Genomic DNA, 113578 nt, shown 5'->3' with positions numbered 1-113578 from the left:
CACAGTGCTTCCAGGCGGGTGTTTCACCTCCCCACACCCTTCGGGCTCCAGGGGCAAATACCTTGGAGAGGAATGAGGCTATACTAAGGCTTTTCCCTAATCCCTGCCCAGGCTGCACAGCTATCAGCTGTAAACCAGTTCCAGGCCCTATCACTCGGCCGTACCTATGCCCAAAAAGGGAAAGGCTCCGTGCCTCCCTGCGTCACAGCTGAGCAAATGCAGGGCAAGGATCAGGAAGGCACATACTCGCCCTCGGTTTTCCATTCCCAGAAGCATGTGTAAGGGCAAGCGCTGGTGCACACTCCAGATAAATGATTACAAGGGGTTTGAAGCACAAAGGGGAAAAAATAGTTTTGTTGCTTAGCAGAGGGTGACAGTCACGTGGCGCGCAGCAAGCGCGAGCAGCAGCTTGCAAAGCCAAGGGCAGAGCAACGTGAGCTCTTCCAGGAGCGCATTCCGGCTCGAGGGGCTGAGGGGGCACAGGTGAGGATGCTGGTGGGAGCTGCCCACGGGTACTGGCTCCACGTTTGGCTGCCTCAAGTATACCCAGAGCCGTAAGACCCCGCTGGAGCAGGAGCAGCTGGATCCCACAGCCATGGGGCACCCGTGCGTTGGGATAGGCGTCCTCCTCAGCACAGAGGGGCCATCTCACCTCCTGTCACCAAGGAGAAGTGCCCTGTGCCAGAAATTACAACTAAAGCTAAGCACTGAGAGGTTAGAAAGAGGAACAAGGTCAGGCCTGCGTTGTAACTGCTTATTCTCCTATCCAACCTCAAGCCCGCTCTGCTATAGGAGTCACCGTATCTACTGTGAGAGGCATACACAGCAGGGAGGGTATTGCCTGCACACACACCTTCAGGCTTTCTCTGCTTCCTAAGTCTCCACAGATAAACCCTGAACTTTTCCGCAGAGGAGAGTGCTGCCACAACCAGCAGCCCCTCTGCAGAAACCACTGCTGAAAAAGGCTTCAGCTACCCTGTACACTTACTAGCTGAGCCCCAGCCACCCCTGCTCAAGGAGCTGAATCACGGCAGGATCAGGCACACAGACACTTTTTCCTATGCCGCTGCTATTCCTGGCAGCACAAGGTCAGGGAGGCAGCTGCCCTCGAGGTCTTGCACAAGCCTGGCCATCACCAGGCTATTCCTGACCTCCATCACTCACCCTGCCTGTGACGGGACACCACCAAGCACCACTCCACCCAAGGGCAGCACGGGGCAGAGGTGTTCCCTGCCCGCCGAGCACACACACCACGAAACAAGCATTTATTATACCATGCTTTTAATACAAACTTAAAAAAATCTGGAACAATAGAAACTGTACAGATTTGATCAACCTTTTTTTTTTTTTGTGTGGTTTTTTTTTCTGTTTTGTTGTTTTTAACTAAATCTCTAGACACACCAATGTCCCCTTCCAAAATATTGCACAACATTCTGAATACAAAACTCTGATTGTATTCCTCCTTCTAAAGAAAAGAATAAAAATAAAATAAAGAGAAAAAGAAAACCCAAAAGACAGCAACCCCCTGGGTGTCCCCTCGCAGCAGCCCCCTTCTGGGAACAGAACCCCAAAAGCAGAGCACACACAGAAACCCTCTGCTCAGACACAGACAGGCTTCTGGCCTCTTCCACTCCTCCTCTCCCACAAGGCAACTGTGGATTCACTCCTCGGCGAGGGGCGGGAGGGAGAGGAGGGAGGCTGCGGGAGCGGGGAGAAAGGAATCTTCACCACTTCTTTTTTTTTTTAAAGTTTTTTTCCTGAAAAAATATTTTTTTTTCTCTCCTCTTTTTAAGAAAAAATCTTGAAAAGAAAAAAATTACAGTTTTTTTTCTTACGTTAGAAATATACATATATTATATATACCTCTGACATTTTACAAATGTAGCAAATTATTCAATACAAACAGACAGCAACAGAAAAAAAAAAAAGGAACACAAACCCATAAAAAATAAAAGTTAAAAAAAAAAAAAACAAACAAACAAATTTTTTTTCTCTCTTCTCTTCCTAAGAAACCAGGGAAATTAGTGCAGGTTTTTAAAAAATAAACTCGAAGCTGAACGCCTACATCCAAGACTAGAAAAGACCCGAAAAGGCCGTTAAGTTTCCATCGCTGCCTGACGCTGGAGGAACACTTCTGAAGCACGCTTTTTTCCTTTTAAGATACAAAGAGGTTGGTCCCTCCTCTTCTTCCTCCTTCCACTCACTCATACCACTGTGTTTTCAAGCAGGTAGAATACGTGTGGCAGGGCAAAGCAGCATCAAAGCTTCACACACATAAGCAGGTGGACAGAGCAGGGGGGTTATCCCAACCTTTCCCTCCTCCTGTCCTGGAGGAGAGCACGCTGTCCGGATGCGGGGACAGCGGGAGGATGGGGTAGCAGTGGTGATGTCCATCGGGGGGGGGTGTCAAAAAACACAAGGAAACAAAAGTGAAACCCAACTGCTTGGCCATTCCTCAGCAACGTGTCTTGGTGTGGAAGCCCCCAGAGGCTGGTTTTGGGGTAGCCACCCTCCCTGCTCACCCACGTGTTGATCATAGCTCCATGGCAAGCGGCCTGCTCGGAAAGAGAGGCAGGGACCATGCCTCCTCCAGTACCCAGTGAGGGGCAGGGTACTGGGAACTGTCCCTGCAGAGCTCTGGGCAGTGGAAGTCTCCCTGGGGCTCACTGGCAGCATTAACTACAAGAGGGCTGGAGCGCCTTCGTCTCAGCTCAAGGGGAGGGAGCAGAAGCCCAAGTTCAAGCCCACCTGCCCTGAAACAGGGATGTCTTGAAAGAGCACACAGGTTTGACAAATACAGGAGAAGTGGGCTTCAGTGCGTGCTCCAGAGACATCACTGAAAGAAAACCAAACCTCAAGTTTGGGAGGCAGCAAAAAAAAGCAGCTTATTTTTCTTTTAAAGTGAGAACTTCAAAAACTGAAGTCTCATCATCTCCATCTCTCTCCTCTCTGCACACTTCCATACTCCCACAACAGCCTCCAAGGCGGCCTTCTTCCCACCTAGAGAGCCTCCACCCTGCCGGCGAAAGCAGCAGCCCTCCTTCAGCTTCCTGTGAAGGTGGCTATTGGAGTCCCTGACACAGACACAACCTAGCTGTAAAGCCACTGTGGCTCAACTGCAGCACATCACCCTGGGGAAAGCTGCAGGAGCATCCCTGGATCCTGGCCCCATGGCAGGGAGGCATCGTACACTGACCCAGCAGGATGACTGCTCACCTTCGAAGCATTTGGCTCCGCTCTGCTCTAAGCCTGCTGCCATTTGCACTGACCTGATCTGGCCGCAATGATGAGTTTGGGCTAGGTGCTTCCCCTTCATGCTGGATCAGCTGCCCCTTCCCACTTCTCCAGAGGAGGGGGGGAGGGGATTTAGTCAGGTGGGTACCTCACTGAAAGCATAAACCCTTATGCCACCACTCAAGAGAGCAGCTTCGACAACATAGCCCTTCTTCTTCCTCTAAAGTTGTGATGCCTTGCTAAGGAAAAAGGAAGAAATCCCCTCTTTGCAACAAGATGATGAATTCACAGCAGGGAATCAGAACTCAGACCCAGCCGAGACTGCCTGGCCAGCCCTGGGGGTCACAGCAAGGCCCTCTCACTCAGAAGGGGACAGTAACAGCCACTCAGTTCAAGGCTGTCCTCCTGCAGCCACAGCTGGAAGCGCAGGTGAGGAAGGGAGCAGGAAGAAGCCATTTCACAGTTAACGCTCTGCCCTCCCTGCTACATGTCGGGAGGTGGTCAAGGAGAAGAGTTAGTGCTTTGCAGCACACAGAGCAGCTGACGCCAGCCTGGGCTGAGCAACAAACAGCACAATGGTCTACGCCCATGGGCACAGTAGATGCTCTCCGTCTACACGCAGATCCGTAACAGAACAAGCAAGCTCACCCACCCATTTCTGGCTAGCATGCAACAGGAGCGTGTGTATCTCCACTGACTCATCCTCTCCCCGTCCCTTCTCCAGCCTCCAGCAAGGTGGTACAAGGAAGAACATCCCTACACCCGGGTGGAAGGATCCTGTGTCCAGAGCTGGGGGGACGGTGCAGGGAATCAGCAGTATCGTGACCTATGGTTGCACCAGTCCTGGGCTGGAGGAAGGGGAAACATGAACCAAAAAAAACCCAAGGCTCATTTAAGGAGTAAAAAAGTGAGTAGGAAAAAAGCACAGGGACTGAGTTAAAAAACAAGTCAGTGCTTCAGGAGCGTTGCCAGCACAGCGCAACAACACTGGGCTCTCTCTTTTCCCAAGAAGCTATATTTATAAGATTTGAATATTTTCTGTATATTTCTATTTTTCTTTTTCTCTCCCTCTTGTTTGTTTTGTTCTCGTTTCTCCCCCCCTCCCTCCCTGCCCCAAAATACTCTCTTTCCTTGTGTTCAGTTGGCCAAGACGACAGGCTGGAATGACTGGCTGGGATACTGCATGGCATTCAGGTTGTAGCTGAGTCCTTCCACGAAGGGAGACTTCTCCAAGAAGAGGCTGTTGCTGCTGCCACCGAAGACCTGAGCCATATCAAAGGTACCACCTGTGCCAGTGTTGAACTGCGGTGCCGGCGGGATGCTGCTGGCCTGGCTCTCACTGGCAACGCCATCGAAGAAGAGGCTGCTGGCTGCCGGTGACCCGCCGCTGTACACGAACTCCTTGGCGTTGGGGGAGAGCTGTGACTGCGGGGCTTGGCTCCCGGCGCTGCCGACGAAGTTCAGAGAGTGCATAGACAGGGAGAGGCCCTTGTGCTTCAGCAGGTTGGTGGTGGGAGACCTGACCATCCTCGGCTGCTGCCCAGCCCCTGCTCCGCCACCCCCTCCTCCGGCTCCTCCGCCCTTCTTCATCTTGGTGGAGCCGAACTTTGTGGCAGCAAAGGTGGCAGTGGTGAAAGTGATGGGCTGGGCAGAGCGAGGAATGAAGGTGGGGCTGGGCGACTGGCCGAAGGAGGGGGACGGAGAGTTGGACAGAGAGTTGTCCTGGCTGCCGATGGGGACAAATACCTGGGCGTCAGGGTTGAAGCTGCTCTTGATTTCCTTGTCCAGCTCCATGGCGTTGCAGCCCTCAGTGTCATCCAGGTAAAGGACCTTAACAGAGCCCTTCTCACCTATCTGGTAGGAAACTTCAAAAGGATCGATCCAGACGCTCAGCTCTTCCGGCACGTTGGCACGTACATCCTCCACAGCCAGCCCGCTCCGCTTGGCTGCCAGCTCCACCACCGGATCCACTGTCTCCCCGATGTGAATGCAGCGATAGCCAGATCCCTTCAGAGGCTTCTCTGGGTACCAGTGACCCTCATATTTCTTCTTCAGCAGGCGCTCTAGCTCCTCACCAAACAGGTCTGCCCGCCTCCGAGGAAGCTTGTTGTACAGGTATGAGATGATGAAGTTAAGAGCAACTTTGATCTCCAGATGCATACTCCCTTCGCAGCAAGCAAGTCAGGGCAGTGTATTAAAAGAAACAAAGCGACACACACATAGACAAGATCTGGCTCCAAACAGACCTAGGGAAAGAGAGAAAACGACAGATGAAGATGGGAGAACACAACAACTCATCTCCTGTCGAAATGAACAGCTGCACTTTGTCATTAACAAAAGCAGAACGAGCAGTTTGCAAAAACACTGAAGAGCAGTGATGCTCTCCAGGAGATTCACCCCAAATCTACTGGCCCTCCAAAGAGAGAGATGCTGCTAGGGAGGAGTCTCCCTGCTCCTGTACAGGAGAAATAAGGGTGTAGCTACACAGGTACACACATCATACTCACCTCACTGCCAAATCCCACTGCTGAAACCCAGCAGGCCAACTGCCTGCCCTCGCAGAGCTATTTCAGCACATCTAACGCACCTCTCCCTGCCCTGGCACCCAGCTGCTTCCAGCACGGCTCCCCTGCACCAGCCTTTCCGGAACACAAGCACATCACCCCAGCAGCCTCGTGACTCGCTCAGTGGTTTGTGCAGAGACCCCCACTTGAGCTCAGGGCAGCAGGACCAGCCTCTCCTCCAGGAGGCCGGGTGGTCGTGCCGGGTGCTGGCACGGAACGGATGAGACGGAGCGAGGGAGGGTGCTGAGGCACCAGCTGCCAGCCCGTGTTTACTATCCCCCTGACTGACAGGCACAGATCTTATGAAGTGTACCCAGTGGAGGCTCTCTGCCTAGATACAAGACTAAAATCCCAATTTAATTCAGTTGCGGGAGGGAAAGAGTGGGACAGGAAACGTGCATGGGGTCACAAAACACGCATACCACCCGCCTCTCTGACACAGTTCACATCGCTTATCCCTGCGCAGAGGGTAGCTAAGCTCTGCCAGGATGAGGTACCTGCTTAATAAAAATTGAAATTGCTTGCCAAAGACTGAAGTAATCCTCCTTCCCTCCTCGTGAAGAAGTCTCTGAAATAGAGAGAGCCCACAAAAGCCCAATGCAAAACCACAACACTCAACTCTTCCATTATACACAGATTTGCAAACAGTGTCTGCCTGGGTACAAAATAAAAGCCCTGGGTAGGTCAGCACCATGCGCTGTCACCCATCCCAAGAAAACAAATCCCACAGATATTTTAAGAGGAAGCACACTTCCAGCAGCTCCACACCTCTCCAGGGGGAAGCAGAATATCCAGTTTTTAATTGGCAGCTTAGTCAGAGGCCACTCTGTCTCTTCAGCTGCCCTCACCTTGCTCAGACAGACATGTCGTATTCAACCATCTTCCTAAAATGGGCTTCAGGGATGCTCTCATGAAGCTCCCAAGCCAATGTTTACACCATGTGCCAATTATTTGGAGGTGGGGATGGAGTACAAACATACAGTGTCAGCATTCCCCGGAGAAGCTGGGAATCCCAGCAGCACAACAAGGTATCCAGGCTGGCCTAAGTCAGGAGTAAGAATAAACTGACCAGACTCGTTTCGCTTGGTCTAGTTTAGTGGACAAGAAGCATTCGATGGAGTTTAAAGCAACCCTCAAGTATTTTGAGGCTTTATTACAAAAAACCAAGGGGTGTGGATTCTGTGCTTTTTCTGCACTAGTCTGAGTTCAGAGAGGTTTGGCTTTAGGATGATGGTGACCAGAAACAGATACCACACCTCAAGTCTGCCAGCAAGGAGGTCAGTTCTGGAAGGAATCCCCTCTGGGTTTGACTCAGCAACATGTAAAAACACAAGAAAAGGGATGAAAAAGACAGAAAGAAGTCTTGCCTTTTAAACCTGCTTTAAGCAATTATTGTAGTGTGTCAACTTTTGGTAGGTCACTGACACCTGACCAAGTTCTACTAAGAACAGATGCACACGAAAGAAATAAGCAACCGGAGTGTTTCACGGAACAGCAAGGAGAAGCCATTTTCAGAACAGTCTCAGCACAGAGACAGAGCCTTTTCCAGAGAGAACAGCACAAAGCAAACCCCCAGCAGAGCACATGTAAATGTTATAACAAGAGTTCATACAGCCCACACTACCTCAAGAGGGGATTACATGGAGCCTTCTCAAGCCTTTGGCTTTGAGGCACCTGAGGGAGAGGACACTTTGGAATCTCAGCAAAGTAAGCAGGAAGAGAACAGCCAGTTTGTACATCTTTTAATCTTGTGTGGTAAATTCTATTCCAGATCCAAAAATCTATTAAGAAATCAGAAATTACAGACTGGGAAAGGAGCAAAGGCCAAAATTTATTACCACCCTATTTGCAACATGAATGCCCCTATATGCTCTGAGGAGCCCACATCCCCATCAAGGTTCTTCAGAAGACAGCGAGGAGACACAATTATAAATCACTGCCTCCCTTTTCTCTTCTCTTTAAGAGGTACTCCCCCCTTCCTAAAGTGGGAATACTCCGTACTTTAACTATGAAAAACATGAGTTGATTAGCCTAATAATACCAACAGCTGCCAAGATAGCTGCATATAGCTGATACTCGCAGCAGAAGGCTTGAAGATTCAGAGATTCCACTGACTCTTCAGGTTGCTGACAGTCAGATGTCCTCCACCAGGCCCCCCACAATCCCTTGCTACTGTATTAAAATGTGATAACATAGTAATAAAATAATTAAAACTAGACGATGCTGCATGGCTCCAAGACATGAAACAACTCAACATCAATTGTAGAAGATAATATGACAAATCTCCCATAAGGAGACGCTTGCCCACGCTGCCAGCATTGCCAAAGCAAAGGCTGATGGTGCCATGGGCAGAACGTCGAGGTGCAGGCAGGGAACAAAGGGCCGTTACTCTGTTCTGCACAAGGAACACGCTCGGAGCCCCTGTTTTTCAGCACACCGACGTGCTGGAGGGCAGAGGCCCGATGACCACTTGCATCAGAGGACAACAAACACGGGCACCATGCCCTCTCCTGCTCCCTATGCAAACACGGCAGGTGACCTTGCGAGTATCCCTCCAAGCTCCTGAGCACGCCTGGCCCTCGGGAACCGGCTCCTGCTGCCACCTCACCCCACCAGCCCCGCTCCAGTGACTGTACAAGGCGGCTGCCACCACGACCTGTGCTCCCACAGCCAGTCGGCCGGAACAAGGGACCCCTTCCCAACCTCGCCCCCCATACTCCCTCACGGACGGCAGAGGGGCTCCTCACACTCGAGGCGAGCCGCCCGCAGCCGGCCGACCGCTGCCCGGCAGAGCGGCCATTCCCAGTGAGCCGGCCGGACAGCGCTCATCCCCTTCCCCACCACCAACACCCCCGCGGTGCAGGCTGAGACTTGTAGTCCTCGCCCCCCTCCCCGCCCCGCGACCTACTTCTCTCCGGACTACAACTCCCGTGGCGCCCCGCGGCCAGCCCGGCCCGGCGCTCCGCTCGCCGGGGCAGCACACAAAATTTTCCACGGCACATGCGCGCTGGCGGCCGGCCCCGGCGCTGCCCACGGCGGGGAACACGCCCCGCGGCCCGGCACCGCCGGGCAGCCGCCCCCTCTTCCCTTCCCCTCCCTCTCGGCGGGGATGAGGATTGGGGGGGGAGGGAGGCGCGTCCCCGCCCCACGGCTGCGGGACAGAGACCGGGAGGCCACAAGCCCCGCGTCCCCCCACCCGGCTGCGTGTCCCCGTCCCCCCGGTGGGTCGCAAACACGGTCCCCCATAAGCGCGCTTCGACGGAACGGGGAATGCTCCCACCCGAGGGCGAGCGCCTGGCCCCACGGACCCAGCGGGGCACTGAGGGGCCCCCGGGGTCGGCGGGACCAGGGGGTGCAGCCCAGCCCAGCCCTAGCAGAGTCTTTGTTGTCTCTGGGCTTCCCCCTCACCATCCCCCCCAAGAAGAGCCCGCGGGGGCTGGATCCGCCATGCGGGAAGGGAGACACCCCGGCGATATCCCGCTTTACCCCGGCAGCCCAGGGTGTCTGCCGCCGCCCTTGGGCCCAGCCTGTCCTTCTCGGTGCTAAGTCGCCCGCGCCGTCCCCTCATCAGACAGAACAAAATGGTGAACTAGGGCATCGCAAAGCGCCGCCGACCCGATGACTTTAACCCCCCCACCCCACCCTTCAATCCCCATTAATCCCCCCAGGGACCGGCAGCCGCACGGTACCTCCACGGCCGGATAAATTACACCCACCCCCAATGCAAGGCTCATCGCCCCCTCAGACCGAGCCCACAAAGAGGATAGTGGCTGGGGGAGACCCGTCCCGAGAAAGGGGTGGGGAGAGAGGGAAGGAAGCTCCGCCAGCCCCACTTACTTCGTCCTCGGCTCCAGGGCCGGCGACTGTCGGGGCCGTGGGCGCTGCCGGCGGAGCCCGGGCGCTGTGTGCGGGTCTCTGCCCCGTCCCGTCCCCTCCCTCGCCTTCTCCCCAGCGGTACGGTTCCTCCGCGGGGCGGGACCGGGGGCTGCGGTGGGGGCCGGCGGTAGTGTGGAACGCCCGGGGTGGGGTGCGGGTGCCGCCGCCTCTCCTCGTCTGCCGCCGCCCGCCGGCCCGGAGACGCCCGCACCCTAGCCTCAAGTGAGCCAACTCACGGCAAACTTTCACCCTTAGCAACCCCGCGCAGGGATCCGCGCTCCCGCCCAGCGTGATGCGGCGGCGGAGGGCGGGCCGGGACTACTTCCCCCTCCCCTCGCGGCGCGCAGAGCCTTGGGGACGGGATAGGGACGCGAGGGAGTTGCGTTCCCCTGTTCGCTCAGCGCTGCCGGCACAGGGGGACGGAAGGGTCAAGGGCTTTAGTGGTGGATGAGGGTTGACCTCAGGACTTCCCCAAGCGGCCTAGCCTGGGGGTGGGGTGGGGGGTGGGAGGACACGGGGAGGTGATGGAGCGGGAGCGGGGAGGGAAGGGACCGACCGGCGTTTTCCTCGGGTGCTTGGCAGCGAGGTCGGACACACTGGTGCTGACAGGCCGCCCGGGTGAGGGGGGCCCTGAGGAAATGCGGCTCCCAAAGGGACAAGTTTGCTCTCTACACAGCCCTAGCCAAGAGTTCAAGCACTCCTGCGCTGGAACCCCCGAGCCTCGCTAGCGGTGCAGGCGGTAGAGCGCCGACGCGAGGAAAACCGGCAACTCCAGCTCCATTCCCCACGGCCTCCCCCTCGGGACCCCCGGCCCCGTGACACGGTGGGAGGGAAAGTGCTGCCGGGCCATCTCCTTAGGGGACAATGGGGCACGACCCAGCAGGTGCCGCCCAAGTCACCGCAGGGAGGGCAGCAGCAAGCACAGCCGACCCCACGGCCCCGCTCTCCCCACCCCTCGGCACACAACCCGCGCACTACTTGTCGCCGCACACCCGTGCGCTTCCGCCTTCAGCGGAGTAGGCCGGCCCGTCCGTAGCGGAGCCGGGGGACCCGCAAGGTGCGCCCGCGGCGGCCGTACTAAAAATAACTGCGGCGTGTTAGCAACAGCCTTCCCATTGGCTGGCCGGACCCGGCGGCGCCTTCGGATTGGTGAACTGCCTCAGCCAGTGAGCCAAAGGGGGTGTGCGCGAGGTAGGCGGTGCCAGGCGCGGCGCGGCGACTGCCGGGAACTGTAGTCGCGGAGGACGCCGTGGCCTGACCGGTCTCCGTTGTCCCCGTCCCGCACCGCGGGGTGCTCGGGGCTCCATCAGGCCGCGGCCAGCAGAGCCGCTGTGGCTGGTGCACGGCGGGCGCTGCGTGCTGCTCTGTGGAAGGACGGCCACAGGGACGACTACCCCCGGGGCTGCCCCGGTCAGGGTGGATGATGGGCACCTGCACCCCGCGGCTGAGCCCCGGCCTCCCCGCTGGGAAGCGGGTCACTCGCCTGTCTCTTTATTTTAGGACCCAAGGCCACCGGGTTGGGCAGACATCACTTGCAAAAGGCCCTCTGGCTGTCCACATGTGAGGTGGCTTTTGATCCGACTGAGGCTCCAAAGAAGCCGGAGGGACACCAGGGACAGCGCTTCCAGGCTCTCCTGCCACATGTTTGGCATCGTCTTTGGAGCTGACACAGGCAGACCAAGGATGGAGAGTCAGCCTTGGTGACTAGAGAGCTACAACAGTCCCAGGGGCAGCAATGCAGTGTTCTGGTTGTCTTGGTTCTGAAGAATTCCAGAGGAAAATCCTATCATGAGTCCCATTGCAGCTTGGAATTGTAGCTTCTCAGTAATAGTTACATTTGAGTGTTTAATTTGTTGCTCATTTTCAAAAGGGACAAAGATCACAGCTCCTTCCTGAGTTGCTCTGTGACCCTCTGGTTAAGTAATTCTACACAGCAACTGCCTCCCCAGTGCAAAAATACAAAGTTCCTCTCTTGCCCCATTTCCGCACAGATCCTCCACATCTTTCCAGGCTTGGTTTGTCCTTTCTTTCTCCTTCCTTCCCTCTCTCAGGAACCTTTTACTTCAAGGACTGCTTTTGAAGCTGATCAACATCATGCATTAAGAATCTCAGACTGGTTTGCGTTGTAAGGGACCTTAAAGCTCATTCAGTTCCAAACCCCTGCCATGGGCAGGGACACCTTCCACTAGAGCAGGTTGCTCCAAGCCCCTGTGTCCAACCTGGCCTTGAACACTGCCAGGGATGGGGCAGGCACAGCTTCTCTGGGCAACCTGTGCCAATGCCTCACCATCCTCACACGGAAGAAGAACTCCCTAATATCTCATCTAAATCTCCCCTCTGGCAGGTTAAAGCCATTCCCCCTTGTCCACTCACTACATGCCCTTCATGCCCCAAGTCCGTCTCCAAGAAATCTGTTAACACTCTCCTTCCCAGTGCTGCAGGAGCTGTCCTTGCTCGTTTTCCCACTAAGCCAAGAAAAAAAAAGAATTTCAAAAACTTGAAATTCAGGGTTGTTTTTTTCTGCAAAAGAAGGGGGAGAAAGAGAAGAGGAAAATTTATGAGAGTTATTAGGAGCAGCCTTGTTTCCATCATCACTCCTAGTTTCAAAAGGAATTTAGTTACAAAAGAACACTATTTTTTTGTTCTTAATTCTCCCTTGCTTTGCTGGAAACAAAATGAAGCTGTCAGCCAGAGATGAGGAAATTAAAATGACTGCGCTATTTTTAGCATCATTAAGGGAAAAAAAAAAAAAAGGGCAATTACATTTCTAAAATTCTATTGTCATTTTAATAAGATGTTACCAAGAGGGTGGCACACATTAGGGCTCTTTAAAATGCCTGTGCCTTGACCAGGCTCCTGTCATTACCTGGTACACATGCAGGCAGAGGAATTCTGTCACCGGACCAGCTCACGCATTCCTGGCCATTTGGCTGTTACGTCAAAGCAAAGCTCCTGGATCATGTGTGCTGTGTGGGGAGGGAGGGAGGGAGGGAACTGCCGGGATGGAGCTCTTTAATGCCCAGGAAGGGCAGTTGGGTTATTGTCGGGTGTAATTAAGTACTGTCGTACCCTAAATCCTCTTTACAGTCAATTCACGTGACGACCTCAAGGAAATGAAAAACTCTTTCCTGCTATTGAACCAGGCAAACAACATCTCCAGCTGAAGCCTGTAATGAGAAAATAACAGCTCCCGTGCAGGTAAGGCTTCAGGAGGATTTTGTCCTGCTCACAGGCAGACTCCAGGCCTTTGCCTACCTTCAGGGTGACACCTGGGACTCAAAGACTTTGTCAAGACAAGGTCTAGGTGATTGAAAGGTGTGTTACAGAGCTATTTGCTGAGCTCAGTTGTAGCTGCGTCTGATAGCTGGCCTGAAGATGCACCTAACAGGGAACATCTACATTGCAGAATGCAGTGATGCTCTGTTAGTACTGGTAACAGAGAGGCCAATTAATAGGCCAAGAGGTTCCATGTCATTGTTCCCCCAGTGTAAATATGCAAAATAAAGGGATTTTTTTACTTACTACATAGCAAACTTTTGATTAAAAAAAAAAAGAAGCTATAACCCTACCTAGAAAAGTTAACAGCAGGAAGAGACCTTTAGCTCCATGCAGTTAGGAACTGCAAGCAGCACCACGGGTGTTCAGCTGCCGTAGGGACACAGCCCTGTGTCCCTCCCACCCTCCCCTGCCCATGGCAGCCAGGGAGCCCCTGAATTGGGTGGCTTAGGACTCCAAGGGCTGATGTAGCCCTCCCAGAGCTTGGCAGGTACACAGTAGCAGCACACCTCTCGTCTCATTTCCAAACCCTGCAAGGAAGCTTGCCCTTTAAGCATGTGCTCTGGTCACCAGTACTGCCAGGAAATCTCCTTCTACTGGTCAAGTACTTTAAAATCTGTTTAGGTAAAAAAATACCACATTTTTCTAGGGGCCCTGCCTGGGTTTTATTTGCTGGTGAACAGAAATCATTACCATGCAAGCAAGGCTGAGTTCTTCTGTGTTACCCAACTGTATCCATTACCCTTGTCTGAATTAGCAGCTTCAGGGCAATGTCCCGTCCATGCTCTTGAAAGTACCAGAAAGGCAGCGGCACTGACCTGATCCAGCCCCAGAAGCATTTGGCGTTCTCCCCAGAGCTGTCTGAGCAAACAAGGCAAAGGGGAAGAACCCTATCCCTCCCTTTCTCCACCTGCCCAGTGACTCAGAACAACTAGAAATGGCAGCTTAACTTTCAGGGCTGCCAGAATGCAGCCCGATATATCCAGGCGCCAGAGCGAGAGCACCCAAAGTGCCAAGAAAGTAAGTACAGCTCAGCCATTTTTGGGGGTGGGGGAAAAGATGGGGACACTTGTATCTCTATAGCAACCCCTGCCAGGCTGATGCTGCTGAATGATCGGGAACAAGGGCTGCTCTAAAACTGGATCTTCTAGGGGTCCCTGTCCCAGGGGCAGTAATTCCGAGACAAAAGAAATAATTCAACCTTCTTTTCTTCTCTACTTTCACTGAACAACTTTTGTTACCTTAGAAAGTTCAGGGAAAGAAAAAACTATATAAAAACTTCTGCATTCATAGAGTGATAACTTGGGTGGCCTGAGTGAGAGCAAGTGATAAACTCTGGTTGAAGTGATAATGTTCCAGGTACAAAAAAATCTGCATATCATGCCTTTCTGTTAAAGAAATACAGAATTTAACATGGCTGATAATGGCCCTGACATGGGCTTCCCAGTCAGGAACAAGAGGCAGCTGCTTGGTCAGGTTGAACTGCTTTGAGAGAGAGAGTTTTCTGGAACCAAAGAACCAGTTTGCTCTGAACATCTTGGCAAATGGCATCTGTGTCAGTAAAAATTAACTGGAGATTGTGTAAGGGAACCATGGTGTAGGGAAGAGCACACAGAGATACTCTCAGTACTGCAAATACCTTTGAAGGGAAACCTGAGAGAATTAATAGCTGGGGCAGAGGGAACAGGGAGGAGCAGGTGTGATAGGTGTAGGACCAGTCATAGCTAGAGCTAACTGCAACAGGAAGAAATGACTTTTAAAGGAAGGATGATCACAACCTATCTCCTTGTTTTCACTCCTACCCAAAACACCCAAATGGCTTAAATGCCTCTTCTACCTGTTCCAGCCACGAGGAATTAGAGGAATTGGAACTAGCCTCGGGAACAACTGAAATCGTGGAGGGAGTACAGAACACGCTCTGCCCCCCAAGATTGCACAAAGAGAATCCCGTTACTGTACCACAGGCTTTGCTCAGACTGTGAAGGCTTTAACAGCCACAGAGCACGCTGACCTTGGGCCTTGATTTAAACATCTGAGGAGTGCGCACACTAGTAGGGAAGTCAGTTCCTTTTCTGCATAAAGGCACCAGTTCCCAGGTCTCTGCTGAGCCAACAGACTGCTTTTAGCCTGTACTGGTATTTGACAAACAAGCAGCCTCTGGTTTCCAGCACACACAGCCTACAACACAATAGTTGGTTTCCAGTTACAGCAGGGAAGGCTTTAACTTATTCACAAGAACAGTATAGCAAGTCAAATAGCTTAGTTAGGTTTTAGAAAGGGATTGGATGTTTGCATGGTGAAACAACATCCACAGCCGTATTAGCTCGGATAAGGGTTACAAGCTCAGCGATCCTCACGCTACGCGACAAAATGATCAGTGGTCAGGATCACAGGCAGACAAAAGCAATAGCCATTCCCTGAAGCTCCTTGCAGCAACATCACGTGGCCATAAGCAGACACTGTCAGAAACCAGATAACCCATTGTGCAGTTGTAGCTGGGTTAATCCTGCGTGTCCCTGAAAGCTCCAGATAGGCTAAGCACAGAATGAACTGGAGAGAAATCCTTGTTATACAAAAAATAAAACCAAAAAGAAGACGCTTTATTGGTATGCATCCTACAAAAATGGTTACAAGAAAGAGCCTTGGATTAATCTGTCAAAGCAAACATGGAACAGCTGTGCTCTCCCTAGGAAAGCACCAGCCACAAGCAAGTTCCTTTCAAAACAGGACAGCATGGAAATATACTGGAGGAGGGTGAGCAGACACATGGGCTTGATGCCCTGTTGTTCAGAACTGACGCATGGTGCAATTTCAAACAATTGAGAGGAGACCTGGTAAGAACAACCGCAAGATGTTTCCCCACGCCACAAATGGCAATTGTTTTTTACTGAGCTGGTCTTCATGTGTAAATACTTGCCCACCAAGATTTTTATAGCAGAGCTTCTGGAAAGGCAAGAGATAGTAATCCTCATTTGCTCTTTCTGATAGTCAGTTCTGATCAAATTCCAGTCCCCACTCAGTCTGTTATTTCTCCAGCCCCAAGTATACCACTGAATTTGTACTGCTTTATAGAAAAATAATCAACAGGTTTTCAATACTTGTGAAGTCCAGAGATGTTCCAAGACCCTCTTGCCAACCTGACATGAAATGTAGCCATGTAGAGATAGGATCACCTCTTCTTGAAGCCATACTTTTTCCTTTCATAGAAGAGATCTGTCTTGGAACTGCCCAGGTTGACAATCTTAGGGCAACCATCTCTCTGTAAGAAGAAAAGGGGATGCACATTAGGAGATGGGTAAACACAACAACATCATCACTTACGTAGTTCTAGTAGGTTCTCAGTTCCCACACTCCTCACTCTATCCTCAACACACATTTTGAATACCTGTGCAGACAAACTGCTCTTCAAATCTGGTTACTACCAGCAAGAGAGTAGTGGAACAGAGAAGAGGATGGACACCTTTTTAACAGTAGTTTAGGACATTATACTTCTCCATCTCCAGGGTGAAGATGGAAAACAGCTCTTATAACATCAGCAGTTTAATGCTCAGTGCCTCAAGACTGTATTCTTCCTAAATGAGAATATGTAGGATTTATAGAGCCCAGAGGAATAACCTTTCCCCTCCTTAGGCAAAAGGAATCTTGTTGCTTTAGATGTGACCAAACCATTCTCATGATTAGGGACCCCTCTCAGCTGTGACAGGAGAGATGAATCTCAGATTTCCTGCATCCTGGATTGATTACTTCAGAGGCTGTATGGTCATCTTAGGAGAGGACAACTATTCACAGCAGCTACACAGAATTATGCTCTTGTACCTGAATCTCAGTGGACTATGGGAGAAAATGCACACGAAAAGCAAGAAGGAAAGTGGGAGATACCTGCCTCAGAGGTGTGTCTGCAAAGACAAATTGCAGATGCACCTCTTGGTGTACCAGGGAACATTTGTCCGTGGGCCACGTGAACCCAGCATCTACTTAACACTTGGGAGCAAAATGCTGTGGCTGGCAAAAGCAGCTGTGGGGGGGCCCAGCAGACAGAGGAACATGTGTCCTTGACTGTTGTGTAAGCCTGAGTGCATTAGATTTAGAAAGCCTTTGGGCAGATGTCAGATGCTATAGAAACTGCACCCAAGCTGCCCCACCAATCTCCTGTGCAGGAGATGCAACCCAGTGGGGAGGGTCTGCACAGTAGAAATAACAGGAGGGGGGAAATCATCCCTCCCCCATACATTTGCCACAAACCATCTCCAGCTACTGTCTGCTTATGTGATTTTGAACCTCAAGAGTAGGACTCTTCCAAGCCTTACCTCCCACAACCCAGGGAGTCTGTGACAATCTTGACAGTATTATTGCAGGGCTCTGTTCATTCTTCCACCTCCTCCTAAGGAGGCAGCACATGAACATGCTTCTGTCCGCAAGAAAACAACTCACAGCTGTCCTTGGTAACAAGGCAGGATTTCAGCCCTTACCCACAGATTGAAGTGGGGTGAAACAATACCCAATTCCTCCCTCCACCAGAACAAATGAACCAAGAGTAAACAGGCCCTTTGCCTGGTGCCTAACAGAATTCCACCTCCTCCCTCCATTTTAGTATTTGCTTTCTTGCTTCACTATCTTTTCCAGTCTTTCTCTGAGGATGATGGAAGTGTTATGACTGAAACCTTGGAGGGTTAGAGCTTCAGGTATAGGGCTCTGTCCATCTGCTTTTCTTATTCACATCAGCACCAGCTACCATAACTGATGGCAGCACACTTAACTTTACTCATTCTGGGCACCCTACACCTGTGCCAGCACTTTTCAATCCTGCAAGCCAATCATGTCCAATCAGTTTCAGATCTGCAACTTCACATCTGTAATAATCCCTAACATTTGAGTTTGGTGGTATAGAGCAACTGCCTTCACCCACAGCAGCCTTCACCCAGCTGTCACAAATTCTTCAGTTCTGACCTCATTCTCCTGCTCCTCCACCTCTACATTTTCTACAATCCTCCCTTGCAGAGCAGCTGGCTATTTCACACCTGAACCAGACACAGTAAGCTACAAGTGAGCTTAGGTTATGAAAAATCCTTGTTTGGAATCAATATGAATTGGATTTTGGAATAAAATCAAGCCTATTTTACTTGTGACTTGTTAAGCCAGGTGCCTTGGTTCCAAAGGCACGTGAACAAAACTACTCTTCCTCACAGCATTTCTGAAGTAGGAGGCGGCACCACTATCAGAGTCTTTATATCCTTATTTTGATACTAAGAAATATTATGGTCCTGTCGGATCCAATGACTAAACTCAAATGAGCACCTACCCCTGTCCTGAATTTAGCTGCAGGCCTCTAGAGAAAAGGTAGGTACTGCAGAGAATTAAATCAGCAACTCACTCAGCTGAGCATGTTCCTGTAACAGTCTGAACCATTCTCTCAGCATGTCCTCCAGTCATAAAGGCATGCTGGAAATGGCATTTGCGAAGAACCAAAAGCCAAACAACCTTTAACAGATACTCTCACAGCTATCAGGCCCATATTCTGGGGATATTGCAAATGTTCTTACTCTTCCTTAAAGTCTTTCTACCACTTCATTCGTCGTTCTTCACGTCCTGCACTCGTGTTTGATATTAATAAATACTTTAAAGGGGGTAAAGAGCAGCCTCATTTAACATGCAGAGTAATGCATGTTAAATGTCTCAGCACAAGAAGATTACAAAAAGATTATAGCACTGACAATAGAAATAAGGGATCATCACACCAAAAAATGTTAGCAAAAAAAGAGATGTCTTAAATATAGGCCATCCAAAAAAAGGAATAAAGTGCAGACACTAGACACTAAGGTCTATCTTTATGATGTTATCCAAAAGGAAACACAGGTGGCAATTCCATAGGCCTTATGATACTGTACGTGCCCTTGGTCAGTGGCTGATAATGGACTTCCAGTGAGGAGCTGCTCCTACCAGTGTGTTTGCAGTGTCTGGAGTATCTCTGACCCTGATAAAACCTAAGCTGGAAGATCTGGTAACACAACAACTTAAAGTGGTGACAAGCAGTGTGTGGAGGAAGCGAGCCTTGAGTGTGCAGTGCAAAGCAGTCAAAGACCCTTTGGGATGAAGAGAATTCCAATACCTCAAAATGCTTTGCAAAGGGGGAACTACCAACAGGGGAAGAAAGGTAGGAAGTAATGAAAACCAGTGACAATTTTGGTAGTGGAACCCAAGCACCCCATGTCCAACACTAATTTCCGTAGCTCCAAGACCCTTAATGAAAGCATGGCTACTAAATAAAGACATAGCCGATTCAACAGGAGACAGGATGCCAACGTACATCTTTTTCCTGGATGGTGCACTCCTTGCAGTAGTAGGCATCCGACACTCCTGGTCCTCCGCAGATCACACAGCGCCCTTGGTAGGAGCCGTAGTTACACTCGTCACATATGCGCACCAGGGTGCAGGGCCGCACGTAGGAGTCACAGATCACACATTTGCCATCACCTGCAAATACAGCAGAGCCACTGGTTATCGAACAATCTGACCTTTTCTCCGCACTCTCAAAGAGGAAAAGCTTCCAAGTCAAAGAACTTGCCTCTATGCTCAAAGACAATGCAATTGAACTGCATGAGTTTATCCTGCACAGGGTGCAACTTTGTATTTGCACTCAGAGTTAGGAGGAACAAGGGCCAGTAGCCTGTAATATGTGAGGGTTTCATTTATTCATTCATGCATTCACAATCAGAGAAGGAACTCAAAGTCACTTCTGTGATTAGCCAAAATCTGCTTGGATTATTTTTACTCTAGAACTTTTCCTGAGTTTTTCACTTGTGAAGAAAGCAAAAAGCTGGACTGACAGGACTAATGCCCTTACCTACACAGCAGCAGCAGTGTAAGCTTCTCCCACAGTGCCACATCAACAAAAGTCTGGGGTTACTATCCTCAATGAGGTAAGAGATTGTACTCACAGTCCCTTTAATCCTTCATCTGTGAGAAGGCCAAAGAAAGGGCAAACTGGCATAAACAGCCATTTCACAAAAGTAGCTCTTGCTTTCTCACAAGGAATCAACGGAAATTCAAGTACTCATGTCATACATATGCCATTGACAGTCTCTGCTGTGCTGGACCTTATCCAAAACACTGACCCAGGGATGAAAGGCTTCATATCCTATTACCAGTTCCCAAGGCATCTAATCCCGACTCCCACAAACAGCTCGTCTAACCTGCTCGTACATCTCCAGCACGACAGCCCTTAACTGCTACCAATGGGAACCTGTTACACTGCCAAGGGCTTCTGTAAACAATTTTGTTGCTTCAGACTGTGCTTCTTTCCACTTTGCTTATTTCCATACTATTTTCTAATCGCAAACTATTTGTCTTATTTGCTCTGTTTCCCTACAAGGATCTAATGACAGATCATATTCTATTCGGTAGGGGTTTTCTGCTCTAACTCCAGATGTTGTGTGCCCTCCCTCCCCCCCCCCACTTTTTTTTATACTAGATGCTGAAGGGAACCTTTCCCCAGGTGCCAGATTCCAAACATGCAACCTTTTCCCCCTGCTTTGAAATGATGAGGCTGATCATTTTGTATTACATATTACAAGAAACCAATCAAGAAGTCACCGCAGCCACAGCTACTGCAAACCCTGTCAGCATATTCTCTAGAACAGTATGCATTTGCCTGACAATCTATTTGAGAGGGTAACTTTGTAATTATTCATTTATTTACACTTGCAATTTACACTTGCAATTCACAAGTAACTGTTCTGATCTCAGAGAGTGACATCAAGTCCATGGTTAAAGCAAAAATGGAACCCAATTCCCAATTCTAAATTGGATGTTTTAACCACACCATGTTCTCAAGCAACTCTATGTAGAAGCTATACTTACATTTTTCACAAAGTCTTCCAATTGCTGTAAGAAAAAACAAGAAAAAGAATTATTTGAGGCAGAAGCAGGAAAAAACATAAGTAACTACAACCCTGAATGTCAAATTTGTCAGATAATTATCTTCTGCAGTGAGCAGTCTTGAAAAGAAAAAATTAAACCACGGAAACGGTTTGAGCACAAATACAAACATATTTAAGATAAAACAATATATATATCCTCCTGAAGATACTTACCAAGATCAAAGATCATTGTAAATGAATAATGACAGCCATTGACAGTAAGAAAATCTACATTCATTATTCCATTTCAAACACAGCCAATGTACTTGACTGAAGGAAATCCTATAAGTGAATCTTGGCATAGCTTTTATACTGCTTTTAATGATGAAGAAAGGAGTTAACCAAGTGTTAATTTGATTTAAGGCAGCCCAAATACCTTTCTCATTTCAGAACAGGAAGGTAGTTACATTTGTCTTAGATGCCCTGTCACTTGTATAGGAACCTGACAACAATAATGATAGCCATTTTAAGAAATGTCATAAATATCAAGTTCTAACAACCAGATCTACACATTCACAAATAATAAACAGTGATTCAGTTAAGTCTCAGGGTCAAGGGATTCATCAGAGCAAATTCTGACAAGAAAAAAAGTTCATTATCTGTAAACAGGTATAACAAGTGCAAGTAAAGCTCAGGGGAGACCTTAGAGCAGCTTCCAGTGCCTAAAGGGACTGCAAGAAAGCTGGAGAGGGACTTTTTACAAGGGCATGTAGGGACTGGGGTAATGGCTTTAACCTGACAGGGAGGAGATTTAGATTTGATGTTAGGCACAAATTCTTCCCTGAGAGGGTGGTGAGGCGCTGGCACAGGCTGCCCAGAGAAGCTGTAGCTGCCCCATCCCTGGCAGTGTTCAAGGCCAGGTAGAATGGGGTTTGGAGCAACCTGGTCTAGTGGAAGGTGTCCCTGCTCATGGCAAGGGGTTGGAACAGGATGAGCTCTAGGGTCTGTTCCAACTCAAACTGTTCTGTGATTCTGTAATCTGGAATACAATATTATCTTGCAGACAGAAAGATGCTCCCAGAACTAAAGCCTTCAGCTCCTTTCCTTGGCTCCACTGGTATGGCCAACACAACAGCCATGAAATACATCAAAACCACGTCTTTCTGCGTACAGCGCCAGCCTCACTTGCCTTTACCCTATCCGAGGAACAGAAGCCTGCGGTTCCCCAAGCCCTGAAGCCACTCAGCTCCACTGAGGGAGAGGCGGGACCCCCGGAGCAGCGGACCCCGAGAGCAGCAGCCTCCTTACAGCACCCCCAATCCCACTGCGGCGGAAAACCGCACAAAACACGGCAAAACACCAAAATAAAAGTGAAATAAAACAGCGGAGGGGGAGGGGCGCCCTCCCCGCCAGGCCTAACGGCCGCTAACGGCACACACACGCGTGCGCGCCTCCCTGGGCCCCGAAGGAGCAGCGGGTGTGAGGTGCGGTGCGCTGTGAGCCCGCCGGGACTCACCGACGCCGGCCTGCTTGCGGCAGAAGATCAGGTCCGGGTGGTGCTTGGCCATGGCGAGCCGTCACCTGCCTGTCGCCGCCGCGCGCGATCACCGTCGACCCGCGCTCAATCCCCCCGCGGTCTTGGCTGGGGTGAGCACAGCGACTGAAAAGGCGCGGCCCACGAGAGAGAAAGCCGGGGAGCGATGGCGCGGAGGGATGTTGAGAAAATCCTCTTCACCGTTAACTTCTCCCCACCTGGGAGAGAACCCGCGTCTAGGTCTGTTAACCCATTTCTCGACGCGGATATCTCCCTGCCAGGACCTGGGCGACCCCGCCCCCGCGGCGACCCCGCCCGCGCGCCGGAGGTGTCAAAATGTCTGCGTGACGCCATCGGGGCGCGACCTCATCTTTGTCAGTGAACAAAATGGCGCCGTACTGTGTCCTGGCGGCTCGGCTCCGGGTGAGCGGCGCGGTGGCGGCGGCGGGCGGGCAGCGGGAGGGAGGGAGGGAGGGAGGAAGGAATGGACATAGCCGGGGATCCGCGGCGGGGGCAGCGCCGGGAGCTGCTGGGCGGCCGCAGCCTCCGGTCCGTCCCGTCCCCGCCTGTGCCCGCCTCCGCCTGTGCCCGCCTCCGCCTGTAGGTCAGCGTGTCCCCGGCGCGGCCCAGCGCTCCGTTTCTGTGACAATGGCGGGGAGGCCGCGGCGCTAGCTCGGCCGCCTCCCGGGCCCCGGGGTAGGGCGTGCCCTGCCGTCTGGCCCTGCCGGCCTTCAAGGTGAGCGCAAGGTGAACGGGGCGGCAGGGCCAGGCCGCGTCCCCGCTGCCTTCCCCGCCCCGGCGGGCAGGGTTCGGTGTCAAGCCCTGGGCCCGGCGGGGCGGTGAGCGTGAGGGCAGGGGTCTTAACGAGATAATAAAAAGCCTTTCCTGAGGGCGTGCGTTTTTCTTCCTCTCGTGTGCTCTTTATTCCCGTTATCAGCGTGCTGCAGCACAAGGTGACTTCCCATTGTGTGAGTGAGCATGAAAGCTCTCCTTTGCTTCAGAATTCATACTTTTAATATGGATAGAGGTCTGGGTGGAAAAGATGCTAGAGTCTCTGTATAAACGGGACCTAGGAGGACTGAAAAAGCAGCCTGGACAAGCACTTAAACGGCCTGGTTTTTATTTATCAAGACAGTGGTAGTGATTCCCATAGTCTTGTCTATCATGACCTCTAAAAATCACATCTGCCTGTAACATGAGCTCACCACAGAGGTTCTCTTACTCAGGACATTATTTTGCTTAATGTGCACTGAATTATAAAGATGTCATGATATTTTGAAGCCTGGAAGACAAATATCAGGACACAGTTTTCTTTTCTAGGGCTGCAAGCAGCAATAATGAAGCATGTGCTCCCCTTAGTAAAGCATGTGATGAAGTCAGGCAGTTTAACTTCTCACCATGCCATTTGTGACCTTGGCCAATGTCTTCCCTTTTCTTAGGGGGCCGAAGTAAGAACTTGGCTTATGGTATTCCAGAGTGTTTTTGCAAAGCTTAGTTCATGTTTTATATTACTTCCTTACTTCAGAGGTTGGTGTTTTAGTAAAGTATAGCTTTCTAAATTTAAGCAGAAGTTGCAGAATAGCACCATTTCAGTTAATTTGGTATATTCACTCTTAGTTGTTAAATAGCTTCTAATTTGTCCTTGGAACAGAAATGACTACTCATAAAATGAAAGCAAATCCTTTATTAGGATAATGAATTGGTTCTCATTGTGTGTCATCGCATGAGAACAAGCAGTCATTTGCTAAGGTTCATATCTTATGATGGAAAACAAAAGCTGTGCTAGCACAGGGAATATGGGGAATTTAGTATTCTAGGAGGCTGTCTTCTATTATCAGGCTCAGGGTATATGGGTTCCCACCTCCCCTCGCCCTGTGAAGGACTAAATCTATGATGGTCAGACACGGTTCTAGGTGATCTCTAGAAGGCATATTTTTTTTTTGCCTGTGTGTATCAGCCTAGAGACAAATCAATATGAAACTCACCTTGCCAATCGCTGTGATAGAGCCAGCATTGACCGTGGCATATGTTATCAACATTGGTTCTATTCATCTCCTGAAGTGGTTTGGAATTGGAACTACATAGGAAGCTTACCTCTGAGGCAAATAAATCGGAATTAGCCTGGTTTGGGCTGACTGTCCTATTTAAAGTAATTCTAATAGCCTCAAAGGGTTGTGATCTTTTCATCTCAAGCATGAGAGATGCTTTTAGTAGCATCCCATTTCTTGAGCCACGTTGGCAGCAGCACTGTAAAACTCTATAAACTATCTGAAACATCAGGGGTTTATTGAAGGCAAGTTCTGAAATTGCATATGAGAAGCTTTGTGCATACTGGCAAAAAGCAGTGCTGGCCAGAGCTAAACTGATCTTCAGAACCCTAATTTTGGTTGCTCTTTAGAGGTGGGTCTAGAAAATTAGGCTTCATTTACAATTCCATTTGACCACATTGCTTTTTTTTTACAGTTTGATTATACTGCACTGGGTTGATTTTATTTTTTTAAGCTGAATCATGGTGAATGTTGGAAACTTGGCCAGGGAGGATGAGGAAAATGCCATTCTGCATTTCAGCTGGGATATCTAGGACTGATTTCCCAGATAGGAGTGCATGTTGCGCAGTTGCTACTCTTTTGAACGTGAGCTTTTGCTTGCTGGATTTGTCTGTCATATTTGCTGCCGAAATGTAAGTTAGTTTCTGAATTCAGACTCCTGTTGCATCTGGACTGTTTACTGTAGAGAGCTAAATGCAAGGTAGCTAGCTTTTCAAGGTGAGCTTTTAAAGTCCATAAAGATAAGAATTGGTTTTCTTAGAGACTTGAAAAACAATGATCCATTGTGCTGACTTTGGCTGGGGTAGAGTTAATTTTCTTCACAGTAACTGGTATGGGGTGATGTTCTGGAGCTGTGCTGAGAACAGTGTTGATAACATGGGGATACTATAGTTACTGCTGAGCAGTGCTCACACAGAGTCAAGGCCTTTTCTGCCTCTCACCCCAGCCCACTAGCGAGGAGGCTGGGGGTGCACAGGTATTTGGGAGTGGGATACAGCTGGGACGGCTGACCCCAACTGACCAAAGAGATATTCCATACCATGTAACATCATGCTCAGCATATAAAGCTGAGTGAAGAAGGAGGAAGGCGGGGATGTTTGGAGTGATGGTGTTTGTCTTCCCAAGTAACCATTATGTATGACTGAGCCCTGCTTTCCTGGAAATGGCTGAACACCTGCCTGCCGATAGGAAGTGGTGAATGATTTCCTTGTTTTGGTTTACTTATTGAATTGTCTTATCTCAACCTGTGAGATAAAGTTTTCTTGCTTTTACTCTTCCAGATCTCTCCCCATCTCACCAGGGGCAGTGAATGAGCTGCTGTGGGGTGCTTAGTTGCCAGCTGGGGTTGAAGTACAACACCCATTTAATAGGCTGGAGTTTTTGTGTCTCTTAAGGACCTGCCAAAATACTAATAGACTTAGGAGCCCTGTAATGATTAGTGCCATTTCTTCTGCTGTAATCTGAATAAGGACACTCAGGAGCTGGGATAATGGGTTCAATGCTAAATGAGAGGAGATCACTTGGCAGCTGTTTGCTGGGTGGTCAGTCCCAGGAAATTGCCAGTTCCTGGATAAAAGGGAAAATGTATAGGTTGCTGGCTGTCTGTTTCTCATGGCTGTTGATCTCAAGGCACTTCTCACTACTCAGTAAAAAACCACCAAAGAAGCCCACCTAACCACCTACTATTTCATCGAGGAGTGAGGCAGAACAAAATGGAAACAGTCTTGTGGCTTTTCCTTAGTTTTATAGTTCTGCTGCCCTATTTTTAAGGATGCAGTGGAAAAAGGACAGTCAGAATCAACAAGCATCATGAGTGATATGTTGTAGATTCTTTATGAGGAGAGATTAGGCTTTTGAACCAGGCAGTGTGTGCTGTTGCTCACTATTGGTGATGGATGCTTAGGCATGCTGGACGCCAACATGCGAACAATCATATTGAATCAAATGAATTCCTGGCAGAGTAGAGATGTGGGGTGAGATTCAGCTCCCAGTAAACTGAAGATAGCACTTTTTTAATGGGGGTCTTTTTAAAGTCTTTTGTAGACAAAAATATTCTCCTGTTTTCTGAAGTTGATTGGCCTAGGTGGTTATTTTTCCCCAGTCTTATTGGCCATCACAGAAACAGACCTTCAGTTTTCCAGATTTCTCTTGCCAGTCTCCATGTCCAGGCAGGATCCTTCACCTCGCCTTCCTATCTTGGGTAGCCTGAAGGTATGGTCAAGCAGGAATCAACTACTTTGCATTGTTACGCCTGTGATTACTGTTTGAATAGTTATATAGTATTTGAATAAATACTGTGTTTTATTGAGCCATCCCATGAAGTAAAAGGGTAAAGATGTGTATGATCAGACTGGCAATATTTTAGCTGCAAAACTTCTTTGTACCTCTCTTTGGAGAGCCCTGCTTCAGGTTTTTATCATAATCAGCTTTGGTCCCAAGAAAGACTAGAATGCTATGAAGCCTCTGCCATGACTTTAATTTGCAAATCTGTTCTTCTGTACACTGAATTGCAGTGAAATTTAGCTCTCAGTTTACTGGGTGACAAGGAGGAGCTCCATTAATCAGTTGTGTTACAGGGTTCTTTTGGGGCAGGGGAAGAAGGAATTACTGCAACAAACCAGCATACCTTTCTTGGTCTGGTGAAGAATTATTTGTCCATGAACAGTGATGAAATCCCTCAGTGGTTTTTCCAGCCACTCCAGCAGTTGGAGGTTTTCACAAGAGAGTGGATATGTAAAGACATTCCCACAGCATTAATTCTGCTGGGTAAATGTTTAAGTTAAGAAAAGGGAGGCAGAAGAAAACAAACACAGGAGTTATGTGACTACTGGGTAAAGAGCATTTAGCAATGAGAAGCCTGGTTGTGTTTGGTTTGTTGGGGTTTTTTTTCCTGGTGGAAGAAGGAAAAGTCTCAGCTCTGACACATGTGATACGTTCTGGAAGTTCTAAGCTTCAGGAGCAGCACAGTGAAATTTGATGACTGGGTTTGATTTGCATTCCTGGAGGAGCAGTGCCCTCTCTTGTACTGCCATGTTCACTTACTTCAGATATGCTTTAGCGCAAGTGGTGTGCAGTTCTTATAGGTCTGTATTGCTCCTACCAAAAGCTGCTGTCTAATAGCTTAGGATTGGTTGGGGGAAAAAGCAAACTGCACCGTTATGGCTGGTTTGCTGGCTATTGTGATCTTGCCTAGATTTCCTCAACTTTTTATTGCGTAAGATACTAATAAATGTCATCAAAAGGACAATAACAGTTTTGGATAAAAATCAGTAACGTCTTATTGATCATGATTATTTCACGCAGTGCTTTCAATGGTGGTAACAAGAAAACTGGGATAATATTTACAAGGAAAAACTAAAAATGCTTGAGCAGATTTAAAGACTCAGCTAGCATCTTTGACAATGTGAAAGCAGTGATAGGGGCTGCAGTTGTCTTCTGCGCAAGGAATATTTGCTGATTTACAACCAAACGTACAAAAGGAATATTTAGGGCAACGCTGATGTCTTTATTAGCCTGTACTTTTCAAAACCTCATAATGCTGAAGTAAAGGATGAATAGGAAAAAACAGGATTAAGATTATTAAGTGTAATACTGGAGGAGGAAGAACCCTGAGCTCTTGTCTTCAGTCTGTTTCCAGACTTCCAGTGCTAATGACTGAGACTTTGAAAGGATGTAAGAAATGCATGTGCCAAATCCTTGGAAGTTTTTATGGAGGCTGCCCTCTGTCTCAGTTTTCAAAGTTGTGTGAGAGCCTTTTAACCCTGGGCACTGTAAAGGTGCCTCGTTGTACCCTGCCCTTCTCCCATGTTCCAGGACTGTTTCACTGTGAAGGCTGCCAAGTGAGATTTGGGCTTTCCTTTTTTTTTTTTATCATGTTCTTTTCTGCTGATGTGTTCAGCTCACAGTATAGTTCATCTGTCTTGCTGTCACCTGTAGGGCAAGTGCAAGGCTTTTCTCAGAGGAAAGGTGAGGATTCCTTTGTGAGAGGGAAGGTAAATAGCACGTAGATCTGCACAGCCAGGTTGGTGAAGCTGATGTGTTTGTTCCATGTCTCGTCTGTCTCCTGCTCTGCATTATGCCGTAGACTGGGCATGTACATCGGAGTCATTCTACCTAGCACTGAAATGGAGTTCACCTTATGTGGAAATACAATAAGGTTTGTAACAGTATGCAGGGACCCTGGACAAAGAACTTGGTGTGTGATGTTGGAACAGAGTGGTATCTACTCAGTCCCATATTGTGTCGTCTGCTAGACCTTCTATATGAGCACAACACCAATGAGGAAATACAAACCTACGTTAGCTTGCTTTGGAAACTGCATGCGTTTTTCTCCACCATGGCTGTATTGTGTCAGGAGTATAGCAGACTGGTGCTTGCTTAAGAGTTATTTCAGCATTGCCTGAAAGCAGATTTCTCACTGAAAGCATAAGGCATCTGGTGCTATAAATAGAGATGTAAAACAATTTAGTAAATGCTACCCATTCTGTGTAACCTGGTGTCTCACCTTTTAACATCATATGCAGTATTGTGCTATCAAATGTTTATTGGGTACCTTTAAAAACCTTTGCAAGTTCCCTGTGTCTCAGGCTGCAGAATCCCAGGAGTAACAACTGAAAACCAATTGGTTTATTGATATGTTATAGGAGTTCACTCTGCCAGGTTTCAGCGCTAACACTCTTCTTTTTCCAGCATGCCTTGAATAGTGGGATACGACGCTACCATGTTGCTCCTGTCCTCTGCCAGCGGGCCAAGGTGGCCATGAGCCACTTTGAGCCTAATGAGCACATAAATTATGAAAAGCTGGAGAAGAACATCAACATTGTCCGTAAGAGGTAAGAGTGGAGGAGGAAACAGCGCAGGGCTCGATGTGCAGAATTTAGCTCTGCAGTGACAGGAGAGAAGGAAAAAATACCACGCGATCCTGACATGGGAAATACTTAGTAGGGAGGGAAGCTTTGAGCAGTGACAGTTGCAAATGTGGTGAAGCATGAGTTACAGTGTCCCCATATAGTGGTGGGCACTGTGGGAAGGTTGAAGGTTACAATGAAGCCCTGCAACATGAGGAGAAACAGGGCAGTGCAGAGGAGGTGTTAGAGAGGTCTCTGTCCTCTTAGTTTAATGCCCTCTTTGAGGAGCATTCACATTGGCCCTTGCTCCTTTCTTGAGGAAGCAGCGTGTGGACAGTGGTCATTATAGGCTAATGCTCCTCTGCACTGTTTTGACAGTGAATGTTCTCCTGTGTTCCTCTGTAGGCATTACGCATGGAAAGGAGGGCTGGGAATTTGTAGCATGTGTAAACATAGTGACCTTAATCTGCTGATAGAGGCTTGTGTGCCTGCTAAGTTGTCGTTCCTGCTCCATTTACCTCAGCAGTGGTTTGTGTAACATGTCCTTCAGTCTTTGCATCCTTCGTTAACTGCAGTAGCTCTCATTTCAAGCCATTGTCTCTACTTCGTTACTTCTCAGAAGATCTCACCACTGACATAAATAGGCCCCTCTACTGATACAGTTGCAGGATGAAAGGTCTGAGGTCATGAAACAGCTTAGCTGTACTTGCTTGCTGTGGGATTTGGTATTTGCGAATCAAGTCTGACCTCTCTCTCCCCTCCACATTTGCTGTCCTGAGGTATGACTCAAGTAACAAGCAAAGTCAATGTTTCTTTTCCTCTACAGGAAGATTATAAAAGAAAGCATAAAATTATGTCAATCCATATACTTTTGAACTTTCTGGTCTGAGCCCTTGTTTTAGCCAGTTGATATTTTAATGCTGCAAGAAGAACATGCAGGTTTCTGTGTTAGTAGTTCTTAACAGTCTCAATTATATAGAGAAGCATTCTGTTACATGCTTAGAAGGGCAAATGTAGAAGTACACAAAATACAGATACTAAAATTCTTCTCCCCAGGCTTGACCGTCCCCTGACCTTGTCTGAGAAGATTGTATATGGACACCTGGATGACCCAGCCAAGCAGGAGATCGAGCGGGGCAAGACCTACCTGCGCTTACGGCCAGACCGTGTGGCCATGCAGGATGCCACTGCTCAGATGGCAATGCTACAGTTCATCAGCAGTGGGCTGCCAAAAGTGGCTGTGCCTTCCACCATCCACTGTGATCACCTCATCGAAGCCCAGTCAGGTGGTGAAAATGATCTTCGAAGAGCCAAGGTTACTATTGCCGAAGTGTAAATTCTGTCTGTTTGAAGGCCTCCTTCCAGTCGAAGGAAGAGGTTTCATTTTGGGTTTTTTCCCCCCAGAAGGACAGCCACGAATCCGATATGGTAACAGATTGCCTGTGGTGGTCAGCTCTGTAGCCAGGTCAGATGCAGCAAAGAAACAGAGTAAATGGATGTTGGGGAATTTTTCAGCTGAGATTCATCATCACATGGTTTAATGGACCATGAATGTAGGAAAAGATAGATTTAATGATGGAAATCCACATCATGTATGTGTTCTGGAGTGTGAGAACATATTTCAGCTAAAGGAGAGGAAAAATCTTATTTCAAAGGAAGACAAAAGGAAGACAGATTACTCTATAGAGTTGTGCTCTTCATGCCACAGTATGGCAGTGTGAAAAAAATCCTGAACATGCATCTGCATTGCACTGGTGTCTCCTGTGAGGAGGGAGCAAATAGCTACTTTTGTTTCCCAGACTTTTGGCTAGAGATTAACCGAAGAACACTAACTGAAGCATGTGCAGCTTTCAGGGCTAGTGAGGGTAGGTATAAATGTGTATGGAAGCATGGAGGATGTTTTTTACTTGGGAGTTTCAATGTGGTGGTTGCAAAACTGCTGATTCACTGCCTTTTTAAAGTTCCCACTCACTGTTTTACTGCTTATTCCTCCATAAGGGCTTCTGTTCAATACAGACAACATTCACCTCTGTCCTGCATACCACAATGCATTGGCTGAGGAAGAGCATGCTCTGAGCATAGTAGGGAGGTGGAGAAATCTTGTTACTGCAGGTAGACCTAGCGAAAGTCCGCTGTTAGAGCCAGGAGGAGTTGTACCTTGGGTGTTGATACCAACAATTACAAACAGTAAACAGTTGGGGGGGGCTCAGCTACATTTTAAGATTTTAGTTCATACCTATTTCTAGATACTGCTGATGTTGAAGTAACTGCTTCTGGCTTCCTCCTTCAGGCCACAGTAAAGCCACTTGTACCACTCAGGAGTGGATTTAGGGAGTTCTCACTCCACTTGTCTCAGTCCTAAGTTGTGCCCAACTTGTGCAATTAAGAATTCAGACTTCACAAATAAAACAGTTTCTTGTCTTCCCTTCACCTCCTGTCCTCCCCTTCCCCCTGTTTCTGCATTTATTTGTTCTCTGTAGTGCAATTATATTTGCTGCAGCCTTGAGCTGAGCCGAGTCCCTCCTTTGCCATCCACTCTGAGCAGAGCAAGTAAGGGTCCTGCCGCCTTCTGACTCAGTTCTGCTGCTGCCAGTTGGCACACAATGAATGCTGGCAGGCCAGAGGGTGGTTTGGATCTGCTCCTGGCACATCAGCGTGCTTTACTGGGGGAGGGATGCACAAACAGAGTGAAGTGACCCAACTCCCAGTGGAAAACGAGGCTTAAAGAACTGCTGCTGCCTCATGGGAAACTTCAGCAAATGTTTGCTAAGACAATTCTCCCATTATCTCCAGTTTTCCCTTTCTCTTTATTCCAAAGGGTGGCTGCATGAGAACAGTCTTTTAAGAAACTCTTTCCTAGTGCTTATCTTATCTATTCTGCCATTCCTCTGCCAAGAGCTATCAGGACATAATAGTTCCATACTTCCTTGGCAACCCTGGTTATTCTCACAAGCAATTTTCACGGTGTGACCTCCACCAGTAATGGTGATAGTGCAGCAAGAAAGGCAGCATTGTGTGAGTCTTAGACAGCAGACTTGGTAGAATGAGAAATAACACCCACTGACTCTCCTAGCAGTGAGCAGCTTTCAGTTCCATTTCTTACTCTGTAAAAATAAAGCCAAAATGCTTGTCTAAGGGCTTTGAAATGTCTGCAAAGCATCTGTAAAGCAAAAGAACAGCTGGTAGAGAAGGAAGCAGGGGATAGAAGAAGAGAGGAAAACAAGGTTTTAAAAAACCCAACACTCTGAGAAGACAAGAAATGAGCAGAGCATTTTTAAATGTGTTATTGGCAGGATTTTCCTTTAATTGTGCTATTTTCCTTGTGCTGTTTGGAACTGGAAACTAAAAATGCTTTAGTAGAGCTACAAGTTGGATGAAATTAAATAGCCTGTTACAACTGACTGGCAAGTAGTCTTGATCCCTTTTGGTTTTAGGAGTAACGTGTACCTCCCTCGAGGTGCTGCAGAACCGTGAGCGAACTACAGACAGGCATGAGAGGGAAGGGAATGTGTTTGAATGAGCCCTTGATGTATGGAGGAACAAAATGTGCTACTAATGCTCTGCATTTCCCTGTGTGAACAGGACATAAACAAGGAGGTGTACAACTTCCTAGCAACGGCTGGTGCCAAGTATGGAGTGGGATTCTGGAAACCTGGGTCAGGAATCATTCACCAGGTAAAGTATGTGTATGTGTTTGCAATCTCTGAACATGCAGTGACTCCTTTACTTTATGGTGAAGAGAAGACCTCAGGTGCACACCCTTAGAGAATTTCACCAGTTTGGGGTAACAACTTGCTTTCCTTGAGGTGGGTGAGTTTTCTTGCTTGCTCTCTCTCAGTTATCTTGACAGCAGTGGTTTTCTGAAAGGTTGTTTTGGTCAGCCTGTAACCTGATGTGTGATTAGGTAGTGCCAACAACAGGTCATGTGAATCATAGATGCTTGAAATATCATAACTGCTTGTGGGCTGGCTCCTCCTGATACGATCGGGACAGTAAGGTGATGCCGTGAAGCTGGCTGCATAGGGCTAATGTGAATTGCTTTCGGCGGTAAGGAAAGCAGCTTTGGGAACATAGGGGCTTTCAGGGTTATTTTGTATGCACTTGTTTCCATAAAAACCGGGAGGGTATGTGAGGACACCAAACAGAGCAGGTTATTTTAGGTACTCAAGAATGGCAACGCGTAGCGAGTTGCTATGTGAATTTGAATAAAATGCAAAGTGGTTTCCAGATCTGAGATTCTCTTATTACAGCACTTGCATCATAACAGAACAGGACTGTCCTGGATAACGTACCACTTAATGAGGCTTTTTGGTTTTTAAAACCAACACCTCTGGCAGGATTTCCATGACTTGCTCTTGGTTGACTTACTTTGCAGGTCTAGTAGGCATTTTAGATTGTTCTTCTGAGTGCAGGCAGTCAGATCTGAAGTGTACCATGAAGCAAAAGGAGTGGAGAAGAGAATGGATAATTGGTAAACATCTTTTCAGCAGACAAATTGTGACTAAGTACAGTTAAGAGCTTTCTGCTACATTTTCTGAGATACAAAACAAGTTAAGGTTACCTTACCTTGGTGTGGTACAACAGAGAAAGGAAACAGAAGAAGTGAACTCTCCAAAAGACTATGGGAACACCTCAGGTCATCTGTGTTCTGAAACCACTTGTAACGTCTGTCACATGGCAACATAGCTCTGTGCTGTGGTTACCAGCTTTCCTGTGGCAGACTTTCTCTGGCTGAAGAAAACTGGTTGTGTTGTACATTTTCAGAGTCGAACTCTGGCAAAGTGAGACCTTGAAAGTGACCTTTCTTGGCACAAGTGTACAAATGTGAGCTACAAGCAAATGAAGCTGGAAGTACTAGAAGCAAACCCTTGGTCTTCTCAATAGAGGGCCGCCTTAGTTCTGCCCAAGCTGTTGTGTGATGCATGTGCTCCAAGTTCTGCGCTTCCCAGAAAGGCAGTCCATAATGTTGGTATGGCACATACGGAGTGAGAACTTCGTTAGTTTGAGTTCTATACTGTGTTGCTACCGTAGAAAACTCACCATTTTTCATGGAAGAACTGTTTTGTGGTTTTGTTAATAGTTAGAGTCTCATGTGGAATCAATAGCAGCAATAAGGGAAGGGAGGCCTCTTGGTATATTTGTTAGGGATTCTTCTATGTGATTACGTTTTGGCTGGCAGCACAGTTTGGAGGAGCCTGTTGGTATTCTACTGGTATGCGAGTGTAAAGACTATGAAAGGTCTCACTAGTATCGAGTAGGTGAACTGGCTTGCTCAGCAAGTTGATTAAGGCTGTGGAGACTAAGGAATAGACTCTTGAGCCCTAACAAAGGTGACGTCTTAGCAAAAGCCTAAACTGGAGGGAAAGAGTCTTCCAGTGAAAAAATGGAGATCGCTTTCTAAATATTCTTCTGTTCTGGGACTGAGACTTGGTACCTCATTCTGTCATTGCATCCTCCACAAGGAGTTTGAAACAGAAGTGAATTTCCAGTCTAAACCAAATTGAAATACTTTGCTGCTCCTGAAATCTGCAAATGGGAACTGATCTAGATTATTATTCCTGTCTTCTTTCTTGCTGTCTTCCCCCTTCTTTCCCAACCAACAAGCAAGCAAACAATCCATGTTTATTTTCAGATCATCTTGGAGAACTACTCCTACCCTGGGGTTATGCTGATCGGCACAGATTCACACACCCCCAACGGAGGTGGCCTGGGAGGAATCTGCATTGGTGTGGGTGGAGCTGATGCCGTAGATGTCATGGCAGGAATCCCTTGGGAGCTCAAATGCCCAAAGGTAGGAGTAGAAGGAATACTAATCTTCAACGTGAAGGGTGAGATATAGGATGTACAAGAAACATGAATTTTCAGGCACTGTATGTATGTACCATTCTAGTCTTGTTTGTAACCCCACACTGGCTCAAACAGCTGGTCTGTGATTCATTGGTAGTTCTGAGTTTCCACTTCCAGCCTTTTTATTCAGGAACTGAGAGAGACAGGTGAGTGGGGATCTCCCTTCAGTTGGCCCTGTCGGTGATTTCAGCCCTTCTGCACGCGTTCTGCTACTTCAGGACTTTCTGTTCTTTGCTATTGTGACCACCCACATTCTTTGGAAAAATCCTGATGCATTGTTTTGACTGCTGAAAGGAAATGGTGTCAGTATTTTATGTTTTTTCCATTGTTGTTGCTCAGGTTATCGGTGTAAAACTGACTGGCAAGCTTTCAGGCTGGAGTTCTCCTAAAGATGTGATCCTGAAAGTGGCTGGCATCCTCACTGTCAAGGGTGGAACAGGCGCCATCATTGAATACCACGGGCCTGGTGTGGATTCAATCTCTTGCACTGGTGAGGCAATGCAAATCTCTTATCTGAGTGTTGGATGTGAGTGTTGAGTTGTGTGTAGAGGCTGGGAAGGGAATGAGGCAAGAAGTACTAAATGTCCTCCCTTAGCCTGGCCAGGCGATTAGTACACGTCAAACTGGGAGAGTGGGTGAGAGTGGAATAACAAAATACCACTCCCTTTTGGTGAGAAAGTGACCTCTCTCCATTAAATCTTCTTATGACTTTGAGAACACCGCATGGTTAATCATGAAGAGTCCTGTAAGATCGTGCATCAGGGTAAGAGTAAGGGTGGAAGTATTCCCACATAATCTTAGAGAGTGGAGAGTCAGAGATGAAGATGACATTTTCATTTCAGCCTAAAGTAGGTCATCAATAGAGGAAAGAAACAGGTTGAAGGGGATACATGTGTGACAGCTGCTAGAGAAAATGAGTTTTAGAAAAGCAGGGCAGAGGAATGACCAGAAAGCAGCAGTTTGTAACATGGAGTCTTACATGAGCTAACTGTGGGTCTTGGGTGCCGAATTTGAACCAGTGGTCTGTAATAATGTTAGTTAGGACTGAATTATGAGAAGTGGCCCTTCCTTTGGCTTGGAGTGCAGCCTTCAAGCTGGGCTTCTCTCCATTTGCATGGCTTGGCTACAACTTGGAATATTTGGGTTTACAAACTGAGAGCAATTTGGGATTTCTCTTCTTTGAAATCAGAAGAACTTGACCTGTGATACCTGTTGCTAGCTCATTAAATGTAAAACAGCAGCTTCATTGCCGTGTCCTTGAAAGGCATGAGAAAATGGTTTGGGTTTTTTTGTTGTGTTCCGTCACTGGACACTCTTTATACAACCCATTAAATGTCTTGCAGATTTCTGTCTCTTCCGGTAAAGGGACATGGTAGGAAGGGACGGGACACTCGCTGCAGGTAGCAGAGATGCTGCTCACTGCTGTAAATATATTTGGTGCTCAGTGCAGACAGGGGTTTGGGTCTTTGTCATCATGTCCAGTATCTGCAAGAATCAGTGTAGCTTTCAGCTCCTTCCATGCAGAAAAGTCTGATTGCAGGCACAGAAACATGACAGACTGAGCCAGCCGTTAGGTAGTGTTTCCTCTGCTGTGGAATTAAGTTTCTGTTGCTAATACCCTCATCTCTCTTGGCTTTGCTGTCTTTTCCATGGACTGACTTCTGGAGGATTGGGTGGCCTTGGACTTCCTCATTGACCCTGTGGTCTTTTCTCCCACTCCTACTCTAGGAATGGCAACAATCTGTAACATGGGGGCTGAAATCGGAGCTACCACATCCATCTTCCCTTACAATGACCGGATGAAGAAATACTTGGGCAAGACCGGGAGATCTGGTAAGAGGGTTCGGGGGTAGAAGTGTGGGTTCAAGTGAAGGTGTGTTCTGGGAGCAGCATCCTCCTACAATGGTGTCCATGGTGACTTCCGGCCTTGCAGGATCCTGCAGGTCATCTGATACAAGCAGGGAGTCTGTAGATGAAGTGGCTGGGGAAGTTATATGGTAGACTTCCTGTGTTTAGTTGTTCCAAGCTTTTTCTTTTCCCTCTTATTTACTACGCTTTTCAGATCTCACTTCTTTCTTATTCCAGACATAGCTGCGCTAGCAGATGAATTCAAGCAATATTTGGTACCAGATTCTGGTTGTCATTATGACCAAGTGATAGAAATCAACCTCAGTGAGGTAAGGCTTCCTTCCTCCTTGCCTATCTTGCATGTTGAGGTGTGACACTGCTTTGTGTGAATGAGGACCAAGCTGGGAGTTTGACATGACACCGCTGGTGCTGTGCTAGAACATAGGAAAAATGCTTAGGTCTGCTTCACTGACAGCTGCTGGTGTTGGTGTCTGAGAATCCTATTTAAACAGCTTCTAGGTAGAGCTATGAAAGGAATTTATTTGCTGCTGTGTTTGGGGGTTTTCTTGGCTCCTGTAATTTCTGACTTTGTCACTGTTTCTTAAAGCTGAAACCACATATCAATGGACCTTTCACACCAGACCTGGCGCACCCTGTGTCAGATATTGGTGCTGTGGCAGAAAAGGAGGGCTGGCCTGTTGATATCAGAGTTGGTGGGTAGCATTTGCTCTTTCCTCTGCCTTCATCCTTGTGGCATAAATGTTGCTGTCTTGGGATAAGCTATTGGTCACATAGCTTGGGATCTAACCCTTTAATTACTGCTGTATGTCCTTTGACTTTGCTGCAGTGTCATCTCTTCACAGCTGTATGAATTTGCTGGGAAGAGTAGTGACCCCCTGGGGCATGTGTGTGGGATGAGATGTGGGATAGCTGGAGGGATTTGAATCTCAAGAGGCAGACAAGTGTGTTTTCCTTCTTGGAAACTTTTGAATGATTGGGTTGAACATTACTGGTTGAAGAGCACCTTTGTTCAAAGTCTGTTGTGTGGATTTGATGTAACTGAAAGAGAATTTAGTTTTTTGCTGGTTAGCACCAAAATGCTGTCAGGATGGCACAGTATGTCCTCATGTGGTCTTCATACTGTGACAAAGGATGCTTTCCTTTCATCATTTCTTCCATTTCTTGATTGAAGCCTTTTCTATCTTTGTGGAACAATACTTCTCTGTGGTTATTTGCTTAACCAGAGTGCAAGCAGGTGACACTTGGGTCTTGTAAAACAATAACCAAACTAGTGACCGGGTAGTGTGTTCTGACTGTGCAACCTCCAAAGCTGGCCAAGGGATTGCTTGTGACCGCAGTATGTTGCTGGGAAGCTTGGCAATGTTAGTACATGAAGCAGCCTCAGGTTACTTGTCAGCAGAAAAGGCAGTTGTTCCTTGTTTTTTCTGCTGCGGAATGGGTCAGGGAGAAGCTTCCTAGAACCTGGCCTGCAGTAACCTCCTTGTTTCTGTCAAACACTGCAGGCTTGATTGGCAGCTGCACCAACTCCAGCTATGAGGACATGGGGCGCTCTGCAGCAGTGGCAAAACAGGCACTAGCGCATGGATTGAAGTGCAAATCTAAGTTCACAATCACTCCAGGCTCAGAGCAGATCCGTGCCACCATTGAAAGAGATGGTTATGTGAGTATGGCTGCTCTTTTACACTTAGGTGTTAAACTCTCTTCCAACACAGTACTCATGAGTCCAGAGGTAACTAATGCAAACCTTTTGCACTTTGTCCTCACTTATCACTAGATAAGTGCAATTACTGGTGTGTTATTATGTCTGTGGGTCCTGTTGTCACCTGAGGAGATACAGTATGCATAGCAACGGGGTGCCTCATGCTCCTGGGATTCTGTGGATGGCCATGGCTGATGATGGGCCATCAAAACCTGCAATTCCAGTTTTCTCCTCTAAGAACAGTTTAGGATGTGAGCATGGCCTTTTATTGGAAGGTGGTTCCCATTTTAGACTAAACTTATGGCAAAACTCATATTCGATTTAAAATGAGTGTTTCTGTAGAGGAACCTTCACCTACTTCCTTCCCTATTCTGTGCATGAAATCATATTTTAATTAGTCCTGATATTTAGTAAATGTTAAGATGCTTGTCACAGCGTGGGAATAAAGTCTTCGTCCATCCAATGTCCATCCAATGCTTAGAGCCTCCTCCAACCAAGTCTACAGTCGTAGACTTTAACAGCTTTAACAGCTGCCCTCTTAATAGAGTTGTTTGCTTAACAGACTGAGCAGGCACACATACCTCCTGCACTGTCACCAGTTCTGTCCTTATGCAGACAGGAAGTGTGTAGGATATCAATCAGACCAGATGCTGCCCTTCAGTCAAGTGACTGTGGGTAGCTGTATTGCTCAATTTGAAGTAGGTAGTGAATGGGATCATCCTGGCAAGTCATCCTGTGCTCGTCCCCAGTGTTAACTTACAGCTTCACTGGGATCAAACCCCATGTATTTACCAAAGTGACTCAAAACGTGCAGGTGAAACAAGGAGGTGAATTTTTTGTTTCAAGAAACAAGGAACAGTACTTCTCTGTGGTAATTTGCTTAACCAAAGTGCAAGCAGGTCACACTTTCTGTTTCAAGACCGGCCTCCTCTTCCCCTGAAAGAGCAACCCCAGGAACTTATTCCAGGCTTTCGACCAGTAACAAAATCGTTCTTTGCCCTCAGGCAAAAATCCTGCGCGACGTTGGAGGACTGGTTCTTGCCAACGCTTGTGGGCCATGCATTGGCCAGTGGGACAGGTAAAGTGAAAGACCTCACTCTAGCTGTGTATCTTTTAGCTCCTGAAGTGCTCTGTGAAGCGAAATCCCATTGTAAAAATAACGCACTGGGAATTAAAAAATAAATGCTTAAAACCCCATTTGCCATAGCTGTCTGATACACACTGGAGGAGGAGGAATCAAACACTGCAGATTTACACTGAGCCTTTAGGTGAGTGAAGCTGCACAATGGCTACACCTGGAGGCTTCTTACAGTAGGCAAAAAACGGGGTGAGATTTGTTATCTGTGAGAGGGTGGACTGGAGTTTGTATGGTCCTTTTGAAATAGGAAAAGTAAATTGGTCCAACTTCAGTCATCGGAGTGGCAGGGAGGAAAATTCCCAATAAAAGGGATGGGAGACATATACTCAAGTGGCTTTGTCATTGCTAATGGTGGGATGTCCAAACGCAATGTACTTCATTGGCTGTTGTTTAGATAGTTCAACAGTGCACAATATGGGCTATGAAAACTACTTCAGGAGTCAGCATCTGACTTGGTTTTGAGCCTATACTTAAGGGAGGAAGACATGTCCAGGCACAGGTTCATGTTTCCAAAAGACAGGTATTGCTACCAAAACTAAGCTGGGGGATTTTAGCAGTGAGACGTCTAGAAACAGTATTCCCTTTGGATTTATGAGTGTGGTTGTTTTTTTCACAGGAAGGACATCAAGAAAGGAGAGAAAAACACAATAGTTACATCCTACAACCGGAATTTCACAGGTCGCAATGATGCCAACCCAGAGACTCACGCATTTGTGACCTCTCCAGAGGTAAGAAATAGCCAAAGTAGGGGTCATGGAATAGTTTAGGGTGTCAGGGAGCTAATTCCCCCGCCTGCAAAAGAGACCCAGTTTAGCTTGGTTTGTAGCTTGGTTGCTGGCTTTGAGACTGTTGGGTATAGGACTTTCAAATTAAGAGATGAGGAGTAGAATATGCCTTTAAATGTGTCTGTCTTTTTGTTCTTTCAGATTGTTACAGCCCTGTCCATTGCTGGCACCCTAAAATTTAACCCTGAGACAGACTACCTGACAGGAGCAGATGGGAAGAAGTTTAAACTAGAAGCACCTGATGCAGATGAGCTGCCCAAGATGGTAACTGCTGGGTGTGGAGATGGAGTGGGGCAGGGGAAGGCCTGTCACTAGTAGTGTTTTATATGTAGTAAGGGAACTTCATGGAGTGACCTCCTCCTTAGGGTTGAAGCTAGAACAGATGCAGTTGTCTGTGTTGGCTGGTTCTCTTCATATGCTGTTGGGAATGGCTGAGTCTGATGATTTTCCTTTCTTCTTTTTGAAGGCATTTGATCCAGGCCAGGACACCTATCAGTACCCTCCCAAAGATGGCAGTGCGCAACGTGTGGATGTGAGCCCCACCAGCCAGCGCCTCCAGCTCCTTGAGCCCTTTGATAAGTGGGATGGCAAGGATCTTGAAGACATGCTGATCCTCATCAAGGTCAGTAGTGTAGTGGTGGAACACCAGCTATGAGAGGACTGCTCAAACAGGGGCTTGCACATCGATTGCTAGAAGCTTTGGTTGTGTCTTTGAGCTATCTGTGATTCCCTCCTCTATAACCACATTTCTGTGGGAAGTGAATCAAGGATCTTCCTTCCAGGTGTTTCCTTCTGATGCTTCTTTTTGTTATAACTAAGAGACTTTTCTCCTTTGGGCTAGTGGTTATCTAGTGCTGTGAAAAATGAAGCTTGTTATACGATGTCATAGGATGCTACCCATACCATGCAGGCTGCAGAATTTGTCCCAGTTACAATCTGCAGTAGAAAGGTGGGTGGGTTCTTTAATTGGCATCTCTAATAAAATACCTGACTGTTGTACGATGTGTTTTATCTGAAATGAGGTAGTTAAGAACTTCTCCATCAGTATGTGTGTTCTCCTCCCATTTCATATAAAATTACTTCACAATAGTTAAACATTGCATTTCAGTCTCTTAATGAAGACAAGGGTTCCTCTTCCTTGCCTGTGGTGAGTTACCAGAATGAAAGCTTCAGTTAATACAGTGATTGGTTCTGAAATGCAGCCCCTTAGGAACTGGCCTTCAGGGACATTGCTGATTCTCAGTACACAGAGCTTCAGGTACTCCAAAGGGCCATACTGAGCTGTGCTTGACACAGGCAATTCCTTTGCAAGCACCCTGGCACTTACCAGTTGGATGACCATTATCTCTGGTTGGGAATTCTGTTCTTAAAAGCTGAGGAGGCTTATGTGCAGTTTGGAAACTTAGAAGAAACACTTGGCATCTTGCTGGACTCCCCCAGCAGGGACGCTGAGCTGTAGCAAGAAGGGCTTAATTGCTTTTTGTACCTGAAGAACCTGCTGCTGTGAGAGGGGAGGACATGGCAGGAGGGGTCATGGCTAAGCTTGTTTTTGTGATTTACTCTTTGGAACAAGGGATATTCTCCCTACCCAGCGCATGCAGAATGACCATTGTGTTCTGCCTTAGAGTGCCATCATTCTGTAACAGATACAATTGTCTTGGGTTTGTGCCTTTAAAAGAGAAGCGAGGATCCTTCACAATTAAAGTGCTGAGGAAGGGCCAAGTCACTGATGCGTCCTAAGATATTCTTCTCTTCTACTGCCCTTTAGGTAAAAGGGAAATGCACCACTGACCATATTTCTGCAGCCGGACCGTGGCTCAAATTCCGTGGCCATCTGGACAACATCTCCAACAACCTGCTCATTGGCGCCATCAACATTGAAAATGGCAAAGCCAACTCTGTGAGGAACGCCTTAACCCAGGAATTTGGCCCAGTCCCAGACACAGCCCGTTACTACAAGGTGAGACTTTCCACTGATGCATCCTGTTTTAAGAGGCTGTTTACACGTTGGGCAGCCTGTGCCAAGACTGAGGACCTCAGCCTCCTGCGTTAAAGTAACAGCAGCTGTGATTCAGTCAGCTTTGAGGCTTTTTCTTGGGTCTTCTTCCTCTGATGATTGCAGTTCCTGTAGGTGGTTCTGTCCCTACTTGCTATGGGGAAAAGGGTCTTGTGACCCAGAGGGGACCAGAAATAATAGACAAAAGGGGAAGAACTCTTCTAGGCACTTGCACACCTTAGGAGGCATGGCGGGTGTCATCAGAGTGGGACCAAGTCTTGCCTCTTGGAGCATTTAACCTGTGACTAGTCTAATGTTTAAATATGTTCTAATCTTGTCCTCTTCATTCTTTAACGCTTGGCTTAGAATCTGAAGTGTCCTTTTACCCTCTGGACAGCTTGGCAGGGGTCTCAGATTGGTTCTTCCAGTAGACAGAAGTTAAACTTTTCTTCATTGCTTCCAGAAGTAGAGCAGGGATCATGGCTGGTGTGAGTGCAGCTCTGACACAGGACCAGGGAAAGAAAGGTGGCAGCAAACATTTGCTTTGGTCCGTTGGAAGTGTTAAAGTGGCTGTTGGGAAATATTTGGTTGCCATGTGCTTTCAAAATTGGACTAATACCCCTGATTTCAAGGAGATGTGCAAGTGCCTGAATACCCATACACACCCCCCCTTCCGTTTTAAAAGCTAATTTAAAAGCAGGCTGAGTTTAAACTGAAGTGGAGAGTCCATGAGTTACTAAAACATGAAAGAAGAATTTATTTTTAGAGTCAAGGTATGTGTTTCTGATGAGTCCTCTCCAGCCCTCATTAGCGAAGGATGGCAGTGCCCAACTGCCGTGAAGCACTTAATCCCAAAGGGAGCCTTCTGGAAGAAGGTGTCATAGCACAGCAATGTCGCTGGTGCAGCACTGGAATTAGATGTGTGGGTGGGTATTTATTGTTAATTCCTCACTTGAGTGAGTGCAGAAATGTAAATCTGTTCCGTTTGTCACAGAAAATGGGTGTCAAATGGGCAGTTGTTGGGGATGAAAACTACGGTGAGGGATCAAGCCGAGAGCACGCAGCCTTGGAGCCACGTCACTTGGGAGGCAGGGTCATCATCACCAAGAGCTTTGCCAGGATCCATGGTGAGTCACATTTCCCCTGGGATCTATGTAAACAGGATGTATTTGGTTTGGGTGGAAGTGGTGTTTGCCTTGCCCCACTGTCAACACCTCTGGGCACAGGCTCTACCTGCTGATAGATCCTGAGGTCCCTCTTGTCAGGAATCCTGTTGTGGATCTACTTAGATGTGACACAAACTGGAGATCCTGATTTTGCTATGAAGATAGTAACTGTTGCCGGAACACTACTCTGAGAAGCACTGAGTAGCCAGAAAGTAATCCTAATCTGCTGCACTCTGTTGTTACAAGTGTGCTTGGTGGTTTGTTCTCTGCAGAAACCAATCTGAAGAAGCAAGGTCTACTGCCTCTCACTTTCGCTGACCCAGCGGACTACAACAAGATTCATCCTGTGGACAAGCTGAGCATTGTGGGGCTGGCAGACTTTGCGCCTGGAAAGGTAACTTCTCACTGCACTCCATGGGCAGGGATGCGCCACTACTGGGGAAGGGTGTCAAGAGGGGCCAGAGGCAGCACAGGCACTGCTGAGTAGCGTGGCCAGGCAGCCATATGAGGAGCTTGGCACTAGCGGTCCAGGGAGGCAGAGAGCAAGTCAGAATCCGATTGCATTATTCTGAACAGGTATGAGAAACCCTGGTATGGTGGTGTGAATTCCTGGACTTGCTGCCTTAAGCACCAGTGTTCCCTGCAAGGAACTGGGACCACAACTTGGGTTGAAAGGAACCTCAAAGCTTATCCAGTCCCAGCCCCCTGCCACGGGCAGGGACACCTTCCACTAGACCAGGTTGCTCCAAGCCCTGTCCAACCTGGCCTTGAACACTGCCAGGGATGGGGCAGCCACAGCTTCTCTGGGCAGCCTGTGCCAGGGCCTCAGCACCCTCTCAGGGAAGAATTTCTTCCCAATAACTGATCTATGTCAAGACCCACCCTGAGCTACAATTTTCCATTTTCAACTCTTTGAAAACATGTAGGAATTTTCCTGTGAGAAGCTTCAAGTAATTTGCTCCCTTTTGAAAGAGAAGGGAGGGAATAAAATCTATCTTCTTCCTTCAGCCTCTGAAATGCATCATCAAACATCCCAATGGGAGCCAAGAAACAATCATGCTGAACCACACCTTCAACGAGTCGCAGATAGAGTGGTTTCAAGCTGGCAGTGCCCTGAACAGAATGAAGGAGCTGCAGCAGAAATCCAGCTAAATGTGCACAATGTGCCCTGTGCACTGGACTCGATTCCGCTTCGGCATTTTCATCAAAGTGCAATTCCATGCCTCCTGTTGGAATAAATGTCTGATCAAATGTAACCATAGCTTCCTTTTGTTATGGTACTTCCTCTTCACTGACACTATGAAAAGGGAGTGCAGCTAGGCTTACTTTTGTCTTTTAAACTCCCTTTTTCTATTTTGGCTCAGTTTCAGTTGTCCCACAGTTATTTATATTTGGAAATGACCGGCTAAGGTGGGTTTTGTCTGTTCAGTTGGTTGTTTTCTGCCCATTTGTTTTACTGATGGCTAAAGATTTAAAATGAAAATAAAGAATGTGACCATCTCTTCTGCCATGTGTTATTGTATTTATAATCCTGCTCTTCAGCCCTTGCTTCCCCTGTCACTTGCTGGAAGAGTGGGAAAGAATTGCTTGGAGATACAGGATATGGTACCTGCCTTCTCCACAACAGGAGCCTGAGGTTGAGGAGTATCCTGGTAGAACAGCATGTAAATCCATGCAGCTACCAGCTCCCTCCGCTTCTGGGAGCTCTGACCCTGTGAAATGGGAGCTGAGCTGCTTGGAGGTACCTGGGCTGTTTGCTACCCCACAACAGCCCCTTGTGCTGCTGAGGCTCTAACTTGCTTCACCCAAATCTCCCCTGCTACAACCAGCTGGGGTTTCTCAGGCAGTTTGTTTCCTCCATGGCTGGATGACTGCATGTCTGAGCACCACTGCGCTATAGACAGCACTCTAAGCTTATTGTCTGAGCAGATGGACCTCAGTTACTATGTGAACCTGAAGAATTCCAGGCTCCCTTTTAATTAGGGCGATGCACCAGGAATAACAGTTCAGAATTAAGGGGTTCTAACAACACTGCAGGGAGGGTGCTGGTGACTCAGGCTTTGTTTTCCCAGTTGGAGGTTAAGCAGGCCCACTATCCCAGGGAATTACAGCCCCTTCCTGCCAAATGTGCCTGGCTTTGTAATTATGTGTAGCATCACTCTCTTGGCAATGGGCCCTGCATAGATTTTACTGTTTTGTTCCCCCCCTTCCCTTTTACTGCTGTCAGGGAGGGTGATGGCAATTGTTTGTTATTGGCTGTCAGAGAAAAGTGTTGGTTGCAACACTGTCTGCCTTGAAATCCAAGTAGCTGAACTGCAGGAGGCAACTCTTCCCTTCCTGCTAGTCAGGAAGCTAATAGTTTCCCCCCACAAACTGAATAGGAAGGCAGGCTGTGTGGTTTTTACTATTTATTCCATTTCTTGTATTAACACACCCCCACAAACAAGTATTTGGCTTGCTCAAAGCAGCCTTGGTCCATTTCAGTTCATAATTATGTATTTTCAGTTGAACTCCTGCAAAGTTTAGCTCATTCTACATAAATACAGCTCGTACAATAAAGTATTTCCATTCAGCACAATAAGCAGCCTGTAGCATTCCACAGTGGTCATCTTCACAGAGCCCAAGTTACTTTTAGGTAAACTACTACCATTACAGTTCTTTTTGGCCAACTTCATCCATGGATGAACTTCCTGTTCCCAGCAGAACATTACCACCACCACCACCTCTCCTGGCAGCAGCATTTTCCAGTTCTCAAGAGTATCACACCTCCATTAACTCCAGTGTTTTGCTGTTCAACTTCCTGTCAAAAGAAGGGCAGATTTCTACCCCTCTCAGATAAAGCTCTCAGCCTAAGGAAGCAATCCTCCTTGACAGGCATTCTCTCCTGCTTTCACTCACTGAAGGCAACCCCCTTCTTAATTCTGACAAGCAAAGACCTCCCCAGTTTTCCCTGCAGGGCAGGAGACCAAAGCTCCAGCTGAGTTTGTTGCTGCTGCGCTCAGGGCTTTTTGTGCCTGTAAATTCACTTCTACGGATCAGTGAAGACATTTCTTGAAAGCAACTTGTCTCTATCTGGCAGGTTGGAAGCTGAAAGGGAAACCACAGAATGGCAGGTCTAATTTCTCATTCAGCTTCAGAGGAGCAGTGAGCACCAGCAGGATCCCATTATCCCCCAAACATCCACCGGAAAGACTTTCTGTGGAGCAGGCGCTGATGGCAGCTAACTGTTTGTCCACCACGACAGGAGGCCCAGGCCTGGCTCACTGATGGATCCCTGTTCACAGAGAGAAAAGGAGAACATGCATAAAGAATACAGGAGGAAACACACCAGAATTTACTCTCTCACCCCCCGAGTTATGGATGAGCTTCTCACTTTTCCCCCCCCAATCAGAGCCTTCCCAGCACTTGCCCAGGCTCCTTGGAGCCTTGTCAACACTACCCCCAATGTTCAACACTTGAAATTCAAGCACCCATTCCACCTCCTGACTGTCCCTACATTGTTCATTGGTTTAGATCCATCTTCCTCTCACGCTGTACTCAGGTGGGTCTTACGCCAAACCATGGAATGGGAAAGACAGTTTAGCTGCTGTGTAAACCTTGATGTGGTTCTCCCAGTGCTGTACTTCTGTGCTCACTCCTACGTGCAGAGCCTGTACCCGCACTCTTCTTTAAATCAGACCCGGAGGAGAAACTCCACCAACAACCACGAAGTGTTCCAGTAAAAACAGACAGCAAACACAGAGCAGCCATGAGAGAACAATCATCTCATTTCTCCCCTTTTCCACTCCTTTCAGGACTCTGCTTCACTATCAGCTTAAAGCAATCCGTTCCTCAGGGAAGGGACGCTATTTTAGCCATAGAATAAACCCACAGCATTCACAAAGCTGTATGAATAATGCACATAGTTACCACAAGAGTGTAGGGTGCCTCCTTCTTCTGGACTTCTTCCGTGGCATTGGAAGCGGAAGCCTCTGCAGAGCTTGGACCCGTCGGGGATGTATCAACAAATGTCTCATCCACGACCCGGAAGCGGATCTCCTCCCCAATGTCCATGTAAAGGTCATGGGCCCCTTCTTCTGTCTCATATTCCCACACCCACACCTGCTCTGCTTCATCGCTGGCCACGCCAAGGGTTAAGGAGGGAAACTATCAGAGTTCTGCCTGACAGACCACTTCCTGACAGCCTTGAGAGCAGACTCAATTCAAAGCCTTTTCACTATTCTTTCTCCAAGGGCAGTGCACTCTCCTCCGTGATCATCTGCACAGAACCCCCATCTGGTTTCCGATTTTCCTGCTTCGAGGTGTATGCTGCAGGGCACAGTTTGGGTTACCCCCACCCCCCATAAAAAACAACAGCAACAAAAAAGACTCCCAAACAAACCCCCTCAAACCCAAGAAGACCTCACCTTAAGTGCATTACACACACAACGTCTGTCTCGACATCACACAATGTGCTAAAACCTGCGTCCTGCCTTCAACAGCAGCCAAGACTAGAGGCAGGGATTAAAATGTAGTTGTTCAGGGGCTGCTGCCATTCATTTCCATTAGCAGGCACAATGATCCTGCAAACCCCTGTCTGGCTGTGATAACAGTCTGCAGGACTTGCCTCACACAACAGCTTAGCTTCTGCCACTGAGCACCTCCATTGTTGCAGCAGTGAATACTGTTGGGCCAGCACTGCACAATCCTTTGAAATGAAGTAGTAAAGTTATCAAAGGTGATCAAGGGATACAACTTAGCTGGCTGCTGCAGGGATTCTGGTGGGATGATAATATCATCAAAGAATCCAATAGAAACTGTGGAGAAAAGAAATTGATGAAGACTGAAACAATTCTTTGTAAATGATGTACCACAGCGATTCCTATACTGCATTTCTAGACTCATTCTCCTTACTCTTTCAGGAAGGAGGTGATGCAGGAATTACTCTTTGAGCCACAACACTCAATTTCAGTTGGCAGCAAAGCAATCACCTAGCTGAAAGTCCATACAGCAACAGAGGGCACAGTCTGTGTGCCCACTGGGAAAGGAAAAGGCTGGAGCAGGACTGGAAATGAAAGCGTTCCAAGAAATGAGTCAGATGCTATAGAGGTCTGCGACAGAAAACTGCTTAGAAATCACAGATGTAACATATTAAATGCAGGCCAATATAAAGTTAGAACAGCCCGCACCTCCCCCCTGAGATTTCAAAATGCTGAATTTTATCAGAAAGCAGACATGCCCAAATTCAGCAACACAAGCAGCCAGGATAATCTTATTGTCTTGGCTTAGTAACAGAGCAGAGGATCTCGTCTCTGTGGAACACTCCTACAAGAAAGGAAAGCAACTCATCAATTATGTATTCCCTGAATCTGACAGCACTTTGTGCTCACAAAGACATTTTCCTGCCATGTTTTTAGGTACAGCAAACAACCACGGATTTGCAGAGAACTGTAGGGAAGATCTATCAGATCAAGCAGATACTACCACTTTGAAAAAACAAGTTAACTGAAGCAAGAAACAAATCCAGTCTATGCTCCAAATGGGGCTGCCTCTTCTTCTTGGGCATGCACGTGAATGACAAAAGGAGAGGGGAGCACAGACAAAACCATTCAGGGCAGGGGAAGCTGCTAGGCTCAGACTACCTCAGATGACAGCAGTGCTACGGACCACTGATAGTCTTTAACCAGGCTACAGACAGTGCAATACCACCTGAAGTCACAGTATCTCAACAGCCCCAAGAGCTCTGCAGCTTGCGTGCCCCCAGCATTAGAAGTTGCGGTTTACCGTGAACACCATCCTGACTGCAGCTTTTAATCTGTCCAATGAGGATCTCATCCAAGAAGGGATGGAAGACCACGTAGCGGAAATGCACTTAAAAAGAAAACGGATCATTAATAATATGCCCATGTTAGTGAATTAGAGTCCTTCCATGGGTTGGCAGCCATTAAAACAAAATCCCACACCCTGTACGCCCTCTAAAATGCTTCCCCAGTTTCTTTGACAATTTCCTTACAGGCATTGATTAGACAGAAAAACAGGAACAGGAGTTAAGATTCCTAACTAGTTTGTATGAGTTGCTGCCCAGCAGTGCCCTGTTCCCTGCTTGTCAGTCTTGCCAGAGTTTAAGATCACAAAATGAAACTGTAAGATGAAGAACATGGAGCGGGGCCTGTGCTTAAGTTATGATCTGAGCATTCCTGCACAATGCTCCAAGGCCAAGAGTACCAGTTGAAATTATACTTTCTCCTAATACTTCTGCTCCTTTTACCTTTGTCAGCAATGCTTATTTTCTTCAGATAAAATAACTGATAGCACATATTATCAGAGTAAGGTACTCTAACATAACTGGATTTTTCATCTAGTTTAAACAACATGTTTCTAAGTAAGCATTTTGCATTTGTAATTATTAAAATGCTATACTAAACCAATCTTACCTGAACAATGCTATGAGCAATTTAACATAATTTTAGCTGTCTGTACTCAATGCTCCTCTTTTACATAAAATCAGCTACAGTACCTTAAAGAAAGAGTTATTACTAGGATTTATCAAAGTGCCATCCCAGATTCTGAAAGCAGACTTTTTCCCAAGCTCAGAGAGAATACATCCTCTCATTTTCAGTTCAAGGAGTAGTTCAAAGTTAAGAAGCTGAACAGAGATTAAAGCAAGGAGGAAAGTCTGCCATCCTCCTTAAATATTAGAGAAAGCTTTTATTTGAAGGGAGCAAGCTCTTCTGGAGTTAAAAGTTGGACAAGGGGAGCCACATTCAGTCAGTCGAGGTGGCTTCTAACAGGAAACACTTCATTTGCTCAAGCTCCGCTTCCACAGTGAAAACTGAAACTGAAAAAAAATGCATCTCTTTCCAGTTTAAATAAACTTATTTTAACTTTAAAATATGACAAAATTTGGTTTTATGCATTTACTTCCAGTTTTCAGTCAGGCAGATTTGCCAGAAGTCAAAGCAAAGAAATTAGTCGTTCCTTATTTAAAACAAAAAGCCACTAGATGTGTATGCTGAACCAGATCTGTCTAAGTCTCAAAGATGTAGCAAAACTTCCAGCTTGGAAAACAGCATCAAATGCTGTGCAAATGCTTTATGTAGAAAGGTGTGTGTTTCAATATTCTAGCTAGAGAAAATAAGCTTCAAAAAGAAACAAATACTAGAAAAACACAGAATAATTAATACAACTGATTTTCTACATGCAGATTTCCAACCATTTTAAACTAAATTAACTTCTTCCTCACTCCACACCTACATCTCTAGTGGTAAAACAGAGATGGACTGCTGGAGAAAGCTAACAGGACTGGCTACTTAAAGCTATGTTTGTACCCAAGAAGTGCAAAGAAGGGACTTTTGCCATGTTCCTCTTGCCCTCCTTATAGGAATGGAGTTAAAGCAATGAACTTCAGAAATTCCTTTAAATTCACTTTCCTTAACAATTGAACCCAGTTTACATTTCCAGATCACTAGCTCTCTGCAAAACCATGTACCTGAGGACAAGCACATACCTTTGGTATGAGATGCACCATCTCCAGGGAAAATGTACGAATCTTCCAGCTTTGTGATATCATACAAACAGATGCAGAGGCCAACGTTGTACACAACCTGCTCAAAGAAAGCAATTAAAAAGCAGTATGTCAAGCAACCCACCAGGTTAAACCAAGTAAAACATGAAATTTATACACTACACACACCTTTTCAAAACAAGGCCACAGAAGGGTGGCTGTTTTGGTATGCTCCCTTCAACAGCCCCAGCCCAAACCACATTGCATTGCAGGGGAACCCCAAACCTACCCAAGTGTTATCGGAGCAGTGTTTTCACTGGCACTGCAAAAAGCACGGCTACAAACAGAAACCCTTGGGGAAACTGTCGGCAGTGAGAGAACTTGATAGTTGCTGAGATAGCAAACAGTTGCCCACAGACATCATTCACCAGCCCTACAGCTTGTCCAAAAGCTAAACATACTTTTTGCTAGAGTTACACTCTCAGAAGCCTCTAGGCTTGCCTTTGTCTTAAACTAAATTAGCGCTGGGGAGAGCCAAGCACAGCTCTTGGTTCCTCTGCTACTTCTGAGAGGGCTTCCCAGCATATACAATCTGAAGCCCCTATCAGTCATCAGTGGATGAGGGAAGACCTTCGCTTTTTGGCACTTGTCCCTATAACCTGCTATTCACAACCCTGTATCACTTCAGGTTGCTCTTTTGAGCACCCTTCATGTTCCCTGCCTTGCACTGAAAGCCGCATGCTAAACCACAGTCCCGGGGCTGCAGAAAGACAGAACACTTGTTTCTATCCTGCACCAAAGACCAACTTTTTAGTGCCACACTGTATTTTGAGTACTAAGCACAGATCAAGCCACCTATTAATACCTTAATTTTTCTTCCAGTATTGCTGTTCTACACTTCAGACATAAGACAAAATTCTTCACTGTGAGGGTGGTGAGGCCCTGGCACAGGTTGCCCAGAGAAGCTGTGGCTGCCCCATCCCTGGCAGTGTTCAAGGCCAAGCTGGACAGGGCTTGGAGCAACCTGGTCTAGTGGAAGGTGTCCCTGCCCATGGCAGGGGTTGGAACTGGATGAACTTTAAGGTCCCTTCCAACCCACACCATTCTGGGATTCTACCTTCTCTTAAATTCCCCCCTCTGGATGGATTAGTTTGTATCAGCTTTTCAGACAGAGTTTTGGATTGCTACTCTACACACAAACAGCAGTTACTCTCAATTCTCTTCCATGCTTCTCTGCCCCATCTGGTATCACATTATATTCCAATTACAGCATTAGCCATTAGAAAAAAGTCCCCTTTGAGATGATACATGTCTATCTGTTTGCACTCTCCTGTATTTCAGTCACTGGGGTGGCCTTCACATCTCATCTATTCTGTCACCTCACCCACACATCTCGTTAGGAACAAGAAACACTCAGGGATGTTATGATGCCTCCACCAACCTATACATGACCCACGCTTTACCTTATTGGCCAATTTCTTGTTTAGCTCTTCCGCAATGGAATCATTCAGTTTCCTCTCAAACTGCCAGGGAGCAATTCTCACTGTGTCCGTCATCTCTACCAGGACAAACATGGTGGCAGGCAGCGCCTCTGAGGAAAGCGACAAACACCAAACGCTTCAGGCACCGGAGCACTGCGAGGGCAGCCGACACCCCGAAAACTGGGGAACCCCGAACGCCTTGCACGCAGCTTAGCGGGTCAGCACCCTGGATGTCAAGAAATGAGGCAGGACATGGAGGTCCGAAAGCGGGGAAGGGGGTTGAAGGCTGCCAAGCAACGGGGTGGGCGACCAGATAGCTGCCGTTGCATGGAGCATGAGAGCAGACCAACAGCCGGTCGGGACGGGGAGGGAGTTCGGGGGAGCTCAGCGGGCGGGCGGACCGGGGATAAGATAAGGTACGGTACGGTACGGTAGGGTAGGGTAGGGTAGGGTAGGTAACAGACCGCACCAGCAGCACCTCAGCCACTCCCTCACCCACCTGTTACACGCGGAACACCACCACGCGCTACCGGACTCCACAGCACTTCCGGCGCCCCAGCCAATCGCCTCCCGCGGGCGGGCCCGCGCTGATTGACGAGCGAAGAAGCCTTCACGGGACGTAGGGGAGGAACCTTGTAGCCACCCCGCCCCGCAGCCGCCATTTTGTCCCTCCTCAGGGCGGGGTGAGGCCCGGCGCGTTACCTGCCGTTATCGGTGCGGGGCTGGCGCTGATACCCGGAGGGGCTGGTGTTGGTCAGTGTGAACACGGGAAGCCCCTCAGCAACCTGGCAGTCTACGCAAGGCTGCGCTTAGCCTGCCCTCCACCCCAGGTGTCTTCCCCGGGCAGTGGCTCCTGGGTCTAGGCTGATGTTTCACCTGAAGCAATCCCCAATTGCAGTTGTAGTCAGTTCCTTTATCATTTTCGTCTGCTTATCCTACAGGGCAGCAGAGGTCGAAGTTTACACCTCTCCAAGAACCAACACTTGAGCTGTTTGCCTACCTAAATAGCAAACCTGGGTGGGTTTATACCCCACTTCCCCCTAGAAGCCTGCTTCAGAGCAGCGACTACCCAACACTTAGATCAAGGTTATTGCCAGGGACAAATTGACATCACATAGAGCTGGCATAGTTTATTCTGTGCATGTATTAAGAACAGGCATTCTGCAGCGAGTCAAACAGCATGAGGGATGGGAGAAAACAAGGGGGTGTACTCATGTCTGAGAAATGAAAGGAGGCCGTTTGAAGTGTGCTTAAAAAAGGATCCACCAGGAAAACCAAACATCCCTGGCTGACAGTCAAAACTGCACTGTCAGCACATCGGCTTTGATGCCAAGGCTCAGTGTGTCGTCCCCGACCGCCCCCAGCAGCGCATAGCGGGAGGGGTAATGAGTGGTTTAGGTGAGGAATCATTAAATGTTGAGCTGCGTTGGGACAGGAAGGGGAAAACGAGGTTGGAAACACCGTGGCTTGGCCTCATTAACAAGATACCTGTCATGGCCAAGGAGTTTCTGATCTCTTCGCAGTTATTCCTGTTTCACCAGGATCTGTTGGGTTGTGGGTTTGTCCTTTGTTAATGGCTGGTCTGCACATGTTGGGCATGTTTGTATTAAATGAGCCCTGGAACAACATTTCCCCTGTAAACAACCTGAGAAGAGCAGCATTTTCCTTCAAGCAGTATCCACCAGCTGAGCAGGGAGCCCTGCTGCCAGCACCGCGGACACTGCTCTCTCAGAACACCTCAACCCAAATCCCCAGTGCTTCTCACTCTTCTCGTCCTACTTCAGGGAGCCTTTCAGCAGCTCCTTCCTCCTGCGCTGCAGTCGCGGCTGCGCTAATCTCGGCATGGCACAGTTTTGCTGGCACGCGTGCCGCATCCCTTGCTGTTCTGTCCTGGCCTCACGCAGCTCTGGCAGTGTGAGGTTTGACCTTTAGCTGGAGCACAGGTTTTGTGGGTATCTGGAGCTATGTTTTTAGAAGAGAGAATAGTTCTGACCCTCTTCTGGGTCGGGGTCCTCTTCTGATGGCAGGGGAAGAAATAGCCTTTCTATCACACGAGGAGGTACTGGCAAGGACACTTTTCTGTATAAGAACTGTAAGGTTAAATAGGGGCAAGGGTTCAGGGGAAGAGCAGGCTGAATAACTGGGAGGGCATGGGAGATGGAGAGAAGTGGGTTTGAACAGAGCCATAGTCATACTTCCATTTCTAGCCTGTCTTTGAGCAAACATTTCTTGTGCTTCCAATAGCCATGCCCCAGCAGGGAGGCTTTTGGGTACCTGATACAAAGCAGATGCGTCTCCCATCACCCTGATCCACAGCCATGTGAGCAGTGGGTCTGTGAGGCCTTGCTTCATACTTGCTTGTGTCTTATGATTGGGTCTTTGGCGTCTCATAAAGTGCAGGCACCAAACAAAGTCTTCTGCATTGGGGATGTGCAGATTTTCTCTCATGTGTCAGCTCTATGACTGCCAACAAGGGCTGAACGCTGCAGGCTGTTCCTCAGTAGGGCAACAGATTCCTCTTCTCTGCATAGCTGTGTATTTTGGGAACACTTGTGGGTACTTTGATACTACTCTGGGGAAAACGAGTCAAAATGTGTGGAGAATAAGCTGGCAAAAGCAGCATCAAATGAGCTTCATTGCCTTAGATACCAGGCTACAAACACCACCAGAGCTGAGTCGGGCTGGCCATTTCTCATCGTCTACCAGTAACATCGCAGGCTGTGGGAAATGGTTTCCAGTCTCACCCTCTGCAGGTAACCCCCCCAAATCCCAAGCAGTGTGTGCCTGGCCCTTTGTGCACATGATGGATGTTGCTCTGTTACCACCTAAGTTTTCTCCCTGGAGGAATTTTGTATTTCATAAACACCATCTCTAATGTACAAGTATAAACAGAAGCCAAACTTTGCCCTGTAAACCCTGGGTGTTGTCTCAACTGAGCTATGATGGCACTAGGAGTTACCCTATGTTTAAGTCAGCGTCTAAGGTATCTTGATGTTGGAGACCAGCCTCACTGTGTTGAGTGGTCTCTTTCTGTCCCAGTAGTACTGACACAATGAATATCCACAAATCTGCAGGGCCTGTGTGCACCTTTTCATACATAACCACAAAGTTTCTGAAGTCTGTCTCAGCAGTATTGGGCCTTTTCCAACATTTGGGAGGATGGTTCTCAGTTGCTGGGATTGGGGTTTTTTTTGACACTTAAGCTACTGGAATCCAGGGATTACACAAGGGTCTTCCTGTCACTCAGAGAAAATCCCTGACATTTCTCATTCTCATAATTGTAGAGGAAAACTGGAAAATACTATTTGACATTACCTGAAGGCTGAGAAAAGGGAGGAAAATATAAAGAACCCCCAAATTATTTTGCTTTAAGATCTCCTCTGCCCCACATCCCCATTCCTGTTGGAGAAAACTGGGTAAGAGATGTTGGAGGAGGTGAGTGGTGATTTGCATCTAGACTGTATTGGGCCTCCTTTGATTGACTCCAAAGGAATTATGTATCTTCTCACATACAAAGTCCTGCATACTTCTGCCATTGCTTCCACCTCTGCAGGCATCTCCGGTACCCCCACTGTCTGATCAAAGCTTCCCCTTTTCTCCTTTTATAAGTTTTGCATGCTTCAGACTCTGCTGCAGCACATGCCCAGAGCCACCTTCCAGTCAAACATCCTTCGAGTTCCCTGTGCCTTTTCTGTCAAGAGCCTTTAGTGATTACGTGGCAGAGTCGTGTTCTGACACTTGTCCCCTCTGTTCAGTTGATACTGTTTGACTGGACACATCGTTAACCCTGGTGAACCACAAACCAGGCAGGAAAGTACAAGTATTTATGATCATCAATGTACAATGTACAATCACTCTTCTGGCCTCCAGCTGTTTCCAGCTCAGAACCCTCCTCATGTGGATGTGTAGAGCTGTCCCTCAGGAGAGGATGGGCCATTTCAGGAGAAATTCAGAATGAAGACTGAAAGGGGGCTGGGTTTCTGCTCCCCTTCTTTTGCAAGGTTTTGAAGAGTAGAGTGGGGAGATGAGCCTTTGGTGTCTGTAGGGGGGGAATGAGGCTCCTGTTTTCCTGTGGAAAACTGCTTGAAAAGGCTTGAGCAGAGCATGATGGGCAATGGCAGAACCCACCGGCACTTGGGGTTTCAGTGCTTCTTGCCATGGGCTGGTCTCGTCTGTGTGCAGAGCCTTTTTCTGCAATATAGTTCATTGACAAGGAGGGACACAACCATTTTGTGGTCTGGTCCCTCTGTCAAAGCCTCTGGGGTGGCCACAGATCAACACCCAACTACCTGGATGGATGGATGGATGGATGGATGGATGGATGGATGAACGGATGGATGGATGGATGGATGGAGGGAGGGATGGAGGGATGGATGGATAAAGCCAAGTGGAGCAGTTGTTACCTTGTCTCCTAACTCTGCACCATGCCTCACAGCTTCCCACACTACTGGTAAGCCACCCTGCAGCCTCGGGGGTCATTGGTGGAACAGCTCTGGTTGCTACCATCGCATTCATCTATGTAGAATGACTCAAGAGTTGTGTAAGAAACCAAAAGCAACCCACCACCACCTCATGTCACAAGACGCCCATGACAGCTCCCTGCAGCACTGACACTGTGCCATGGTTGTTTGGGGTTCTTGCAAACTTTATTCCAGGATCACAGAGTCCTGTATGTTAAGGTACTGGTGTGGTCCACCCTTCTGCTCCAAAATGAGGCTGATACCACCTAAATTCCTCCCAAAGGATGCCTACCCAGCCTGTTCTTAAAAACCTCCAGTGATGGAGACTCCAGTGCTTCCCCAGGCAATCTACTTGAGTAATTAACTGCCTGTTCTGTTAGAAAGCCTTTCCTAATGTCTAGCATCAATCTCACTCCTTGCAATTTAAACCCCACTACTCCTCTCCCTGTTCCCCAGTGGGTACAACTGATGACTGTCCTCATCGCATAGCCCTGCGCCCCCAAGAGAGAAAGTCTCTGGCCGACTTATGACGTTGCCTTTGCCCATGGAGATGGCTCTCCTGAGCAGAGTCATGTTGGCACAGAGCAAACAGAAAGCGAAGATCTTCTAGGCTCAGAGGGTTAGCATAGTGTGCTGCTAGAAATGAGGCCAGAGCAGGGGCAGGGGGCAATGGGGTGGATTAGTGGCATGTGCTCTCCTGGCTGTGCTGGGGGTGACTGCAACACCCATGGATGCTTGCGGGCTGCAGGCTTGGGCATGTGGGTAGAGTGGCTGCAGCAGCACCAGTAGGTCTTGAGGTGATATGGGAGAGGCTTGACCCATTGCAGGCCCCCCTGGCTTTCTGGCCCCTTCTCCCCTTTCAGTGCCCATGGTGCTGCCCTGTTGCGTCCAGCCATGCCAGGAATGCACCGATGCACGTCACTTTGCATAACTGGAGTGATGCAGCCTCCCTGGGCTGACCCTCGTAGCCTCCAGCCTCCCATACAGCCTTGCTCCTTTAAGCCTAGCTCAGAAATGACCAGCCTGATCCCTCCCACCTGCCCGCTCCCCCTGGCCTGGCCCTGACGTCAGGGAAGGCGTGCGAATGCGTGTGTGTGTGCGAGGCGCACATCATCCACACATCAGATCCCGCAGGTCCATCAGCAGGCAGCCGGCAGGCAGGCAGGCAGACACCCGGAGAAAGCCCCCCACAGCCAGGCTGCAGGAGAGACCACTGCTCCTCACACGGCAGCGGAGGAGCGTTCGGCCCCGCTGAGCACCGATGCTTTGCAGAGCACAGCTCCAGGGAGCCCGTCAGTGCTAAGGAGGTGAGTGAGGGGAGGCACAATGGCCATCTGGGGCTATTGTGGCTGGAGGTTAAACTTTGTGCACCGCCACCTTCTTTCAAACCTGCTTTTTCCTTTTGATGGTGGAGAGGTGCGAGGCTGAAGCACGACTTCTCTCCTCCGGTTCGGTTGTTCCCCACCAGCCTCAGGAACAATAACTCCTCTGGAGGTGGCGGCGGCAGTGTAGTACTGTATGTCTGCTGTGGCTGGGGGGCAGATAGCCAGGTCTTTGCCATGAGGGGCTGAGATCAGCTGGACCAAGCTCTCTGATTGCCGAGTGAAGGGGAGGCGGTCTGTAAAAAATCCTTCTAATTAAACCAGGCTGATAATGATGTGGGCTTGAATCGGGGTTTCTTTAGGACTGGCTGCACTATTCATTCCTGCTGATGTCAAGTTAGATCCACAAAGGAGGAAGGAAGGACGCACAGATGAGGACATTTGCACCAGGTCTTTGAATAGACACTGTTCTAATTAAAAAAATGCACCCAAACCAAACATGGCAAAACAACCTAATCCCATAAATTTGGTATTTGGGAGTGAGGATTATGCATTTATGCTTAAAAGGTAAATCAAGCCTCCATGATGGCTTCTCCCTTTGCTTCTCCTTTGCATCTGGCAGCCTTCTTGCTCTCCCCCGTGGCCTCCTGGAGAGCTGGGCACCCCAGCACTAAGGGAGCTTTTTATAATCGATCCATAAAGGTGACATTCATATTTTAGCGCTAAGCAGGCTGTATCGTAGGCGAGACTATCTCAGCAAAGATCCCTGGAGTTGTGAGCGTGATTGGCTTAGCTAGGAAGAGGATGCTGTCAGTCTGTATTCCCCAAAAACCGCCTAGTTTATTTTTCCTATAGTAATTTGTCTCAGCAAAAGGGTTTTTAACATGCAGGGTGGGCAAGGAAATTGCTTTGCTTAGTATTAACTCTTAACGGCATGACCAGAAAGGGGGGTGGGAGGGCTGAGGGGCTTTCATTAGCATCGAATAGAGACAGCATTTATAAAAACCTGCCAGACGCCAAGGCTGTGAGCCTCCTCCAAGGGAGGATGGAGAAACGCAGCCCAGCGAGGGGTAACCTGCTTGTGCCAACCCCTGCCTGGAGCCATCCCGGTTCCCCAGCTGGTTCCAGCCCTTCACGGCAGCCCCCGGGAGGTGCTGATTCGGGCTCTCTGCTGGCTACCACGTTGTTGCTGGGTCCCTTGGCACTTGAATGTGCCAAGCAGCTGAAATGTGGGATTCTTATTGTTGTGCTGAGCTCTGGGGGCACGTTTCTGTGTCTGGAGGGGTGTAGCTCTTCTGTTTCAGCCTGTGTCTAGACAGGCTGGGTCTGGGGGGGCATCAGCTTCCACGGAGGATGGCGGTGGGCCAGAACATTGCTTTCTGTGCTCCACGGGGTGAGGAGATGGCTGCCGGCAACCAGCTGTGGAGATGGGGGGTCTGTTTGACATACAGAGGTGGACAAAGCAGGGAGGTAAACCTGGCTTCTGAACAGAGGCCACTGTCAGTCATGAGAGATAGAGAGAACATGATGGCGAGTGGCAGGGAAGAGCCCATGCAGGATCTTGCTGGAAAAGGCAGCAGGGAGAAAATAACTTCCAGCTCCTTGGCTGGGGCAGGGGGAGCGACGGCACTCGGCAGACCCAAGCGTGGTGGCAGACAGCATCTGAGCCAGGGATTTGCAAAGGAATGCGGCGGCGTGAAGGGAAACAGCCCATAAAGGGGATGGTGGGTCATGACCAGAGCCCGAGTGTGACAGCCGCTGGCGGAGAAGCCACCCATCCATCCATCCGTCCATCCGTCCTGGGCAGCCCTGGGGTTCCAGCGGACGGGAAGGAGCACAAAGAAGTGCCATGTGGGAGGGCCGGCTCACCGAGGGCCATTAAGCCAATTAAATATGCATTCCCCTGGCTGGCTGAGGGATGTGTGAGGGGTTTTTCTTCGCTGCTGCTAATGAATGGGGAGTGGCAGAGAGAGGCTGGTGCCTCTTCAAAAGGCTCCTTCCCCCCTTCTGGGGGACCTTGAAGGGGTGTTCAGTTAAACAAGGTCACAGGCAGCACCCAAGTCAATGTGTTTGGCTTTAAAGAGACAGAGAGAGACAGTGATTTTATTTGATAAAGCACAGACCTTTCAGTCGCTGATGATGAATGGAGTACTTGGATCTCGAGATAAAAGCTGATGTGTCTACTGCCTGTCTGCCTTAATTGGCCTGGGTTTCCTACGTTCTGCCTGCAAGCATTCCCGACTGTCAGCTTGGCTCGGGAGCCTGCCCTCTGAAAAACATAAAAGCAAAGCTGGCTGCTGCTGCGGAAGGAAACCCTGTCACCAGAGGGCTTTGGGGTTCACTCTGAGGTGTTTTATGTGGGGAGCTGGGAGCACAGGCAGAGTTGGGGGTGTTTTTATGAGAAGCATTCTTCCAGGGAGTGCTGGTCTCAGTGCCGCTTGCACACCTTCCTCAGAGGACTGTCACCCCAGGGGACCTGCAGAACAAAGCCACCCAGAGGAGACAGGGAGGAGTGAGGTGCAGGTCCGGCATGGCTGAGGGGATGTGGCTACAGTGAAAAAAGGCTTCCTGAGCCCCACGCCAGAGCTGGGCTGCTGTGGCCTCCGCTCATCTCCTTGGGTGACCCGGATTTCATCCCTGCACTGTATATGTACGTGCAATGGGCACGGTGCTGAGTGTGGTGTCTGCCTGCCTGGCAGAGACCTGCGATGGGGACAGGTGCTTGTGGTCCCAGCGAAGGGGAGCATGACACTGGTGATGGAGGAGAAGGGGAAATGCCTCCAAGTGCCTCCTCCTTGTCACCTGCTGGGGCTGCAGCATGGAGAAAGGGCTGGCAGAGGGTGGTAGAGAATAGAGGAGGAAGAAGGGCAGGAAAGGCTTTCCCTGGTCTCTGGCTGGGCTGGGGAGAGAGGACACCAGCAAGGACATGCTCATGTCTCCCCTCTTCTCTCAGCCTCCTTTGCTGAGTTTAATTTCCTTGGTCCCTTTGTTTGCTGAAGGGATTTAAATGAGGTGGAAGGCCGGATACCGCCCTGGAGCCCCGTGGTGCCAAAGCTCTGGCTTAGCCTCAGCTTCACCAGCAGCAGCAAAGCTGGGTGTTCAGTTGCTGGGCCCCAAGGATGACCCCCAAACAAAGGGAGAGGAGCAGAGCGTGTCTGGCCTTGGGAGCTAACCTTGGCATGGCCACAGGACAGGGGTCTCCGATCTAGCCCCCACTCCAAGCAGGAGTTAGGTGCAATGCCTCTGAGCAGGATGTGTCCAGGGCGCTGCACACCCCCAAGGATGGGGACCCCACAGCCTTGCTGTGCCCTGTCACTGTACAATCCCAGTGAGCTTCTGCACCTTGCCAGGGCTTTCCCCACGTCCCCACGGACCAGCCAGAGCTCCCCAAAGCGCCTGAGGGCTCTTGTACTCAGCTTGTTTTCCCATGTGGGGCAAGCTCAGCTAATGGGGGCACACAGCAATTGCCATCCTCAGGCCTCAGGAGTGTGTTCTCTGCCTCCTCTGCCTCGGCTATGCCCAGCAGGCTCCTGCTCCCCACCACCACTCAACCCAAACCAGGAGGCTCTCCAGGGCACCCAAGCCTGTGCTGGTCCCACAGGTGAACCTGGCACAGACCCACTCTCAGCTGTCACTTCATCTGCCCAAGCCATTTTCTCCGTGCAAGGCTCCCCCTCTTGCACACCCCTTCCCCTTTGCCTCCTGTTTATCTTTTCCCTCTGGGAAACTTCCATTTTTCCAGCCTCACGTGGACCCGCTGGAGGAAGCTCTTTCTCCTGGTGCCAGCCAACCCCCTCAGCATACTAATAGTTTGCTCCAAGCATCGTTATTCAGGTTAAATACCCTCCATTGTCCCTAATCTGATGGGGAAACCGAAAAGGTCTCCTCAGTGAAAGCAGCACAGAGGAGGCACTCTGTGGTGAAGCCATTTTCATGGTGTCAGCTCCATGATGTGGCAGAGAACTGAGGGCTGCTTCCCCACATCGCTCCGCTCGTCCAGCCCTGATCCTCCTGGGAAGATGCCAGATCCTGCAGCGATGCTTGGGGACCACATCACTTTTTGCTGCCCAGAAGCAGCCAGGCTGCTTGCCAGCACAGGCAGGGTGGTCGGGTGGGGGGCACAGATGGGAGCAGCGGAGCAGCATGGTGGCTGCCCAGGCTTTTGGATGTCTCGCTTGCGGGGCTCCATGAGCCCCTCTGAGCTCCTCAGGCGTGGGGGAAGGAGATGGTGAGCCTGGGAATGGAAGAAGGAGATGCTGAGCCTGGCAAGGCGGGAGCTGAGCAGCCCCCTGGTGCGGGTGGGCCATGGCGCAGGAGGCAGGTGCTTGTGCTCCAGTTGCTTCATGGCACAGAGGAGCCACTAAAGCGCATGAAGGGTTTGGTGCAGGGGTGGATGGGAAGTCAGCGATGGGAAGGATGTTTCAGAGGGGTTTGCGGTTATGGCTGGAAGTCGTCTTGAAGGGCAAGAGCAAAGTGGTGGGTTTTGCCTTGGCATGGGGCTCCAGTGTGGTCTCTGCTGCCTGAAACCTGGGTGAAGCTTTACAGGGCTGAGAGGGAGACACCACGAAGACAGTAAGTGACGTGTGGATAGGCAGACCCCCTGGAAGGGGAACAGGAGTAACCGTGTCCCTCTCAGCACTTCAGCTGCTCTAGAAATCTCTTCCCATGTCCTTGGTGCCTGCTAATTTCAGAGCTGAGGTGACCCCCTTTTGTGCTTTGCCCCAGAGCCACTGTGCCTCAAGAGGCCATGGATGAGTCAGAAACCAAATTAACTATTCCCCGGGTTTCCCGGTGTGTGCTGGCTCCCTCCCAAAGGATGCTGCGTGCCCCAGCAGGGTTGGAAGGGCTGCATGGGCTGGCAGGGAAGGGGATAGTAACAACATGGGATGTCAGGGGGGAAACCTGCTTCAAAATGCACAGGCCCCCAGTTTCATGCTCAGCGTGGTTCAGCCATGCTCATACTTGCTCTGGCTCCTCCTCTTTGGTGGGTAACTCAGCTGCCAGGCCACCTCTCGCACATCCCAGCGCAGGGTTACCCCTTGGGCTTTACCTCCTTGCAAAACACATGATGCCAGCCAAAATCTGGGGCCCAATGCCCACAGCAGCAGGGGTTGAGCTATCGTGGCTCATCTGAGGTGCCCCAGTGATGTGTGTGTGGTGTTGGCAGCCTGCAATAGCCTCCCACTGCCCCTTCCCTGTAGGGATGTGGCCAGTGGGCAGCAAGCTACTGACTGGGGCTGGGCTTGGGTCCTACATCGCACAGCACTGAGGCAACTTCCAGCAGTGGGGAGACCTCAGACCCTGACCTTGACCTACCCGTTGGCTCAGCGTTTTTCCTTCATCCTTTCATCAGAAATCCCAGGCTGTGGGAACATCTCAGGCTGGGGCTGGAAGCCCTGGAGTGCTGGCACAGCATGGGCATCCTTCCCAAAATGGTCCCTGCCTATGGCAGCCTACACTCAGCTGCTCCTTCTCTCAGGACATGCTTCTTATTGATTGCATCTCTAGCATGTGGGATTATCCTGAAACAAATGAAAGACAAAGCCACAAACCAGCTTCTTTTCTTCCCTTGGGATTGTTTTGCTGGAACTGCTTGGATTGTTTAACTGCTCCAGTGGGACACTGGCACAGGTTGCCCAGAGAAGCTGTGGCTGCCCCATCCCTGGCAGTGTTCAAGGCCAGGTTGGACGGGGCTTGGAGCAGCCTGCTCTAGTGGAAGGTGTCCCTGCCCATGGCAGGGCGCTGGAACTGAATGAGCTTTAAGGTCCCTTCTGACCCAAACCATTCTATGAATCTATGAATATTCTGGGTTGATCCAAGCCAGGATGGGCTTCCCAGAATGATTCCTAGCACCTGGTGTTGGTGCTCTGTACCAAAGGCCATCAGTGTGCTGCCTGCACCCACAGGTGTGGGCTGGGAGCAGACGGGGCTGTTCCTGACAGCAAACTGCCCCTGCTGCCAAAACCCCTCCCTGTGGGGACCCTGTAACACCCCCCTTTGCTCCCCTGGCCACAGGTACTCAGCAGACCCAGGGTGCCCTTTCTCCCACTGCCTGCCCGCCCGTCTCCAGAACGGAGGAGCCCGCCGGCCCCACCATGTCATCAGATCCCAGCGCCCCACCAGCGGTGCCCCCGCTGCACTCACCCAAGTCACCGGTGTGGCCCACCTTCCCCTTCCAGCGCGAGGGCAGCCGCATCTGGGAGCGCGGCAACCTGCTGCTGCGGGACCTGCCCAGCCCGCTCCCCACCAAGAGGACCAGGACCTACTCAGCGTGAGTACCCAGCGCACAGCAAGCGGGCTTGGGGCTGTCCTGCTCAGCTGAGCAGGGATCACAGTCACCAGCAGGACTCTTTGCGGCTGGTGCATGTTTGTCATTGTGGCACTCAGCATCTCTGCACCCGCCTGCCCGCAGTGCTGCAGGTGGGATCCATATACTCTCCCCAGGGAATGCTGTCTTTTCCTAGCAAACCCCTCCCTGTGCTGTCCCCTCAGTGAGACATCTCCATCCCTTTCCTCCTGCAGCACGGCACGTGCCTCCGCTGGCCCCATCTTCAAGGGTGTCTGCAAGCAGTTCTCTCGCTCCCAGGGCCATGGGTTCATCACCCCTGAGAACGGCACAGAGGACATCTTCGTGCACGTGTCTGAGTAAGCCTGGGGATATGTGGGGCTGCAGACCTGCGGGCTGGGGTTAGGAGGTCTCCGTGATGTGGGGATGAGGCTCTGCGTGTCCTCTACCCCCAAGGCGCAGCTAATGGGTGTCTTCTTTCCTTGGTGCTGGGTGGTCCAGCTCTTGGCCCTAGCCCCACTTCTCCTCTCTCCTGCAGCATCGAGGGGGAGTATGTTCCAGTGGAAGGGGATGAAGTGACGTACAAGGTCTGCCCCATCCCTCCCAAGAACCAGAAGTTCCAGGCGGTGGAGGTGGTCCTCACCAACCTGGCACCCCACACGAAGCACGAGACGTGGTCCGGCCAGATCATCGGCTCCTAGGCCCCGGGGGGGCCACTGGCCGCTCGGCCCCACAGAGCAAGCCTGCCCGGCCGCTCACACGGGGAGCCGAGGCGGCGGCGGGGCCGGGGCTGCCCCCAAACATGCAGGCGTTTACGTTCGGTGTCTTTTATAAGGTTACGGTTTCCTTTCTCTGTGTGTGTTTGTAAGTGTCTGTCGAGGAGGACGGGGAAAGCAGAGCCCTCCCCTGCCGCCCTCCAGCGCTGGGGGCAGTGCCGAGCCCCATGTCCCATTCCTTGCCTCGAAGGCCATGGGGATGAGGGGAACCAGCCCTACCCCTGGCCCACCGGTGCTGAGAGCGGGAGAGGGAAGTCTGGGGGGCTTGGCTCGTTCTCCTAAACCCCGCTTTGGCAAGATGGGCTCCCCAGTTGGTCTCACTGCCCACAGCACACCAGCAGCAGGGCATGCCGTGGGGCTGGGGGAAACAGGGCAGTGTAGGGCAGCGTATCACTATTGCTGGTAGTTGATGGCACCTGCCTGAGCCACATCCCTCCATCAACAGACCTCAGGTCAGCGGTGTCACAGGGAGGTGGGTGGCTTACAGAAGGAAAACGCTAAGGGACAAATGGCTGCTGGCAGGGTGCTGGGCCCTGTGCCCGCAGGGGCAGGGGTGCACTTGGCACCTCTGTGCTCCCCACCAACCCTGGGCTGGTAACGCACTTATTTTGGCTCCATACTGACGTGGTTTTGGGGGAGATGGCCGCGCCTTGTCCCCCCAGCCCTCTGGAGACCCCCCTTCCCATCTGTATGTGTGTGTGTGTGTGTGCATATCCATAGCTTGCCAGGGGAATGTGTGGGGCTGAGGGATGTAAGTAGCCTCAGCCACTTCTCCCCAGCCCCTCGGTGTAGGCAGGGTCTCGTATACAAAGCACAAACTTCTTTGGTTTTGGCCTTCTCTGCCATGTCCTGGCCAGGTGGGCTCAGGAGGGACAGGGCAGAGGTCAGTGGGACAAGGAGGACTTTCGCCGGGCTTGGATGGAGCTGACCCCAGGGGATGCTCCAGGAATCATCAGCATCTGAAAGGGTTTATTTCCAAGTGGGTCTGGGGAGCTGTCAGCCAGCTCCCCGGGGACCTGCTCCCTGCTGCTGGCCCTCAGCACTGATGGAGAGTGGCTTTCCACATCTTGCTGCCACTGCTGCAGTGGGGACAGGGGTCCCTTGTAAGCAGGGAGAAGGGACGAGGCTGCTGCCACACGGGCCAGCTGGGCCCTGGGTATTCAGGAGGATCCACTGCCTGCTGCCCCAGCCCAGGCTGATGTGGGGGTACCCCACAGCCCATCTCACTGCCAACCCCAAGCCTGGCTCACCCAGGGGCTGTGGTGATGCTGGCTCAGGCCCCAGGATCCCTGGGACACAGAGTCAGCTTGGCCAAGGCAAACCTTGATTAATTCGTTTGTTTTCCCTTTCCCTATTTTTTTGGGGGAATAAACTACAACCCCAGACTTGTGGTGTTTTTACAACTCTGGTGTGGTTCCCGCCTGTCTGACCATGTGTCAACCTTTGTAACATTGGCAATAAACCATTAAAAGTGACTTTCCCATGAGCCCTGCCCACCCTGGCTTTGTCCTGTGTGTGTCACAGTGGGGATGCTGCTGGCTGTCCCAGGTAAAGGATCTGGAGCACTCAGGGATTTATCCAGAGAGCATGGCCCGGGGGTTCTGGGGTGCTCCAGCTTTGCTCACGGACAGCAGACCATGAGCCTGGGACAGGAGGCTGCTGCCCACCGGGATGGGAACTGGGGCTGGTCCCCCACTGCTGCAGGGATTTTGGGTGCCTGCCATCTGGATGTGTCTCAGCCCAACAGAGCCTGGCACAACGCACACGCTGCCTCCAACCATTGTGTGTTGTAGCTTTAATAGGATCGATTTTATTTGTTTTAATATACATATATCTGTATTTAAATATATTTCTTATTTAACAGTTGGTATTTGCCAGACAGGAGCTGCCCATCGCACACAGATATGGAGCCACTTCCCAGCACAGGGCCCACCACATCATCTCACTCACACATACACAGGAGAACCCTCAACTCACACTGCAGGCACCCACTGGGTGAGGAACATCATGGCAAAGGGTCTCAGGGGCAGGCATAGGGCTCCCACCCCAGTGCTGTGCTTCATCTCTGCCTGCAAGAACATAGAGCAGGCAGCCGGGACTCTTGGCAGCCCTGCTTGAGCAGAAGGGTGGGAGCAGATGAGGCCCCTTCAACCTCAGCCATGCTGTGACTCTGAGGTGCTGCCCCAGCTACTTCTGATGGCATCCTCATCCCTCCAGCAGGACAGTGACTCCTGCTGTGAGGTGCCTTCAGCTGGCCCAGGCTTGGTGTAAGCCAGAGACAGGAACGGGGAAGGTTCCTGGGCTTCATGCCATCCATGCACACATGAGCTCTTGAGCAGACAGCGATGGCAGGTGCCTCGGAGGTCAACCCTGCCTCTGCTCTGCTTGCCCTGCAACCCCCCCACCCTGAGCAAGGGATGCGCTGCCACCAGGAGCAGCCTTGGACAGAGCCTGTCCTTCCCTTCAAATGTGCAAGTCATCTCAGCCCCCAAGGCCACCAGTGTCTTGTGACTTCAGGGCTGCTCTTCACTCATCACTGAACTCACAAGAGCTCCTGCTGGGTTTTAATCGACTTACAGGAAAGTTACCCCCCCAAACCGCACACATCACCTTGATCCACAGTGAAACAGAGAAGGAGGAACCACAAAACACACAATTCCTCCATGAAGGTTTCAGTGCCAAAAACAGTGGCCTGTGAAAAGAGTAGCCTGCATTCAGGTTTCTCCAACAGGTCCTCTTCTGCCATGCAACGATCTCTGGGTAGAAAGAGGAGTTTGTGCATTTGTTGGGGATTTCTGGATGCTGGGCAGACCCTTGTGCTCATGCAGATGGGATGCATCACAGACCTGACGTGTTGTAGAGTTAAGGAGGTGCAGTCAGGTGGAGGGGCAGCACCCCTGCTCCTGCAGCCAGGCAGCAGTGCCAAGGACCACTCAGGACTCTGCCCATGGCCACACAGGAGCCCTGCCCTGGGTCTACAAGTACCAACACATCTCACCTGATGCATGCAGTCCCTTGGTTACGGTGGTGGCAGCCAGCTGAGAAACTTCTCTCTGCAGTCCACCTATTAGGTGGGAGATGAAGAGCAATGGCAAGGACAGCAGGAACAGGAGAAAAAGGGGAGAGAAAACAGGACCAAGAGACAGGACAGTGCCATAGCAGCAGGGACGTGGTGAGAAGGGCTCATGGGGAGCAAAGGGGCGGGTTGCAGAACATTCACTATCTTCCAGGTCCACAAACACCAGGTACGTGTGCCCTGGGTAGCTGTAAGTGGACATCTCCCTGGAGGGGATCCCTGAGCTTCTCTGGAGTACCAAGTTGTGACTAGTGTCATTGGTGCAGCCGCATGTCCCAGCACAGCTGCCAGGAACAAAGGGGCAACATGAGGTCAAGGGCTAAAGGAGAGATGTGGTTTTGCAACGCATGAAGACCCTGAAGAGAGCAGCAGGACATGTGACAGTACTGGAGATCCTGCCTCCCTAAAGGTGACCATGTAAACTGAGCGTGTGGGATGAGATGGGGTGGAAAAGCAAACTTGGAGGGCACTGTTGAGGGGGTACCTCCATTGGCACTATGAACCAGGTATGGCCTGTGTTGGCCCTCTCTGAGAATGCCTCTGGCAGCAGGATGGAAAGCTGAGCACCGGGAAGGGAAGCGACCTGGTCTGTTATGAATGCCCTGGGTGAGGCTTTACACTGACACACTTGTGACACCTAATGGACGCGGCAGTGGGCAGAGGACCAGGAAGCCTTCTGCCCACAACTGCTCCACAGAGTGCCCTGCACACAGCGGGTGCCTGGCGTCCTCCAGCCACACCAAGCAAGGTCTCATTTGAGAACACAGGAAATGCATCCTGGGGTTTTTTTGAGAGCTAAAGAGAGAATGAGTTTCCTCATGAACCTGAGCAAAGCTCAGAGCAGAAGCCCAGTCAGTCATTTTAAAACTGTCATTCCCAGGTTACCTGTAGTGACTGGCATGGTGTGGCATTGAGGGGAAGGACATGGTGACCCCCCCTGTTAGGATGCCCAATGCTGCAACCAGCTGGGGTCGCAGCTACCCCTTCCTACTTGGAGCAAACAGCCTTCCTGGCCTCCTGCCTCAGAGCAGCTCCAGGGAGAGTGCCTGGGGCCTCAGCAGCCCCAACCTCCCCAGCCAAGGTGCAAAGGGGAGAGAAAGGTGAGACACATGCTCCCTCATGCAGAAGTGTTAAGAGAAACAGAGGGAAAAGAAGAGAAGAGGGGAGGGAGCATGGGATGGTCACACACATGCTCTTGTGACTGGCCCTTTCAATGCTTTCTGACCAAGAAAGCATCTACATTGCTGCCTACCCAGCCCAAACTGTCAAGAGAGAAGTTTTTCTGGAGGCAAGGAGGGTTTGGTCCTATGAGCCCCAGCAGCAGATGGGGAGTGCCAAAGGGCTGCTCAGCAAAGCCCCCTCCTGCACACCCACCTGCGCTCCCACCTTATATCTTGACCAGCTCGACACAGTGGGGACTTCTAGTCACCCTGAGCAGATCCCTCAAGTGAAGGTGCTTTTCCTGGCAGGGGAGAGGGCAGGGCTGGGGCAGGGCTGTGGGACCTGTGCAGTCAGCACTCGTTTGCTCTCTCCGGAAAGAAGATCTCGCGGCATCGCTGGACCGTGTCCTGTGGGCTCTGGACGCTGTGTCCCACCGTGCGGGGATCATCGTAGATCTCATAGTCGTTCCCTCCCTGCAGGGGGACAGAAAACAGGGAAAGTGTTAGCAGGGCATCACCAGAGCATTCTCATCCACGCTTCCACATCTGGCTCTGTCACAGGGGCTGTCAGGGCTCTGCTGTCCCAGGGAGGAAGAAGGGGCTGGGTTGCAGCCCTGCTCCCTTCCTCTTGTCTCCCCTCCTCTGTGCCATGGGAGGAATGTAGAAGAGATGGGGAAGGCCCAGGACCAGCAAAGCTTTTCCAGGGAGCCAGGAGCTCCCTGCCCTGCCTATGGATGAGCTAGCAAAATATGTGGTGGGCACATCTGGGGAGCAAAGGTTGCCCACATCTGGAAAGAGCTGAGTGGATGGCCAAGCTGGTCTACAGCAGCAAGGAAGCATCATCCTTCACTGCTCTAAAGGGAAGGTGAAGCTGTTCCTGCTATTGAAAAAGCCCTCTCCTAAGTGCATTTTGGGTCTTAGGGGCTGCAAGAGTGGCTGCACCCCCCGAGAGTGCCAGGGGTAGGAAAGCAATGCTGAGATGGACGTGCTCCCCAGCACAGTGACCCTGCCACCATCGTGAGCCTTCTGCAAACCTCTGTTGCACGAGAATGTCTCTTCCCCTGGCAGCACTGGAGGTGCCATGGGTGGAACCCACGCTGTGGAACCGTGATGGAGCAGCACCACGCAGGAGAGAAAGCGGCCACGCGAGGGGCGAGCAGGGGATACTCACAGGGGTCGTCTCGTTCCCAAAGAAGTGGATGGTGTCAAATCTCTCGTCATCGAGCACGTTGAGGCAGTAGCGCTTGTCCCAGCCCTCCGGGAAGACGTCGAAGCTGATCATGCCACCTGCCAGCACAAGGAAGGGCAACACTGGTGGGAGCTGACAGGGTGTCCCCCATGCTGGGATGGGAGAGGTCCAGATGTCTGTGTGCAGCCCCCAGCCCAAACAGCAGCCAGTCACCAGCTCTGCCCTGGTGTGCCTCTGCAGCATGTAGCTGTTCCTATGACAACAGGCTGGAGTGACATCAGTGTGGCTGTGGTGACCATCAGCACAGCTCCCCTGACTGCAGGCAGGCAGCAAGCAGGACCAGCACTGCAGGGGGGATGCTGGGATGCGAGGTCCCAAGAGATGCATCTGCTGGGAGACACTGTGGATCACACACATGTTCTGTGTCACAACGGGGAGCAATGGCCTTGGTGACTGGCACCAAGGCTCCTGTGTGAACATCACTGGCCCTCCTAGAGCGCTCTGAAGCTCCTTAACCCTGCAGGGACCGGGAGCTCTCAGCACCCTGCACACTCAAAGCAAACCCCACGCACCACACAGCTCAGGGGTCCCAGCTGGCCATGCTGCAGGCCCCACGCGTGCTCTGCACACTGATCAAGGGTGATCCATGGCGGTACCATCAAAGGCACGACCCTGGCCTGTCACCTCTTGCTACAACAGTCAAGTGTGAGTTGCTCACATCTGGAGGGGCACAAAGGCAGATGTGGCAGATGTACAGAGGTGAGGGAGCTTTCCCAGAGCACGCAGATGTGTGTGCACATGGACACCCACAGCCACCCAGGGTTAGCAGACTTCCAGCCCTTGCTCTTAGACCAGGCTTACCTCAGCACTGCGCTGCCTTTTGGGGGTTCTCAGAGGCAGCAGCTTCCCTGTCCTTGTGAGCTAGCACATTGCATGCATAGGCTGCAGAGCCAGAACCTTGTCCCAGTACCAACACGGGTGACAAGTTCCTCCCAAAACAAAGCCTTAGGGCACACGCATGTTGGGGTCTCGCCTGGAGCCAGGAGGAATGGGGATTTGAACTTGGGATGTGCGCCCTGCCAGTTCAGGTCTCTGCTCCTCTTGGCTTCATGGGGACCATCTGCTTCCTCAGGCACACTCTCCCTCTTCACAAATCATAGAATAGTTAGGGTTGGAAAGGACCTTAAGATCATCTAGTTCCAACCCCCCTGCCATGGGCAGGGACACCTCACACTAAACCATGTCACCCAAGGCCTCATCCAACCTGGCCTTGAACACCACCAAGGATGGAGCATTCACAACTTCCCTGGGCAACCCATTCCAGTGCCTCACCACCCTAACAGTAAAGAACTTCTTCCTTATATCCAATCTAAACTTCCCCTGTTTAAGTTTGAACCCGTTACCCCTTGTCCTGTCACTACAGTCCCTGATGAAGAGTCCATCCCCAGCATCCTTGTAGGCCCCCTTCAGATACTGGAAGAAATCCCAACCCTACTTCTCTTAGGAAGCAGGCACTTCTAGTAGTAAAGTAGACAGGTACCCACAGGGATAATCCCTGCTGGAGGAGAGGCACTGATCCCCCAGACCATTCAAATGTTCAGCTCCTGATGCCATGATCCTCTCCTCCCTGGCTGGCTGAGGTGTCCCTGTTGGAGCCCTCCTTGGAGCCTGAGGAGCTGGGGATGGTGTCTGTGTGTTCACCTTGTGGCAGAGGTTTCACTACCCTGGCAGGACACTGTGATATGTATGGGAGCAAGTGCCCTACAACCTCAGGGATGGGGATGCCCCCAGACTTGAAGCAGGAGTCAGCATGACAGCAGGAGCCAAACTTGTCTGACCTCATTAAAATCCTTCCTGGTTTTGTATCCAAAGCCATTTATCTGTGAAAAATGCTGCGTTTTGCTGCATCCTGGCCTTTTAAACACAACGAGGCAGCAAGAAGGGGCTCTTGATGCCGGTTGCAGAGGGTAGGAAATTGAAGGGAGAAGAGGTGGTGTGGAGGGCAGCCAGCACTGTCCCTTGCCTAGGCAGAGCATGGGTCTGGGGGGCTGCAGGGAGATCTTCCACCACCTCTGGGGCTTGTGTCCTCCACAGTCTGGGATAAGGCACATGGAGCCAGCCTGGCAGAAGAGCCCCATTCCCACGTGTTCCTGGTTTTGGATGCCTGACCTGAGACACACCTCTTTGTGGAGGAGCGGGGGGCCCGCAGCTCCCCTTGTCTCGAAGCCTCTACACAACAGGACCAGGCTCTTCATGGTGGTTTCCCAAAGTCAGAGGAGAGAAGCCCATTGTTCTGCTCTCATCCCCCGTGCCTGAGAGGACCTTGTCTTTCTCTGCTGTGACAAACGGTGTGTGTCAGTGCTGTGGGCAGCAGAGGATGCTGCTGGCAGGATGCTGAAGGGGCTCTAAGCAGGGGCTATAAGGGTGCCAGACCTGCAGTACTCATCCACGCTGGGTCAAGAGTGGGGTGTCACCTACTGGCTCTCAGCCTTGTCACCCCCTTTCCCTTTGGCTTAGGCTACCACACGGACCTTCTTATCTCACTCATACCCATGTGCCCATGGAGGGTCTCGTCCACCACCAGCCCCACTGCTTACACATCCTCATTTTGCTCTCCAGGCTGCCCAGACCCCCAGGATTGCTCAAGCCCCTCCTTTGGTTCCTCGTCTTCACTAAGGGTGGTTCTCACTTGCAAAAGCCACCCCAAGAAGTGGCCCTGCAAAAGCCCATGGCACGGAGCTGCAGGCTCCTCGCCTCTCACAGCTCTTCCTCCAAGAAGAAAGAGGTTTCCTTTGTAGCCAACCCTCCCAAGAAAACCCCGGAGCTGAGACATGCATGAGGCTCCCGTCTCATTCCTAGAGAGAAGCGCATGTGCCTGGAGCTCTGCTGGCCACCCTGCTGCTGATGCTGGAGCCAGAACAGACCTTCTGGGGAGGGGAAGCTCCGCAGAGCTAACTGGAATTAAGGCAGGGATAATGTGGCAGGACAAAATCCCTCCCGTCTGCCTGACTGCAAGGGAGGCGAATCTGCAGCACAGTTTATTCTCTGCTGTCTCCCTGCTTTGGATGTGAATGAGGTGTCCCTGCAGCAGCTCTCTAGGACTATTAGCTCCCTGTGCTCTTCCCTGGGTCTCCAGGCCCCAGAGGGAGCAGCCAGGATCCCTGCTCCCCTTCCCAGTATTTCATGGGAAACACAATGAAGGGGCCAGGCAAAGCCACGGAAGCTCCCTCCACTCACCTCGAGAGAAACGCAAGCCTTTGCCAGCAAACTCCCTCTGCAAGGCTGCCACAAACTTCTCCCGAATCCGCTCTTTCTGTGGAGCAAGGAGGAAAAGGGAGGAAAGAAGGTGGGATAATTGGATACTGACAGTCAACCAGAACTCACCGTAAGCTGTCTGCCCATTGCTCTGCTCCCTTCCCGCCTTCCCTGCACCCCAGTGCAAGCACATTTAGCCAGCTTTCACCAGTCTTGACCAGTGTCATGTAGAGGCCGGCAGCTCCAGCAGCTCCCAGGAAGACCAGGTCCCAGCCCTTCCTCGCTGCAGTTACTCCAAAGCCAAGTTCCCAACCCAGTCTCCAGCTTCGCTGCAGAAGCCTTGCCAAGTCCAACCGACCCCTCAACCCCAAGGAAGCTCCCCCAGGCAGACACTGCTGTGAGCACGGGCCAAGTGCTCCAGAGACCTGCCCAGCAGATCTGCCGTGCACCTCCCAGTCTGGAAAGCCCATTAGTTCCAGCTCTGTTGGGGCTGGGAGAGTGCAGGACAGAAGGCAGCTGCTGAGCAGCCTCTGGTTACTGTAAATGAGGAAATACCCTATTAAATAAGTGCCTTACTCCCGGGGGCTCTCCCACAGCACAAGGAATCCTGCTGGCCACCCCACTGCATTGGTGGTACCCAATGAAGTCAAATTCTTCCGTCTGTGTCTTTCCTTAGGTTTTCTGACCCCCCGGTGCTGTTTTCACCTTGCTGCATGTACTGGCCTGGTGCAGGTAAGACCTGAGGTCTACAAGCAGGTAAGACCTGAGACCTGTGGTGGTGCAACACCAGCAAAGGGGAGGGTGAGCCTGTGTACCTTGTCCAGCTCGGAGAACTCGATTCGCTCCTCTGGGGTGCAGCTGCGTCCGATGGGGGAGATGTTCAGCATCCCATTGCGAAACTCAATAAAGGTTCCTCTGTGGGTGGACAAGGGCACAGGGTTACTACGCAGGGAGAGAAAAACACACCTTCCCAGGGGAATGGCTGCTTTGTGAGACATGCAGTCCCTGCAGGGACAGGCAATAGGAGAGGAGCCATGCCCACTCACAGTACTTCATGCCAGGCGAAGACCAGGCATCAGCACCCCTGATTAGTGTCTCCAAGGGGCTCATAGTTTTGTAAAGGAGACAGTAAGAGGAGAGGAATAAACAGTTCCTGTGTGCCCTGGGGATGGGCTGGAAGCAACGAGCTTAGGTGAGATGATAGGAAACATTTTCTAATGTTATGAATAACTGCAAGGACAGAGGAGGCCACAAAGATGCTGCAGGGGTTGGAGCAGCTCTGCTCTGGAGGCAGGCTGAGAGTTGGGCTTGCTCAGCCTGGAGAAGAGAAGGCTCCGGGGAGACCTTAGAGCAGCTTCCAGTGCCTAAAGGGGTCCTCCAAGAAATCTGGAGAGGGGCTTTTTCCAGGGGCTGACAAGGGGAAGTGGCTTTGAGCTGACAGAGGGGAGATTTAGATTAGACATTAGGAAGAAATTCTTCCCTGTGACCGCGGTGAGGCCCTGGCACAGGTTGCCCAGAGAAGCTGTGGCTGCCCCATCCCTGACAGCGTTCAAGGCCAGGTTGGACGGGGCTTGGAGCAACCTGGTCTAGCGGAAGGTGTCCCTGCCTGTGGCAGTGGTGTGGAGCTGGATGAGCTTTAAGGTCCCTTCCAACCGAAACCAGTCTGGGATTCTACTGCCTGGACTGCACCAACTGCCTGATGGGACTGCGGCATCTCTACCCCTGGGGCTTTTAATAAGTGCTGGGTGCATTGGGTGAAGCTGGCAGTGCCTTGGGGCAGTGAGATGGAACAGGTCAGTGTAATCCGCTCCCGATGTCTGGCAGCAGGCTGACGAGCAATTACAACTTCTTTGTGGGACACAAATCAGGTAGGACCCGCCAGGGCCTTTGTCTCAGTTTGTCCCCCTGCACCTTTGACTGCAACTCTTACCTAAGTTTGCACAGACAGGACCCAGTTCCTGCTTGCCATCCTCACCTTGCACTGGGATCATTACTCTGCCACCTCCTCGGTGGGCTGGTTTAAAGCACTAGGCTGGCAGAAAACTGCTCCCTTCTTTTTACTTCGTTATAAACCCCCAGTTCTCTCCGCTTATCACCTTGGAATAATTCACTGAGGGTTCAGATAGGTACCAAGGCTTGTAGGGCAGTGAAAACAGGGGACAGGTGGCAGCACTGCCAATTGGGAAACAGACTGAAACTCTTGTGGAAACCTGGCTGGAGCAGGGAGATCTCCCTCCCTGTCCAGCAGAGGAGCCCTGAGCTCATTACCACCCTGATGTCCCTCCCAACCCCGTGCACTGTGTCTCTGTGGCAAAGTGCTACCACTCTGAGACTGGGGGAAATACTCTCAGCCTCCTGTCCGGAGCAAGGAATGGACACCTGGGCATGGAGAATGGACATGGGGAATGGACACATGGGCAGCCATGCCTGCAGCCTGGGAGCAGCATCTCCGCAGCACAAAAGGTTCAGCAGCTCATGCCCCAAGCCAAGGCTTGGGATATGGGGTTTAAAATCCATGCTCTGCTAGAAATCCCATAAGCCTAAATCCACAGAGGCACCTGGGAGCTGAAACCTTGCCAAGCTGTTGGGCAACCAGACAGCAATGAGACAACCAAGCAGCCTTGAGAGTCCCAGCCCATGATTCTGGGGCATGTTTTGCTGTCAGCCCTGTTGTAAAGAGCCACTCTGGCCTTCCTGATCGGTCACTGTATTGCCACATGGTGACTCACATCAGGCAACTGATCAGGATCACAGTTTAGCAACTTTTACCAGCTTACAAACACAAATGGAGAGCAGGAACAAACCAGCCAGGGCAAGATGAGGGCAGAGCTGCTGCTTGCAACAGTGCTATTGGCTCATGGTTTGTGAAACCATGGTCTGAGGGGTAATTTGATACTGCACCCAGGCTGGTTTAACTGTAAGCTGCCTCTGAAAGAGGTCCTCCTGCTCTCCCCTTCTACCTTCATGCCATCTCTTCCCTCTCCTTTCTGTGATAACAGGATGAGCTGATCCAATGGAAAACTACCCTTTTCTTTCCTGGTAGTGGACTAGTCTTCCTTCAGATGAGGTGTACGAGTCCAATGCACCCTGTGGCTGCTGGATTCCATGGAGGAAGCAGACAGAAACCACGGGGTTAGAACCAGTGTGAAGCTGTGTGCTCAGACGCTGGGCCTCCCATCTAAAAAGCTACTGTTAATCTGCTTGAAAATCATAGGACCAATGATGCCTGCTGCACTGACTGGTAACGAGCTGGTACCATTGTCCTAAATGAAATGCACACAGTGGCTGTACCCCGATGCACACAGGGGCTGTACCATGCTTCCCAGGGAAGAAAATCCAAAGAAAAAAGCAGGCATTATGCTAAAAAATAGCGAAGACTCTTCAGAAAAAAAGACCCCCCTCCATTATTTGCCCACAGTGCCCAGGTTGCTGGGTCGGTGATCCTACATGGGACCTCTAGATGCTAAGATAAAGCCTGGAGCAAGGCAAAGTCAGTAGCTCAGCTGTTCTCAGGCCAGCTCTGGAGCTCAGAGCTCCATAGCAATCAGTGATATAACTGCCATTTGCATGGGTTCGGGCCATTACCGTTTCTTGGGCAGCTTCAGCAGTGCCATGTAGTTGAGACAGAAGTTGATCAGATCCTGCAGCAGTTCTTCTCCCAAGTGGTCCTGGATGGCCTGAGGGAAGAGAAGGAGCGAGGAAGATGCTTGACCTCCCAAGAAGCCCACCCAAGTACATGAACTGGAAGCGTGAAACTTTCCGATCTGGCATTTGGCGGGGGGGGGGGGGGGGGGGAGAAAAGAGGGGCCAGGCATGCTCCCCATGGCACGTAGGGCATGGGGAAGGAGCAGCATGGCTGCAAGGGGGCTGGACCTACCTGCTTGGCGACCAGCTGGCCGTTCTTGTATTGCACTGTGCCATTCTCTGCAAAGACGTAGTCAAACTTATCAATGACTGTGGGGGAAGGAAACAAAACCATGAAACGTGGGCACTGCCTGGGAAAAGGGGTCAAAAGGACTGGGCTGAGGACTGAGCCCGCCATCCTCCTGCTTCCTTAGGGCCACACTGCCCGCATCTCCCATGCTCTGCAAAGGGCCACCGACCCTCTCTGCTCACCGCAAAGCGAGCATGGAGATTATCTTCTGCTCGCATGTGGGGAGCTGACGCATGCAGGGGGGAAACGACCTGACCGAGGTCACGGGGTGAATCAATGGCAGGATGAAGATAAGGGCTCCAAAATACCAGGCTTTCAACTACGTGCGTGTCATTCTGCTGCCTGTCCTCCGCTCCCCGCTGCCAGCGTGCCGGGGCCATGCAGTTACCGGTTACCTAACTCCAGCCCCCGGTCACACAGCGATGCCGACTCAGCAGCCGGCCTCAGCCGGGAATTTCTCAGCCTCCCCTCGCTATCAAGGAAGAGCTCGGAGCCCAGCCGCGCCTGGCATCCATGCCAGAGGAGGAAATCACGGCGGAGGGAGCAGCGGCTGCCCCTCGCCCTCCCGCTCCCTCCTTTACTCCATGTCCCCAGTGAACACGATGAGGAACCCCCGGACACCCCACCACGGCGCAGCAGGTAGCAAGGGTCTCCTGCCCGCGATGGGGGGAGCCGTCAGAGCCCAGATGAAGGCAGTACAAACCCAGCGCCGGAGCCGGCAGCGCTGCTTGCAGCACCCATTCCTGCCTGCTCTCCACAGCGGGAGAAGGATTAGCAGCGGCTGCGGCCCGGGCACGGCCATCCGCAATCCCAAGAGCAGGCTTGGGGTCAGGCTTAGGACACGGGGGAGCCCATGGTGCGCGCCTCACCTTCATCGCCGTCCCCCAGCTGCTCGGCTATCTTGGCGTAGTCGGAGCCCCCCACCACGCCGATGTGCACCCTCTCCCGCAGCTCCCGCAGGAACGCGTCCACCTCCGGGTCGATTTTCTGGCGGGGAAGCAGGGGGTGAGGCCCCGCCGGCGGGACGCGCTCCGCCATGCCGAGCTGGCCTCGGACCTCGCTTCCCGCCCAGCCCCGTGCCCCGCTACCTGCCGAGCCGGTGTCAGGGTCCCATCCACGTCGAAGAGGCACAGCACCCGGCCCCGCGCCGCCGCCATCCCGCCGCCCACCCGGCCTCTGGCAGCAGGAGGCGGGACCGCGCTGAGGCGGCGATGGCGGCCGCGCCGCCCTCCCGGGCAGCCCCGCATCAATGCGCGGCCACGGAGGACCCCTCCACCAACCATCATCCGTACCCACAGGTGGTCGAAGGTCGCTTCCGTGTTGCCTTAGCGTGTGGGTCTTGAATGCCTTCCCTTCTTCAGCTCTTTCTGCTTCAGAACCCTAACGAAGGGCCTGGGGTTCCGCGGGGAGGAACGTGTCTTTACATTTGTTGTTGCTGCAGTGCCCCCTGTATTTAGGGGCTGGGGTCGGGGCTGAGCTGCCGGGTAAGCTCGGCTCCCGCGGGGGTTTCTATGTCCTGAGGAAGGGGACCGGAGCGGCGTGCATTCACCCTGCCAGTGCCCATGCCTCACCCTGTGCTTCTAATAGGATGCTGCCAGTAGCTTGTACGTTCACTGGGGCAGTGCAGTTTTCAGCCTCCAAGCCCCTACACAAAGCCAAATCTATTCCTTGCTGTAACTTTTTGCTTTGACCTGCTTAAGCAATTACCCCACGAGTCATTTAGGATTAATCGACCATCTGGCCAGGCCATATTCATAGGGATCCGTGTTATGCTGGCCTGGCACGCAATGGTGGACAGCCTGCCTGGCTGCTGTCTCCTGCAACAACTCCTGGGTTATAGTCCAACATCAGAAACAACCTATGCGGAACATCCAGTGTGTTTTGCTCAGCAGTTAGCTTTGCCTTCGGTCCCCACATCATGCTCACGGTGCTGAGCTACATTGGAACTGGTGGAAGACTTTATTATGGTCTGATTGGTTTTCTTTCCCTCCGTATTACTTGGTTCCAGGACACAGTGCAGCCCCTTGTCCCAGTCTTCCACCAGATTCCTCTCAAAACGAAGCATTCAGGTGGCTTCACAGATTCTGGTTTTCAGTCATGATTTTGATTTTCCTGCCCCCACTCCATGGAAGGGGGATCTACAGAAACAGTGTTAATAATTTACCTCTGTGCCGTTGCCTTGGACAAAGTTTACCTCCACGTCCTCAGCTGCTTGCTGAGGGAGGCATTGATTGTGTTTGTGCATTTCCACACTGTTCCAGTGAGTTGCCAGGCAGTCTCGCATGGCTATTATTTGCCCTGGCATTGGTGTTCCTGCAAAATCACAGCCCTGTTGCCTTCTGTATCAGACCCTGGTTATAAGCTCCCACCTCTGGAAAGCTGGACTCTTCTCCCACAATGGTTTCTCAGTACCCAGATGTTAGCGTGCAGTTGGGTGCTGAATTTTTCGTTCAGCCTGGGGTTATGCTCATTTTATGCTCATGGCTTGTCTAGGTGTGATTACATATATTCCTCATCAGCCAATGTGTGGACACTTACTCCGGAATGTGAATACTTCAAAGTGTGTCTGCTGTGGCATGCTGAAGAGTATGTAGAGATGTCTTCATGCATTCGGGTTGCTAATGCCCAGGACTCTCAAAAGACAGCCATGGTGTCAGGCACACAGTGAACTCCCGGGGGCTCAGGAATGCCAGCTATGTACCTATGTACCTATGACATGGCACAAGGATGAGACTTCCCGTGTCTGGGTGGAAGAGGTGTGGTGTTAGGAAAACCTGCCAGCTCACTCCTGTGGCAGCCCCGGTGGTGTAGCAGCACTCATTTCTTGCTGTAGCCCAAGCTGCCCTATGGTCTTGTCTCCTACCTGCAGCTTTCTCGTTTGGGAGAGACCTTCCTCCTTGCCTTTTGCGTTATTACTTTGGACATCCCAAAGGCTGGAGCTGCTCTCCCCTGGCTCAGGTGCATCCCACCACTGCAGGGCAGCAGTGCCACCTCGGGGCACTTCCCAGAATTGCGAAGTCTGCTGAAATACGGGTCAGAGTTCCCGTTTTTGCACACTCCCGCAGTGCCATGGGTTCATGCTGCAGGAGAGCTTTCCAAAACGTGAACTAACCGCTGTGCTTTCGCCAGCTTGTTTGTCACGCCACTTCAGAAATCCCATTCAAGTTGAAACACCTCTCCTAGCACCCCACTTTCCTTTTGGTATCAGCCAGCGAGCACTTGTTCCATCTTGGTTTCCCAAGAGTGTGAGCCTGCCTTTTGAAGTGTGTACAGCTGTGCTTGTGTCTTGGTTTGGGTTAGCTCTGGGAACACGGGCACTCTGGCTGTTTTGGTTATTTAATACTTTGCACTTAGCCCACTCTTGCCATTCCCTTGCTTGCTGCTATGATAGGCAGCAGCTGTTGTCACAAATAAGATCTCTGACTAGCAGCAAGGGCAAATACTGTTTTGGAAGTTTAGAAGGCAAGTGGCCGTGAGCACTGGCTTACACTCTGTCTAGGGCTGCCATTAAGGTCAAAGTTTTCCTTCATACATGTTCCCAGGTATTTTATGTGGGGCTAGTACTGGTACTTGATAGCAAACCAGCACCACAACTGAATAACACAGCCTAAAATAACCACAGTCATGAATTTTGTTAAAGCCTCCTTCTGTTACAAGCCCTCGTCTGTATTACACTGCTAGAGAATGTTAGACAAACAGTGAACTGTGTAGTTTATCATTTGGATCCCACTGATAAGCATTCAGAAGGCCAAACCAAACAGAACTAATTTCTTCCCCAGAGCCAGGTATTTCCCCTGCTCCTTAATAGTGCAATGCTACATAATCCTCGCCAATAACCTCTCTGCAGTTCCAGAGGAATCCAGGTATGAAGTCTACTTCTTAAAGCTGCTTTCTTCTTTTTGGAAGTAGTAACATAAGACAATCAGTAAAAGCTTGGAGCTTTTTCCTGTGTTTAAACTCTGTTGGGCTTCAACAGCAGATATTGGATGCTTCATTCCTGCATGCTTAGATGAGCACGGGCTGCACAAAACCTACGCTGATGGAAAACCTACTGTCCTGCCTTCATTCACCTCTTCCAAGCTGTGTCAAGCCTCAGGAGTGTGGTCTTGATAAGATACCACAGTGCTTACAGAAGGAAAAATATTGCTTGCAACCAGTTTTAGCCAAGGGCAGTAGCAACCACATCCAGTAGCAGTACTTGGCACAAATGGCTTGGGTAGTTTTTCATCCTGTGCTTCCTAGCTGGCATCAGAGTGAAGACAATGACGACGTCTGCTGCATTTGCTGGGCAGCTGCGTGGACACATATATTCAAACAGGAAAACCTGCTGTATTTATTTTTATTGTAATAGAAAAAAACCACAAATAAATCAAAACATCACTTCCTGTCTAAAGACATTATTAACATTTTTAAAATGGCACAGGGGAACCCCAACAATACAAGATAGAAGAGTAAGTGTGTGTGTGGGGAAAAAAAAGGCTCTATTCCCTTTCAGGAGCTCAGTTTCCCCACCCCTTTGTCAATCAGCTGGCTGAAGTTTGTCACCTATATACACTTACATACACTTCTCAGTCTAGTTTGTCTATCTATGGGTGGAACGGTGGGGCCACAGTCCTGCAATTTGCACATAACCATCTTTGAGGAAAATGCGTTTCCCAAGAGGCCTACAGGGTACAAGGGTCTCGTTACCCAGTAAGACCAAGCAAACAGGATTCCCTCCTACAGTTCTTTTGCCATGAAACACAGAGTAGGTCCCCAGCCCAGGGGACCCTCTAGGAGCTCCTTGGCTATTGCAAACAGTGTATGGCCGAGGGAAATTTTACCCAGTGACCTTAAAGTAGCAGCAATATCTCTTCTGCAAAGGGGCTGCTCAGGAGCGGAAAAGGCAGATGGCAAAATGCATGGGGTGAACACCTTTCTGTTCTTTCCTGCCTTCCAAGGGGATGTAAAAAATCCTGAAGTAGGCAGCCAAAGCAGAAACCAGGCTCAGGACCTTTTCAGTGGTGAGCATACAGGGGATATCCTCATTGCGCAAGAGCGTGGAGCAGAAACTGTGGCACCAATGCTTCCACTGAAGGCAGCTGCACCTGAAGCGATGGTTTGCTGAAAGACAAGCAACCACAGCTATGCTGCTTGCAGGTACCACACTACATACCTAGATGTTGGGCTGCACTGTATCAGGTGGAGTATACCTGTTCAACTGAGGAAGCTCCAAGACCTCTAACAAGCTACAGCACTTTGTGGCTGCAGGGGCCACTGCAGTGCACTGAGAGCAGGTACACACAAAACTGCAGAATGGACTGACAGTACCCCACTCCCACTTGTGTAGCAACTGCACAAGGTGCGGGGCAAGAAATATTTAACAGAGTGACTAAACTGCAGTTTTCCTCCATTCCATCCCCTCAAAAATATGAACCATTATAGTCCACACTGAGTAACAGTGTGAGAAACTTGTACTGTATTATTCTGGGAGAAAAGAGCCCAGCAGAGGAAAGACATCTCCTTCAGGTATGCAGGAAGCTTTCAGTGCAGCAAGTCTGAGATCCAGGACTGAACTTGCAGCAATACTTCTCACAACAAAGCACTGGATAAAGAGCTATACATTTGCATAGATGCTTTTTCAGTGGCATCTGGGACGTGCAATCTCCATTTCTAGAGCATCAGCAATGTTTTGGGGTTTGTCTGATGTCTTTCTTCTGTTCCTTCCTAAATGCAACTGCTATAAAATTGCTCATGAAAATAGTGTATATACATGCATGAAAAGAAATCAGTGTGCCTATTCTTTCATTCCCCCCAATCGTTTTCCACTGCAAATAGTTACAAAGCTGTAAGAATCTTAAACTAGAAGCAGCAGTATTGATACAATCTAATGTCAGTCTAAGGACAGGACTGCTTCTGCATGTATCCCAATGAACTTAATTGTTTCATAGAAGAGCTTGATTTTACTCTTCCTCATTTTCTTTACATTTGGGGAGACCTACCACCTATTTCTCGTACACTCAAGCAGAGCCCTCTCAGTTATGTGTTTGACTGCTTTGGAAAGGACAGCAATATCAAGGAAAACTGAATTCCTATTCCAGATATTGAAGGCAGAATTGGTCCACCTTATATTATCATGCAGTTGTCATGCTATTCCTGCCTTGCTGTACTGTAACTCTGGCTTGGTAAGAAAAAACAAACTCAAAGCCAAACAGAACAGCTCTTACACAAAGGTAAATAGTTCACAAGGTTAACTATCTGCCAGTAATCCTACATATCAGAAAAGGAAACCTTTCATTTTCACCTGAAATCATGATATTCTGTTCTGTCAGCTGGTTCCATCCCATAACTCTTGGATCTAGCATTACAAGGCTCTTGGTAACTCCCTTCCCCACACAGCTCATCCCACTGAAGGTTTCAACTTGAGCATGACACAGACACACACTCCAGCTTGATCACCTTTCCCACACAGCTGTGCCACTGCAAACATTCAAATCAGATGAGTTCAGCTTTTCCCTTGAGCAAACAACATAATATCAATGAAACATGCAGAAGACTAATCCTGGGATACCTTTACTTCCTAGGCTACCAGTAGTTCCTTTGCCTTTTTGATACAGACTTCAGCAAATACCCCCATAATATAGGCAATGACAGGAGAAAGATGCAAGCCTGCAAGGGACAGCCACGACATCCCTTATTTACTCCAAATTGTGTAATGGGCTCTTAAATGCTCATGGAATGAATTCCCACTTACCATCACAGGAGTTACTTAGAAAGTGTCATCCTACTTGGACAAGACAGCCTTTATAAATTAGTATAATATTATTAGAAATTATGGCAATCGTTTTGGTAGCATTGGCCTACATGCACCCTGATAAATCCTCTCCCTAGGAAATTTTAAAACTCGTCTTGTAACTTCTGTAGAGTTAATTCGGATGAGAAATTATAAAATAGAAATCTGGTATATCGATATTTAAAAAGGAAGAGGCCTGGTGAGGCTGGGCACACTGGGTCACTCCTGTTAGCTCTGTCCATTATGTCTGCTGAAGGTATTTCCTCCAGGTGGCTGGATCTGGATGGAGTCCAGGAGGGGCCTTAAAGCTTGTCCAAAAGGTCTGAGAAGGCAAAGAAATAAACATCTCAATAATCGTCTCTTGATGGAAAACTTTTCCCATTTACTACTGAAGTGCACCCACTTCCTAAAGCGCAATCAAACTAACACTGCTTCTAAGCAAATCTGGAGGACAGACTTCCATTCCAAACGGAAGTAAATTTTAACCTATTAGAGAGAGTTTACTGTTCAATAACTGAGAATCTCAAACATGATTTTATATAAGCTAGTTCTGAGTCCTAACATGCCCAGACTGCTAATGTGGTAATACTGTGTCTGAAACTGGCTTTTAGTAATTCATTCTACTTAAGGGTGTGAATGGAAGCCCTGTTATGCAACTGCTGTGCTCTGTTAAGTACCACATCAATGTTAAAGACTGCTAGAATAGCCTCTAGCTCCCTCATAAGACAATGGTTCAAGACTCATACAACAATTGCTGTTGCAACCTGTAGCACTGCAACACTGAAAGATAAACCTGGTTTATCTTTCAATATGACTCACTGTGTTACAGACTTTATTTGATTTTGAAACACCTGAAGCAATAAGAGCCCAGGATAGAAGACGTGTATCTCCCCAGAAATGTGGTATACCAGTGTGTTATGAGAAATAAGACCTATAGGATGGAGCTCAAACCAGCCCACGGGGATCCTCACTATCTGAGAATTAAGAGGAAAAAGAAGCTGAGCTGGACTACCAGGCAGGAATTCTTCATTTCCTCTTTTTCCATCCAGCTCTAGCTTTAAAACTGCAATGTTAGTTTTAAAATTACTTTTTCGCTGCCTGCTGACATTTAAGAGACCATTGCAAAATAACTAGCCTAAGTTAAAAGTAGAAGATCAACCTTATCATGTCTTTTCAGCAATGTCAGTGCCAGTCAGCACTTGTACAGTGTTGTAAATGTTTAAGTAAAGCAAATAGCATCCTCTCCTTAATCCTTTGCTGGTTCTCTGTCAAATTTGTAAGCACTGGCATGAAACAATACACTATGGAGAGGAGCAGCATGCATACTCACGTGGCAAGAACTTCAGCTGGAAGGTCAGTGATGTAGGAAGGGATTTTTTTTCCTGTCAGGAACTGTGCCACTTCGTTACTGAAGGTGTTGCAGTTATGTTCAAAGAGGTTGTAAGATTCTCCTCTGTGCCACAGGAAAGGAATAGAAACATAAAAATACAGACTTAGTGATAAATCTAACAAGCAGAAAAACTTCAACCCCTAATGAGGAACATCATCTTATATTAGCACTTTTTCCCCACAAAGAATTCTAAGGCAAAGAGAGATATCAATTCACCCTCAAATTCAATTGAATCAGGGAGGAAAATGGCATATCTGCATCACTGACTTTATACAACGTTTTCTGGAGGTTAAGTGAGGTCAGGGTTCTTCAATTAAGACCACAGAAGGAATAACGAGAAATCACAGTAATTACTGACATTGAAATATAGCCAGAACCCTAAATGCTACTTTCCCATTCTTGTGAGAAGTAGACTAGACTCTTTAACAGTCAAGGCCTTGATTTTACTCATATGAAAGTTGGCAGCTTTAATACAACACTTTACCTATGACTCATGGGGCAAAGCACTATTTACTGAAATATTTCATACAGTGCCTTCATTTTCCCTGGTGGTTCTTTCAAAGGCATTTCAGGCATTGTTCCATTTGACAAAAAAGCAGCAAAAGACTTGCTGGCAACAACGCTTTCTCAGCCTAGCTCAAGGCTGGCACACTAGAGAGTTGCCTAGCCGGTAGCTCCTCATGTATCAGTGCATCAGATCCAGTCTCATAGTCGGAAAGTACCAAATAATACACTTAGCAGACAGAGCTTTGTAAGCAGGATCGGTTTCATAATATCTTCCTCCACTCTGCATCTCTTCCCTTAAAGGCTTTTTTTGTTGATTTTACAGTACAAGCTGCTACTTACCGGAACATAGATTCCCCCAATGAAGAAAGATACTCCAGAAAAATTTCTTCTGTGACTTCAGTGTTCCCCAAGTCAACAACTGTGTCTGGAGGCCCAAGAAGTGTCCCTCCCTGTAAAAATTAACAGCCAGAAGACAATGTTAAATGGACAGACTGAATTACCTTGAAGTACTCTACTGACTAGAGCTGTCGCGGCTTGTCCAGGCACAGAAGAAAGTACTTAAGGTATATTTGTCAAGCAAAAAGCCCTGCTGGCCTCCCCTGTTCTGGGAGCATGTTATTTCAGCTTTGGGAGCATGTAAGTTGCATGTTACTTCTCATTCTCTGGGAAGTATGCATAATGCAACTTACATTTCAGCTTGTATACTTGGCTCTTGATGCTGAAAGCTGTAGGCTATGGCAAAATTCTGCTTTAGAAGAATGGTCCACCAGTTTTGCCTCTCCAAGAGGAGGAAAGTCTGTCAAAGCATCATGATTTTATTATTTAAGATTTAAAAAGGATCTTGAGTTGCCATGTCAGCATATAAACACCCCTGATTCAGAATGTGACAAGGCATCACTCCAGCAACGCAGCTGCAGAAGGTGCTGTGGATAGACAGATTCTCTCAGCAGAAGCAACTCCCAACCTGTATTTAGTTGGGCTTAAACCTGCTGCCCATGCTCCCTTTTCCTCAGATGCCCTGGGAATCCATGAAGCAGCAGTATGTGGCTGCATTCAGAAGCCTCTTGCTGCTTTCTTAGAAGACAGTGTCACGAACAATTCTGATCAGGCAACCCTATCACAAAATTATCACAAACATAAGTTTAACTTACAGGTGCACAGCTGGAGATTCCTCCACTGCCATAGAAGAACTCATCCTTATGGACTATTATGGAGGTGTGCCTGCCACAGAGAATGAAACCACAGGTGAAACAAAGGAAATACTTAACCTAGCATATAAATCACTGGTAAATTTATGTGCTCAAAGACAATATGAAGTGAATAACTGAAAGAAAAAAGGTCAATGTGTTGTGATCTGCTGGGACATGAATGGATATGGAAGCAGTGATTATCAAGCCTATTGTAATACTGTAAGTGGCTGAGAAAGAACAGGCGTAGTTACGTGCTCAAGCATGAAGGAGCATAGGAAGAAGGGAACTTCCCCACCAGCATGAGATCTCCAGCAGCCTCTTTCAGCTAAAGGGCTGAGGGTAAATTCACAGAGATGGAGAGACAGAGCTAGCCCTGCTACTGCACTGACAGAAGTGCAGGTGTGACAGACACTGACCGACTGAGAAGGTCAGACAGTCACTGGAGACAGATCAATAGAGAGGAAAATGGGAGCTTTGGGAGCATGTGTTTGCCTTAAGAAAAAACAAACAAACATACAAAACCAAACCCCAAACCAACCACCAACACCCTCTCGATATGAAAGGCAGCAAATTGGGGTGTCTTTTGTAACAAAATGTAGCCACTGCTTTTATGTGCCAGAATGCCTGATTTTGTAATACCTTCTTCCCACCTAAAAGTGCTTGGGACAAAGACAATATCCTACCCTTGAAAGAGTGTACAAGTGCATTAAAATGCAACAACTACTACCGACAATTTTTTTCATGGGGTCCACTGAGCTTTGGATGGAGAAGTTCAACCAGCACCTTACTGTACATCATCATACTGTCAATCTGTATTCAGGAAGCAAAAATGCCTTGGTCTCTCTTCAGCACCAAAGTGTTCTTAAGATCTGAAGCAGACAATCTCATACTGAAAATACTTCCTATACCACATAGTGTTCAATGCACATTATGCGATTTAACTCTAGTCACTTACCATATGCCATCCAGCTGTTTCCCTGTATGCAGAGAAAAGAAGAGTTATTAGCAACATATTTTCCAGATTTCAGCCTACAGTCTGTCAATCACATAAGAACTATGCTTATTACTTCACCATGACAATAATGCCAAAGATTTCATCCCACAGCTTCTTCTGAAGAAACAGAATGTCTTTCTTTCAAATGAACTACCCGGTCCACACTTTTTTCCTCCTGTATGCAGAGGTGGCAATGCCATTCTATCCTGCCAGTGCTTACCTTTCTTAGGCTTTTGTCTACAGAACAAGAGAAGAAACACTTTTCCTCAGATTAGCACCTTCAGTCAGGAACAGAAGAGTTGAATTTTACACAGATTTCATAATGGCAGGCAGTTAGCCAGCACAGAGGATCTTCAGCCAGTGATCTGTGGTCAAAGTCTCTCTAATTTATGCCATGATTTCCTCCCTTTCCTTCCCTCCCCTGCCCTTTAGAATTACCAGTTTAAGTGGGAGTCAGGTGGGGAGGAGTGCCAGGTTGAAATTGATACAAATTGTGTTTCATAGAACACAGCAGCAAAGACTTGCTTCAGGTACCACTAAACTGATACCATTGTGTCTTCTGAAATGCATTTCTAGTTCTCTACAAGTGGGAAACTTAAAACTCTGTGTTCATGGTAGGATCTCAAGATCAAACCTCTCTTCAAAGGATCACCAGCTGTTACTGCTCTAGGCTGAATTATTTTAACTATCATAAGCTAAAGTCTTGGCTTCTCTGCTGAAACTTGAAGAGGCCACTCTTCTGTTGGTGTCTAGCTTCTTCCATGATAACTGGTGTGCTAGCAGCGATAGGCTACCCTGTACTAGTTTCACTTGTCCTGTGGAAAGATACTCTCCAGTCACGGCACTTACATCAGTACCACGGCACCAACGATTCACAGGGAGGCAAAGGCACTGTCTTTCCCTTTCTATAGGCAGAGGGTTTTGGGATATTTATCCTCTTACTCCTCCGCAGGGCTGCTTGGGTCTGGGATTGCCAGGAGCGAGTATGCTACTTTCAAGCAGCAGTAGTTCTTCATGAGTTCTTTCTCTTGGGCAAAACCAACTTTCAGTCATCAAAAGGACTGAGTTAAAAAAAAAAAAAAAAAGGATTTTTATTGATGAGTATAATCCTTCCAGAGTTCGGAGAAAAGGGTGTTTATATGTCCAAGTAAGGAATAAACAAAAGCACAGACAGAGATACCTGCTTCAGATGAGGGTCGTAGAACAGCACTGGCAGGGAAAAGGCTGTTGTGACAATAGAGACACCAGTAGAAGCAAGCACATACAGTTCTGAAGTAGGTGGACTGATTTGTCACTAACATGGATTACAGCCAGGCAGCAAGCATATTCCCTGTCATCCACCTCACAGAAATGTAGGCATGGAGTAGGATGAAGGCCAAAAGATAGTAGCAACGACGAGAGAATCAAAGTGTGTGTTACAACATCTCAGGAGCATTTGCTGCCCCTTCAGTGTGCCCCATGCTGTTCTCCTCCTCCATCCTCTGTCCCTTGTTCCACACCTTCCCCATTACAGGTTTTGCCTTGTGCTCTAGAGCTGCCAGAGACACCAGTGGCACTGCAGGCTCATTGGCAACATGCAGGTAGGGTATAGTGCACTGCCTTAACTTTAGCAGCTGGCCTATGATAGGCTCTACCACATGAACTTCACATAGTGTTCTGCATATCTGTTAACAGATTATTACACATTTATTCAAAATGAAACACTAGAACTTGAACTTTACCCTTCAGGGCAGAGAAACAAACCATTTCAAAGGCAGCACATACCAGAAATGTATTTGTCCTTTCACATGCTAAATGGAAAAAGAACATCTTAATATTTACTTTCCCCCTCATTTCCAGCAAAACAATGATGAAGGGCCTTCCACAAAGCTGCCACTTTGCACCTAGATCCGTGTGTGGATGAAAGAGTTCTAGCAGATGCTGACAATGGCACAGGTGCTGCTGAGAACCTGCTCATGCAATCACAGCACCTACTTGAAAAGGTCATTGCAGCAAAGGCTACCACACACTGGGCTGCTCTAGCCAGGCTGCAGCTAGCAGCTCAAGGGGAGTGGCTACCCATATTTGACACTTGTGAGACCACATCTGAAATGCCACGTCTACTTTCAGATCTCCCCAGTATAAAAGACACTGACATGCTGGGCTGGAGCACTTGCTGAACTGAACAGGTCTGTTCAGCCTCAAGAAGAGAAGGCCAAGAGTCCTTATTGCTGTCTACAACAATCTAATGTGTATGGAGGAAAGGGCGCTTTGTTTTACTCACAGGTGAAAGGCAAAAGCTGCTAGCTGGAAAAAGGGAAATTCACAACCAGGCAAGAGGAGAAAAAAAATACCATGAAGGTCATCAAATCCTGGGGCAGGGATCAGAATGCATGTGTGATTTCCACTGTGGAGATACTCGTAAGTCAGCTGCCCAGGGGCCTGAAGAATCTGCTCCCACCAGATCTACTTTGAGCAGGACTTCCAGAGGTCCTTTTCCATCACTGCAATTTTCTGATTGCATGAACAAAACCCCAGCAGAATTCAGAAAAGAGACTTTGCATTAGATTGCAGCCCAACCCTGGGGGCTCCTCTCTGGCTGCTACACAAAATCTGTAGCCAACAAGAGGCAGCAACTGCCAGGGCAATAACAGCACAGCTCTTGGCAAGTGAAGCTGCCTGTCTTCACAAGACATGTCTGAGGCTGCTCAGCTAGGCCAGTTTGTGCCAAGCTCTGGTTTGGTGATCTTAATAGAGCTGCTGACCTGCTCTTTTTGCTTGGCTCTTGTAAGACATTAACCAGGCCATCATTGTGTAAAACACATGCCAGATCTGCAGCATTGATGACAATAAAGCATCCACAGCAGCTCTCCAGCCTGCTGCAGGCAAAACAAAATCCCTTTCTACCACCAGTGGACTATGCTTGGTCAGAGGCAGTGCAAGCCTCTCCAATGACATTGGGGAATCCCATGCCTACGAAACCTGCCATTATTCACCCCATACATACCACCAAGAGACATCTAAGACCAAGAACTTTAGGTATGCTGTGCAGTTTCCTATGCTACACAGCTGGCTCTTGTCATCAAAACCCTAAACTGACTGACAGAAATAAGTCAATGGCCACCAGCTTCTGAGGAACCAGGGCAGCTCCCTTTCTGCTGCTCAGTAAGAATCTCAATGTTTGTCTGCTGCATCATGTAAGAGGTTCTATACAGACCTTCACCTCTACCATCATCTTCCTCCTGAAGTTTTGTCTCTGTTGGTGGTCCTCCCGTGTTACTCTTCTTGCCCTTCTCTCAGACATTGCACAGAAGAGGTGACAGCTCACAATGCCACTCCTGACAAGCTCATGTAAAGCCATCAGGGCAGTCTGCACTAAGAAGTCTTTGCCTTTTGCTGGACATTGTCGACTATATACAAAACATGTTGCAGCCTCTGGAGGCTCGATATGCAACACCAGCTCCAACAGCATGACCAAGCGAGGGTCAGCACTGTTCTGTTTCCACAGACAGCTGCCCAAGTGAGAGCATGAGTACAGTATTGCTGCAGCAATGCTACGGCACAAGTTGTATCCACCCCTTGCAGTGACACTTTCCAATAAAACTGCTTCTGGCAGCACTATCCAGCTTGAAAAAGCAGAAGGTCAAGCTTTTCAGGGAACCTCCCCATCTAATCCTGCAGTGCAACAGAGTTTACATCCCGTAGACAATTGAGCGCTCTAGAGGAAGGGATTGCAAATGCCATCTGGGGTACTGGCAGACATCATCACATTTCATGCTTATTGCTGCAGCACATTTACTTGCAAGCTGAGGCTGTCTGTAACTACATAGAAAAACCTGATTCCCCAGTAATTTTGATTAGAGCTGCAAAAGCCTTTAAATTGCAGACATTACTCTTCACTCAATACCTACAGCAAAGCTAATCCAAATGATCCACATGCATATAATATGGAACAGGAATGTACTGTTCCATATTACTGTTCCACTGAATGATGGAATGATACTCTTTCGGGCATCTCCTGTTTATCCAAGTAAAACAGAAACAGCAAGATGACTAAAGACTTTAGATATTTCACATATTATCACAATATGTGAATATTGTGATATTCATAATATTATCACAATAAATATTTCCAGACAGCTGTGGAGCAGGAAACGAGGTTGCAAATTTAGATGTACACACTTAATCATACAGCAATTAATGCAGATGGTCAGGTTACCAGGTTTCAACTGTCCCACAAGTGCAAGCTCAGCCTGAAGTAAATGTGAAGCAACTCAGCTTAATTTGATGTGCTTGCATTATGAGCTGATGATGGCTTGACTTCGCAAACGAAGATTCGGGAAGCGCTTTACCCACACTTACTATGAGCGAAGTGGGAGTAAACCCTTCAGGCCTGCACAGTGGATTTTTTAGGTGAGCTAATGCAAGTTGAGCTACCTTGTGTTTGTCACAGACCACAAACATGGACATGAAGGTTACTGTGGTACACCTGTTTGTGATGATAGCTTGTCAGGCTTTGGAAACCTCATCACATACTTGATCTTTAGGGGTTTTTTTAATGCCTGATGTGCTTAGCTGGATCTCATCTGAAAATACTCAGTAGAACTCAGGAGGGGATGCCAATATAGCATAGATCTGTGTGCTTCAGCATCTCAAAGATCCAGTTAGTTTGAATGAGGCAGAGTATCATCTGGCAAGTAAAAATTTTGGTTTTTTTTTTTTCATTTGCCGTTATTTTACTTTATAACAGCCACAGCTCAAATACTTTCATGGTGCTTAAGTGAGTCAGAAACCTAGAGACAAATACAACATTCAAATGCATTAAACAATTCCAGGACCCTCAGCTTAGTCACAGGAATGTGGACAACAAAGTAGTTAGAATTGTTTGTTGCACAACTGATTCAGGAGATTATCACTGTTAGGATAAGAGGGTATTTTGAAAGAGGCAAGCAAGCCTGTATAATTTTAGGATACAATCAAATGGAATTACTTCCAGGCTTGGATTTATCTGGAAGGCTAAGCAGAAGGAAGATTAGATGCTCGCCAATCTATTTTACTGGCACAGTTAATTTCTTAATCTTGAGGGCCACACGATGTATTTTATTCCTGTGCATTTTAAATGCCCAATGAAACTGGTGTTTGTATATTCATTCAGATTATTAGACTGAAGGGCAGAAGAGTTCTGAGACATGAAGGAATTATATAGGGAGATGGGCCACCCATCCATCCCTCAAGCCCAAGAACACCACCAGTTCCTGAGCTGTAAAACAAAGAAATAATGGGAAGCTTAGTATTTTTTAACAACATATCTATGCCCTGCAATGGATATGCAAGCCACCCCGAAAAGCAGTGAACTATTCTCCTGTGGAACTGGAAGCAACAGAAATACCCACTGGCTGACCAAATTATAACAGTGCATTGCTTTGCATATTGTTGTCATTTCCTTAAGCAAATCCATTATGATTCCTGCTCTTTTCAAGTGAAAATTATCCAAATTAGCCAAGCACTTTCTCCTATATGCTACCCAGGGTTCTCAATTGAAGCAAAAATACCTGACAGCCTAATGTAGAGGGAGGAGCCTGCTTCAGTTCCCTTCTCCTTGAGATGCCTAGAGAGATCAGAAGTAGGCTAAACTGGGGGAAGAAAATGCACTTGATTTTCATGAAATCCCTAGCAAATGCTCTGATGGAATCTCACATTGAAGCAATTCAAAACTCTTCAGAACGGGTGGAAGAGAGGCAGAGTGATGTGCTGGGTCTGGAAAAAAAGGAACAAAGCAGAAGGAACCTCCTTTTAGCAGTTACCTTTTGCCATGATCCCTTCTGGGCTGTTAAGTCCCTAGAGCTGAATTCACCACTTACATTTCAACCAATACATACCGCCAAGCTAACTCATCGTTAATTTATACTACCCTCATCCAAACGTGCTACAGTAAACTAAGGTCCTGCCCATTCTTTGAGTCACATGAGCAATAAGCTCCATTATAGGACAGGAGAACTTTGGGAGGTGCAAGACATTTGCCTTTAGGCCCATGATGCAATAGACTTTTTAATCTTCCTTAAAGATTTCTCTGCCTTTGTATAGCTACTTCAAAATCAGTGCTGCAAGCTGAACTACTCTGTCTTCCTCTCTACCCTCCACAGAATAATCAGGTGGATTATATTTTCTGTCTTGAAAACAGAAATCTCACTGCACTCAGGTTAACACTTACTATTTTTAGATCATGTAGGTGGACAGACAAACATAGTCTCTCAGATTGAGAATGGCAGAGAGGGAACAGTACCTGCAGAGAAGATGCATGTAGAGCAACAGCACACAAAAATTAAACACACCACTTCTGACTTCAAAGGTGATTGAACTGCAACATTTGGTCATGTACACTTTAGAACAGAAATATTCACCAAGAAATGCAGGAATCTCACAAAAAAGTAGGAACAACAAAAAGTGAAGACATGCCCAAGGGCATGACTGTGTCACTCTAAAGCCTGCTATGACAGGTGCTGTGTAGCTCTGCCGTCCAGGTTCATCATTCAATGACAACAAAGGGAGCTGATACTGAAAAAGTTAGGACAACATTTAGTAGTGAGAGCTGATCCTTGAATGCTGTATTGATATAATCCATAATACCTCTGGATCCTATTAGCACAACTCAAGATATCATGTGGTGATACTCTTGCAGTGGTCAGCACCATAAGAAGGGATGCATCCCACTCTGGCAGTGAGATCTGAGCTATTTTTGAGCGCACTAGGAATTGATTTTAACACAATCATTTATTGTATTTGTTTCTTCTTTCTAAATCATATGTATTTCCATAGAGGTGATGTTACAGAATTATCACTCAAAGCTAAAGCACTGTTTCAGTAAAATGCAGCATCTACGGGAAGAATACTTGAAGTACAGATGGTAAATACATGGCACTAAATTATCTAAGAAATGCTTTCCTCTTCAATTTGTGACTTTTTCTGATGAAGTACAGTTTCTGGACATCATTGGCAAAAAAAGAAAAAAAGTAGCTATTGTCCATCTCAAAGCTGATGTACAGAGAAGTAGCAACAGTTTTTGCTGTTCTTCAAGAAAAAGAAGGCAAGTGGAACATTCTCTCCATCGCTTTGCTCTTGGGGAGGTATCTAAAATAATCTGGAGATATGACAGAGCTGGATGTAAACCATGTAAGAGCCTTAACGTGAAGGAAAAAAAGGAACAAACAATGATTTGTTTTACAGACAATTCAGTTGCTTGATCCACATTACCACAAGCATTTTGCAGGCTGCACTGTCACTGTGACCACATAGGCCTTGTTGGCCCTGCTCCATGAACACGTCTGAGCTCAGCTGGTTACCGGGCAGTATGAGTGACACTTCCCACGCTGCCAAGAGGTATGCTCAGCTTTGTAAGTTTTCCTTTTCATTACTCAGACTCCTTGAAATTTAGCACCAAATTGCATCACAAGCAAAAGGTTTTGAAATTGCTGTTTGGATAGCATAAGAAATGAAGTTGTGCACTAAGTGTTTTTTTGTAGAAATTCAGAAACCTAAAGGATCCCAAGATTTAGTTTGTGTGTAAGAAGAGAGACCTGTGTGAAGATTGGCATGGAGATGCACATAGTGACAATCTATTTCTGTACAAGCCTTTGCTTGAATCAACATGTTGAAATAAGAGTGGCAAAAATGTGCTCACCTCAAACACAGGTAAATCATACACACATGTAATTTGTATCTTAAGACATGTAACTCCTAGCACAAGATAAAACATGGCTATTGTGAATTAACAAGTGAAAAATTACTTCCCTGAGGGCTGCAACAGAAGTGAGTGACCACACAGAATATTTTGAGGTTAACCAGTACAGGAAGCACCCATCTTCCACAGCTGTTGTTGCTGTATGGCTAACAGAGCACATCCCATTCAGTCTCCACAATATTATCTTCTCAACTTTGCAAGCCTATCATTGCCACGTAGGAAACCTCACACTAAGAATTATTTGGACTTTAAGCCTGCAGGAAAGCACAGAACCTCCTCTTAGTAAAGATGAGTGAACGCCAACAAACTGTAAAACAAGATTACACAGAGCCATCTGTTCAGACACTGTGCCTGTTGAGAAGTCTCATTTCACACAGTCTGATATGGGCCAGAGTTTACACATAACAGGTACAAACCACTTTCTTGTTCTGCTCCTAATTCACGCTTCCACAACTTCAAGCAAAACCTGTGGTTTTTTTTCACGTCCCCAGTCCAAGGTTCAGCTGGAAATACACACATACGTGATAAGCCACACAACAAGCTCCTACCAACTCTCTGGAAGGAGAAGGTGGCTTGCTGTACATCACAGCTGTGCAACACCCAACCCAGTCCAGCCTCACCACAACACGAACTCAGTAACCTTGTGAACAGCAGCAGGCCTTCTTCCACCTCAGCCTTCCTAACAAGGTGTCACAGCAGTTGGGGTGTCATGAACTGAGCTTTCCCTCACTTCAGTGGCTAAGTAATACTTTTAATTAGCCTTTAGTAAATCATGCCAATGACAGATGGTGGAAAAGTGCCTGGACCCTGTTCACCTGGACCTGCCTTACTGACAAAGCTGGTCCCTCTGACAATGGAGACAGGGATGCTGCAGCTAAACCCCACACAGCCGGCCCCCGAGCAAGGCCCACGCACTCCTAAGCCGTGCTTCAGGCACCGGCCGCCGCCGCAGCTCAGTGCCCGCTGCCCACACCCAAGGGATCCCTTCCCCGGAGGGCCATTCCCTTGAGAAAGCGGTACCCGGCCGGGTCAAGCCACGCCCGGGGCTGCAGCGGGTAATTTCGGCCGTTTCCCGTCCGGACCGCAGGTGAGTGGGAGGACACGACCCTCCCGAGGCGACAGCGGAAGGGGAGGCCCGGGCCGGGCCCTTCGCGGAGGGGGGCAGTGCCGGTGCCCCCGCCGTGCTCTTACCCAGCATGAGGGGGCTGAGGCGCCGGGCCATGCCCTTGGACAGGTCGTACACATAGAGCTTCACGGGATGCAGGGCCAACGGCTCCTCCATGGGGGCGCGGGCACGGCCGCCGGGCGGCACCGGGAGCCCTGACAGACACCTGCCGCCCCGCCGGGTACCGGGAAGCGGAGGGGAACGGGTAAGAGCGGCCCCCGTACCGGTCCTGCCACCACCGGTCCCGGGTGCGGCAGCACCAACGGTGAGCTGACAGGCGGAACGGAAAAGGCGACACCGCCTCTGCGCATGCGCGGCAGCCGGCAGCCAGCCGGGCTGCCCCGTCACTGCGCCGTTATGCAGAGCCGCGGTTCCGGCCGGGGGCGGTGCCAGAGCTCAGTGGGCGGGGATGCGGGAAGTCCCCCCTGCCATTGGCTGAGGTTTGGCAGGGCAGGCAGAGCTCCCGCCTTCGCTCTCTCTTCTCAACCAATCCATGCGGAGGGGAGGCGTGGCTTCCCGCGGGAGGTGCAGGGCCATTGGTCAGCGGCTCTATGGAGGGCTGGTCCCGCGTTGGGTGGTTGGTTGAGCGGGGGGTGCAGGTGCTCGCGGTTACGCTGGGCCTCGCGCGGCGCAGGAGCCATGTCGGATTGGGTGTCTTACTACCGGAGCGAGGGGCCGGAGGAGGAGGAGGAACAGGACGAGGAGGGGGCTGAGGCGGTCGGTAAGGGCTCATCCGCCATCCCAGGGGGCAGGCCGGGGCCCGCTCCCCTCGGGGGTCAACGGGTGGAGTGGGCCGCTGCTAAAGCTGTTCCCCTCCCTGTTCCGTAGCGGATTACAAGTTCTTAGGTCGGGACAGCCTCATTTTCTTAGTGGATGCGTCCGAGGGCATGTTTGAGCCCGACGGGGACGGCGTGACTCCCTTTGACATGACCATCCAGGTAAGGCTGCTTGGGGAGCCTTGGGGACCGGGTGGTTGCCCTCCCTGGTCTGTTGGTGTAAGGGCCCTGGGATACTGGAGCATCTCGAGGTTGAAGGATGGCTGTGGAATTGGAGGATCTGATGCCTGGTGGGCCGTGTCCCGAGTTGTGTGGGGGAAACGTGTATAGAATGGCGATGGATCTGCCTTCAGCGTGGATCTTGCTCCTAGAAAGGGAATGCTAATGAAAAAATACCTAAGGCTGTGTACTGAAAGAGATCTCTTGAAAAAAAAAGAATCCCAAACTCCTTCTCCTGGGGAAACATAGCTTAAAGCATTTGTTATTGTTCTGTTTGCTAGAGTCTGCTTGTATAGAGGCCTGACTGCCAAAGTCAGAACTGTTGCATCCTTACCGTAGGTGATTTTCTTCATGCTTTGACCCATGTGCATTTTTTCTCCTTCCTTTTTTTTCCCAGTGCATCTGGAGTGTGTACACCAGCAAAATCATTAGTAGTGACAGGGACCTGCTGGGTGTGGTGTTCTATGGCACGGAAAAGAACAAGAACTCTGCAGATTTCAAGCACGTCTATGTTCTTCAGGAGCTGGATAATCCAGGTAGAGGCAGTAAAGAGATATGAAAGTCACATAGAAAGATGGAGTAAGGAAATCCGCGTAGCAGCACTGTCAGTAACTGGTCTCTCTGAAAACAGCTGTCAGATTAACAAAAAGATTGCTGTTACTGAGATGTGTTGGGGAGGGGTAGGTTTAGCAGTTTATTGAAAGTGTGGGATCTTAGTAGGAGCTTAGCTTTGCCTGTTATAGTTGGGTCAGGTCCCTTTCATATGTATTTTCTTCTGTTTTAATGTGATGGTTCACTTGCTGTGTGCTAAACCTAAGAGGGTCCTAACAGAACTCTTGGAGACCCATCATGTGTCTGCCACACTTCAGAAAAGCATACGTACATGCTAAGGTCCATTGCATTCCAGCTGATGGAGAATATCACAGAATGGCTGAGGTTGGATGTGATTCCTGGAGGTTGTCTTCTCCAACCTTCCTGCTCAAGCAGGGTCAGCTAGAACAGGTTGTCCAATATGTTAACCTGTTTGGTATGTTCCATCTCATATTTTCAGAACAAGTTTTGCAGTTCTTGAATTTAGCTCTTTCTTTTCTTAGAATTTCGTAGAATTAATCATAGAATACCAGGTTGGAAGTGACCTCAAGGATCACCTGGTTCAACCTTTCTAGGCAGGCATGAACTAGACTAGATGTCCCACCACCCTGTCCAGCCAAATCTTTAAAGTGTCCAGTATTGGGGAATCCACCTCTTCCCTGATTCTTCTCATTGTGACAAATTTTCCTCTTGTCTCCAGTCAGTATCTCCCCAAGAGTAACTTGTGCCCATTAGCTTTCATCTTTTCTATGTGACTTCTTGTAAAAAGGGAATTTTTAGATGTAAAAACATCTTCTTTGTGGCCACCTTTTATTATTAATTATTTATTAACTACCTAGCATCTGCTTGAGAATGAGTGCCAGTTGCTGAACTGGAAAAGATAGGAGTGCAAAGAATGCATGCTAGTGGTTGCAGATTCTCTGACACCAGTTTTGTGGGTGATATTGTCTACTAGCTTTTAATAGCAGCCTTTATTTCTGAGGAGGTTTGATTTAATTTTCTTAACTAGCAGGTTTAATAGCACAAGGGGGTCTCCTGAAAGAACTGTGCCCTGTCCTAGTTGCAGAATTAATTGCAACAGGGACCTGACAAGACTGCTTTAAGTTCTTCTCCCTTTTCTGGCAGCAGGCACCTTAGGCTTCTTGCTCATCCTTTTTTCCTTCTCTCTCCCTGCTTCCCCTTTGCCTTGCCTTAGAGGAAGTAGCTTGGCTGTGCTGATGAAGATAATGCAGGTGAAAGGTGGTGGTTGTTAAAAAGGAAGAGAATTGTGTATTTGCTGCCCCTGGAGAGCAGCATGCTCTGGATAAGAAAAATAATACTGTAATTAGTTAGTATATAGTGCATAATTATGAACCTTCCAATGTGCTGTGGAGATGCAGGATGTATTTCAGGCTCCTCTCCTCTCCCTGGTGGCGCAGCAGTCTGTTGTGCCTCTGCAGTGGGTGCAGTTGCTGCCTTTTCTGCTGAGTGCTTGTCCTTTGAGTGTAGAGGATTTGTAATACTCGGATCCCTGCCTGTTTCCCTCCCCCAGCAGGAAGAGCCCCTCATTATTGCCAGGACACTTGTGTCCTCTTGGCCCTGGTAGGTGTTTTCAGGTGGTAACTGGCTTGCAATATTACAAACATTAGGCTATACTGAACAATTTTCTCAGGTGGGTGTTGGAAGGGCATTGCCACAAAGGTGTGAGGGGACGTTACTTGGATGTCAGCTGCAAGGGCCCCTTGGTGCATATTTGGAAGAGTTTGTGGTACTTCTTTCAGTATTTCTAATGTATATGAATGCTGTTATTCTCCTTAGGTGCAAAGCGTGTCCTAGAGCTGGACCAGTACAAGGGAAACAAAGGACAAATACTTTTCCGTGACACCTTTGGCCACAATGCTGACTATTCACTGGGTGAAGCACTCTGGGCCTGCTCTAATCTCTTCAGTGATGTCCGAGTCAGACTGAGCCACAAAAGGATCATGCTCTTCACCAACGAGGATGACCCTCATGCCAATGACAGTGCTAAAGCCAAGTTGGCCAGGACCAGAGCTGGTGATCTGAGAGACACAGGTCATTATTTTCCCCTTTAATTTCAGGCAGAATAAAAGTGATGTATCCTTGCAGATACTGACTGCATTGCAAGTTTGTGATGGGAAAAGAACATAAAATCATCAGAACTGGCAAAGTTTTCTGAAACTTTCCAAATTAGAAATTTGGTATTCAGGCTAAATTAGAAAATTTGCTATCCAATCAGGTATCCAACAACTAATGTTTGTTTTCTAGGATCTCTTTTTCTATTCTGATAGCATAAATCAGGACTTGAGAGGGCCATGGAAAACAAACTACTTTATTTCATTGTTCTACCATTTTCCAGGAAGAGAATAATAACACCAAGTTAACACAAAAGGAAAATTATTTGAATGGCTCCATTCTGAATTAGTTGAAGAACAGCATCCTGAGCTCAGTGACTAGAGAGCAAATGCTTCTTTTGTTCAACTATGTAGCTGTGGTAACCAGTGCTCTTGGAGTTCAGCAGACGTGCTGGATTTGGAGGCTGTGAGGCTTCCTTAATCCATTAGCCCTTGAAACTGGGAACGGGGAATTTCTGAACTCATTACTTGCATCTGTGCCTGAGGGAGCTGCTTCATACACAATGTTGTCCAGATTCTTAATTAGGGAGGAAACATTTTCTGTGCTACATTGTTTAGACTGAAGTTGGAGAATGTCTTTTGCCTCTTTCCCTAGAAAATTTCACATCTGGTGCAGATGACAATTTGGAGCTTATTCTTGCTTAAATTCTTTGTGTAAATAGAGAAATCTGAGAATGCTGAGAAATAATGCCAATGTAGGAAAAAAGCTGTTTTGTGATCCTCCTTCTCCTATCTTTTACTTTGTTTCTAGGTATCATCCTGGACTTGATGCACTTAAAGAAGCCTGGAGGGTTCAATATCTCTTTGTTCTACAGAGATATAGTAAACATAGCAGAAGATGAGGACCTTGGGATCCAGCCTGAGCAGTCAGAGAAACTGGAACATCTCATGAAGAAAGTACGAGCGAAGGAGACAAAGAAACGGACTTCAGCCAGGTTTGTGCCTAGTTATTCTAGATAATATTCTAGAAATTGTAGTTACTCTAGAAATATCCTAGGTATTTCATTCAGTGGTGGCACCTGATGCCTTTTTAGACTGCATCTCACCTCCCTCCTCTGGAACAATTGAAATGTAGAAACATCAGTGCTTGCATTCCTCAATCTTAATTCCTTGGGCCAAGATTGGTGTTTCTTCCCTAGCTTCCAAGGATATTTGTCTTTGGTGGATGAGAAGAGTGGAGATTGAAGATTGGCTTCCTTTTTTCCTCTGTGTGGCATCTTCTGTATGGAGCTTGTCCAGGCATGATCATTTTTTAAAAAATGACATCATTGCCAAGTAAAATACAGAAAAATCTGCAACATGTGAAATAGTTTGTAGTGAAACCTGATTGAAATGAGGCTTTTCGTACTGGTGTTAACTTAGAAAGAAGTGCCTCAATATGAATAGTAGTTATTTTGGCCTGTTATGTTCTGTGTGGCCAGTCTGTCTAGGCACTTGGTGTGGATTCACATAGCTTTGATATTTCTGATCTCCTACTGTAAGATTAAAGATACTTTCAGAGAGATTAGAGGGATCTTGACAAAGCAGATAGAAAGTGGTTTTGGAGCCATGCACTCCATAACGGTTGTGTTTTTAAATTAATCAGTTCATAGCAGAATGATGTGAAAGCACAGTAAGGGAGTGAGCTTCCCTTGACAGCCTAGTGGTTTTTTTAAATATATATTAAAAATCCCAAGCTGAGCTGTTGTCACTGGCATCCTTGCTCAGATACATGTGATTTTTTGGGGGAGGAAGAGGAGGGCAGAGAAAATAAATTATCTGAGGATATTACTTTCTTTTGCAAATGAACTTTCAGAAGCCTCAAGTCTGTATCTGCTTTTTTTACACAGGTTAAATCTGTATCTGAACAAAGATCTGTCGCTTTCTGTTGGTGTTTACCACCTTCTTCACAAAGCTTACAAGCCCTATCCAGTGAAGCTTTATCGGGAAACTAATGAACTGGTTAAAATAAAAACAAGGATGTTTAATGCGAAAACAGGCAGCTTGCTCCTGCCTAGTGACACAAAAAGGGCTCAGGTAACAATTTATTATGTGCCTGCTTTTTCCTGTGATGGTGGGGAAGAGATGCTGATTATCTTGCTGCTTTTGGTTATGTTTCACTTTCAAGATCAGATGCAGAAATACTTACATCTCTATGCCCCTGAGGACAGCCTGTTCACTTTGTAAACCATATATGAAAACAGGCTAAGAAAGTTGGGGCTGTTCAGCCTGGAGAAGAGAAGGCTGCGTGGAGACCTCATAGCAGCCTTCCAATACCTGAAGGGGGCCTACAAGGATGCTGGAGAGGGACTCTTCATCAGGGACTGTAGGGGTAGGACAAGGGGTGATGGGTTTAAACAGAGGAAGTTCAGGTTAGATATAAGGAAGGAGTTCTTTACTGTGAGGGTGGTGAGGCACTGAAATGGGTTGCCCAAGGAAATTGTGAATGCTCCATCCCTGGCAGTGTTCAAGGCCAGGTTGGCCAGAGCCTTAGGCGACATGGTCTTCTATGAGGCATCCCTGCCCATGGCAAGGGGTTGGAACTAGATGATCTTAAGGTCCTTTCCAACCAAAACTCTTCTTTAATTCTATGCAGAGTAAGAGTGGGTTGTTTCTCTAGCGTGCCTGTCAAGAGAAAGCATAGCCACTAGTGGAAATGTGCTTAGAGACACAGGTCATTTCTTTCCGCAAGGCAGAACCAGGCTGTCAGAGGTTGACCTTATGTGGCCTCGTGTTGTCACTGCTCATTTTATTTTTGGATTCACTAGGAACAGATTTTGGCCATTTTGTTGAACAGACAAGTGTGAATCATAGGAGGTGGGGGAGTGTTGGAGTTTTTTTCCAAAAAAGAACAAAAATGGTATATTACCTTTGGGTTTTTTGTTATTTTATTCTTTGCTTTGTCTTTCTGCTTGATAGTTTGGCTGATGTGGATTAAATGTCATGTTCTGTTCAGGCACAGCGTTATTTCAAAGCAGGATATACAGTTGCTAGGTATATTGTCACAAGTGCACAAATATGTTCTTTCATGCCAGAGGCTCTTAAAGTTGTTGTCTTAAGTTTAAATATTAAGTTTGTTTATGCTGGACATGAGTTTCTTCAAATAAACAGGAGATGAAAAGAAAGCTGAGCATTAAGCTGTGATGTCTAACTTGAGCAGCTGGACTACAATATGTTTTTGTGACCTATCAAAAGCATTGTTCCTTGGTCACTGTTTCTGCCAGGAGTAGATAGCTGATGTGCATCTGCTGAAGAAGTGTAGAATCAGACAGCACCTCAAAATGTCTGGTCCAACCCAGCCTAGAGCAAGACTCGCAAAGCCCGATCAGGTTGCTCAGTTTGTTTGGTGCAGCTCTGAAGAACTTCAAGGAATGGACATGGCCTCTCTGTGCCAAGGCTTAACCATTGTCTTAGGAAAGTGCATTTTGCTGATGTCCAGGTGGAATTTCCCTTGGAATGATGATCACAGACTGAGGCTTGCCACTTCCGTGTGCACTAATGATGAGACTTCGCTCTGTCTTTTTTGAAATCCTTTTTTCAGTAGTGGAAGACAGCAATTGCATTCTCTTCCTGCTCCCTCCCCCTGCAAGTGTTTTTATGCTGACAGCACTACTATCTGCTCTTCCCTGGTTTAGACATATGGAAACCGCCAGATTGTGCTGGAGAAAGAGGAAACAGAAGAATTGAGACGGTTTGGTTCTCCAGGCTTGTATCTGATCGGCTTCAAACCACTGTCAATGCTAAAACAGCACCACCATATCAGGCCCTCCCAGTTCATCTATCCTGAGGAGTCCTTAATAAATGGTAAGTAAAGATGGCAAGAGAAGATTCACCACCTTGCATTAGGGTAAGCAGCTGATTCATAGTGGTTTTGAGCCATTGGAGATCGAGTGTGAAATCTTTGTCTGATATAAAAACTTGCTAATGCTGAAAAGTATGGAATTTACTGTTACTGACCTCAGCTCCAGGTTAATTCTTGTTTTCTTCAGTAGCAGAAGAGTTGATTGGATTTCGTGTTTCATCCATCATGACAAGCAGCTAATCAAACTATGCAGATGTAGTCCCAGAATATTTGGTTTTGTCATTTGCAAAAGTGAAGGATCCTAGTACCTGAATAGAAGGCAAAGGTGGTTTAAAAAAAAACCTCAACCAAACAAAAATCAAACCCCAAACCAGTGGAGATAATTGCTGGTGTTAAGTCTATATCAGCTCAAAGTGAAAACAATATTCAAGAAGTATGGTTGAATTAACAGAACTTTATGGGCTTGTGAAGAGAGGAGAGGATGCTTACAACTGCTTTTTCTCCCCTTTTTACATGTGCATGTAAATCTGCTTCTTGGGAAATAAAGTATTAATGCATCCTAAACTTCAGTAGTAAAGAAAAAATTCTAGCTCCTCAATCTACTGGTGGATAGAGAAGGCTGAGTTATGACCAAGTATTTTGTGGTGGCTGACTAAAAATCTTTACACTAGCTTCTCCAGCTTGTCGGGTTCCTGAATCATCTCACTTATATGTCTTTTCTTGACCACCAAATATGGTAAAATACAAAGCAAATGTGTGCATCAGGAGAGGAATACTGCAGTCTGAATTCTTAGTTGTCTTGGGTTCAGCAGTAGCAGTCATTTTTTCTCCTTAGTAGCTGGTGCAGTGCTGTGTTTTTGACTTTCAGCCTGGGAACAGCGCTGATAACACCGATGTTTTTAGTTGCTGCTCAGTAATGTTTACCCTGACCAAGGACTTTCTGAGTCTCATGCTCTGCCAGGGAGGAAGCGGAGACAGGACACCTGACCCAAACTAGCCAGGGAGGTATTTCATACCACAGCATGTCATGCCCAGTATATAAACTGGAGGCAGTTACCTGGAAGGGTTAGATCACTGCTCGGTCAGGCTAGGTATCGGTCAGCGGGTGGTGAGCGGTTGTATTCGCTTCCCTTGTTATTTCCCTTATCATTATTATTATTGGTGGTAGCAGCAGTGGTTTGTGTTGTACCTCAGTTACTGGACTGCTCTTATCTCAACCCGTGGGAGTTACATTCTTTCAATTCTCTTTCCCATCCCTCCGGTAGCTGGGAGGAGGAAGGAGGGGGAGTGAAAGAGCGGCTGCGTGGTTCTGGATTGCTGGCTGGGCTTAAACCACAACGTTAGTGCTACTTCTGCAAAGGTTCTATGATGTGCTGCTACTATGATGTCTCACCAGAACAGAAAGAGGCTTTTTAGATACCTGTTTAAAACTTTAAATTGTATTTGATAGCTCAGATGCTCATGATTTCATTTCTTTCACCACTGCTGTGATCAGGATCGACACTAATGTTGTCGTTTTTGAGGGCTCTCCCTTCCAAAAGTTGCTTTTTGCCTCCCCAGTATTTCAACCATTTCAAAGAGATCACAGGCTTTGAAACTATAATGCCTGGGCTTACATTCCTGAACAAAGGACCAAAGCTATCAGTCTGACCAGTATAGTCTTTACTTTGCAGGGAGTACAACGCTATTTAATGCCTTACTGATGAAATGCCTGGAGAGGGAAATGATGATACTGTGCAGATACACTGCCCGGCAGAACAGCCCTCCTCGCTTTGTGGCCCTAATTCCCCAGGAGGAAGAGGTGGATGAGCAGAAAGTGCAGATAGCTCCTCCAGGTATGGGAAAAGATGCTGCCTTTCCCTGCATGATTCAGCTGAGTGCGGAATGATTAGGGAGCAAAGGCAGACTCTTGCTCTTTTGCATTTTCTTACCTCTTTTAAGTGGAAAATCCTCTTCTGGGAGGATGTAAACTAGGGAAGTAACACTGCTTGTGTACAAAGTAAAGCATTTCAGAAATAACATGTGGACACTTGCTCAATTTTCACACAAGCCTTTATTGCTTATATCCAGTGAGAGATGGGGAAGGTGGACAAGTTGATCTCCTTCATACAAAGCAACTCGCAAGTATACCACTCTTAGCTATTAATTCAGTTGGAATCTCTTTCAATAAGCCATTAGTGACGTTGATTATATACATTGAGACTGGGATTGAATGTCATGCTGTAGGTACTAGGAAGTGTTATGAATTGCTGTTGTGTACAAGAAAATAGCTAGCTAGTTTGGAGTCATCAGACCTAGGCAGATAATAAGTATCTTGGTCTTTCCCATGAAGGATCATTTTGAGGCCATGGTTCTGTATAACTATTCTCTTGCTCCCTCTCTTCTGTGTAGGCTTCCACATGATCTTCCTCCCATACGCAGATGACAAACGGAAGGTTGATTTTACAGAAAAGGTGCCAGCCAGTCGAGAGCAGGTGGACAAAATGAAGGAAATAGTTCAAAAACTGCGTTTCAAATACAGGTACATGGAGATAAATAGCATGAAGGGGGTAGCATGGGGAAGAAAGCACAATGCTGTTTGCTCTTTTGCACACATTGTTCAGCTGTGGTGTCCACGAGATGAGACTTTGATGTATTTTGATGCAAATTGCTTCCCTTTGCAGTAGCTTTGTCCAAACTTTATTCTTAATAATTTTGAATACCCAGGCACCACATGCTTTATGTAGCACGTTCTGGAGTTCTTTACAGAATTGCTCCTGTTCTCTGGGCTGTTGTCATTTGTTGCAGAGGTATCACATTCTATTGTGGTTCTGCCAGTCTATTGCAGATCAGATTGGGATTGTTTAAATTATAGCACTTCAGAGAGAGTAGTTGGGCCTTTTTCGTTATAGCAAGGATACATTTTATGAAGTGCTCTTATGGGAGATCCTTTCCTAGGTATGTAGAAAGTAGTATAACTGTTATTAAAGTGGAATACCACTGTCTCCATTTCTCTCACACAGCTTTCTATTGGGGTTGATGCATGACAAGATAGGGATTCAGCAGGCAAATTGAGAAGAGAAAAAGCAGTTCTGATGAGATGGATTGTCGGAGGAGAAAGAGGGTAGTTTTACTTGAAAGAAGTTGAGGTCTGTCTTCTTGGCTGCATGCATTGATGTTTTGGGGGATTCTTGACAGGACTGACAGCTTTGAGAACCCAGTTTTGCAGCAGCACTTCAGGAATCTGGAGGCTTTGGCACTGGATATGCTCGAGCCAGAACAAGCTGAGGATCTTACAAGTGAGAATTATTGGTGTTCAAAGGGAGGTGGGGCAGAGGGCTCTTGACTTAGTTCAAAGTCGGAGATGTGCTACTAGAAACCCAAAAGTCTTTTAAAAATACTTCAGTTGTGTGCAGTTCCAAGATGTAGAATTCGGGATGTGTCCATTCTGAAATATTGAAACCTTACTTTCTAATGCTGCCACTTTCAAGATAAAGGAAAAATTGTTCACTTTAGCCTCCAAAATTGAAATTGAATCACCTTTTTTCTATGGTGACAAGAGTTTTTTCGTAAATCCCTTTCTTCAAGAGTCTAATGAATATTTCAGTCTGATAAATGGACAGAATTACTGAGAGAATTATTTTGGAGGAGGCAGTGATGCCACCCTGTGGCTGTGAGAGTTCCTAGGTAAGAGTGCCTTATTAAAGGATAAGAATCCTATTCCTGAAGGAGAAATTCCTTTTTTAAAACGATGTTGTACTCCAGGAACAGTGTTAGAGTAACTACTTGTCTCTTCTGAAGGGACACCTAACAAATTATCTAGGTTTCTGTGCGAGATATCATATAGATAGATGACAGAAACAAGCTGGTTTGCCTCAGACTACTTGCAACCTTAGATAGTAACCTGTTGTATTCTAAATATTTAAGATTAGACCTGGGTAACAGTGCAAACAAGTGGGAGATTTTTTTATGACACTTCCAGTGTGTCAGTGTCAGTTTTGTTCTACGTATGTATTTCTTATTCAGAATATGTGCGAGTCCATTGCGTAACATATGATACAGACTTTTGATATTATCAAGAGCTCTAAATTTCTCATTTGTGGGTATCATAACATAGGTCTTTGCATTTCACATGTTTGCAAGACGCTTGCTAGTTATTAGAGAGACACAATTGTATTGGTGATAGAATCATAGAATCACAGAATGGTTTGGATTGAAAGGGACCTTAAAGCTCATCCAGTTGCAACCCGCTGCCATGGGCAGGGCACCTTCCACTAGACCAGGTTGCTCCAAGCCCCGTTCAGCCTGGCCTTGAACACTGCCAGGGATGGGGTATGATGGCTTTGTTTAGAATTTGCTGTCATCACTGTATTTTTTGAAAGGGAAAGTCTCTTTTGCCAGTGCCAAAGGTTGAAGAGATGAACCGGAGGTTGGGCAACCTGGTGGAGGAATTTAAGGAGCTGGTTTATCCCCCTGACTACAATCCCAATGGGAAGGCTGTAAAGCAAAACCAAGGTAAGTGATGGTGATGCAGACAGACAACATGGTGTCTATATTCTGTTTAGAAGCCTAAAGTTTCAAGTTCATCTCGTAGTTTAAAGAAGCCGCTTGTGCAACAGCTTTCCTATTCTTCTTCACAAGGAAGTGGATTTATACCCAGTAGTGATTCTTAGGGAGTAGAGGGGATTCTGGTGTCCAGTTGGAGAACTTCTGGAATGAGAAAGTGCATAGTGAAGTATTGGAAGCAATGTGGGTAAATAATTGCAAATTATTATTTATTTTTTTTTTTTTTAAATTTTGGCTGTGTTTTTTTGTGACAGAGTAATAAAATTGTTCATGCTTTCAGTTTGTGTTGGTGAGGAAGCAGACTTTTATGCATGGGCTGTTTAGTGAGTCCAGAATGAGCATCTTTAGGGCTAAATGGCTAAGTAATGCTGAAGTACATGCATAGTTTGGGAGTCTATGAAACTGCATAAAGTGGGAGTGTCAGTTAGCTGAGCTCCCTGTAGAAGCATTGCATTCTGCTGTCTCAGTGAGAATCCCTTAAAAGTTTCATTTTGGGGTGATCTTTCCATCAGGACACAGAGTTTCATACTTGTTTGAAATGACTCCTATCAGTGAAAAACTACATGACTTGCTTAGTGAGTGACACCTGCTTCTTAAAACAAAACATGGGAACTAGGTCTGTGAGCTGTTACAGTACCATGTGCTGACTGCCATTAACAGTGTTGTGTATAAGAAACATTGATGTCTTTCTATTAAGCAACTTTAAAATCTTGGTGATCTGAAATTTCTCTTTCTAGCTTCTGATGATCCAGTGAAGAAGAGGCTCAAGGTAGAAATCTCAAAAGATAAGCTGCGGAGTCATGTACAGACGGGCACTCTGGGCAAGTTCACTGTACCTGTTCTGAAGGATGCATGCAAGCTTTATGGGCTGAAGGGTGGGGGGAAGAAGCAGGAGCTCATGGATGAGTTAACAGAATACTTTAACGAGCATTAAGCAGGAGTGAAAGGCCCTGGTTGACTTCAGTCTGCTTAAGATTGTGGTTGTCTTATGTGGATGCTTATGTGTCTGTTTATCTTGCTGAGGAGAAGATGACTGAACGTTGCTGAACCAGGCAGTGGAGAAATTTTTTACTCTTAGTTGTGAAACATCTCTGCAAAGTTGGATTCTGTTCACAGTAGCCAAAGGCATAATTGAAGTCCCTGCTAACTCAGGTCCCCCATTGCTAGTGAACACAGTTGTGCCTTCCTTATGTCTTAATAAAAGTTATTTTGGACTTCTTCCTTTGCAACACTGGCTATACCATCTTTGCATCATAACTACAGCAAAACTTGGCGTTTTCAGAGTTCAGTGTGAGTAAGAAGAAAGAATGATCTGTGTTAATGGTGTGTAAATGAGTTCAAGCAGCCGGTCAAGTCTGTGTGCTAACAGACAGTTTAGATGTGGTGTGTTACTCTCCTACTCTCCAAAACAGCCAGTGAGTATCAGTACTTGTAATCAGATTGAGTTCTCTTCCACCATTGGCATTACAAAGATTACCAGCAGATCATAAAGGAGAAAATCATTATGGGAAGCAGTTGCCAGTCCTTTGGGCAACAAGCCAGCACTTCATGAAGCTGCACAGCCAGGTTTTCCATTTTTAAGTTGTAATAGCAAAAGCTGGTTTTAAAAAGGGGAGAAATCATGTTCCCTGGAAGGCTGCAAGCACTTACCCCAGTTAAGTTACTTAGATGGCAGGGAGCTTTTTGTCTCTGCAGCGAGTGAGTCAGATTATTGTACAGGCCTCTCTACTCAGATCTGTGCTTTGAAAACAGAAAAATGGCAAGTTGTGGAGAGTAGCTCTTGTTACCTCCAGTTGATTTTTGGTTTTTTAATCATAGTTATGGAAGCTGCACATGGGGCTATGTTTTGGTTTTTAAACTTGCATCCCGGCATGCTCCACATGTCTTGTAGTGCAAGATGACTAAAACCAAGTCACTGATCTTGCTCTAGAAAATACTACTAATTGTTTAGCTGAACTGTAACTTTCTGCAGGATCCAAACATGGAATACATGAGGTGTTGTTTTGGTTTGTGTAGTGTCAGTGTTCAGGGATTCCTATTTGGCACAGAAACTATTAGGAAATGTATTGAAGAATTAAGCCATGTATTAAGGTTGTGCCAGTGCTGTAGTGTGTGGCAAATGTATCGAAGCCAGCTCTTGACCACTCAAAGCCCTTGCACTGTGATCACCCTAGCTGCACCAGAATGCTGCTCACTTCCCCTGCCTCCTCTCCAAAGAGCAGCTGGCCCCCATTGAGCTCTGCAGCACTGGAGCTATACATAGTGCATTACACTTCCAATCATCTGGCATTATAGTAGTTATTTTTAATAAAAATCTGTCTAAGCAATCGATTTCCTTTGCCCTTCAGCAAAGAAGTTACTGTAAACACTTGTCTTAGCAGGACTTGAAGGCAATAAAACAGCAAGCGTCCTGTCCTTAATTCTGTGAATTTTCATTCCCCAACTGCCCTTGTTAACTCTTGGCTTGCTAACCCCTAGGCACAGCATGTTCCAGGTTTTGGATGATTGTGGCATGTTTGTTCTACACTATTAGGTCTTCCTCCTGGCTTTTTGTGTGTGTGTTAACAGCATAAAGCAGAATTTTAAAAGGGAAGGCTGCAGAGCAGAAACCTAGACCATTTTGCTTGTTCAAGAATCCTTTATTTCTGCTCCTCGTGCTTTGTCTTATATCAGCTATCTTGGCAGGGTACAGCAGGATAAATCCTTTGCAAAGTTGTGGTTTTAAGCACTAGTTCAACAGCATCACTAGAAGGGAACAGCAGCCTTTCTAAACCTCATATACATGAAAAGGCTCCAAAATCTTTGCATTAAGTTCACCTCAGCAAGGATATTACTGTTACTGGCCATTTACAAAGATACACAGGCATGATTTGTTTTGTCTTTCACAACCTGATTTCATCAGCTTGGGATGTACTTAATAAAGTTACAAAGTTACTGCCTGTATGGAAATGTTACAGGAGAACTTTTTTTCCCTTCTGCTATTGCACCTATTGGTCTTTCCACACTAGCTTTAGCACCCTGCAGTAGAAGGCAGGTTTGATAGGATCTGTTCCAACACAGAGGTTCAGACTTTTCTCCTTAGAGCAGTAAGTGGATTTTGTTACACGATATGCATTTAACTAAAGGTAGCTCCACAAAACCACCATTAATCCAGAAGGCAGGTGGTGCTTCATACTTTCCCAGAGCATGGGATTATCTGGCATTCTCTTCTTGACACACAGGTTATCTGAAAAATTATTTGCTCTCTGTTGTCTCAGACCCATGACTTACAGGGTTCATCTTCAGTTGGGCAACTACAGTACAATAGCTGCCCTAAAAGCATGGTATCTTTTACGGCCACATGTAGGGTACTTGTCAGCCCCAGCAGGCTCCTCTCTGCCATGTTTTGTACTTGAATTCCCCAGGAAGCCCAAGCTCATTGAATCTGTTCAAGAAAAAAAACCATCAAACTGAAGGAGTATGAACTACTGTACTGCAGTAGCCTTTAGGCAATCTCTGAGCAGTTTAGCTTTACAAGTAGGAACACGTCAGTTGCAAATGCTTCCCTGAGGGAGTAACAGTAAGGTTGAACTTTGTCAGCAATTTTATTTTTCTTAAAAAGTCAATATTTAAAAATAAGTGAATTGTAAGAGACTTCCTCCT

At 48.3% G+C, this 113578-nt stretch overlaps 8 protein-coding genes across 12 annotated transcripts; 3 read left to right on the top strand and 5 right to left on the bottom strand.

Annotated features, from left to right (window-relative positions):
• Positions 1-1270: 1270 nt before the first annotated feature.
• TOB2 (transducer of ERBB2, 2) lies at positions 1271-10712 on the bottom strand. 2 transcript variants are annotated; one of them, XM_080628848.1, is made up of 2 exons: positions 9636-10712; positions 1271-5480 (listed from the first exon to the last, which is right to left on the bottom strand). In XM_080628848.1, exon 2 carries the CDS (start codon positions 5392-5394, stop codon positions 4372-4374), a length of 1023 nt encoding a protein of 340 aa, XP_080484974.1. In that variant the 5' UTR covers positions 5395-5480; positions 9636-10712; the 3' UTR covers positions 1271-4371. The 2 variants fall into 2 exon arrangements, with proteins under 2 accessions (XP_080484974.1, XP_080484975.1); XM_080628849.1 differs by lacking the exon at positions 9636-10712 and adding an exon at positions 5742-5865.
• Positions 10713-15520: 4808 nt separating this feature from the next.
• PHF5A (PHD finger protein 5A) lies at positions 15521-22446 on the bottom strand. The gene is made up of 4 exons (XM_080631020.1): positions 22323-22446; positions 20808-20831; positions 19255-19421; positions 15521-16209 (listed from the first exon to the last, which is right to left on the bottom strand). The coding sequence occupies exons 1-4, from the start codon at positions 22372-22374 to the stop codon at positions 16120-16122; spliced, it is 333 nt and encodes a 110-aa protein (XP_080487146.1). The 5' UTR covers positions 22375-22446; the 3' UTR covers positions 15521-16119.
• Positions 22447-22642: 196 nt separating this feature from the next.
• Positions 22643-45193, top strand: ACO2 (aconitase 2). Its single transcript, XM_080631009.1, has 18 exons — positions 22643-22763; positions 29078-29220; positions 30292-30550; positions 32818-32910; positions 34868-35026; positions 35422-35572; positions 36811-36915; positions 37168-37259; positions 37538-37643; positions 38454-38611; positions 39655-39728; positions 40405-40516; positions 40715-40837; positions 41040-41195; positions 42342-42533; positions 43564-43696; positions 44008-44129; positions 44744-45193. The coding sequence occupies exons 1-18, from the start codon at positions 22728-22730 to the stop codon at positions 44885-44887; spliced, it is 2358 nt and encodes a 785-aa protein (XP_080487135.1). The 5' UTR covers positions 22643-22727; the 3' UTR covers positions 44888-45193.
• A 1693-nt stretch (positions 45194-46886) lies between these two features.
• POLR3H (RNA polymerase III subunit H) lies at positions 46887-52792 on the bottom strand (the record flags this gene model as incomplete). 2 transcript variants are annotated; one of them, XM_080628524.1, is made up of 6 exons in its annotated part: positions 46887-47009; positions 47645-47852; positions 48468-48531; positions 49499-49585; positions 51222-51318; positions 52682-52792. In XM_080628524.1, 6 exons carry the CDS (start codon positions 52790-52792, stop codon positions 46956-46958), a joined length of 621 nt encoding a protein of 206 aa, XP_080484650.1. In that variant the 3' UTR covers positions 46887-46955. The 2 variants fall into 2 exon arrangements, with proteins under 2 accessions (XP_080484650.1, XP_080484651.1); XM_080628525.1 differs by lacking the exon at positions 49499-49585.
• Positions 52793-64576: 11784 nt separating this feature from the next.
• Positions 64577-65468, top strand: CSDC2 (cold shock domain containing C2; the record flags this gene model as incomplete). The annotated part of the gene is made up of 3 exons (XM_080612802.1): positions 64577-64752; positions 65004-65126; positions 65306-65468. The coding sequence occupies 3 exons, from the start codon at positions 64577-64579 to the stop codon at positions 65466-65468; spliced, it is 462 nt and encodes a 153-aa protein (XP_080468928.1).
• A 3101-nt stretch (positions 65469-68569) lies between these two features.
• Positions 68570-79314, bottom strand: PMM1 (phosphomannomutase 1; the record flags this gene model as incomplete). 2 transcript variants are annotated; one of them, XM_080628187.1, is made up of 9 exons in its annotated part: positions 68570-68607; positions 70123-70253; positions 70951-71066; positions 74206-74281; positions 75039-75138; positions 77809-77900; positions 78101-78177; positions 79027-79144; positions 79246-79314. In XM_080628187.1, 8 exons carry the CDS (start codon positions 79312-79314, stop codon positions 70131-70133), a joined length of 771 nt encoding a protein of 256 aa, XP_080484313.1. In that variant the 3' UTR covers positions 68570-68607; positions 70123-70130. The 2 variants fall into 2 exon arrangements, with proteins under 2 accessions (XP_080484313.1, XP_080484312.1); XM_080628186.1 differs by lacking the exon at positions 68570-68607 and having other exon boundaries at positions 69923-70253.
• A 3174-nt stretch (positions 79315-82488) lies between these two features.
• Positions 82489-98150, bottom strand: DESI1 (desumoylating isopeptidase 1). The gene is made up of 6 exons (XM_080626236.1): positions 97919-98150; positions 88972-88993; positions 87978-88047; positions 87166-87275; positions 86260-86382; positions 82489-85251 (listed from the first exon to the last, which is right to left on the bottom strand). Exons 1-6 carry the CDS (start codon positions 98007-98009, stop codon positions 85158-85160), a joined length of 510 nt encoding a protein of 169 aa, XP_080482362.1. The 5' UTR covers positions 98010-98150; the 3' UTR covers positions 82489-85157.
• Positions 98151-98480: 330 nt separating this feature from the next.
• Positions 98481-111494, top strand: XRCC6 (X-ray repair cross complementing 6). 2 transcript variants are annotated; one of them, XM_080626889.1, is made up of 12 exons: positions 98481-98613; positions 98721-98830; positions 99285-99423; positions 101276-101530; positions 102362-102545; positions 103440-103626; positions 105225-105393; positions 107065-107226; positions 107783-107912; positions 108569-108669; positions 109772-109885; positions 110674-111494. In XM_080626889.1, exons 1-12 carry the CDS (start codon positions 98532-98534, stop codon positions 110868-110870), a joined length of 1830 nt encoding a protein of 609 aa, XP_080483015.1. In that variant the 5' UTR covers positions 98481-98531; the 3' UTR covers positions 110871-111494. The 2 variants fall into 2 exon arrangements, with proteins under 2 accessions (XP_080483015.1, XP_080483016.1); XM_080626890.1 differs by lacking the exon at positions 107065-107226.
• The last annotated feature ends 2084 nt before the right edge of the window (positions 111495-113578 follow it).

This window comes from Psittacula echo (genome assembly GCF_963264785.1).
Source record: "Psittacula echo genome assembly, chromosome: 1".
In the NCBI taxonomy this organism is placed as follows: Eukaryota; Metazoa; Chordata; class Aves; order Psittaciformes; family Psittacidae; genus Psittacula; species Psittacula echo.
This window is presented reverse-complemented; position numbering and strand designations above follow the sequence as displayed.

Bases quoted from the DNA above. Each gene is read 5' to 3' on its own strand.
- TOB2 (XM_080628848.1), bottom strand. From the start codon at position 5,394: ATGCATCTGGAGATCAAAGTTGCTCTTAACTTCATCATCTCATACCTG.
- ACO2 (XM_080631009.1), top strand. From the start codon at position 22,728: ATGGCGCCGTACTGTGTCCTGGCGGCTCGGCTCCGG. The intron at 37,260-37,537 runs GTAAGGCTTCCT...TGTTTCTTAAAG, and splicing joins TAGAAATCAACCTCAGTGAG to CTGAAACCACATATCAATGG. The intron at 44,130-44,743 runs GTAACTTCTCAC...TTCTTCCTTCAG, and splicing joins CAGACTTTGCGCCTGGAAAG to CCTCTGAAATGCATCATCAA.
- DESI1 (XM_080626236.1), bottom strand. From the start codon at position 98,009: ATGGAGGAGCCGTTGGCCCTGCATCCCGTGAAGCTCTATGTGTACGAC. The intron at 87,276-87,977 runs GTAAGTTAAACT...TAATTTTTACAG, and splicing joins GAATCTCCAGCTGTGCACCT to GGAGGGACACTTCTTGGGCC. The intron at 85,252-86,259 runs GTGAGTATGCAT...TTGCCTTCTCAG, and splicing joins CCAGCTGAAGTTCTTGCCAC to ACCTTTTGGACAAGCTTTAA.
- PHF5A (XM_080631020.1), bottom strand. From the start codon at position 22,374: ATGGCCAAGCACCACCCGGACCTGATCTTCTGCCGCAAGCAGGCCGGC. The intron at 20,832-22,322 runs GTGAGTCCCGGC...TTTTTCTTACAG, and splicing joins CCGCAAGCAGGCCGGCGTCG to CAATTGGAAGACTTTGTGAA. The intron at 19,422-20,807 runs GTAAGTATAGCT...CTGTATTTGCAG, and splicing joins TGGAAGACTTTGTGAAAAAT to GTGATGGCAAATGTGTGATC.
- XRCC6 (XM_080626889.1), top strand. From the start codon at position 98,532: ATGTCGGATTGGGTGTCTTACTACCGGAGCGAGGGGCCGGAGGAGGAG. The intron at 99,424-101,275 runs GTAGAGGCAGTA...TATTCTCCTTAG, and splicing joins TCAGGAGCTGGATAATCCAG to GTGCAAAGCGTGTCCTAGAG. The intron at 107,227-107,782 runs GTATGGGAAAAG...TCTTCTGTGTAG, and splicing joins AGTGCAGATAGCTCCTCCAG to GCTTCCACATGATCTTCCTC.